This window comes from Psittacula echo, assembly GCF_963264785.1.
Source record: "Psittacula echo genome assembly, chromosome: 1".
Taxonomy (NCBI): domain Eukaryota; kingdom Metazoa; phylum Chordata; class Aves; order Psittaciformes; family Psittacidae; genus Psittacula; species Psittacula echo.
In genome coordinates, this window is record NC_137735.1 from 39,657,486 (window position 1) to 39,801,664 (window position 144,179).

Consider the following 144,179-nt stretch of genomic DNA (forward strand, 5'->3'; position numbering starts at 1 on the left):
TGAAGTTGACATGCAAGGAATAAGCCAATGGAGGATATATTCTCTGAGAGCTGCCAACACTAGCAAATATTTTTATATCATCAAAGCATGGATGTGGGTACAATAAGCTGTATATTGAGCATTGCTGATTCTTCACAGCCTGTCCTTTTGTAGGATCAAATTAGGTGTAAAGTGCTACCATGTGAGAACAGAAGCTTTTCATACCCGCTCTTCAATGCGCTTTCACAGAGATTTTTCATTTTCCTAGAAGCTTACAGGTTTCCAGCTACACATACAGCAAAGCGTCAGGAAGCCACGAGGGCTGGCTGACCCTAGAGGGAAAGCGAGCCGGGGCCACGGGCATGCCCAGTACAAGCCATACCCTCTACGTGGGGTGCAGTCCCACAGTACCCAAGTAGGGTGGGCACAATCACCCTAGTAACAGGGTCCATTGACTGCACTAGACATGTCAAGAGGTGAACCAGATCTGGGAATGAGATCTATCAAGGGAAAGCAGTAGATGGGGGAAAGAGGAAAGGCTACAGCACAGGTCCAGCCAGGAGCAGTAAGGCATGACTGGAAAATGGTACACTCACAGTATAGTCCAGGCTGGTACCAGGTGCTCAGTCTTGAGCTTAAATGGGGTTCCTGGCTCAAGCAAAGTATTGTTTTGCATTCAGGAGGTGCTGGTTCTTTTGTCATCTCAGTAAGAAAGACACAGGCGCTTCAAGCCAGTTAACAAAATCTTCAGTAAAAGATGGAAATAACAAAAAATGTGACAGCAGTCTTATGACCCTCCTGATGCTGCATGTGGCTGGAGGCTACACATGATGCTGTCAGGGTCATTAATGTCACTAGCACATTTAGGACCCTGACATGAGTGTACAGGATCACTACAGTACATTCCAGAATGTGATTAAATTATTGATAAAATGTTTTAAAAGCTTCTGAATCCAGTAGATTTCATGAGCTCATGAAGGACCAAGATAAGCAACATATCTAAAATAAAATCTAACTAGATGGTACAAAACTTATGAATGAAGAGATTTTTATTTTCTTTGGTTTGTTTCCAAATGAATACTGCTTATGTCCAGAATACTGGAAAAGTAGTTTCTTAGGAAAGTACTATGATCATTCTATAAAGTCCTGAGCTGCCGTTAGGCATAATGTTGCATTTTATTCTCATCATTTAGTTTTGAGAAAAAGAAATTCAAACTGGAAAAAAAAGGTGAGAAAAGCCACTCAAGAGACTGCAAGAGCTTGGTTCATTTGGCAAATGCATTTCCTGAGGTAAACACAAGGGAAGGAAAATAATAATACTGTCAAAAAAAATCCATACAAACAAACAAACAAATGAAAAATGAACAAAATCCAACCAATCAAACAGAAAACTGTGTGAATTTTAACCTGCCAGAAATAAATCAAGGTTTGAAACTAGGAAAAAAGCTTCTAATCATGAAAGCGGTAAGATACTACTCCTCTAAGAGCAGCAGCAGAAAAAGATATTTTTACAATGTGACTTACATGTGTCAAACTTTAGATGACTTTACATGATGCAATTACCCAAAATAGCCATGGACTAAACCCAGTGTCTCAAAAGTCAACTTCCAGACCTACTCACTGTTTCACAGTACACACAGAAATACCAGTGTGTTGAAGAAACAAAGGATCTCAATGGGTAGAGAAATTAGTGCTACTCAAAGAGGTGCATAACCTGTTCCCCTCCCAGCACCTTCCCAAAACAACTAATTAGGCCAAGGGAGAGCGTGGTTACTGGTGTTCGCAAATTATTTCGAACTGGCTGAAGCATCTTCATAGATTACTACCATGAATCAGGTAGAATCATAAGTAATAACACTTCTTTCACTATAGTGCTGCTCAGACCGTTTGCCAGCAGATTCATAGGGCAGTCCTCCTCTCTGTCTCAGACACTGGTTTCACGTTCGTCATCAAGCACTACTGAAAGCACTCTGTGTTGAAAGTAGTTCAGTGGAAGCTAGGATAAACACAAAGAGAAAATAGCTGTAACCATGATAATTGTTAGCATGTGTTACTTTTCCATTTTTTAATGCATTTAACGATTAATAGTAAAATAAACAATAATAATATATAATGCTAATAAATCCCACCACTCTTAAGACAATTCTAAAATCACTACTAAAACAAAAGTATCAAACTGTAGAACATTTGCTTTGTAATGAAAAATTTTCAATCTTTTGCTAATACTGTTGCAATTTTTTTATCTTCAAGAACTGATACCAATGAAGAAAATGATTTATGTGAAGATGCTTGCTATTACATATGTAATTTTGAAATATCATGCATAATAGACTTAGGTGCTTTAAATCCTTCTCCCTGACAGCCACGAATCCAGATCAAGAGCAACTGTTGCCTTTTTTACAGAAACTATAACTTTAAATTCCAGTTGATTTCAACAAAAAAGTAAAGGAAGACATTAACAAGGATCAGAAAAATTGAAAGTATTTGTTTCTGACTTAAAACATGAACATCTTCAAAATCTTGGGACTTATCAGGTATTTTATGATTTACTGGGATATAATGAAATCTGAGATTAAGGGCTGGGTTTACAATGGTTGAGGAACAACATTCAAGCTAAAACTGAGTCTTAAGCCCAAGTTTTACATGTTATTTTTCCAGGATCTTTTCTCTAAACTCCTTCTGTAGCAAGTCTGAAGGAGAAGTCTTCACCTTCCCTTAAAGGTGGTACCCCTGGTACTCCAGAGATTCTTTGTGAAAAAATATAGCTCCTTTAATGAAGATTTAGTTCACAATGCACCTCAGCAGGATTGCTCACATGAACACATTTTTCAAAATCTTAAGGTATCAAGTTACTTACTGTAAAAGGAATATACATTGGGGTGTGTTATTGTAATATACGCTGCTCATAAATTATCATTTTACATACTGTCAATTTTTTCAAACTGTTATAACACCTGTTCTGACCAAATGGAAATGTCTAGTAGTTTGGTTGCTGTATAGAACAGTGAGGGATGGTTTTGCTTTGTTCTATTATGTTTCTGAGATAACGTTTATTTGCTATATTTCTGGAAAGAGCTTCCAAATACAGGATTCTCAAATAGGCTGAAAAGGAAAGATCAGAAGGTGAATAATTACACCTTAATGTAAATGATCCAGTCATCCATACCCTTATAAACAAGTCAAAACATGTTGTCAAGCATTTATTCCATATACAGAGTAATATGTACTAAAACAATTTTATGTAATTAATTATCACCAAAATAATATATCTTCCAGCAAATTAATTAGCTTAAATAAGACAATAGGTGCCAAAATGTTTTTAAAAGAACTACAGAGGAAAATGTGGACAAAAAATAATTTGGTTTTCAGTCACAACTCTGAAAAAGTTCGGAGTAGCAGTGTTTATAAGGTAATAGCCAGCTACCAAACTAAGCTATGCCAGGCCTTGCATTTTGGAATAATTTTCCTGATCACTATAAAGGATCCCCTGCAAGTTATATAAGTCATAGAAGAATTCAAAAAGTTATTGGAAGTTAATACTGCTCCTAATTTTCTTAATAGATTTATGCCTTTTCTTTGTCCTTAAGGTAGATGTAGCATGTACAGTCAGCACAAACATTGGATCTGAGCACAGACCATAACAAGAGAGAGACAGTGGGAGATCTTCCACATTGGCCCACATCTTTAGAATTCACCCTCTCCCTAAGTTCATACTTGTGTTTGTTAGCTTCCAGAACATGCTGCAAAACCTGTGTACTCTCCAATAAGAAAAACCACTGTTAAGTGTGGCAGGATGAGAAAATCTTGGTTCAGAGGTTTGATTCCTTTTATTTCACATACACCTGGTATCGTTATGACTTTGCTGCATCTGCTCATGGGCACTGAAAAGTGCTTATTCAAAAGCTATTTTATATACATATAAATAAATGTAAAATACTCCATTAGAAACAAACCTAGTCCAACACAAGCAGATTTTGAAAATGTCATATCTAAACCCCTGACTGAGCACAAATATCAATATAGCCTAAACTGTAAACCATTGATGTGTCCTTTTAATAATTCCACTCATTGCAAGACCCACATGTTTTCAGCTGCATCATTAAATGGTCTCAACCAATACTATGTTTATCGTATGGAAGCAATTGTATTTCTAGCATCAAAATCCATGTGAGTTTATTTTCACAGGTACAATTTGCTTCTCAGAGTTAATATTTTTGTATGCAAAACTATCCCACAGGCAAAGAGAAAAAATAAAAACAACACTCAAAAAATGGAGAAACTTGAAAGTTTCACACTGGGAAAATTGCAGCCTACTTTAGATATTTAAGCACTGTTCTGCTATGATTAGGAGTAATTAAATAAAAACAGAGGAACGCTGACTAACTAGCAGGAACTGTCTCCCTTGAGGCTTGAGACAACAAAACATTTACAGGGCCGCTGACTCCAGCAGAACAGCTCACTTTCTTTGAGCTAAACAGTGTTTAATGGACTGAAGCCTTGATTAACAAAAGGAGCTAATAACAAAGTATGAGATTTGATTGAAAATATTTCTGCTTCTGGCTGATCTCTGTGCACAGCAGTTCACAGGCATTTCTGCCTCTTTATTAGACCACTGTTTCTTCTGTTCTTTTTTGTGAAACAGAGAAAATACTAACTTCCCATTGACTCTCATTATCTAACAGAAAATCTGTTTATAAGCACATAAAGCAAAGACCAGATTTTGCTCCAAGGCATTCAAGACACTGTACTGAGTATAAACATATCAGCTACACTTCAGCAGTTCTTTTCAGTGCTGACTACTTATGGAGTACAAATTTACACTTTATTTATATCCTTGCTTAGTTGTTTTTATATAAAGTGAATATGCATGCACACATTTTGTAAACATAATTGCTAATATTTGATAATAATGTTGCATTTAGGTATTAGACAATTTCTGGGGGGTATTTTTTACATTTATACCTGTTGATTACAACACACAGTGGGGTTTTTCATTGAAGTTGCCAATCTGTTCTCCCTGTATCAATATATTTTCCAAATTCTGCTGCATGTGCACTTGATACATACATGTGACAAGTTATTACTCTGTAATGTACCACTCATTAACACTGGATGAGCTCTAACACTGAGAGTAAAATGCAGACCACCTAATTTCTGCTACTATAACCCACCTCCCCAGAGGCTAGGTTTAGCACATGATGGATAGAAAGACATCAGTTGCCACTGGAACTGGGCAACTCCATCTGAATGAAAAGAATTAAGGCTTAAGATAGAGAGTGCTTGAGAAGAAATCTATCTGAACACAGGCAATTTGCCAGTCGTTTCAATTTGTCAAAAGGCTGATAATCTAATTAACCATGAATTAGAAACAATTTGTATGCATCCTGAAATTAAATGCAACAGCCAACAGTTATGCAAACCAGACTAAAAAGCCTATTTATTTCAGTTACACCAAGACTTGCTTTTGAGTTAATACATTCTGAAGAATGCTATGTTACATCCTTGTGGTGAACACCTATATTTCTTATAGAGAAAGCTGGCAAATGCTCTTACACAGACTCTCCACTTTATTTTCAGAGACTGAAATACATTGCTAAGCCTTTCATTGCCTATTGAGGAACACTGAACAATTACATTTTTCTTTTTAGTGGTTTTACTCCCATATTTTAAAGTTGGTCTTCCTATTTTAGGATTGCATTTATCAAAAAACTCTCTTCTGTTTGTAGCTTTGTTTTTAGTAATAGGTCAAAGCCTCTGGGGTTTCACACTTCAATGAATTACATCCTGGGGAATCCTGTGTACCGAGAAAGCCAAATTAATTAACATAATCAAACATGTCTCAGTAAGACCAGAATCTAAAACTACAGTGATGTCATATCCCATCACAACACCCTCTTAAAATGCTGGAATATTCAAACTGGCAATACAAGTGTGGTAAAGACTACATATGTGAGATCTTTATTCCTTACCATTATGATATACATCGCTTTCAACTCTGTCAGCTTGGAAACCAATCTTTTGTTTGTAAGGTCAATTTATTGCTTTTATAAGGAAGCACACAACTTTAACTTTGTAGCTGAATATATCATGACAAAACACTTTGGGTTTATAGACTCACATGTTTTAACACTGGAGCCATTAATCTGAACTTCTGTATCTCAAGGCTCATAAAATTTTACCCAGCGGCTTCTGGATCAAACCCAGAACATACAGCTGACCTACATTTAAAGAATTTAAATGGTGATCAGTTCTGCTTCCTTTTTGGTTGTTTCAAACTTTCAATTGCTTCAAAGTAGGTTTGTTGGGGGTTTTTTATTATTCTGAATTAATCTTTTATCAGTTTCCAGCCTTTTTAATTTACTACCTCTGCTTATTTAAAAATTGCTTTTATTTCACGTACTTTTTTCCATCATCAAGGTGTCTAAAGACAAATCTAAACCTTCCTGGTTTTTACAAGTTAATCTGCTTTAATCTTATGTTAGGAAAGTATTCCAAACCGTAATGTCTTGTAGTTCTTTCCAGAAACCTTTCAAATTTGTCAGCACCCTTTTTACAGAATGATTATTTAAACATTTTGAACTACAATATGTTCCAGGATTGGGCACACTAAAATAATTATAGCAACTTCTCATGACTTCCACTATGATTAATCTAATATTCCACAAGGACACTGTCACACCAAAAAGTACGTGCAGTAATCCTTCAATCCATATCTGCACATTGGCTTCTCTCTATGAATACTATTGAGTAACTGCAGTATCTTGCACTCAGTTGTATAAATTTTGTGTTCAAATGAAAGTGAGTTACTCTATTAAATTGACTTATATTTATCTTGTTGAGTGCAAATACATGAGGTTGTTAAAGTATCCCCATTTAAAAGGTAATCTACTGTTTTGATTCACATTAGGATCATCTCCTTCTAGTAACCTTATGGCATTTTTGACTCCTAGGCTACTCCTGGTGTACATATCTCAAGCTCATTAATACAAGTGGTTTATTTTCAAAAATACCTAAATACTGGTTGGACCAGAGAAAGAGTAGCTATACACCCTGCTGGTTATGAGGAGAATTAGATATTGATATTAACGTATTCTGGTGAAAACTTTTCATTTCAATATACTAGTGTTTTACATTTGTGAAGAATATGCTTCAATTAAATTTCAATACTACTGAAAGTAAATTAAACATTTCAGCTTTGTGTGCACATATAATACACATACCAGCTCTCATGTTTTGAAGGATGAGCCATATTCTATTATGTTGTTCTCCAAGTATTCAAGACATATATAAACAAACAACATTGATATTTGAGACAAAATCATACTACAGTGACACTCCATGAATTTTATTTTTTAAATGGATGTTCAAACAAGTCCTACCTTTTAATTTACCGTATCTACCAGAAGGATAAAAAGGTACCATAAAGATCTTCTAAAGACTGGGCACAGCTTTGTGTTCAGCTTTGTATAACAGGTAAGTCTACCAGTAGCAAGATGGAAGGAATAAGAAGATGGTAATTAAAACAATAGTGAATTAAAACACTTTAAACAGAGAATATTTTATCAAAGCTTGTGATTGAAAACAAAGCATGCTTCTATGCTTCTAAATCTCACTGAAGTCAACAACATATTCTTGAGTGCTTTGCTGAAATTGAACTTTTCATGAATCAAAGGGAGTTGTCTGAATCCACTCAGAAGAGAATATTTTAATATTCAACACTATCCATACGAAATTTTCAAGAGCTTGAGAACAACATTCTTATTTAGCAGAACAAAATGATGCAACAACAAAGTTGCTACTTAAAGCAGAAGAAGTGTATGTTTTTCCCACGGGGATTTTGAGAAGTTTGAACTCTGCAGATTTAAAGTATAGCCTATATTTATAATTAATAGAACTGTTCCTACTGGAGAGTTCATGCTGGTAGTTTTAACTAATAGTATCATAAAAAAAAAAAAAAAAATCACTTCCTTCAGCATAAATAAATATTAGGCCAATTCACCGCTGAAGTACATAACTCACAAAGATAAACAGCACATTGAGAAGCAGCCTCACTAAACACTAGTTTTAAGAGGAAAGACAAGACTGAAACGTTCTGAATATAGAAGGGAAGTACTCTACACTGATTCTGTAGAGCACCTGCCTTGACAGACTGTCCTAGAACAATACAGGTATTCTTTACTTTGTTTGCTATTATGTTTTCAGTATAAGGGTTTAAACAGCTTATTTTCATGACCACTGCTTCCACACAGAGCTATGGGGAGAACGGGAACGAAAGGACAAACTTCTTGAAAACTTGGAGTACTGAATACAAAGAGTCCCTGAATTTATGTAACCACTACTACTGAAAAAGAAAAAAAAAAAAAAAAAGAAAAATTAAGAATGAAACAGTTCAGGAACAGAGGAAATAAGTTAGTGATATCTTAGGACATTCTTCAGCCATACACTTGATACATATCAATAAATAAATCCAAACTGGACTGAAAATGTGTAGTAGGTGTTATTATTTAGTAATACCCGCTGGATCAACCTTGAAGAAGAGCTAAAAAAAGAGTAAGGATATGGCAAAATAGAAAACATAAATTAAGAACTGAGGTAAAAGCAACATGTGAGATATTTTTGAAACAAAAAAGACAATGTACCTGGAGGTGGAACATGTGATTATAGTAAAGATTTCTAATGAAATGCCCTATTTCTAAAACACACCCTACCCTTGGATATGAGGAATGCGTAAAATCCCTCTTTCTTATTTCTTTCCTGCGTCTTCTCTACTGAATGAGCTTTTAATCTTTTCTGTTCTGTGTAAAAAGTTTTTCTATATTTCATTCTCTTTCTATAATTGCTTCATTATATTTCCCTCAGATTTCAGTTTCTTTTACTCTGCTTCATGTGCCTAATCTTGCTCAACCTTTGCCTTTTTCCACGTCTGCTTCCTTCGTCAGCACTTGAGCTTTGTAGAGCATTTTAATAGTTAAATTAGACTCTGGCCCAAGACAATCACATGGACTGTGCAACTAGTGGAGCTGAACACAGAATGGGGCTGCTGTCTAAAATCTAACACAAATTAGTGGCTATAGGGGAAAGGAAGCCAGCAGATTATATTGAGGCTAACACTGAGAGGGACGTGCCTTGCCAGATATATTTCACATATGCAGAGATCTCTCCCTGAACTACTCCCATAGTTCCTCTTTCACTGGCTCTCCAAGACATGATGTTGGTGTTTAAAGGCCATTGCTTTTTAGATTCACAGAATATCCCAACTCCACAATCTCAGACATATTTTCCTTTTCTGTCCCTCTCCAGGTATATGTCTCTTCCTCACATTTATTAGTTTACTGCATACACAAACCATAAGATTTCCACAAGAATTTCTCAAACAGTGTTTCTCAAGATCACTCAGAAAAAACAGTGTTTCTCAAGATCACTCAGAAATCTTTATCCAATACAAGCAGCTCCTGGCTTGCAGAAATGTTGTTTGCTTTCTCTAACACTGACTGTAATAATTTCTCTTTCCTACTGTCACCTGTATTTGTAAACTCATTCTCTGTCCCTCCCTTTTCTCATTAATAACTTTCCTGTTTCTCCCTTACAATGTTCTTTCCCTGTTGTTTCCCATAATCCCTTCCACTATTCTCCCCAGGAAAACTTTCAAACTCCTTGGATCTCCCTACTAGTCTGCCTCATGGCACTAGACTCTTTTCTAAAAAGTGGAATTGAACAGGATATATTTTTTGTGTGTCCATCAGCACTGAACTTTCAGGAAAAGACTGAAATAGGACTCCCCCCCCCCCCCCCCAAATTTCCTAAGAAAAGCGCTATAGGTGCTATAGGCAAAGCAGAGTAACTCCCATCCCTCTTCCCGCAGCGGCAGACATTCAGTCAGGGGCTCTTCTGGGGGCAAACACCGGACCCGACCCCCAGATCAGCCCTCCCTGCGCCCCCAGCGGAGTCATCTCCCCTTCCAGGGGCAGCCTCTTCAGGGCGCCCCCTCTTTGTCCCCGATCCCGCCCCGTCGGCCTCCGCAAGAAACAACGCTGCGGGGGGGACGGCCGTGCCCAGCCCCCGCCTTGCCACCCCTCCCGCCCCGCGCCGCCGGGGCCGCGGCACCCCCCGCGCCCGGGATGCGGTCGGCTGCAGGGTGCCGGCTGCGGGCAGGAGCCGGAACCAGGCGGCCGGAGCGGTGGGCTCCTGCCTCCGCCGCGGCTGGGAATTGGGGGCCGCTGTGCTGCGATGCGGAGCGGCGGGGCGGGCTCGGCGGGGCCCGGCGGGAGGGAGCGAGGCGTCGCAGGGCACTAGGCTGGCGGCGGGCGCGGCGCTGCCGGAGCTCTCCAGGGTGCCTGGGACGCTCCTGCCCTCGAGGAGCCGCTCAGAGCCGCGCCGAACAGAGCCGAGCAGAGCCACGGAGAGCTTCCGATGGCTCGGACACCACTGCTCCAGGGCTCCGATGAGCCTCCGAGCAGCATGGCCCGGATTAGGTACCTCAGAGCGGCTGTATCGGGATTTTATCTGTGGGAAGCAGCAGTACTGCTCAGGTGAGTTGCTTTCCTCGGGGAAGCAAAAGTCCCCCCGCCGGTTTTCCTTGGCTGGTGAAATACACGGGACTGGCGTGGAGAGAGACCGCGGTCACCGCTTTTCCTCACCACTAACGCCAGTCCGGCTACCTTCGGAAGCCAGACTGCGGGCACAGGAGCGACATGCATGGGGTCTACATTTCACGAATGACTTTTTAACATTGCACTGCCTCGAATTAGATTTCAGGTTTTGCGACCTGAAGGCTGTGCCTGTCCTTCATCTGCACGTAGGAAGGGTTTCCCTATTTTATCACTTTTTTATCACTGTGAATTTTATCACTGTTTTTAGCAGGAATTGTAGCATTAATGATCTTGAAATTCTTCAGGTGCAAAGTGTCTATATGTAAAAGTTATGGAAGATAATCTGATTTGGGAATATATAGACTTATTTTTACTGTCAGTTCTTTTCAGTAAAATAAAAATCAAGGTTTTGCGTTAGGTCAGAGAAGTCTTATACAGAAACAGAAAGATGATAGCTGACTGAACAGAGGATATGGTCTGCAGGATTTCCCTTGAGAGGGAAAGCATTTGCTGTACTACTAGTAGTCTAGGATTTGTATTATGAAAGATAGCAACAGATCCAGAAATCATGACCTGAGTAGAAAACTGAGGTTCATATGGTTTGTCTACTTTCTGCCCAGCAGACTTTTGCTAGCTGAAGTAATGCTATGATTTCAATGCAAGCATTCTTTTGACACATAGCTCTGGAATTGTGATGACAACAGACTGAAATAAACTTGAGTCCTCTGTTTAAAGGTGAAGGAAACCTTATAAAGAAAAATCAGACGTAAAGAATCAGAGTTCAATGTCATTGTGCATTCACTGCTGATGCAGAGTTAGGCATGCTTGTTATCAACATACAGTCTAGCTCTGGATCACAATAAACAGACTGTGGCATACAGCATGACAATTCTGGGCTATTTTAAGAATCACATTGTTACTTGACAAAGATAAAAATTAAAACTTACATTTGAAAAGTGGTTCTCCAGGGAGACTTCAGGGATTATATGTGTAAGAGATCTATGATCGCAAAGTTAAAGTAGTAGCATGTAGCAGCCCACAAGGATGGCATACTTCACAGGTGTCCACAGGTTTTTAGCAAGTCTTTCCTTTTGAAATTAGTTTAATGGCCTGTTTTGTATCAACATAGGCAAATAGTTTATGATGTGATTTTATTGTAACTGTGCCAAAATAAAGAGATTTTAAGAAACTGGGTCACATGGTAGGGATTAATTGACACTGGGAGGAAAGAGTAAGTGCACTTTCATTACAGTTTAGATTTTTACAGTTATATTGAATATTTAATGTTCAGAATAGTAGAGTAGTGTAGGCAATACAAGCAGTACTGTGCTATTATTATTCTATTTCAATGTACTTATATAACTTATTTTTCCTCGGTGTATTATTTAAGTGTCACTCTACTGTGGAATGATTCATCCTTTATTTTAATCATATAATAACACATATTATATTCCAAGTGAAAAAAGAAAAAATTTTAAAGTCAGTGTTGTAAAACATACATGTATTTTTTATCATGTAATTCTGTACTACTATGAAATTGTTTCAAGATGTATACAGGCATCTTATTTTGCATATGTTCAAATTATTCTGTTCAGTGATCAAATAACTGTTGCATTGCACTAGTCTTCTGCTCTTAAATTGTCATTTTATCACAGTAAACATGGTCACTGGTGCACAAAGACTATGTATTGTGAGAAAGACTTTAGAAAGCTGCTCAGAACTTATGTATATCTTTGGTATGTATCTCTATATAGAGACTGCTGGTGATTTTAGGTCTAGCAGTATTACCTGAGATACATGAGCCAGTTTGAGACACACAGGAATGTCCTCCATGCTTTGAAATGGAAAAGTGTCAAAAAAAAGGAGGGAAAAAGAGTTAAAATACTAAACCCTTTAAAATTCCCAAGCTTCCTGAAGCCATTAATTTTATTTCTTTTCCAACTGAAGTCAGGTGAAATTATTTCCATTGGAGCAAAGGGAACAGGGAATAGTATGATGCTGCTTTCACTCTCTATCGGACTATAGACTTCAGCCTTAGCACCTATATAGCCCCCTCTGTGAGAAGATGGATATGGTAGGAATTTCTAAGAAAAAACAAAGCTTGTGTTTTATTTGCTTGGACATTATGAAAAAATAATGTACCCTCTCTTACACCTTGGAACATTAACACTTTTCTGTTTTCACTAAAAAGCACTTAAGGATATGTGAGAAGACTGAATGAATCTAACAGGAAAAACTTTCAATTCTTGTCCAACAGCCCTGAGGCTGTTTAAAGTTATTGTTTAAATGATATGTCTGTAAAGATAGACATTAAGTTTTATTTTCAGTACAGGTCAGATGAAAGTATAAAGTTACAAGCTTACTACTGTAAAGTTTCAGGATTGGCATGCTTCACAAGAGGAAACTGCACCCTATTTTTTTTTTTAATAATTAATTTTTCATCTCACATCTAAAGGCTTTTCAAGTTGAAATGACCGAAACAAGATGTATATTGATCATTTTAGGATCTAATTATTAATTTGATTTATTTAATTATGGAAGACTTATGGAAAGAATAAAACACTGTCAACAGCCTTTCATAATATTGTTCATGTTTGTAGTACAATGTCTTAGATAAATAGTGTACTTATTGATAACACCTTAATAGATTTTAGACACGAAATGCAAGTGTTTAAGAACTCTATTACATTTTCAGGTGTATATCTGAGGACTGGGAGAAAAGCTATGCTGAGACACAAAATAAAAAAAAATATTATTTATTAATAACTGCCTGGCCAAGCCCCAGTGTGATATTAAGAACAGGGTGGAGATGTAAAATTAATTGTGAAAGCTAGGGAAAATAATTTAATGGAGTCTAAGAATGGCTTCCCACAAAAGAAGGAAAATAAATACTTCTAAGATATGCTATGAAGTTATAATAATCCTTAAGACCAAATATTCCTCTGAGTTTTCATTAAAGTGATAGTGTTAACAAAAATTCCTTTTCATTTACCTGGATTCCGACAGGTCACACTGCAAGATAGATTATATGTGTAGAGTCAAATAGTTTTATGACAGCTCTTGAACTTACATAGGCACCAGCACAGGCCTATTAGAACTACACTTTCAGGGACTTTTCAGGGACTCTGCTTTCTCCTTAAAGTGTATAGTATTGGTATTTTACATGTAGACCTGTGTATTGGAAAGCATAGGATGAAAAGGTAGGTGGCACTATAGAGATGCAAAATAGATTATCCCTATGATATTTCTTTAGTTATCTATATTAACATAGACCATGAAACATGCCATGATTAAATTAGTGCCTCTTTCCTTGTTCTTATCATTACTCCATCAGCCTTATATTGAAGGAAACAGTACCACAGGCACAGCCAGTTGCACTTAGAGACCAGATTCTTGTGAAAAAAAGTTCCATGTAACCTAACTCTGGGGCATGTCTGAGAGCTCACAGTTAACTGATTTTGAAATTATTCTTGCATTACACTGGAAATTGTTTTCAGATGAATAGCTTTAAGAAACAGAAGTCAATATCCTTTAAGCCAGCATTAGTTCCTCCAAATAATGAAAGAAAAAGAAATGACAGGTAAAAAATATTAAATCTGACATATCATCACAAACATCTTTGAAAATAAAGATTTTCAGATGTTATAAAAAGACTTCAGTAGCTTATTATTACGTTAAGAATTATACTTGCAATACTATTCTATTTTAGTGTGAGGTGTCCCTGCCCATGGTAGGGGGGTTGGAACTAGATGATCTTAAGGTCCTTTTCAACCCTAACTATTCTATGATTCTATTCAAGAAACAGAACTGTCTGTTAAAATCAGGATGTGAATAAAATAGTGTGGATGTGTCAAAGGCAATATAGTAATTCAAGATGAGAGCACTGAGGCACAGTACCTTTCCTCAGCAGCCCAGACTTAATTTGAAAACACATTTTTCTGTGGGATAAATCAGTCAACAGGCTCCAGGTCCTAATGAAAAAGATCTGATATGTCTCAGGGAGCAGCAAGGAAAAGGAAGGTGAGCTGGGAGTTCAGGCTCAGAGCAAGGCAGACAGGAGCAGGATCCTGCCAACAAAGTTTACAGTCCCACAGCTCCTGTGCAGGAGCAGAGCAGATCCAGCCCAAACAAACATTCAGGGTGACAGGCAAGATTAGTAGTGATGAGGTAGGTCCAAGGCCAAGCCAAAAAGTCAGGTCAGAAGGTCAGAATTAGGAAGGTACAAGGCTGGGTAAAAGTATACTTGCACAGTAGCTTGTGCAGAGTCCAAGAGCATCTCCCAAGAATTCCTGAAGGAGAAATAACAAAAAAAAAAAAAAAAAAAAAAAAACAAACAAACAAAAAAAAAAAAAAAAAAACCACACACAAACACAAATAAATTACAACATCAACAAAACCACAACCCCAAACAAATAAATAAAAAACAAAAACAGCTTCTGAGAGAAGAGGGGTAAACCCCTGCTGAGGATTATAGAACTTTTTGTCAAACAGCTTTGCTTCAATGCTACGCTGTATTTACCAGAGCTGGATTCGTACCGTGACCAGGTAACCAAATCCCTGTGATGAAGGAAATGTGCTCAGGGTCCTTGCAAAATGTTAGGAGGAGAGCATCTGGATTCCCCTGCAGAATGTATCCATACGCAGGCATTTTACTTCCCAAAACTCAGATAATGAGGAGGGGGGGGCTGAGGGGGGGACAAAATATGTGATTCAAATCTCAGCTATACCAGTGAAAACACTGAAATCCCTTGGAACCAAATACGAATTTTGTCATAAGTAGGATTTTGATCAAAACTTTTAAAAACTATTTCATATCTATAATTTAAATTTTGAGTTTATAACATTATAAAGAAACTTAAATAACAAAGAAATTTCAATTAAAAACATGAATCTTTTAATTCTTACTGTGCTAGTGGCATTTTCTTACTTTTCAGCCTCTTCTAGTTCATTCTTAGCCAATTGATGCTAACAACAACTGAAAGCAAGTAATATTGTGAGATAAGTGCTGTGCTTCTCTATGATGAAAAATGTAATAGCTTCTCTATCAGATTAGTCTTGTCCAGATATCCTAGGAATCATGACAATTAGAGAAAATGAAAATTTTTATAAGATTAAAGCGTCTTATTTTAACAGATTTAGAATGCAAGCTTCAAATGACCTTACTGGGTATTATGTAATAATAACTATAGGGAATTATTCCCACAAATCAGCTTTTCTTAAGTAATGAACAATGAAGAGCCCTTGTGTGTGGTGTTGCATCTTCTCCTTTTTATTACTTTTCCTACTGATCTTCAAGACATTTATTGGAAAAATCAGTAAAAGGAGGTAGGAACTAAAAATGAGTAGCTTTACTTTCACTGGTATGTAGGCATCGTGAACAGATCAAGTAAAAGGCACCTTTTTGAGAATATCAACGACCAACAGAAAGGGAACATCTATGAGAACAGGAAAAGACACAGCTAGAAACTATGTGCAGCAAGAATGGAGGCCCAAAGCAGAAGAATGAGAAGAGCACCAGGAAGCAGAACAGTTTTCTCACTAAAGTCGAGAGTAAAAAAGGTGAAAATATTTGATGCTCTACATTTTCCTAGCACAGATTATAGTCCATTATTTTGTAGGGCTTCTGAAGGAATATGATCCTTCCTGACTGATGGTTTTAGGTACTGTGTCAATACAAATGCCAAGTAGTGAGAGTAAAACGAAAGAATGAAGGAAAAAAGTACAAAAGTAAAATTATAAAAGAATGCATTTTGTTATTAGTCTTCCAATCAGCTGTCTAATGAATTGCTCCAACATTACTCAACAGCAAACAGGTAATAATGCTTGGTCTACACTGCAGTGGACTTCTACATAACAAACACTTCCTCTATACTCTTTTTATGCCATATACCACCACGTGACCATACCACTTTCTAGACCTACCATAGACATGCAAAATTAACAGGGACAAGTGGGGAGTGTCAGTGACATTTCCATGTAGAAATTTCCCTAAGGAAGATCAACCCTCTTCTATATTGTTATTACTGATGTTTCTATTTGGTGAAGTGTAACATTAAAGAAATGCAGTTTCCAAGGGAAACAGTTTTGAGATCACAGAAAATGTAGAAATGTTCAAGAAGGCTATATCCTGTGATAATCTTGTAGTGACTGATGGGACCGTTGGAATAGTGGAGCTACATAAGTAGTGGGGCTGCTGTCTAATTCAGATCAACGGCTATAGGAAACAGCAAGCCAGCAGGTTGTCCTGAAACTGTTTGAGTGAAACAATAAAGTGAGTAGAAAGCAAAACCTGGAGTATTAAATTATCTCATACTGTGAGTTGGAGTTAAGTGCTATTAACCTGTATGTGACTTTTGCAGCTGAAACTAATCTAGGAAGGATATCCTAAGCAGAAACAGTATAGCTATGACATTTAAAAAAGCAAACGTTTTTCCTCTTCCTGATTAAAATTCAAGCTGCAGTTATAACTACATAACCTACTGTCTTAATAGTTTGCCTTTTGTTGCATTCCATCTTTGCTATAAAATATGTATAAAAATACCTTTGATATAAAAAAATAATATTGGAATATGCTACTCATCTCACCATTGCCCAAGGCTTCACATACTATGCATAGTTTGCATAAGACTCTACTACGTCTAGAATTTATTTCCAGTTTCTAACAAAATACTTTTTTCTCCCTTTCAGGCTTTTGAAAGGTAAAAAATGAGTCTAGTGTAATTCTACCTATGATCTCTGAGGATCCACAAGCACTAGAATATATCATTTCCAAGATGACTTTCTATAAAACTGGCTAATCTAATTATCTAATTTTTACTAACAATTAATTAACTTGAATTTCGCAACTAGCTGCTCAGCAGAAATACCCAGTACATACAGTTATACCAGTATGTTTATTCAAAAGTTTGGGTATTAAAATTATTATTACTTTATGTCTTAGTTGGAGACTGCAGAGCTCATGGACTTTTTTGTGAAAAGTTGGTTTAAACTGTTCTGGGGTAAAATGGGACTTGAATGTTAAAAAGATCCTGAAGTTTCCTCCTGCTGAAGCTTTTAATTTCATAAAGTTTTCAAAACTGTCCTGTTATCTGTTAGATTCAGTAATGTACAGGAGCATCCATGCTCTGGTCATGCGTAGGCTAAGACATATTCATCTGCAGAGACCAACTAAACTTCCAGTTTTGTGAGCAACATGTCTGCTGGCTAAGGATGCCCTACTAAGTAAATGACAATTTAAAAATGTCACAAAACAGTAACTTGCTGCAAAAGTAAGGTAACACTTAATTTTTTGAAGGGAAAAATGAAGGTTTTGAAATCAATCAGGAATAAAGCACTGACTTCACACACCTAAACTATGACTAACTACCTTATTCCAAGGTAGATGTTAATACTGTGTCTAAGCATCTACATAATGTCTCCATGAAGGGATGCTCATTTTAGTAATGTTTCCCTGATGCTATCAGGTCAGATCTATTACCTCTGACTCAGCAGCGTTAGAATTAAAATCAAAATGGACAGATTTCAGCATGAAAGCTGGACTAAATCCCATTAAAGGCTTTTTTTTTAAATCTATCGTGTGTTTTCTCATTGCTTTATCACAACAGAAAGAATGCTAGATGTAAATTTTCTTTTCTTTTTTAATACAAATGGCAGCAGATTTATCAGAGTTTTCAAGATTTCTTAGAGTTTGTTTTAACTCTTAATTTGCAAGAGTTAAAATAAAATAAACTATTTTCTGTTTTGCTGCAGATCTTGCATACTAAATATTGGATGCTTAATTGTTTTCAACATAGTATTGTAATTTTTTCTACACAAAGTGAATATGAAATGCACCCACTGGAAACAGTAATCCATGATTACAAAAAGTACAGTACACTAGAGAAATGGAATAAAAAAAATGATATTTGAAAAAAGATTCTCATATATGCATTAAAATTTTACGTCCAAAAGTTATCCTAAGCTTCTAACACTGTTCAAATGAACTCTAAGAATGTATCTAACTCTTTACGTATTTTTCTTGCTCCTATACACTGATCTTTGGATGTAAGAGTACTCAGATTTTCACCTCTAATCAAAATCTGAGCACAAATGCACTTCTTCAGACTCCCTAAGTAATGGTTAACAGAATGCTCTTTTTCATCCTTTTTAACAGTGCTGACTCCTCAAGGAGGTGAAGTGTCTTGCACATCATAAAGGCTGCAACAGTGTTTGGAGATGTCCTCTATGCCTTAGTGATTGCCCAGGGAAGAGGAAGGGGGAAGGTAGCCTACCCGCACCACCTAAGGCCCCCCAACCCAGCCTGCTTAGTGCAGGGGGACAGAGGGGGATCAGCACACATCATGATCTTTCCTCCACCCAGCGTATTACCACTTCTTTATATGAAGCTTTGAAGCATCAGGTGATATGGTGAATATATTGTACAAGTGTAGCAAAGGCAAAATATGCATCTAAGGGGAAGTTTAAACAACATTTTCTGTGTGTAAAAAAGAATATATGTAGCTGACCAGGATAATTCTGGTGGAAAAATGAAAGGCTAGAAGCACTGGGGTTTTTACCTTCATATTATTTTCTCTGACTTATTCAGTAAGGAATATGCTTCAGTGCATGCATTAGGGATTCTAGGTTCTGTCATTATGTAGCATGAATCCTGCCACTCCCATCATCACCCTGAAGCTTAATCCTGTTTTTCCTTAAAGAAAGTCTTATACTGAATTATTATAGTGTTGTTTCTAATAGAAATACTAAAAAGGAAAAAAATTATGTAATGCATATATCTCATGTAAATTAACACAGCTGATTGAACATTACCATTCCTGTTTCACAGAAAATTCCAAAGCCCTGAAAATATTGTATCGCTTTTTCAATGCATAAAAGGAAGTTTAAGTTGCAAAAAGCAGGAAAAAATCTCTGCCAATTCTGGAAGTGAGGGAAGATGTTCAGTGAAGTTTTTGAAAATTAGCATCCAAACCCTCAACTTCAGTTCGTATCAACATTAGAAAACTGGTGGTGGCTGACAGAATAGAAAGGACACAAGACTATTCCATACAAGCTTGCCAGCATTACATTACAACATTGAAACAGAAAACACTATTTCAAGAAAGCAGTATTTTTTCAACTGGAAATATTTTGGCTTAATGGAAAATTCTTAACCAATAGTAATAACACAGTATCTACACTATAATTAGCTGACTGATCAAAATAAATTTAATGAGAAGTGTTTTGGGAGAGAACTTTATATAGCACTGAGTTCTACTTACTGATAAGTTTTGACTTGTCTGGGTTGTAGGCCTGTGTGTTGAAACACTTTATTTTCAGGCAAGTGGCTCTTCAGGATATATTCAGCTTTTTTTTTAACTGAAATTATATCTTATCAAACTTATTTTGGAGATAAAGTCTCATTCTGAGCAGCTATCTGACATGCTCACTGAAGATGCAGGACAACACTCTTGTACTGATACAAGCAGATCTTTCCTAAGGCAAATGGAATAGTGTTTAATTGAATTGCACTTCAGTAGTAACAAACCCTGAGGTTTTAATTCAAAATCAAATTTTTATCTAGTTTTGATAAATCTCAACCATTTCATTCTATTGTTTTTCCATGAATATTTTTATGAATGATAAAAGAATCGCTTGAAAAGAGACATATTGAAGAACCCCAGTTTTTAGTTTCAGTTATGGTTTTCAACTCATAAATTGGACTTTTTAAAGTAAAACAAGGCAAAGGAGGAGCAGAAGACTTAAGACATTCTAAATTGTCATTAAATATGGTTACAACAAATATCTTTTTTTCTACAAACATACAGTTCATGGGACGCTGTTGCTGTTATATTGAGTGACAGTGAAACAACCTAGTGGATGCAAAGTAAGCTGCTGGGGCACTGCCACAACAATACTAAATAATCTAGGCAGTGAATTATAACTAGAAGTCACAGTAATATGCATCTCTGCAATTTAAAGGACATGTGCTGATGCATTCAAAATACAGGATCAGCCTAGGAGCTGTAATCTGTAGAATTCTGTTTTCAGTATTCACAAGTTGCTCCTAGATTTGCAAAGAGTTTGCCTTGGGAAACAATAGTTTGAAGTTTTTAGCCAGGCAAAAGTCTTATTTTAATTAATTCTGCTTTCAACCCAATGTTGCCTCATTGACACCTGTTGAATTACTATTCATATGGTGGTGAAAGACATCAGCTAGTTCCTGCACAAATTCAATCAGTTAGAGGACTCACTCATTAATCACAAAAATAAATGTAATTATTCAGCTTTGGCATGCTTTTATAGAAGGACATCTGGTTTATAAAAGATAATATCCTGAAATTATTTTACTTGGTAATTTTGCAATCTATCCATTATTCCAGTAATTTTTCTTTGTTATTCAGTGAATATACAAATTAGTCATCATAGTGAGATAGTAATACCAGTTCAGACACTATAAATTTGTGATTTACAATTTACAGTTCCCATTTTCAAAGATATTCTATTCATTTTAGACAAGTATTATCTGTCTTAAAAAAAAAAAAAAAAAGTTTTAATTGAATTTTGGGAAGATCTGACTATCTTTAATTAAAAACTAAAGTTGCCAAAAATTTAACCTATGCAGTATGTCTTTAGAATAGTAAGAGATTTGTCTTTATTTATTTATCAGAGAATATTTGAAACATTCTCTGCTCCCTGTATTATAGTCTGAGTCAGCTTTTTCCAAAAAATGTAGGTTGAATAAATTAAGAAGTAGCAAGAAATTAAGACTTGAATTTAGAACATTTATAAAAATAAGTATACAACAGGTACAAAAATTACCAAAGAAGTAGTTGCTTCTTGGAAAACAATGAACAAATATTCAGATAAGAGTCATAATTCATAAAATATCTTAAGAAAATTCAAATGCTGTATGGATGAAATTGGCAGCAATAAACTTGTCTTAAATAAGAAAACAAAATTAGAGGGACAACCTGTAGTTTATTGAATCCATATCTTAATTTAGCTAGAAAGCCATGCCCATAGGATTATGAAGAATGCTGACAAATTAGTTTTCTTCCTTTACCTTAAGAGGTTTTTTTTTCCCCGAGAGGGTGTTAGTAAAGCATTGTGCTTTATGTACTGAGTCACAAACAGAAACAAGTATACGCAAATTTAGCCTTATCTGGAATATAAAAACCTCTGACCTGTAGAATGATGATCAGGTAATAATGACTTAATCAGAAGATTTAAAACCCCATTATTCTCTATCTTTCATTTTTGTTAAGGAAAGATGAAAGACTCCACAGTAATACAAAACTTTTTTAAGCTATAGCCCATAAAGTAAATAAGGTATAAATATTGTACCATTTCACTTCCATGACAAACTTATCTTTGCAGCATTATATTGAAAAATTAATATGTCCATTCAAATTTATTTAAAATAAGAGGATAAAAGGGCAACTAGAAAAAGCTAAAACCATGAAAATCTGTAGAAAATGTAATCACATAAAATATTTAAAATTTTCCTGAGGATTTTAATCAGAAAAGACCTCTTTAAAATCTTGGTGATTCAATGCTTCTGATCCTGTGTGCCAGATTTTTCTCTGGCAAACATGAGTTAAGAGTTCTGTGCTTCTCTCTGATATGACAATTATTGTTATCTAAAACATTGGAGGATAGGAAAAGCTGAATTTTCATTGCAGTAGGAACTGACAACTTCATGACCTACAGGAAATAAAAGAAATTTCATTTTTAATTAGCAAGAAACACTTTGTCCATTTTAACAGAAATAATAGGAAATTTGGAATCTCAGCCTTTTTTGAGACATTGTAAACTTAATTCTTTCTTCATATACTCTCTTTAGGTTTAATACATGTTACCCTCTTCCGCTACTCTTTCACCATTGGAAACTCATTTTTGATTTTTCTTCTTATCTTTTTTGGTCCCTCAGAATTAAATTAATTTATTCACCAATAAAGCTCAAGTAGAATTTTTTTGTGTTGGAATAGAAAGGTGTTGGAAGGAAATTATCTCCTTGCATTAACCTTGAACTGTAGAACTCTGACAGAGCTCCTAGCTTTCCAGAATGGCCCTGGCTTTTCATGAATCAATATTGCTGATGAATAGCCTCCAGTCAGAGAAGCGTATTTGTCTTCTGTGAAGGATTTTAATTTCCCATAAAGTGAGGAGATTGCTTTAAAATTTTATTGCATATTGGCTGGCTGCAGTTTTCCTTTCCTTATGAGTGTGCAATTAATTTCCTTGAGCTTCTCTTCAAAACTTTTTAATGTAAAGTGCATTTAAAACATTCAAACATCAGCTGGAGAGAACGGACCACAAACATAAGATCCAATTGCTCCAGGGGTTTAGCCACACTTGCTGTCTGAAAGAATAAGCTAAGTAATGAAATGAAAAAGCTACTGGACCATAATAACGTATGCAAAGCATCATATAACAGCTCTGTAGCACGCATTGTAAGATGAAATACAAAACTTCTATCTCTGAATGGCTATGATAGACTGCATTTGAGATAGAAGAAATAATTTATGATCAGATGAGAAAAATCAAAGCCAAATAAGACAAGTATGTTAATATACTTGTTAATATAAAGACAAGTATGTTTACTTTCAAGGTAAAATACATAGGTAGTTTAACGGTGGAAGGAAGAAAATGAGCATACAATCAGATTCAAAAATAGTTTGTACCAGTTATATTCAAAAGTTAGTGAGACTGGAGACTACTTTCAGAATAACTGGGATAAATTAGGCGACTGCTCTTACTTGGACTTGGAAACCTCTCTCTGGGAAGTTTCCAGTGGAAGGTATTATTACAGGACGCCATACTCTTTCTTTATCTCTGCCATCCACCTGGGAAGTCAGCAAATAGTGTACCACTTCTTTATCATAAAATCATAGAATAGTTAGGGTTGGAAAGAACCTTAAGATCATCTAGTTCCAAACCCCTGCCATGGGCAGGAGTGCCTCATACTAGACCATGTCACACAAGACTGTGTCTAACCTGGCCTTGAACACTGCCAGGGATGGAGCATTTACCACTTTTTTGGAGAACCTATTCCATTGTCTCACCACCCTCACAGTAAAGAATTTCTTCCTTATATCTAACCTGATTCCCCTGTTTAAGTTTAAACCCCTTACCTCTTGTCCTACCGCCAGAGTCCTTGATGAAGTCTATATGCACTAAAGCTATTTTTAAGAATCCACCTTGAAGATGAAAAGTTTGAAAGACAGGAAAAATCACTGAAAACCAGTACTTTCTGTAGCACACAAATGATGCAAAAGCCTCAAAGTCAGTACAATTGATGTTAACTTTGAAAATGTACTTTTAAAAATAAAGCTTTGGTAAAAACGTACAGAAGTTTGGGGCAAATAGAGAAGAGATAGCTTATAAGAAGGAATATGGTGACTCTTAAAAAAAACATTTAAAGCAATCTGATTTTTGTAGCTTTAAATATTTTAAAGAACAAAACATTTGTAGAGGTTGTGAAATGTAAAATTCCTTCTGAAGAGTTTTTCTCAATCATTTTCCTTTGGAGTAAAGGAAGAGAATAAGGTTTTCTCTCACAAACATGCCTACTTTAAATAGACATTTCAGGAGCAGAGATTCATGATTCATGATTTTTCTTGCTAGCAAAATTGCCAGCTGCTACATGAGATCTCCCATTTAAATTCTGTAGATGTTGGGGCTCTGGCTGCATAGCTATGCTAACTATATTTTTTTTTTTTTCAGAGCTGTACGGTAGTAATTATTTTAAATACATAAAAGAATTAGCAATAATGCAAACATATCCTTATCTGAGGGGTTAGAAGTGAGTCCCATCACCTGCAATTGCAGTCATATATGTCACAGCATCATAATTACTTCCATCTTGAAACACATGGGAACTTACTATCTCTACTCATAGTGCTAAACTATTCCTGAACTGAAGTGCTTCACTAGTTGAAAGGCTTTTAATTCATGATCTAAATTTATCCCTTGCCTCTTCATATCCATTTGCTTTCATGACAGTGTTATCATTTAGCTTAAAATTCTCTCCTCTTTGCAGGGGCATGTCATTCATAGAACATTAGTTTGTTTCTTCTAGTAGTGGTCAATCTGATATTTTAAGGTGTCTGCAGTTTATGGAAATCTCAAGTGCAGTTTTCATTCTTAATTCCATAATGTGCAAGGAGCTGATGCTCATGCAACTATTTGATAAGTCAAATATCCAGCTATCAAAGGAATTGAGCAAAATGGGCCAACATTACCACATGTAAACTGCAACTCAGATTACATGTTACAGTACAGGCAACTACAAGCCTGCAACCCTTTCCCAGTATAGAAGGACCCTGAGAAGACACCATTTTCCACTTTGAACTATGCCCATTTCATCCATTCCTCAAGATTTTCAAGTCCAGAAAGTGTCTTTTGACAATCTGATTATTTTTGCATGATATTTGTAATGTCTATTCTGGATTTAGTCTGCTTTTATATAATATATTATAGGTCATTCCTTTTCACCATCTAGTATACATGAAACATAATACCTTATATTTTGCTGAAATGTTTCTTCTAGAAAGCTGTACTGTCTTGGCCAGTATCATTTGATCTTCTGTTAAGTTACTTTAACTATTAAACTGCTTGCCTAAATTCCCATTTGAATTTGTCTTTCATTGATTTTTTCCTCTGCCTTTCTTCTTCAGATCAATGTCCAGCATTTTCTGCCCCTTTGAGGTATTTACACTTCAATGTTGTTTTTCAATCTTTTTTTTGATAAACTAAACAGGTTGATCTCTTAAAGTCTCTTACTTTAAGATTTCCCTAACTCTCAGTGGTTTAGTGGCTTTGTTCAGTACCTTTATAAATGTTTTAATGTCCTTTTAAACCTTGGACAAGGAATTTGATGCAATGTGCAAGAACTGGCCTCATCAATATCATATAAAATAGTAAGTGAACATTATGCTTCTACTCTCGATATTTCCACACTATTGGATAGCACAGTAGTGCAGTGAGAACTTTACCACAATAGGGCTGAGTTGTTCAACATGAATTATAAATCCTTCTTCAGACTCAGCTGCTTTGTCCAACTCTGCTCACACTCCCAATTCATCTATCTCTTAACATCCTTCATCTCTTTTAAACTATTCTACTTAAATGGACAGAACTTAGAAAATGGGTTATTTTGCTGCCCTCCTCAATATTTATACCTTATTTATGCCTTATTTATTTATTTATGTATTTCAACTCTTAGTTTGAAACCATTGATGATTTTGTTTTTCCTTTCCAGATGGTAGATGGCAGTGCTGAACACCATTCTTACTATGACTCCCTACAATAGCTTTTTGTCTAGAATTTAGGATGTGGGTGCTGTTCTAGAGAAGCTGCATCTTGGCTGTAGTGGGCTGCTTCTTATTCTCTAATATTTTTATCCTAATATAAATGTCTTCAGCTTGATCTAACAGTTTCTGACTCAAAGATGACTTTTGGTAGGTCATGCACTGTGGCAGATGTGTTTTTCTATCTCAGTCCATGAAATTTCAATGACAGTCTTCAAGGCATGGCATAAAGCTAACCTCTCTTCAGATTTTAAGTGAACACTTATTGAACAGACAGAATAGACCAAAGACAAGAGTAATTATAGACCTGGTGATTCCAATTTAGAAATTTATGAACAATCTATAAATATGCAAATCAACTCACACATAGAACAGAATAAACACTAGGTAACAAATTAAGCACAAGGATTTCAGTTCTCTGATTTCAGTTGATGTTATAATTTAGAAACTGAACTGAGTTTTAATTAAAATATGAGTTAACAACAACATTCTAGAGGTTTCTATGTTCATATTCTGTGCATGTCCAAGTTTGTCATACTTATATATCTTAATATGACATAATTACTAATTTAAGATATTAAATACAAAGTTCACATTTGAAGACAGATTTTTTTTTAGCACACTTTCTAAATGGAATTTGACATAAAACTGTAACTTTTCATGTCCTGAGTAACACAGTGTTTGGAGGAAAAAAATTACATTCCTAGTCTGCACTTAACATTGCATCTGCATACACACATACCTGTATGGAATTTTCCTATTTTGGAACTCCATCCATTGTTAACAAGCAAAGTCCGGCATAGTTTTTTTACATGTTAGAAAATTCCTAAGAATTTTAGAGTTTTCCCTGGCCCTACTTCTAAACAAAAGCATTTTTAAGCACTTCTAAAAAAAGTGAATTGACAATAATAAGAGACAACCAAGCAGGTAAGAAGTCAGAAGAAATGTTAAAAGCTCTTTATCTTTTTTGAGACTCCAAAAGCCATGAATGGTTTTATTTACATTGTGTATCACAATGGTACTCAGAAATTTATATGTGTATATATATATTTGCTGACTGTAATGTTTCTTCAATGCATTGGCCAACACTCAAGTAAGGGTTCCACAATAATAGAGGCTTTTTCATTGGGTCCACTTGGCTGATTGCAGTGCCAATACTCTTCTCACTTAGCATGTGTGGAGCACACTTTAGAATGTCAGTGAGAGTTCTGTATGCATATGGAGAGGAGGCTATATGAGATGACATTTGCCAAGCAGCCCTGAGATGAAAATTTTGCCCTAAAATAATTCCTTCAGTAAGTTGGTTTTTTTCCACTGCAGCAGGTACTTTTTTTTTTAACAGAAAAATAACCTCCAAGACACAGTTAAAGAATACCATTTGCCAAGAGACTGTTTAATATGCAGTGTTACATTTAAATATCAATATAAAACATCAGCTGAACAAAAATGGTGTAGTAGTACTATTCCATGAAAGACAAAGAATAAACTGGGTTGGAAAAGACCTTTAAAATCATCAGGTCCAACTTTTACCTGAGGACTGCCAAGACCACAATAAATCATGTCATTAATGGCCTCATCTACACATTTTTTAACACTTCCAGGGATGGTGATTCCACTATGTCCTTACTATTTTCTTTCTCATCTGGACTTCTGTTACACCACACCCAGTTAAAAAAACTAATCTTAGTATAGACTCCAAATTATGATATTCCATATGCACAGCTTTTGTGTAGATGACATAGTTTAACTATGTGATGATGAAATGACTACTGTTGACTGAAAACCTTATTAATCTACAAAATCCTGAAGAAGACCTAACAGCAACCTATAACTAAGCAGCTTAACAAAATAAAATTTACATGTAAAATGACAGATAGGAAAAGCATTTATTTGCTACTATTATTCTTGAAGCATAAACTGGAAAGGCAATCTTATCTTTCCTATTTTCTTGTTCATACATGACGTAAGTTATTGACTATGTAAAATTAAAGTATACATAACAAAATCTCTAACAAAATGTTTTGTTCCATTTGTTTCTTTGTTTGCTTTTCCTTGCTATTAGCTTGGTAGCCACAAAGGAAACAGACAGTGCAAGATCCCGCAGCATGCCGATGTCGCCATCTGATTTCCTGGATAAGCTAATGGGAAGGATGTCAGGCTACGATGCAAGAATCAGACCAAATTTCAAAGGTAATTTCAAACCTAAACTTTTAGTTTTTCAGTATTTCAATATTTCTTCTCCCACAAGTGCAGTTCCTGGAATAAATATGAAAACTAAGAAGTACACTCACTGAAACAAAAAAAAATATATGCCTTCTTTTGTTTTTCTTTGCTATGACAGTTCATTTCAGTGGTAATATTCTCTATTCCTGTCACTTTTACAACCGCCCAGATACAGACCTTTTGGAAATTTAGCCTATCACTAGGTTTTCATCGTCTAATATAATTAATTTTTTCTTTTTTGGGTTTAGTATTTTTTGTTTGGTTTTTTTTTTGGTTTGGTGGTTTGGTTTTTTTCTTGTGGGTTTTTTTTTTTTTTTTGTGGTGGTGGTGGGTGGTTTTTTTCTAACTTTTTTGTAATTTTTTGACATCTCCAACTCCCAGAAATGTAAGTGGTTATGACTCTATTTTGTAGTGTTGTCAGAATTTGCCCAGGTTGATTCATAAAGACCAAGTAGTTTGCCAAAGTGCTTGCTCACAGTAAGCTATAAACAGTTTGTGCTGTATACATAAAGTTATTAACCAGGATTTACTGCAGCTGGAAATGTTTTGCTTTTAATAAGTTAACGGTGCTGATACTTCTCAGAAAATGATAAATGGGCACTGGAAATTCAAACACATCACTAAAAGATTTAAAACAGTGATCAATATCCCTAGCAACCACACAGAATAAGTCCCCGGGACTTTGCTTGCCAGAACTACTTTGAAGAATGTTCCAGTGCCTGGCTTCCTGAAGGGCTCCACAATATCAAACAATTTTTTGAAAGTAATGCAAAACACTCTATTTCTAATTTTTTTTTCTTGCATGAATGGTAGCTTTTACATTATTTTTGCTCCTTATTAGTTACCTTGGTTTGTTGCCTCAGTATATTCTTTAGCATGCAAACTGCAGGTTAAACCTAAGGTAAAGTTTTGCTGGGCAGAAGACCTCAGGCAAAGTCTAAACCCTGCGGTTTTTATTCTTTCTTCTTTGTGCTTCCTGAAGTCTTGCAAACGAGTGTTTAAAAATTAGTTTACAGCTTAGCAGTTGATTTAGAGATTAGATTTTGGAGATTGCCATGGACATCATACAATCACAATGTTCTGATGGAGCTGCAGTGAAGAATAGGCAGATGATTTAGAGATTAGCAAATTCAATACAGTACTTCTTGAAAGTATAATTCAAAAAACTTAGAGCCTTGTTTTGTAACAATTGAAATTTAAAGAGACAAAACCTAATTTGACATTGTTCTTTTTCAAAAAGTGCACATTCTAAATCTTCTAGACAGCTACACACTTTGAACAAATCTGCCCAGAATGATTCAGACCTATCACTAAGAATAAGTATCTCCTTCAGTGGCTTTGCCACTTTCTGGTGGCAAGTGCTGTGGTTTAATGCCTTTTTGAGTTTGTAATGTGGCAACACTTTTAAAGAAACAAAATGAGTACTAATAAGAGAACTCAGTCAATAATTTTAAATAATTTATTCTTCCAGTAAAATTCCTACTTAGACAAGATCTTTAACTACTGATTTTAGTCATAGTTAACTTTGGTCAATAACATGGAATTATATATTTTGTCTGAGTGCTCTGCTTTTGGATAAGGAATTCTGCATATCTGTTCTTGATCAACAGAAACAATAGAGAAGACTGTTGGTATTTATTTAGCTATGGAATAAAACCAGAAAGTTAAGAGACCTTGCAAAATCTTTGTTCTAGCCGCAAATTATTTACCCAGTATATCAAAGCTATATAAAGATGCTTCTCCTCTTACTGAGCTGTTCCACATCCCAAACTCTGTCTTCCTTACAAATATGGGAAATACTTTATCGTCTTTCAAATTTTGACACAATTATGTAATCCATGTGCAAAAATTGTCATGGCCTCAAGATGCTCAGAATTAATCTGATACAGAAGAGGTGTTATAATTTTAAGTCTATATAGCCCAGATCACAACACTGATAACAACCTATTAACGTGGAAATTTTGGGATTTACATAGGAAAGTGTAAAGCATTCCTTGCCTTTGTATTTCCTAAAAGTACTCAGCTAATCATTAGTTTAGGAACTTCTTAAACCAAGATTTAATTAAAAAAAAAAATAACTTAGATAAATATGTTCATCTCTTCACTTCTAGAAGCAGTTTTGGCCTTTCAGTGCAGATCCATGTGGGAGTGCACCAGCAATCACCTTGCACTGTAAAAAGTGGCTATGTATTCCTAACATTAAATAGCTTTAAAGCAAAAAGCACTGTCTTTCACTTAAGACTAACATCCTTAAAGAGCCTTTGAAAAAAGATCATGTTGAAAAGTTATTAAGAATCCAAATAAACTAGTTTAATTAATTTAATTATATACTACAAATAAAGTTAATACTTATTTAATCTTATGAGACTGCCTTTACCCACGTGCTCATCAGCTCTTTCAGAGAGTTTCAGTAGATCTGAGAGACATTATTTCAGCAAAAATAATATTAATCCACAGCTGTTAATCACAATAGTTGTCATAATTTCTACCAGTTTGGCTGGTACAGAGGTAAGGTTTACAGGGATAAAGCTCATTGTCAATGTCATCCACTATCACACCTGAAGTCTGATTAGCTTTTTTAATTCAAGTTACACTTGCCAGACAAGGTACATGTTTCCCCTGTGTAGCGGTTTAAACTCAGACAGCCATAAATCAGCCACGCAGTCTCTCTCACTCCCCGCCTTCTTTTCTTCCCCCCGCTCCTGGAAGGATGAGAAGGAGAATCCAAAAATGTAACTCTCATGGGTTGAGATAAGAAAAGCCCAGTAACTAAGGTATAACACAAATAACTACTGCTACCATCAATAATAATAATGATAAAGGAAACAACAAGGGAAGAGAATACAACACCTCACAATCTGTTGACCGTTACCTTGCCCCCACCCAGCAGCGAATTATCCCTTTCAGGTAACTGCCAGTTACATCCTGGGCATGACGTGCTGTGGTATGGAATACCTCTTTGGTTAGTTTGGGTCAGGTGTGCTGTCTGTGCTTCCTCCTGGCTTCCCCTCCTCCCTGGCAGAGCATGAGACTCACAAAGTCCTTGGTCAGGGTAAACATTCTGACCAGCAACTGAAAACATCAGTGTTATCAGCACTGTTCCCAGGTCGAAAGTCAAAACCACAGCACTGCACCAGCTACTAAGAAGGAGAAAAATGGCTGCTACTGCTGAACCCAGGACACCCTGATAACAAAACTGATGCAGGTTATAGCTGACTCACAGTGATTTATATTTCCACAACTTTACAAAGATTTTGATATTGTCTGGCTTGATATCACCTCAGCCTGTCAGTTTGTCCTGATCACTTAGCCTGAAACATCTTCTACAGTTCTCATTCAAATCTTCCATCAGAATAGCTACAGTATTTGACACAGCTAGCAACTGGAAACAAATGCTGCTACAAAGACTTTATTTAGTTTTTCTCTTCTGACCTTCACTTCCATGGATACTTTTAATCATCTTTTCTTGAATTCACCTTCCAGATGTTGCCAGGATTCTATTTTTAACTCCTTGCAGATAGTTATCATTATTAGCATTTTTGTGTCTAGTGAGTGTCAGCTCTATTTTTTCTCTCCTTGTCTTTAATCTATGTTCCACATGCCTGAGTTCCTGTGTTTGAATATGACTTCCAGTTTTAACAGCTTCATTTGTGCTTCTTTTTAATATGTTTTGGGAAGTTCATTTTTACTCTCAGCACAGTATCTTTAAATAATCTCTAAATCATTTGCAAGCTGCTTTTAGCTTCTCCTTTTGCACTTTTTTAAACTAGATGTTAAATATACTGTTGTAATGCTGCTTTTGAAATTAAGCATTGTAGTGATTTATGGCTTTTTGTTTATAAAAGCAACTATGTTTGTTGATATAGCACACATACCTTAAAACATAGTACTAATTCAAACAAGATAGTATCATACTAAAATTGAAATAATGAAAAGCACTATAACATGAAAATGCTTGAAAGGAAACCTGTGTTGCAAAGAAATAGTCTAACATAGCCAAGAAGTACAATTTTCTCCCTGACAGTTTTTACTGAGTCTGCCTTTGTTCATCTCCCCTGCTTTTCTTTTTCCCTTGATCCTTTTCAGGAGTTGTCTATGTTAAGCTTTTACTGAATTCTAAGAAATACTGAATATGCTCAAGATCAGCTCTAAATAATTAACTGAATATCAAAGTGAAAATAGTGTCAAAGTGACTGCAGAGTGATACCTCCTTACTTGAGAATTCTGCTCCATAGGATGCAGTCTTGTGTATTACAGTGACTGAAGTACATGTAGTGATGTTTTTTGAAATTGCTACACAGTATTTCAAAACAATTATTTTCACAAAGAAAGAAGAATGTTTCAAATTTTGTCCTGTTGGCAGAATTTTTAATGGATGTTCTGGTTCTTCAAGTATTTAATATCGAGTTCATTGGTCACATTAGATTTTTTTTAGTTGCAATCCACCAACAGTTGCAGGGCAGCTTCTTTCTTCAATGACCCTAAAAAGAAATATTAAGAAAGGGTTTATAAGACCAATCCTCAAATTCCAGATACAGATCTTTCATTATTAGTGATTGCTTAAAACTACAAAAAGAAACCAGGTTCTCCAATGCTGAACTGGATTATTGATATAGAAGAATATTAAAGGGCAGGAGGGTGACTAAAAAAACTTGTGATGGAAAAATCTTGTTTCTGCTGCACAGAGATTGAAATTGATAAGATTTAATGGACAAATTAGCATGCTCTACCACCATGCCATTTTTACAGAGACTTTCATAGAAATAATTTAAAACCTTTCCCATGAAGAGACAATTCATTGTTCAGTTATCATAATGACTGTGCTGCCACTACTGATTCATCACACATGCAAGATAAGACAGAACAACAGTTGCCTGAAGACTCATGGTAGCAGAAAATTCAGTTTAAAAAGATTATTAACCATTTTGTGAATTTGAGAGGAATGAGAATAGAATCTAAGTCTTTCTTTCTTGTCCACATTTGTTCCTGTAAGCAGTAAAGATAATAGCAGAAGCAATGTATTTCTGTTACCAGTGACGACAGATAACATTAAAGGTAACAGCTGCCTTGAGTGAAGGCTATTTTTGTCCCTAATTGTTGTGAGAAGTGCATATATGGCTTACTGAAACACACATAAAACCCTGTTTTACTACATATTTCAAACAGGGTGTTGATTTTTTGGTTTTTTTTGTACAGAAACATCTGTGCAAGTTAATAATCAACTTTGTCTCTTTTTATTGCTGCTAAAACTGGCCAGTCAAGTAGCCTACCTTTGAGAAAAATCAAAAGGAAATTTATTAGGAACTATTCACTTTAATTGTGCACTAAATGAGTTGTGCATGTAGCATTATTTCATCCTAATTGAATTTAAAAAAAAATCATAATTTTTTATATATTATAGTCAGTAAGGTAAAGGAACTGGTGTTTTTTTTTCTTTTGCAGGCCCTCCAGTTAATGTCACATGCAACATATTTATAAACAGCTTTGGATCCATTGCAGAGACAACCATGGTAAGATATTTTACCTCAAGCATGGATTAAAGTTCAAGTTAAATGTGCTCAATGAGCTCAAAAGCTAGCTAAGGCTTCTCTTTACCTGGAACTAAGTGAAGAAAGAAATCCACTTCTAAGAACAGAAGTGAGAACATTTAATTTGGCAGCTGATATTTTCGAACAGAAAATTCATCATTATACCATCAAACACACAAGTAAAGCCAAGGATTAGGGGTTTTTTTTCATAACTTTTATTTGATAATTGTAACAAAATCATTATTTTCAATTAGACAGATATTAGCTTCTATAGTGTTCCACTTTTCTAATCTCAAAAATGTCAATTCGTTAAGTTGCTTTGTTAAAAATATTTTATAATTTCATTATATACAGTGTATATAGGGATGTATACCTCATTTTAAAAGTTCTTCATCAATAGAGCTTTTGCACAGGCATAATAGAATAACTGAAACAGTGATCTGGTATATTATAAACTCTATGAGTGTGGTAAATATGCTTTTTGTATGTACACTTATAATTTGTCTATTAAAGAAAGGCAGAAGATAGAGTACAAAAAGACTGGAGATTTTAAGAAAATAAGGGAAAGAGAGGTTCAAGTCTAAATACAGTAAGACTAGATATTGAACTGTGAACTGACAAAGAAAACTTAGATAATATTATTTAACATGTAAAACATACATGCTAATAAATTGGACCACAGATTTACTCTTTAAAAATTGGTGAAAGAGGAGATATAGGCATTCTTTCCCCATAGAAGTAGCTCACATATTTTGAAGAAAGGCAAGTAAATACCTTTGAAAATAGTTACATAGCAATCTGGGGACAGAGAGGGTTAAAATATAGAGAGATGAAGGAAAAACTATGAGTCTGTAAGATCCAAATATAGTAAATATGCCGAAATCCCAACAATTTCAGGGGTCAGGATACATACTTGGAATGACAAAACAGATTAAAAATAATTGGTGTAGCCAAAAAAAAGAGAGGAGGGAATAATCCTAAGCAAAAGCCTTCCTTCTGAATTACCAGTAAGAGCAAGAAAAGACCTTTGACTTTTGAATGTACCCAAGAACCTGTAGTTTGGAAAGCAATAACACAAATTCATAAAGTCAAATATTTATGCAACCCATATCCAAAGGATAATCACAGCTGTCTGACCTTTACTCACCTTGGAACATAGTGGTAGATGTTACTGAGAAAGGCAGATGATTTTTTCCAGGTAGAAAATTACTTTAATTTGTATTTGGGGGCCTTGCCATATTGCAAATCCCAAACAGATTGACATGTCATCCAAGGAGATTTAGTCAGGTTTGACCAGGAGATTAAGCAATACCCACATGATTAGAATAGTGTTCCACAGCTACTTTTCAATGGCTGGATGGGTGTATCTGGTACAAAGCAGGAGACAGACCACGGAGTCAGTAAAATCCAAAAATCCAGCAATTAGATCACTATAAAAAGCATATTTATAAAAACAAAGTTGCTACCACTTTAAAAAATTCTCCTGAATTTGGGAAGAGAATGTCTGAGTTCATATCTCAAGTGTGTTTTCTCTCTATGACCAGAGAATTAGAAACATTTCCTTTCAGTGCAACCTAGTACAATACTTCTATTTTATAATGATATTCAATTCTGTTCTGTGTTGCCTTGAAAGTACATTAAAAAGAGTTGAGATGATAGACTAAAGCCTGATCTGTGAAAAATAGGTAGTATGTTACAGAAAATACCAAACCTGGTCAGAAACACAGGGTTTTTCATTCTGTCAATTATATGCATTCAAAAACTGAACAATTAAGTACAACTTTGACTTCAAGACAAATACTGACTTTATGATGCTGGTATTCTGTCTATAATGTATTCACTGATACACAGTATGTTTTGTTTATGGTCAGCAGCTGTTGACCTCTCAGAGACCCAAATCTTCCTTTGCAGAAAAACAAATACTTTTATGTAGATGGGACTTTCAGTCCTTCATTTTATTAGCTTTAACTTCCTCCAAACTGAACATCTGAAGATGAACATCTTCTGAAAAACATGAACATCTGTCTATCTTAAAATTACAATCAAAACCATCTTTCATTATTTTGCAAGCTGAATTTCTGCATTGTTGAACAAAAGTCACTTCGCAGTTCAGTATTTTACCAATTGTCACTATGCTACTATTTATTTACTGTAGTCCTTAAAATTCAGGTAGCTGTGTTCTAACATTTATTCTAAATCTTTACGCATAAAACGAGTCATTAAAACAATTTATTGGGCTCACATAGGACTTCTATATTCTTGATAAATATTTTTTCTAAACTGTAAACAAAAGAGCTGAAGTAAGAAACAAGTGCAAAATAAAACCTGGCCACTAAGTGGTACCTTGAATTCTCGCTGATATTTAAACCAGCTGAATAATGAATATGAGTGTATTTATCAGCTTTAAAGAAGTCCGAGTACACCAAGCCACTATCGTGGTTGCTCTTGGCACTGGCAGTCTCTCTCCCTGTCTCTGGTTCTCTCACTGATGACCAAAATCTTTGGGCTCCCTCTGCTGCCTTGGCTACGTATAACACAGCAAACACACAAAAACAATGGGTTAAAAAAAACCCCAAACTTGGATCAGCTGCAAAATAGCCCAGTGCCCACTTTACGTTATAGGACTGTATAGTTTGCAGTAAGGAAGAGGAATTTGTCAGTGCGCAATGGGAACTTACAGTGTGTGGCAGAAATCAGCTTTCAGTAAGTGCATCCTCTTAAACCCGTGCACACCTGGTCTAGCTATCAGAAGAGACAGTCAAACCAATGTATCTTAATTTGGCTTACGGCAGCTGGTAAACTCTGTAAATTGGTTCTTTCTTTTTTTGAAGGTTTGCTTGGGGTTTTTTACATTTCTTTTGACTTATTTAGAGTATGGGTTACTGCTGGGAATTCATATTCCCTTTCTTCTTTCATAGTGTGGAAAAGGCATACCACCTCTTGCTAGGAATTTATGTCATATACGCTCTGAGGAGCCAAAGAAAAAGTAAAACACGTAATCTAAAACTCCCTTAAACAAACTTTCCTGATGGGTGCGACTTAAAGTCCAGCCTTGACAATCTTTCTGTGTTATTGAGCCAGATGGTAGTACCAGACCTGTACATGTCTGATGATATTCATAAAGCAAGTATTTCACACTCATTCTTTAGTCAAGTAAACTTTCATTGCATCATACGCATAGGGGAAAATCTACATCCAGTCTTTCTTTACAGGTTGCTACTATTATGCTTTTCTTCAATTGGGATTTTGAAATCTTAAGGAATATGAGATTAAATAAAAATGTGGAAGCCCAGAATAAAATTACTCTTTCATTATAGGAAATTAACATAAATAACATAAATTAACATCTTGCATTTTTTATTTAAGATAAATAGTAACCTACCGAAGTACACTTAACCTTAAAAGACTGATAAATCAATAGTATTGCTTGGTCATGTAAAGTTAAATATATATTGTCAATGTGGGAACTGTATACTACAGGAAACCAAATAATTTGCTTATTGATACACTGGGACTGAAATTTCAAGCTTTATCACAACAGCCTCAAAAGCTTACAGAGGGTTTGGGTTTTTTTTTGTAGCTCAAGCTGTGCTAAGGTTGTATTTGCACTGTATCTCAGAATGAGCGGTGTCAACATAAAAAGAATATACTATTCAATTTTACAGGGTAAGAATAACACCAATGCCAACATTTTCAGCTACAAATATTTACAAACACAGTAATGAATACATGAAGCAAAGGCTACAGGACAGTGAGGCTAAAGGGCAGATAGTAGGCCACACCAAAAAGCCTTTTATTCTAGTAAATATGATTGACCAACTTCCACAAGGTGTTCTGAATTTTAAGGTCAGGAGCAACACTTTGGTCTTAATCCAGATTTACAACAGTATTTACTAAGTGTGTATTAATATGCTTAGCGTAATGCACGTGCTAGAAGTTTATTGAAACGGACACTCACTGAGAGATCTAATGGTAAATTATAACAGTGCAGACAATTAACACATTCAAAAGCGTATGTCCCTTACTTCTTCCTGGCACATTTTTGCTGATGTATATTTCTTGACTCAGTCTCTAAAGAACTGTATTATCCTGAATGTTGTTAGAAAGCAGGTGATATACCTTTTAGCACTCTAATACACTAATAAGTTTATCTTACATTTACAAATAAAATGTGCTTTTAACCTACATTAACCCATCTTTAAACCATCATAATTACTCTTCTTTACAAGTCACAGCTTTTTAATTTCATTAGCTTCATCTTCAAGTGAGTATTTCTGTTTAAATTTTATTCTACCTATTCTCTTTAAATAGAGTGCTTGAAAGGAGTGTTCACTTGTATACATTGCAAAGCTTAATGCTGAAGCATTTCATCAAATATTTTTTCTAAATCCTTTGTAGTTGATTGTCTCAATGCAAGGAAGTGTGTGCCTTTCTTTGGTGAAAATATGCTGAAAAAAATCTGTGCAGTGGATATAGTGATGTGTTAATACTGACGTGACAGACAAATATCTACATTGCACAATATTCATCTCAGATAAGCGAACATGTAATAAAGGCCACTTTATAGTTTCAAGATTACAAAAAGCATTCAACATTTTTACCTATTTGACAATTAACTCCCTTCTATCAAGGCACAGAGAAGTCATTAAATTGTTATTGTGTGAGTTTGGAAGACAGATTATTTAACATCCTTCATTTTATCATTAACTTGCCTCTGACACTCCGAGCCTGGGTTATAGGCTCAGGAGTAGGCAGAGATTTTTCACATTCTAGTGGATCTGTAGCTGTCCAGTTTGTTATATGTCCAGATGAATCCATGCAAATCCCTCTGATGAGCTTGCATTCTAAGCAGACAGCATCATATCACCCTGCCCTGATACAGCATATTTTCAACACCATATAGAAATTCTATAGTATGCAAAAAAAGAGCTCCAAACTGGTCAGTTTTATAAGCAGCAATGGAAAATACTGTTTTATGCAGTTCTGCTCTGAAACTTTTAGTCTACTGGATTACAACAGTGCAACAGCATGATGAAGCAGAGAGGAACAAGGAAAAGTTAGGCAATGGTAGCACAGCCAATTCCTGTCCATCTAACCAAGTTACAAGATGTGGCATGGCACCAACTACTTGCAACAGCTGATCAAGTGTGCATATTGTATATCACTATTGGGTGTTGAGGAGAAGAGGTGGTTTTAGGTGCCCATTAAGAATGAGACCAACTGGAGCTGTGCATAAAAACATGCGGGTTAAGCATCTAGTTTGCTGATGAACTGTAATAGATGGTGCAGCAGGTGGATAGGTTGGTTAACACCATGCAGAGAAGAGGCTAGTACAGATGATACTGTACATGATGGTTATCAGGTACCAACAGCTGAATTTCCAAATCTTGGGAAATCTGGTTCCCTATTAACGCTGAAACTCATCCTTACACCACAAGTCAGAAATGAGGAGAAATAATCTCACTGTACTTATCTCCTGGCCTTTGGGATGTTTATGCTGATGATTATACTATTGTATACTTTTTTCCTAACCTTCTCTTTCTGTGTTATAAGATCTGAATATTTATGTTTTCTTTCCTGGCACCTATAATGGAGATTTTTCTCAGGAAGTAACTACAGGAGTTTGGGCTCCTTTGATGACTCTGACAAAGTAAAGGAAATGTCGATTTTTCCTTTTTGATTCGTTTGATGATTTATAATTGATTCAGAAAAAAAAAAATTGAAAAAATAATAGACAGTGTTTGGATTGGATCATTCCAGAATTAAATTTCAGGAATTTGTGCAGAAAATGAACTTTGCAGTGAAGAAAAAAATTTTGACTCATGTTTGGTTTAGGTTTGGACCAGCAGAAATGGCTACTTACATTGATCTTTAAAAATCACCAGAAGCTTTACCTTTGCTGAAGTTGATGACCATTGCAGAAGCCAGTGGCAGGCTTCTTTCCTTGGTCCCTCCAGTGGTTTTAAAACTGTTTTCAGAAGCAACTCTCCAGTGAGTTATTAGGGAGCAGTAGTGTTCGTTCCTTGGTTAACAGAGTGTGATTATGTTATTTGAAAAACAGACTCAGTTACAGGATGATTTCCATATATTTCACATTTGAAAGCCAGTATATTCAACATGGATATACAGAAAAACAGACATATAAACTATGAATTGAGATATATCAGTAGAAAATGAATAATCTTGTTTTATTAAAAATGAGGTTAAACTTTTTTGTTTGTCACTGCAACAAACCAACTCAAGAGCAAGTCTCAAGTTTATTTTAGATATTGTCTTGAGGCCAAATTCTGCTGAAAGCTTTAGAGATACAGTGCAATCCTACTTAATAACAAAGTGCATTTGCCTGAGAAAGTACTGGAAAAAGAGTCAGTTCTTGCTTCCAGGTCTTAAAACCTCCCTTTTCTAAATATCCTTTCAATGATTTACGAAGAACTGAAACTTTCTGTATGAAAGGAAAATATTTCATGCAGTCAACATCTTTAGATTGACTGTGAAGTTACAGTCTAGAATAAGTGATACTGTAATGATGAAAAGCTGCTTGAAAATGTCTTGGACATTTTTGATAGCCTTAGATGAAAGTACTGCCACAGAGGATCCAACTCAGTTTGTGTTTGCAGCATCAATGGAAATTTAAAAGTGATGCAGGAACTGAAAAGGATTATATTCTGTGCACAAACATGTCATAGGTCTGAAAAGATAATAGCAAGTATCTACAGTAAAACAGAAGTTCAGACTGAGTTTTCACTGACAGCAGTCATGTAATGGGCACAAACAGAGTAAAGGTGTGGTCCCTTTGCAAAAACTGAATGACTTAAAAGTGGAATCTAGAAACATAATATACCAGGTTTTCACAATCAAATACTAAAATTCCCCTTTCAGTTGTTCTGACTTGTAAATGTAATTAATTTTTGTGACTATGACCCATAATTTATTTCAAGATTTTTTGGAAGAAGATGAGTTGGAATAGTTTTTATACTTATTCCAGTAAGGCTTGGTGTCTGAGTCACAGCCAAATTCTGTAACACTTTTAGGAACTTGTAGCTGAAATTCAATGGGATCTTTATGTAATATGGAGAATAAATATATGAGTCAGAAATAAAGACTGCTGGTTCCATTTAACTTTTCCTACTGATATAAGCAGACCACCTGGATCCTAATACCCATCTGTAAGGGTAACTTATGATTAATTACAGACCTGTCTGATGCTGTCAAGGTTTCCAGACATAACTTTTATTACTTCCCGGCATCCAAGTACAGTGTTTCTAGATTATGGCACATGCAGAAGACAGGCACTCTGAGCTCAAGTAGAAAAGCTGCAGGATAAGACTGACAACAGGCTTTCTCATTTTAAAGCAGACTGCTCACTGCTGATCTATTTTTGTGCTGCTTGAAGATGCAGTTCTACACATACAAAATAAATTAATTGAAAAGTATTGCATACAGACTTTTACAAAGAAAACACTGATCATCTTCCTAAATTTTAGTTGTTTTTTGTCATTCAGTTGAACAAAAGACCAAGACATGATACTTAAACACTTTGGTATTCTGCCAATACATATATCCACACACAAATGTTTTCAGTAATGAACAACAGCAACAACAAAATGTTAAATGTTGAATAAAATCTCCAAGATTCTTCACGAAAAACAATCAGCAATTTATAGTCCCAGCTGTCACACACAACGTGGAAAATATTCTAGTACTTCAAGGCCTAGTGCTGAAAGCTGAGTGGCTTTATCCACTTGTTCAAGCTAGGCATCCACAAAAACTCTCTTCAGCTATCACCAGATGCATGCAGTGTCTTGTGTTTTGACTTCCTAGTCCTGGGTGAAATGTCAAATCAGGTATACCACTATCCATACCAACTTGAGGTATATCTAATTCTGTAAACGTTTTAGAACACAGCACTGAGAGATTATTTCATTAGTCTAAGGAACAGGCAGCAGTGGTAGCCTTACACATGTGTGCTGGGCCATGCTTTTGCTAAAGTTTCACTTACATTGAGGGGAACCTACCTTCAAATATTTTTTACCACATTTGAAGAAAAGAATGAATCCAGGCTTGCAGTTTCTTTAGTACTTACGTCATAGAAGTTTAGGAGTAATTTTTCTGTTTTTCTAAATTAGATACTCTCCAGGATATGTATTATAATCAGCTCTTCCAAACATGCTATAGGAAATAATTTTCCCCATCTGATCCATCTTAACAAACATTCTTTAGATCTGAAGATAAAATCTTAATATTAAAAAAAAAAATTAAAATTGTACGATACAAAAAGATGAACAGCTCAATTTAAAGACACTAAATTTTCCATTTCCCCATAGCTATATATTGCAACTAATAGGAACAGAAGTCTTGAAGGGATCTCTTACATGGTCAGTGCAAGTCTTTACTACTGCAGATAATTTTGCTTTATAATCCTATTCATCACCTGTTCTAATGTTGTCTAAAACCCATGGTTTCTTTACATGTCAGCCCTTATGAAAAGTCATTCCAGAATCTTTATCTCCTCATTCCAAGGGAGACTTAGCCTTTAGCCAAATATTTATGTACTGTGTTTACCTACACCCATTTGATCTTGTTCTAGAAAAGCTGAAGAAAAGTTCACACCTCCTATTAATTCTTACATACATTTGCTTTCATTGACTTTTCTTTTTCTGCTTGCTTTTGTACAGCATTGCATTATAAAAGCCTATGTTGTTTCTCTCATCCCCTCCAGCATTTTCTTACTTACTTTTACATCTTCATATTTATCTTTTCAACCTGTTTGAATAGGAGCTATCAGGTTAGCAGTCGCTAAAGGTCTATATCCTGCTATAGTGATTACAGGATTACCCAGAAAAAGCTGTAAAGACTACTAATTTGCAAGCTGAGATCTACTCAGTCACTATTATGGAAAAGCTGAGTATCTGTGAAAAGATGATTGTGGCATCACTACATAGCTCTGTTCACACTGTATGAAGTATGCTGTTTATAAAGTTTCATATTTTGTTGCAATCATATAAGATTAATTCCATTGAGGTTATAAGTATGTAACACTCATAAAGTTTTTTTAATTTATAAGAACACAGATATCATGTAAAGACATCATAAAAAAAGAAAACAAAAACAAAAAAACAAACAAACAAAAAAAGAAACCCAAAAACACAAACAAACAAAAAAGGACTAGGCCAAAATAAATAGTTGTTCAAACATCTTTAGTATAGCTGCCTTATAATGTGTATTTAAGCAATGGAAATTAACCTCATCATGATATAGGGGGATTTTGTCCTTAACTCCCATTAGCACTAATAAGAGTTAAGTCCATAAATCCCCATCTATCACTGTAAGAATATAGCCTTTCTCCCTTGTTTTTCCATTAACCTGTAATTTACTAGCATTTTGTTTACAGAAATAAAAGCTACAGTTGTCTTTAGAATAACTGTTACATTAACATGAATAAAGAAAATTAAGGCTTCTTCGACTGTCACTTTTGTTCCTGGTTTCTGTTCTTGAGTCTAGTAAATACGTGCTGGAAAAGTTCTCCAGCATAATCGTCTTACATGAAGCATTAACCTTGAAATTCTTTCTTTGAATAAGTGTGAGTTATTTTGGCATCATTTAAAAATTCAGTTCTGTTCTCATATCTTCATTCTATTGGGAATACTTGGTACTTCATGCACTCTGGGTGTGCACTTTTAATTACAATAGCCAAAGTAATCGCTTAGCCTGAAAGAGCTGTGCACTCACATATTTTATACATCATACTCATATTGCAAAGAGATATCCTAAATTGTATCCCAAAAGTTGAAATCATCTTATAATACTTTAATATTAAACTGTAAAATTATACCATTTATCAAAAGAGATGGTAAAAATATGTTTCATACATAGTTATTTTCCATGAATACACAGCATGTTGTCAAATATGGTCACTAGCAGCTGGTAGAAAAAGAAGTATTATGAGACTGTGATTCAGGCTTTACTTTTCTTTAAAAGCCAATGGGATCAGCAAGGTGTGGGCTGATAATGCATTTTAACTGACATGCCCCTCCCTGTGTCATTACTGGCATTATAACAATGGAGCCAGACCTCTTTTTTTTTCTTTTTTTTCCCCCTAAATCCTCCTAGATTCTAATACTAATTTACACAATAGTAGAACTCAGCATCTGTGAGAGAGATTGCTTTCTTCAACAGCACAAAACAACCTGTGTGACTTCAGAAACTATCTCGTTTATCACACAGTCTTCAGCAGGCCCAGTTAGTTGACTAAAAGTCTGTGGGTACGAATTAAGGGACAGGCTGGTACGGGTGATACAGTTGTGGGAGTCTATCATAGACCTCCTGATCAGGATGAAGGAGTTGATGAGGCTTTCTACAGGCAACTGAAAGCAGCCTCGCAACTACATGCCTTGGTCCTCCTGGGGGATTTTAACTACCCCAATATTTGCTGGAAGACTCACACAGCCAATTCACAGCCTAGGAGGTTCCTCCAGTGCATTGATGATAACTTCTTAATGCAAATGGTGGACAAACCAACTAGGAGAGGAGCGCTGCTGGATCTAGTACTCACCAACAAGGAGGGTCTGGTTGAAGTGGTGATGGTCAATGGCAGCCTTGGCTGCAGTGACCATGAGATGGTGGAGTTTAGGATCCTGTGTGGGAGGAACAGAATACCTAGCAAGGCCACAATTCTGTATTTCTGAAGGGCCAACTTTGGCCTCTTCAGTCAATTGCTAAGGGAAGTCTCATGGGAAAGGGTACTAGGTGGTAGAGGGGCTCAAGATAGTTGGTCAGCATTCAAGGATCACTTCTTCCAAGCTCAGGATCAGAGCATCCCAATGGGTAGGAAATCAAGTAAGGGAGCCAGGAGACCAGCATGGTTAAACAAGGAACTGCTGGGCAAACTCATGTGGAAAAAGAGAATCTATGGATTATGGAAGGAGGGGCTGGCCACTTGGGAGGAATATAGGACAGTTGTTAGAGGATGTAGGGAGGCAATTAGGACAGCTGAGGCCTCCTTGGAACTTAATCTTGCAAGTTGGGTTAAGAACAATAGAAAGGGCTTCTTCAAATAGCGGATAAAACTAACACGAGAGGAAATATAGGCCCACTGCTGAACGAGGTGGGTGCCCTGGAGACAGAGGATATAAAGAAGGCAGAGGTTCTGAATGCCTTCTTTGCCTCTGTCTTTACTCCTGCAGACTCTACCCGGGGGCCCCAGATTCCTATAGCCCCAGAAGGAGTCAGGAGAAAGGAGGAGTTTGCTCTGGTAGATGAGGACTGAGTTAGGGATCAGTTAAGCAATCTGGACATCTATAAATCGATGGGTCCGGATGGAATACATCCACGAGTGCTGAGGGAGCTGGCGGAGGTCATTGCTAGGCCACTCTGCATCATCTTTGGTAAGTTGTGGGAAACAGGAGAGGTGCCTGAGGATTGGAGGATGGCAAATGTCACGCCAGTCTATAAGAAGGGCAAGAAGGAGGACCTTACCTCCATCCCTGGAAAGGTGATGGAACAACTTATTCTTGACACCATCTCTAGACATATCAAGGCTGAGGGGGTCATTAAGAGTAGCCAACATGGTTTTACCAAGGGGAAGTCATGTTTGACCAACCTTATAGCCTTCTATGAGGAAGTAACTAGGTGGATGGATGATGGTAGAGTGGTAGATGTGGTTTTTCTTGATTTCAGTAAGGCATTTGATACTGTCTTCCACAGCATCCTCATAGATAAGCTAAGGAAGTGTGGGTTTGATGATCAGGTAGTGAGGTGGATCAAGAACTGGTTGAAAGGAAGAAAGCAGAGAGTTGTGGTCAATGCGGCAGAATCTAGCTGGAGGTCTGTGACTAGTGGAGTCCCTCAGGGGTCGGTGCTGGGACCAGTGCTGTTTAATGTTTTCATCAACGACCTGGATGAGGGAACTGAGTGTACCCTCAGCAAGTTCGCTGATGACACTAAACTAGGAAGAGTGGCTGACACACCAGAAGGCTGTGTTGCCATTCAGCAAGACCTGGACAGGCTGGAGAAATTCAACAAGGGCAAGTGTAGAGCCTTGCATCTGGGGAGGAACAACCCCATGTACCAGTACAGGTTGGGGGTTGACCTGCTGGAAAGTAGTGAAGGGGAAAGGGACCTGGGGGTCCTGGTGAATAGGAGGATGACTATGAGCCAGCAACGTGCCCTTGTGGCCAAGAAGGCCAATGGCATCCTAGGGTGCATTAGAAAGGGTGTGGTTAGTAGGTCAAGAGAGGTTCTCCTCCCCCTCTACTCTGCCTTGGTGAGGCCGCATCTGGAATATTGTGTCCAGTTCCGGGCCCCTCAGTTCAAGAAGGACAGGGAATTGCTTGAAAGAGTCCAGCGCAGAGCCACAAAGATGATTAAGAGAGTGGAACATCTCCTTTATGAGGAGAGACTGAGGGAGCTGGGTCTCTTTAGCTTGGAGAAGAGGAGACTGAGGGGTGACCTCATCAATGTTTACAAATATGTAAAGGGTGAGTGTCAGGATGATGGAGCTAGGTTTTTCTCAGTGATGTCCAGTGATAGGACAAGGGGTAATGGGTGTAAACTGGAGCATCAGAGGTTCCATGTGAACATCAGGAAAAACTTCTTTACTGTGAGAGTGACAGAGCACTGGAACAGGTTGCCCAGGGGGGTTGTGGAGTCTCCTACGTTGGAGATATTCAAGGCCCGGCTGGGCAAGTTCCTGTGTGATGTACTCTAGGTTACCCTGCTGTTGCAGGGGGGTTGGACTAGATGATCTTTTGAGGTCCCTTCCAACCCTTGGGATTCTGTGATTCTGTAATTGGGTTGTGTACCTTCTCTCACTCTCAAGTAATTTCCATTGTCCCTTCAGCTCATAAACCATCTTACGCAGGAGGCACTACCCTGCCATCTAGATTCACTATATAGATGTCTCAAAACAAGGATCTACAGGTTGCCACCTTCCTCCCTCTCTCCAAACCATATGTAATCAATCCCAGCTCACAGGCTTCTCTACTCCTCTGCCTCTAGGGCTCCAGTTTGGTGAGGCTTTTATTTTTCCAAAACAACTTCAATCCAGGGCTTTGACACAGCAAAGCCAACAAACATTAGCTCCCTGTAGCTGCAGCCTTTTCCACAGCTTGGAAAGGTCCCAACTTGCAAGCCTTTACAAAATATTATCAAACCCTAGAAGCAAATTTAATCCCGTATCTTTCATTCCAAAAAAAAACAAAACAAAAAGCCAACAAACTAAACAAAATAAAAAGATTAAAAAAAAAAACACAGGCAGCTGCCTCCTCCAGGCATTTGTTGTTAGACATTGTAAGCCATTGTGAACAGATATTGATCAAACACTTTATCACAATCATAAAGATATTGAAGGTAAATTAAAAACAAATATATTGAATACACTTAATGAAAAACAAGTATGCGTTCACTATTTCTTCTTTACCTGTTTTTAATGATAATAATTTAACAATAATCTTCAAAAGCATTTCTGGGGAATCTGGATTTATTCCTTTGCTTTAAAAAATAAGCAGTCTGCATTGCCTGACCTTCGAGTCACTAGATTTGTTTTTCATTTAATAGATTTCCAGAATGTAAATGTACAGGAACATATAAAAGCCAATATATTGGCATAACATGACTAGTTAAAGAAGATTGCTAGTCTGCTTTCCTTCCACAAACATTGACACAATATGTGGAATCTGGCACAATCTTCTTTTTAGTTCTTTTATCAACTTTTATAGACTTAAATTGAAAAAGGGTTTAGCTACTCAACTCCTAGTAAAATTGAAGGGATAGAATACTGAAAATTTGATGTTTCTAGTCAGTCTAATAAATAGTTCGTGTTTTGCAATATATTTTTCCTTATTTTCGTGAATTTTATGAAATTGGTTACTCTATAGTTTTAGAAAACAGTATAGAAAATACATCATTTGCACACCTTGATATAATCTATATATATAGAATTTAGAATACATATATACCTAAAAACCAACAGTTTTCAAGGTATATGTTTATACTTTACACTGGTTAAGTCTTTCATTGATTTTGGATAACTTCTTTGCAGATTTTAAATATTTATACTAGACTTTTTAATGTAACAAGGCTGTTTCCCAGCTTACCAAAATGTAGAGAAAATGATTTCAGAACCCAAAGTTATGAAAGCAGGTGACACACCTAGGAAGAGTATTTGGTGCACAAGTAGTGTATATACTTATTTGCTGAACCCTGAATTTTTGTTTTGTAAGGGAATCTGAGATATAATATTACAGGTGGCAATTTTGAAGTCCTAGTTTTAGTTAGTTCTTTGCCAAGGATATTCTAGTTCTATTGACTTCAATATGAATACTGCTGGGCAGTCATTGGAGTCAAATACTGAAAAGGAATTAGGCAAAATTTAAATAAAACTTTAACAAAACTATTCACAGGACACCCACCAAGATACCTGGTAGTTCAGAAGCACAAGAAAAACAAAACAAAACACAAGAAAGATTAAAAATATTAATGTACACCTTAAAATCTGCATTTATACATCCATGAACAAAGAAAGAGAGGTCTTCATTCGAAATCCATCAGCAATCTTTTCTGAATAGCTCAAATAATTTCCTAAAGCTTCCTGAGGTCAGAGGCAAGCTAGCCCTCACTCAAATTCCCAAAACATCTGGCCTGTCCTACTTAATGGAGGGGGTGAGAACACCCACAATTTTAAACTAGTCTGGGATTGGAGTTTTATCCAGGAGCAGAACAGGCCCTACTGCTCATCCTCAGCCTGCAAGGGCTTAAATTTAGAGCTTAAATCAACAGCAAAGTGCTTAGCCAACTAACTTCAGCCAGGATTAGACAGGAAAGTTTTCCATGTTTTCATGTGTGGAACTTGCCTTATACAGCAAAATTTCAAGAGTCACAGGACACAGGAAGACTTTCTCTTAAAGCCCATCAACAAAGACATGAGGGAGTCATGTGGTTCTGGAAAATCTACAAAGCTGTTTCTTACTGAGGGAGTGGTATGGTACTGCAGTTGCTCCCAGCATCTCTATGGATTCCATAATTCTAGATTGAGAACAGTAAGGTTCGTTTTACTGCCGAAAGCTGATCTGGAAAGAAATATTCCACCTATGGAATTATCCAGGGACTGATCATCAGGAAGGATTCTGTGAGTCAGACAAACTATCATAATCAACAGCATATCTACATTGCTTCTTGTAATGAATGCCCTACAGCTATTCAGTACAGAAAAGCATGTTCTTAGGGATGTTTGGCACTAATCAAATCTTAGTACTCTGACACAGATTTGATGTGTCAATTAGAGTTAAGTACTCAGCAATCAATTTAAATCACAGCTAATTTCTCTTTAGTTGCAATCTCTGACAGATTAATGAGTTACAGTTTATGGTGAAGCATGGAATTTGTTGTAATTTTTTTCACTCATTAACTGAACTGCCATAGATATATGCACTATCCTTGCTGCAGTTCAGACCTGCAATAATGAAAAGATGTAATAAAAAAAAGTCCCCTTATTTGCAATAATAAATCATGCAAGTGAAAATATCACCAATGTTTATTAGCATGACAAGCAAAAGGATGAGCCATTTCACTCTAGCCTAAATTTATTGATAATTAAGGAAGTTCTTGTCCTTAGATTTAAAATGTTTTCTGCCTCTAGTGTTTACCCTTCAATATATTAATCGATGCCAATTAAGTCATCAATCAACTCATAAGTCCTTTGTACTACTGATTTTAAAAAAGCAAACTTTTCTTGACTATTTTCACAGAACTGGCTATCCTATCCAGTCCTACATCATCCTTTTCTGCACCTTCTTCTATATATTCCTTTTCTGACCATACATGACTACAGAAGAGGCCTCATCATAATTAATTTCAGTAATCATGGAGTTCCAAATATTAAGCATGAGGAAATATGGGGGAATCCTTCAAATTATACAAACTATATTTGCATTTTGTTTATATTTACATGTCAGTGTAAATTTCAAGAGTCTTCTACTTTGATTTTGCGATGACATTGGTAGTCTGCATGGAAAATGACATACCAATTTCAGGGGCTTAAATTTAGATACTTGTTTTTCTATCTTAAGGAAATTTTATCAAGGCATATTGAAATCATGAGGTGAATAGCTTTTGTTCCAGTCTGAAATTTTCAGTTATGTAAAGGAAAACTAAGGAAACTCCATCAATTACCTAAAGTAATTTGATTACCTAAAGTGCAGGCAGACTGTTTAGGGCCAGTGAAGAAATCTGAAATGGAAAGATGTGATTGCCACAAAGTAATAATATACCACAGGGCATCCTGTCTAATTATACTAATCAAGGAAGCAATAAAAAAATGTCAAAATATATTGAAAATGCATAAGGCAACCACAGTATTTTGCAGAACAAAGACCAAGCATTTTTTTCATTTATCGAAGAAGCAAAATGGAAAAGGAAGTGACAAATGCACTACGTATTTCTTCATATTTTGGCGTACCAAGGATGCCGTTCTGAAATATGAAACTACTAGTACTATTTTACTAGCAAGTGAATACCTGATAACTCAGCATCTGACAACTTGGGGGAGTGAGGGTGGATAAAGGGAGACCAAATAGTCTCATTCCCTGTGGGGTGATAAACATATTCAATAAATTAAATAAATCATAATTATAAAGTATACTTATTTTGAAGTGGCTCTTCAAGACATTGGGTATTTTTTTAGGCCAGGATTCCCTTGGATCTTATTTTATCTGATACATATTCTTCTCCCTTGCAACATCTGCATAAACCATTTAAATAATCCCTTATTTCCCCCATGACTCTAGTAGTTCTGTAGATTTTTTCCTTCTAATTTTCATTCCTTAGCAGCAGGTAACCCTTCTAATTTTCATACCTTACTTCAGTCTTCTTGTGAGCAGCTCTTTCCAGTACATCTGTGGTATCTTCTTAGGAAGGGAGGATAATATCCAGTTTTCATTACAACAAAGAGCCACAGTAATCAAATTTTAAAAAAATCTTCACAAGAACAATATTCCTCATGTTGTTCATGTGAAGAATAATATGAGAAAAATAAAGCCATAAATTTAATGTGGCTTTAAATTTACTCTTAGAAGTATTCATAGAAAGTCCGTAAGATTTTCATGTTAAAATTTTACAGTGAGCTAGATCAGATAAAGCTAGAATCATCTTACAATGTTATGCAAAAGACAAGTCTAGATTTCACTTGGATATATGTCCTGGGTTTAGCAGTAGCAGTCATTTTTCTACCTCTTAGCAGCTGGTGCAGTGGTGTGTTTTGACTTTCGGCCTGGGGATAGTGCTGATAAAGCCGATATTTTCAGTTACTGGTCAGAATGTTTACCCTGACCAAGGACTTTGTGAGTCTCATGCTCTGACAGGGAGGAGGAGAAGGTGGGAGGAAGCAGGGACAGGACACCTGACCCAAACTAGCCAAAGAGGTACAGCACGTCATGCCCAGGATGTAGAACTGAGAGTCCCTGGAAAGGCTGGATCACGGCGGGGTGGGGGCGAGGTTCCGGTCGGTGAGCAGTTGTATTCTCTTCCCTTGTTATTTCCTTTATCATTATTATTGGTGGTAGCAGTAGTGGTTTGTGTTATACCTTAGTTATTAAACTGTTCTTATCTCAACCCGTGGGAGTTGCATTCTTTCAATTCTGCTCCCCGTCCCTCCAGAAGTGGAGGGAAGAAAGGGGGGGGGGGGGGGGGGAATAGACTGTGTGGTTCTGATTTACGACCTGGACTTAAACCACGGCAATATATCAATCAAAATTGTAATAGTATTTGAAACTTCAACAAGTAGAGTTCTGGAAGATTATTCATTTATGCATGAAAATTTGATTATTTGGTTCCAATGGCAGCATTCAAAAATTATGACAGCAGGTGATATGCAATGTTCAGGTTAAAGCATATTTTGGAAATTTTTATATATCCTTCTCTCAGATCTAGAAAGATTCCACATATAGTGCATATTAAATAATGCATTAAAGAAACCAGTGATAGCTAGTCAATTAATATCTTCAGGATTTGTGAAGAACTTTCCATTAGGCAGTCTAGCTATATTCTGCATGCTGTGGGAATATAGCTCTACCTGTATCAGTATAATGAAGAAGAAATCTGTAAGCACTTTAAATTTTACTGTGTGTTGGAAATTGTTACTAGAGTCCATAATAGCCTCATCTTCAACAAAGCACAATTACCTGGTCTCCCAATTTTTATTTTGTTGAGCCCTATGAAGCTGATGACCAGTATCCTGACCCTGTAAGAAAGTTCACCCTGTGTCTGAGGGTTTCAAAGGACAGTGGAGCAAGTGCAAACCTATAAAGACTCACTCCATAGAACCAGGGTACAGCAGCTGTTCAGACAATGGTAGCCTTCAGGCTCTGGAAGTCACCACAACTTAAATGATGATTTGATGATTTCTCTCTCCCCTCAAGGAACCTTCCCAGCACACAGTTATTTGAGTTGGGAGTAACCCCCTCCAGGCAAGTAGCACGTGAGAATAGCAATCCTCTTGTAGGAAAACGAATCAATTCTGGCAGTTAAATTCTGGTCTCTGTGTTTACATGAAGAAATTCTACCTGTTTAAAGCAGTTTAGCCTTATGCTCACAATGTATAATTATAAACTGAGACTATGAATACTTGTCTTTCATACTGCAGCAATCAAATAGATCTCTTTCCTTTTGACAGATTAGGAAATTTTTTTGTGAATAATGAGAGCCAATTTAAGTCAGACTTTTCAAGGGAAAGAACCATGAAAAATAGCTTCACTTGCTTCAATGAAAATTTTAACTAGGATTCTTTTAATCTTTAGGGCTTGAAACAATTTAAACCAATAAACTTTATGCAAAATGCCACACAGAATAGCTTAATATAACCTTGAGCAGATTCTTCCATTTGTCTTTCTCCATTTTCACTCAGCTTTCTGCTATATGTTTTCCACCTATTCTGTCTTAGACATTTGAGAAATCCCATTCAGAATTTCATCATATTCTACAGAGAAAAGTAAAATCAATAGACATACTTTGGGTTATAAAAATTTAAAGGAAAAGCCTAGGTTTGGCTGAAGTGCAGAGGAAGTCCTGAGAGCTGCAGTGCTCACACCCAGAGCCCCAGCTTTAGAGCTAGTGTTTCCTTCAGTGCAAGCATTCCACATGTTGGGGCAGGTAGTAGAGCTGTCACTGCTCCCACATCCTGCTTCTTCCACGCCTTTGATTTTATACAGGAATTTGGAAGGGGAACTGGTACTATGTGGTATTTGGGGTATCATGCAAATAAATAAGGATATTTCAGGGGATATTATGTTTTCTTGCTGCATGGAAGACAATAAAAGCTAAGTTTTATGAACACTGAGCACAGACTTGTCTAAGGGTTTTTGCTTACTTTAGAAAAAGAAAAAAACCTCTAGCTCTGGTTTCTTCATGCCATGTTGCTAACAATTAAAAGTACCAATAGTTTCTCTTAAGACATTTTTATGGCTCTTGAGGCTGCCACTAGCCAGAAAAAGAAGGGAATTTTTTCTTCGTCCTTTTCTGAAAGCAGGGGGTTAAAAAAATAATTAATTCTTAAAAAAAAAAAAAAAAAAAAAAAGTAATAGCCTTTAAAAATATCATTCCTATGTCTTTATGCTCAGTGTCTCAATTCTGTCAGTTCTTGATATAACATAATGAGATGTTAACATTCACTTTTATTAAAATACTTTTGCCTTTCAGAGTGATAAAGCTTGAAGAATGTGTGCAACCATAAATACAACATTGTCTCTGACAGAGAGTATATACAACTTCAAAATTAATTTCAGGAGTTTGAAGTACTCCAATCGTCTTTTCTATAAAAGCACTCTTGATTAAGACAGGACTATCTGTAGGAATTAAGCTGACTCCACTTGTACTTAAGCTAATTTATCTTAAGGACTTATATGATCTTATACATGGCCAGGTTGAATGGAGCTCTGAGCAACCTGGTCTAGTGGAAGGTGTCCCAGCCCATGGCAGTGGGGTTGGAACTGAATATTTAAGGTCCCTTCCAACCAAACCACTCTGTGACTCTATGATCTCCAACGTATTTGAGAGGAGGAACATGCATCCTCCTCAGACAGTTGTCAGGCAGCTTACTTCTCACACAATTTTCCACAGGGAACTGAGGCACACAAAATGTAAGTGGTGGGTCTAAAATACGTAAGGATTAGAGACAGAAAAAATAAATTAACTTCTCTTATAGTGGAACAGATTCTCACTGCAAAAGAGAGGGAAATGGGAAAGCCCCAGCCAGGAGTTGGGCAGAAAAAAGTAACTCCGTAAAAGTCTTTTTATGCTTCTCTCATTTTGCCTTCAAGACAAAGTTACTGTAGGGGTAGAGTTATATGGAGTTTTATGAACTGTACATAGAGGCTGGTTTTTCTTAGCTTGGGATTTTTCAATAGCCCTGAAATACATCTTTATTCTTATCCATTGTGTCCCCATTAATACAAATAGGTATCATGCTGGTATTCATCTAAGTAATACTTTTGTCATCCACAGATGGACAGGGGATTACATGGCTAAGAAATGAAATAAAAGCTAAATCCCTATGCTCGATAAAGCTTTGCTTGTTTTCTCTTTCATTCAGGATTACCGAGTAAACATCTTTCTCCGACAGAATTGGAATGATCCACGCCTCGCATACAGTGAATATCCAGATGACTCTTTAGACTTAGATCCATCCATGTTGGATTCAATTTGGAAACCTGATTTGTTCTTTGCTAATGAAAAAGGTGCCAACTTTCATGAAGTTACAACAGATAATAAGTTGTTGCGAATTTTCAAAAATGGGAATGTACTTTATTCCATCAGGTGAGTCTCTAATCAAATTATATTTTTTTTGCAGACAGAAGCTCAAAAATGTACCAAAGAAATCCTAATGGATATCTTCAGTTGCTAGTCATGCAGAGCTATATCTGAAATAGTCGTGAGTTTTGAATACAGACCTTTATCATCATTACTGTTCATTGTTAATACTAAAATTGAAAATGATTCCTCATTAGGCATTCACATAGCAAAAATAGTAAGAAAAGTATATTTCCCATTTTAAAATACAGATACTGAGCATAGTGGAGCTAGGACACTTGCACAGAGCAAATAATCCTGGAATGGCATAATCTGAACTGGCCTATGTATGAGTTTCACATGCTGTAGCCTCCAAATGTCATGATAATCCAATTTTATTTCATTTTCACCTTTTTGGATATTTCAGTTGCACTTCAACATGGAAACATGACCTGTTTGAGGAAGCATGACATTTAAAGAATAGATCACTTGCTGCTGGAAATGGAGAGAAAAGTGAGAAGTAACCTTTTGAAAAGGTTTAAGAAGCTGTGAGCAGCAATCATAAGTATTGACAAAATCTAGTTATCCTACTTCTTTTCTCTTCTCTTCTCACCACTTTCCTTTTATTGATACTGCCATTAGTAGGCATTTTACCACTACCTTCAAAAACCTGATCTAGTGAGAAACACATCAGATATAAGCATACTAAAGCCCCATTAGACATGGTATAGATTTGATATTAATACAGTGACCTACATGTGCAAAATGTTACACTTTTCAAAGTAAACATGCCACTTGTCCAGTTAGTGTTTTGCTTTGCATGTTTTTATGACACTGCATTAACAGGTAATTGGACTTTTTGAAGAGACATCAGGAATTTGTGAAGAAATTTGTATACTAAATGAAAAGCAAAACATCTGTGACTTGCATGGATGTATCAGTGTCAAGGGAGTCTCCTCCTTTCTTGCAGTGCAAGTGGGCAGTGTCTTGCCAAGCTTACATAGGAAGAAAGGGTTGGGTTAAAATTCCTGTATTTCATATCCAAAAGGAGGTTAGCCTGCCAGTCTGGGAACATAATCATTCTTCAGTGTCACAACATGTATTCTGTCACTAGAAACAGATGGAAAGCAAGTAAAAAGGATTCTTTCTCTGGACCCAAGTAGAAAGAAGAGGTAAATCAATTATCTCCAAACTGTATGAATCACCCTGAGAGGCACTGGCAGTTTTTCCACTCTAGTCAAATAACTCCTCCTCCTTACCCCACTCGCTCCAGATACGTACAACACAGGGTATAGACACCACCACTCAACTGAAGCAAGTTTGGATTGGAACTTCAATAGAATTCAGACCAAATTCAGGGTCACATGAAATGGGAGAAAGAAAACAAACATGAGAAATTTATAATACTAAATTATAAAAGCAAACACTGACAGTGATGAAAGAAAATTATAGCTGTTGTGTTACTTATGGAGCCAGAAAGTTTATGTTGCCGTGATTTAATTAAGAAGTATTACAATTTCTGAAACAGATTTAAAATCATATAACCGCCTTCTAGCTGAGTCAGTTCAGCTTTTGATGAGGGGCAACATGTTAATTGCTAACATGCTAGATTTAATATTAAAAGTAAAAAATAAAGGAGAATACTTCTAAATTTTCTTTTTCCTTTCATTCCCTAATGATTCCTCCTCCCTTAATTGCACTGGAATTATAATATTCCCATGAAAATTATCAGGTTACAGTCCTTGATTCAATGAACACCTGACTACTTACTGAAGCGCAAAGCAAAGTCCAGGTGCCTCTTCTCTGAAATTACTTGTCATGTTACTAGCCTATTAGTCAGATTTTGTGTATGGGACCATTTTTAATGGCTTGGTAATAAGGTCTGGGTCTGAGTTCCCTCCTCAGGCTCTCCCCCTGCAGCTCTGTCACTGGTAGGCTAAACAGAAGTTATAGTAACAAAGAATCAAGAAACTTTTGAGAGCAAAAAAGAAAAATTAAAGAAATACACCGCCACCCTTGCCACCTAATGCCCACTTCCCTTTAGCCCTAATTCCAAAAACAGGGGAATGACCCATGTAAGGTTTTTGGAGAACATTCTGCCAACTGATCCAATAAATGAAGGTACAGTCATGACACTGGATGATGAATGGATATCTAAAGAACACCAGTGAGGAAAAATATGTGCCTTTAACTCTTAGAACCATAGAACCAGCTAAGTTGGGAAACACCTTTAAGATCATCAAGTCCAACCATTACCAACACCACCACTAAATCGTCTCTCTGAGGGCCTCATCTGCATGGTTTTTGAACACTTCCAAAGATGGTGATTCCACCACTGCCCTGAGCAGACTGTTCCAATATCTGATTACCCTCTCTGTGAAGAAGTTTTTCCAAATATCCAGTCTAAACCTCCCCTGGAGGAGCTTGAGGCCGTTATCTCTTGTCCCATCACTTGTTACTCAGGAGAAAAGACCGATCCCCAAGAGGCTGATGCTCCTTTCAGGTAGTTATAGAGAGCAATAACGTCCCCCAGAGCCTTCTCTTCTCCAGACTAAACAACCCCAGTTCCCTCAGCCGTTCCTCATAAGACTTCAGGGAATAAGTCTTCACCAGAAGACACCAGACCCTTCCCCAGAAGTACTACTTTAAAGATAAGTTACTGTATTGACATAAAATGTAAAAATACCCCTTTTGCTTATAAGCTGCAAAGTATTTAACAGGAAATATCAGGACTAACATGAAACACAGCTGCAGTTCAAAATTACAGACGTTTCAGTGTGCCATCAGTATCATAAAATGTTATCTTAAACCTTTTGTTGACAAATTAAGCACCTTATTTTAGAACAATAACACAGAAATTACTTTGCCATCATGATTTGCAGCTGACATCTGTTACAAAATTCGTGTAACTCTGGGTGAATTTTATGTTTGAAACACTGCACCAGTCCAATAATTCTGCTGTAACACAAAAAAGCATGCCGTTGTTGAATTCCTTAAGACCTCTCATAGACTTAAGCAACCCCACTAAAAACTTGTTTTTCTGAAAGTCTGCCATAATTTTTTTCCATATCATCAAACTAAGCTGAGTGATTGAAATGGGTTCAGATAATCTATAGCTTTTTTGAGAGCTTTCTAATTAAAAAAAATAAATGCATTTTCTTCAATTCCTAATGACTTCCAGTATTTTCATGCATCCTTCCTGTGCTCTTCTATGGCATTTTATGGTATATTTTTAATACTTTTTTTTGTATTCTTTCAGATTGACTTTAATACTGTCCTGTCCGATGGATCTAAAAAATTTTCCAATGGATGTGCAAACATGTATAATGCAGCTGGAAAGCTGTAAGTTTGCGTAATGTATTATCCTATAAATACTTTTTCAGGGATTACAACAGCTATGGAGGAGGTAGATAGACCCCTTGTTGTGGTACAAGAACAAATTTTCAAAGAAGAATCCTCTATTTTACCAAAAGAATCTGTGAAACATACATGATTTTCAAACAAGGAAGACATTCTTTCATCCTTACTTGTACAGAAAATCTGAAGTTACTACTGAACTTAAGTACCCAGTGCCAATTTATCCTTATGTAAAAAACTTATTCACACAGGAATTCACCATTAAGTCTTCCCTCTGTTCACACATACAGGGGGCAGTAATATGGAAGAGCATAAATGAAACATGAGAATAACTTAAAGAAGTGATTTATATGATTTATGTGAATATCCCGTAATCAGTAATAGCTCAGTTTCCTAAAAAGCTGGAAACAAGATGATACAATACTAAGTTCCTGCTCTGCAGATTCCTGCCTAGATCTTCACCGCGCCTACATATTTTAGCTACAGATATATGTAGTTTTTACCTAAGCCTAGAAGGGATTAGGAAAAGTGTTTACTACAAGAGAGAACTGTAGAAGATTGCAAAGAATATATATGCACTTATGTATATGCTTATGCACTGTACCTACACAGGGTATATCACTTACACAGTTCTCATCCCCTCAACTTGGGCAGCATCTTGGATCAGTGGGCCAGCCCCAGAAATATTTTGGGAAGGGCTATAGTGCCCTTGCATTATAACGAGGAAGAAGTCCAAACAAGGTATCATTTAATGAGGGATAAAATGTGAGTATGATCTGACCATCAGTCATAACACTGGAAAAATTCAGCATCTTCTAAAGACTCTGGGCTTAAAGCAATTTTTAGCAGCACAGATGGCATGACGTTGAAACCATGTTGCAAAACACAGAAAGAAAAAAAGACCTGAGAGCTTTATATTGCAGAAAAGATCTGAGAGTTTGACCAAACCCAGTGTTACATTAGAATTTCAATGGAAAAGGTAAAACTACAACTCCACCTATTTCAAACAATCTCTTTGTAAAGCCTTATTTTGCATTATATGCAAATATCGTGAGGAGAGCAGAGAAGGTGAAACCAGCTTAGATAAGACAGGCTTTGCAGAATTATCTTTCAGTTAACAGCAATACTTTTTATGTGAAATAAGATTAGCATTTGTTAACTCAACCCGTCATACAATCTACTTATCATCTCCCTTGATATCTTGCTTAGAACATAAAAGTGGATGGAAAGCATACAACAGATATGCCATTTCAAGGCACAGACACACAAAAAGACAAAACCAAAGGGTCTATCTGATGCCATGATCTGAGCTGACACAAGATGCGTGAGGAGGAAGACACAGATATGCATTAAATTCTAATTTTCCTTGTGATACAAAGTATTTGGAAATTGCCTTTTACCCCTAAAATAAGTGTACTTTGGAAGAGATTTCTGGCAGAAAAATTATGTGAAGAACAGAAATAAAATGAAGTAAGCTTTCCTTGAAAAATTCCAGCAATCTGAAGGTTCTGGAAATAAATAACAAGTGGAAAACAAATAATAAGTACCCATCTTAGTGTCAGATCTAGATTTACAGGTTTAGGATCAATAAGTAAAAGATCTCATAAAATAATTTCCTTCATATAGAATGAACAAACTGGATTATTTGAAATGTACCATAGATCAGAAACACAACACACATAATTTTATAAAATTATTTCTTGGGGAGAGTTCTTATTTTACCAGAACAAAGTAACATCTGAAAGAAAATGGAGGTAATTACCTATCAGTCAGTATGTCAGAACTGTTTGTTGCATAGGTAATGTAATGCTTTTACAAAAAATTTCAGGGTGAATATGAAAGCCTGTTCTGACTTTCATTACAATGGACAGATGGTAATGTTATAAAACAGGCTTTCAATGTGAGGGCAATGGCAGAATCTGACAGCAGAAATTTTGTTGACTGAAATTGAAAGATAATTATTTGCTGCAAATGTCAAGGAGCTTAGGCAATATTATACATTCAGTATTTAAGCAAAACTTCACAGTGAACCCAAGCAGATATTTAAGCAAAACTTCACAGTGAACCCAAGCAGATAATCCTCCTAATAACCTATGTCACCTTTATAATTAACGTGGCTAAATAGAACGTTAATATGAGGCAGTTGTACCAGAGTACATACAGATGGCAGGAATATTCACTATATACAATTATGCTTCAAGCAGAAAGTACCATAGTGTTTGACTGAACAAGCAAAAGGTATAATTTTAAAATTAATAATTATAATTTAAAATAATAATATGCTTTAAAAGTTAAGAAATTGTTGCTTTAACAGCTTCATAAAGCTCACACATTTTTCCTCTCTTTCAGCCCTTGTGAGGACAGGTTGTACAACAATTGAGCATTCTTGAACAAATAGGCATCTGATTTGCTTCATAGAAACCTTGCAGGGGCTCACAATTCCCACAAACTACACCACAGCGATCCAACACTTATTAGCTGAATAGCACTGTAGATGTTCAACTGTATTTTTCAGCAGAATATTTTTCATTGAAGTCTTGTTTTTGATCATTTGGTTCTGTGGGAGTAAATTCCCTGCTGCACGTTTACAGAGCAGAGAAAGGCAATGTTCACAAAAGAAGACCTGAACAAAATACAAATGAGTACTTCAAAATCTTGTAGTTACAGAGAAAGATCAAATTTGATTTCATAAGGAAGTTACAAGTAATAAAGCTTTTCCCATGTCGCCTTGTCTAATTCTATTTTACATTTCCAGACACTGAAAAATAGAATATAGGCAAAGTAACTGGCCTGAGGCAGAAAATTTTGCAGCATGTAGGAGCAATGGCTCTACCTATGTGTCTGATAGGGGAGCTACCACTTAGGTTTGCAAGAACAAGACAGCAGTTCCCTGAAATGGCTTTGGGACAGATCCAAAGATGTTAGGCACAGCGGCATCATTTCCAAGCTCCTAGATCTTTAAAAGCAGGAATTCACTTGCCCAAACCCAGTTTCTTTATACAGGAATTGCAGGAAGGGAAATTGGAGGAGTTACAGTATATCTGCATGCTGGACAGGAAAGTAACAAAGTAAAAAAAATGTTTTGTACAAGTCTGAAAACTGAATAATTTCTAAAACTTAAAAAAAGGTGGGAAGAAACATTCCAGAGTCTTTGGCTAAGAACAGACATCCAGTTCTCTTTAAAATTACAGAAGAAGAAAAGGAGGATGGGTGTATTTAGCATCTTCCCAAGCTTTATAGCAAATGTCCTGATGTAAGAACTGACATAACCCCAAGAGTTTGAATCCATACAAGCACCTTTAATTTCTAGGCCATGGTGTCATCCTCTCCTGTAGCTGTCTGACTTACACTTATTTGCTCACAGTGAGACAACTTAAACAGGGGGATCAAAGTACTAATTCTGGTGGTTAATGCACTGTCTGGGGAAGTGGAATATATGGGGTTTCAAAGCAGAGAACACAGTCATCTCATGACCTGAGTAAATAATCTGATCATCAGGCTGTGTTATAAAAATTAAAGTGATTGCAGAAGCAAGACAGCAGCAGCCATGCTTCCAGATGTTTCTTTTAAAAGTGATGATCATAGATTTTTTTCCACTGAGTGACGAGTTGGGTAGGATATTGTATGATTATGAATCTACAAGACAAATTTATCTCAGTTTCTTTAAAATGTATCTGATCTTGCAAGCCGTGCTCCTGCATACATCACTAAGTAAATCAGACTGTTTCTAACAAATCCCTCATCTTTTTCTCACTCATTCTACCCCCAGGTTGCAAAGAAAGACTGACCGTTACTTATAAAGGACAGATTAGGTTTTACCTTTGCTATGAAATAATAATTTTGTTTAGTACTAGATACTTTCCTTCAATATTGATACTGTTGCTCCAGAGGAAAATTCATGTATAGCTTTTCTTCCCAAATGATGTGTTTATTTTTAGCCAGCTCATATAATGTTTTTTCAAAGTCAGTCTAAGCAGCTGAATTTGCCCCTGGTTAAAGTACTTCACTTATATCATGAAGTGCCTGAAAAATATTTAAGTGGAAATGTCTTCTATTTTTAAAAGATTTATTTTATCAGATGATTTCTCAGCAACTAGAATGAGCTGCTGAATGAGCAAATAAAAATGCACATATTAAATGATCCCTTCTCTATTTCTATGCCTTACACCCGGGTAGCCTATAGGCATGTGAGATAATTTTAGTTTTATTCTGCTTGAATAAGACAAAAAGAAATGTCAGCTAGATACATATTTATTTCTGTGGCCTGTCTCCTAGGAAAGAAACGTTTTTCTTTCATATACTAGAGCTTGCTGTCTCTTTTTTTTAAATTTCACTTTTATCTCATAGCATTCCTTTTTTCATATATTACAACTTGATGTGACATTCAGTATCCCTGAACATTCAAATAATAGTAAAAATACTCAGTTACAAAAGAAACATACTACATACTAGTAGAAACATAATACAACATATGTGAGTGCTTTGTTCCTCTTATGAAACATATTACAACATATGTGAGGGCTTTATTCCTGTACTTTCAAAATTGCACAAATGAAATATTATATTTATTGTTAAGATTAATAATAGGGTTAAAAAAAACAAACCACAGACACTATATACGTTTTTATTTCAGGGACCTCATACGGGTGTTGATAATAACTTGTCAACACTATTTTTTAAAAGATAAGATTTTTTGGGAAAGATGACCCAGACAGAGGGAAAAGTTTGGCTTTCTTTTTTTCCAAACACTATAGTTTCCCTTTCTAATTAGAAATACTTCAGAAGGATCACGTTCTTTTTCCTTGCAATTTTTCCTGAAACTTGAAATTGAACATGCTGAAAATTTTCACTCTAGTTAGACGATTTTCAGTGCTGTCTAAAGGCTAGCATTAGTACATCTGCCTTGTCCACCTTCTGCCAGAGTTTTGCATAGATTAGACACATTAAATAGACTATCACTACAGTTGCATTTTATTTTATGTCCAGATATTCAAAGCATAAGTCCTGACAACCTCTCTTCATCCAATTCATTGTCTTTTCCACCTCCTTCCTCAATAGGTATGACCACATCTTTTTACTTTCATTTTTTCACACTTAGCAGCAGCTCTGTGACAGACCATTTGTTAAAGAAGAGCTGCAGGCCAAATCCAACTTTCCCAATTGTTTCAGGCCCTCTACACTGCCAGTTAATTCTGAATTCCACTTAATTTGCCAGTTCTTCATTTTGGCCAGTGCGTGGTTCACTAGCTAATTACCTGGAATGACTTCAGGCTCCTAAAAATGAGTTGTCTCTTTAAAGAGAGCTGTTTGCTGAGAGGCTACAGTGCCATGCATATGCATAATTCCTGAGTTTTCCTGAGAAATCCTCCCTCTGGCAAACTTCTGCTCCTGGGATGATAGCCTTTTTATTAACAATTTATCGTCTGCTTTTGCATTACAGATGTGCAAGACCTCAGACTTTGAGTTAACAGAGGCAGTATTAACGTAACCTAACCAGTCATGTAACTTCTGAGCAGTGCTGTTCAATATAACAATGTAGGGGTTTTGTTCTTTCTTCCCAGTTCTATGATGATACCACTTCGATTTTGTGTGATTAGTAATATCTCTGTAGAATTAAGTAAGAACAAACATCTGGACAGTAGCCAGACAACAAATACACTGCAAACTGCCTTGTACTTCAGCCACAGCAGCTGTTTTGTATCCCATAACACACACAATTTGGCACCTTTACTTCCTTTCTCAACCTTTGTGCATTTGCATACGGAAAACCAAAACCCTAGCCCACTGCATTTGAGTGACAGAAATCCTTACTAATCCACTGTAGTTTGGCCTGGTCCTGCTGACCACTATACTAGGTGATAGCCTCCATTGCTTTCAGCTATTTCTGTAATATCAAAAGATCACTTTTTCCACCAACAATGAAAAAGTGAGCTATGCCTTCGTATACTAATTAGGCCAGTGACTGACTGTCCTTTTTCAACACTAATAGGTAGCCACTAGGACTTTCCTTCATAACATTGTATTTCCCAATTACCAATAATAAAAATATCTGGTAGCAATTTATAATAGTCATCAAAACCATCTTATAGTCAAAAAAGAAAACTCCCTTTTAGAGAGAATTTGAATATCATGTTGGGCTGCAGAACACGTAAATGAGAGATATATATGTTCTGCTCAAAAACCAGCAGCAAGACAGGTAATATAGTAGGACTGGACAGCAAGAATTTAAAAGTAGGAATAACCATTATGTAGCAAAATTTTACCGTCAAAGACAGGTGTGCTCAGAAATAGGTTCACAGATTTTAATTCGGGACACATAGGCTAGGACTCCCTTCAGACAGGCACACCACATTTCTGATGGAAAGCAGAATACAGAGCAGAAACAAGGCACAGAGAGAAGATATTTCATGCTCAATCCATACCCAAGAAGTCAGAATTCAAGAGCTAAGCACTTATGTCTACTACAGAATAAGCTCCATACATCTAGAAACAGTTAATAAACATTTAAAGTTATGTGTAGTTCATAAAAGCACTCTTCTGATTGACTTTAAATCATCTCTGTATGCTCAGAGCTCAGTAGAAGGACACTGAAATGATTTATCTACACAAAATACAATGCCCTCCTGATAGAAATGTGAGACATACAAAATATGATTACGTATTTTATTTAAAAAAAAACAAAACAAAAAACCAAAAAAACCTGTAAAATTCATCTCCACATTAACATTTAGCATGGGCTTCTGTGGCATAGCCATCTAGAAAGAAATATGACTGGGGAGATAGGGCTTCTACAGGTATGAATCTGAACTTGAAAACCTGCAAGATGCACAGTTCCTCATTCTATGACTTTACTGCAAGTTGATTCCTCTTATTTCCACAAAACCATGGTCCCAGATTGTGCCAGCTCTTCCTGACAGCTAGTTTCTCTTAATTCAGTATTTATGAACCTAACAGCACAATAAAGATGTCTTATTTTTTATAACTACTACATATTTCAATGCAGTCCTTACAAGACACGGAATATATTTAAGAATATATGACAATTAGTGCAAGTTTGTACCAGTACATTTGCTGAGAATATAGTCTTCACATTTGAAGCCCACAGGTTTGTTGCAGCAGCTAATCATTTCCCTTTTGCAAATGTAGGCCTCAGTATCACAAATGCATATGCATGAAAATCTGTATAGTCCCATTGAACTCAGGCAGTAGCATCAGAATTTTGAATTAATCCACATAATTCTAATACTGTACAGTTTTATGACTGGCAATTCTAGGATCTTAAATCCAAAAAATAACGCTCTGACCTTGAAGCTTCAAAATTTTCATTACCAAAGTTCCTAACATTTCTGCTATTTGCTGTGCACTTAAAGCCCCTTCCACCCCCTGCTCTTAATGGCACTGAGCAATTTAGTGCCTTATCCATATCAGTAACATAAGATTCTACTTTGTTGTTAAGACTGAACTTTAAGGTAATTTCAAAATCTGCCATGATGTCTTCTTGGGAGCCCAGACACTTCAATAAGGGACACTAATTACATTAACCAGCAAAACTGTCAAAATTAAGAGGACTGATCTATAGGGTTGTTGTGTATATAAATGTAGTAGCATATATGCTACAGTATGGTAACGACCAACTCCTTCAAAAAGCCATTTCTATGGAAATGCGTTTTTCCCCTTATGCATAATGCACATAATACCATGAGCATTTTGAGTGTGATATTCAGCAGTTCTTCATAGAATTATTTACAAAACAAAAATATTTTCTTGGTTTTGAGGTATTTAGGAAGCTCAGTGAGTTCAATTAGTATTGCTGTTGCTCCTGAATAATTTCTAAAACAGAACAATGTAAGGTTTAGCCCTTTCTGTGCGTAGAATATACTGGGATAGGCGGCCTAGGATACGAGCTGCAGTTTGTTCTTGCAAATTCTCCTATTCTGCATTATCTCTGTTGGTGAGTAGATACTCTTCACTGTACTCTTTCTTCCTTTTCCCCATGCTAACCACAATGATGCGGTAGTTGGAAAAAAGAGAATAAAAGAGATTTTCAGTTCATTTGGAACTGTACCAAGTAACAAAATTGTTTCAGTCAGAAAATCAAAAATACCTGTCCTTGTTAACAGAGCTCACTAAAGAAAATGTAGAGACAAATTTGTGCTAGCAAATAGTTCAATATACTTAAATAATTAATGTTTCATCACTTCCCCAATTACAGGACTATTACAGGATTTTAGATTTCCCTAATTCCATGGGCACATTTGAATGGGCCATGTATTTCATATTTAATAAAGGTACATATATTTAATATAGATTTAAGTTGCTTAACATATGTAGTTGAAATATTATATACATTATACTATTTGACATTTCTTTGGTATAACATAAACTCACTTCTCCAATAAGCTTCTCTATATTTTAAGACACACTTTCTCCGTACCTATGATCTTGACTTACAAAAGGGAAGTTACAGTATTGAATGCTAAAGCTATATTTGGGCATTTAAAATGTAAACATGATAAAAATTACTTACTACAACAGCTTTTATTTTATTTTTATTTGCCATTATTTTTACCAGGTCACACTAGAGAATAATTAGTGGGCAGGGTAGATAGATAAGAAAAATTAAAAGCATGAATTAGAGATGAATGAATCTGATTTACTGAAATACATTTTGACACAGCAGTTGTTTCTTGTCAATTCAATAAGTTTCATTCAGGGGATATGACTTCTGGCCATAATCTACATGCTTCAGATGATAATCTGCTTTACACAAAACTGCTTTTTGTCTGAATTCATGCAAAGTTTGATAGGACCCATACTTTTGATATTTTTAAAGTTTGTGGCATTTAATACTGAATTTTAATACTGTGTATATGGAATGTCATGCATACAATAAGACAGAAAAATAATTGTTTCCTTGCACAGTTAATATGCAGCTGTAATGACTTGAGCAATTTCTTATCTTAATTACTTATTTAAAAGGATATGATCTCCTTTTCAGCGAATTCATCCAGCCCCAAGAGAATACCAAAGTAAACCACCAGTCAGCCCGAGTGTCTGTTGTAAAGCTGTGTGTATAGGTACTCCCCAAAAGAAAGAATCTAGAAGGAAGGTCTTGAAAACAGTTTAAAATTTGTAAACAACAAAGCTTATAGGTGCATTCAACATTGACCAAAAAAGATGAAGTATGTCTCAGATTTGAGGTCAGCGTATAAGGGCATTATGGCTGAATATCATTTATTCATATTTACGTATTCAAAGAGAAACAAAGTCACTGAATATGACAGGGGAAAGATTTATGCCCACACATCAAAGAAGTTATTTCCTTCACTGGAACTCAAGATTTCAGTATTTGCTGCAGACAGTTACTCTCAGAAAGTTCTGAAAAAATATACATTGAACAGTAATTTGCTACTGGAAGGTTAAAAATATTTGCAGTTAGTAGGTTATCCTCAGCAGCGCATAACTACTGGACTAAACCAGAAAGGAAATATTGCAAAGAAGCAAAATAGATGAATGAAAGATATAATTTAGACATAAAAACCCCTCTCTTTTCATTCTAGTTCAAGCTATTATATGTGTCTCAAGTGTGCCCTTGTTGTTCAAATTATTACAACAGTAGAAGCTATCTAGTTTTAGATTTCAATCTTAAAAACTCACTTTGTCCAAATCTATTAGATTCTGAGAAAGTCTTAATGAAAACTGAACAAGAATAGGAATCCTTTTTTTTTTTTTTTTTAATTCATTATAACCAGATAAAATATATTCAGAATAGTAATAAAATGAAATGCCAGCGATATACCGGAAAATTAATATATGACATATCCAGAGGAAGTAGAGATATTTCCCCCAGTGATATCCCATGCGAATATTCAGCTGAGAGGGGGAAATAGCAGGGGAAAGTACTTGCAATTTACAAAGTCTGGCCCTTGATTAGTACTTCTATTATGGCTTTTTGCTGTTTTATTTAATCTTATACAAACATGCATGAGGTAAGGATAAATCCAGGAATCTGGATATTGAAACTGAATGTCTTTAAATGTCATAATACATCAGAGTCAGCTAATATGAGAAGATTACGATCAATTTCTCTCCCTTGTTTTGTACCAGTTTCGAAGTATTTTTTTCAATTCAAGGAATACCTCACTCCTGCAGAAATTTTCTTTCATTGTTTTCTGTGAAGAGTTTGCACCTTACAATTCAAATTTACATACATCCATAAACATAGCTTTCACAATCCACTATTTCATCTCGAATAAAAAGAGGAAGACACCTGAGTGTGAAGGGCCTATTGGATCCTTCACAGGCAGGGTAGGGTAAGATGATCCCAAGCACCCAAGAAAATTGGATGCTTAGCTCATTTTGATGCTTTTGTTAATTCCATTAATAGACTGACTATAAAGATTTCACAAAGGATGCAGAAGATTTTTCTCTAGTTCAGAATGTTTGGTGATTAAGAGATACAAGCAGACCTCTATTATCTCCATTTTGTAACATTTACTCAAGTTAACACTATTTGGTATGTCCCTGCTTTTCAAAGTTTGAAGCTCACCTAGAGTTGGTTTGCGATTTTGTTTATTTTGCTTTTCTTTTTAGTTGGATACACAATGAATGATCTCATTTTCGAATGGCAAGAAAAGGGAGCAGTTCAAGTAGCAGAAGGTCTCACTCTGCCACAGTTTCTGCTGAAAGAAGAAAAGGATTTATGTTACTGCACCAAGCACTACAATACAGGTAGGAAAGCATGTTAGTGATTAAAACTGGAAAGACATTTAACATTTATGCTATTTTGGAAACTTTATTTATTTAATTATTCTCACAAGAAGATTAAAATTTCCAGGTGCATTGTGCAGGATAATGCAGTCTTTAATAACTGATATGACAAAACAAAACTACCTGAAGGTTGATCAAACTTCTGTGTTAGCTAATTTAAGAAACTACATAGTTCACATAATTCAGAAGCAATACAGCCAGGAGTTTTATTTTTACAGTAGGTGCCATGAACACATCTATACTGAACTACTGAAATTAAAAAGTAGTATGCTAAGCATTGACTGGCTCAGTGAGGAAAAAGGGACACAGGGCATTCCTATGAGCTGCTGTCACATTTAGATAGGAGAAAGGGTTTATTGTCATAACTCTAGAGAACAGCATGGTCATTGTTATATTTCTGCATTGCTTTGGCCAAACTGCATTTCTGTGGCCAAACAGGTGCTCTAAAATGTGAGTGCAGCCCACAGCCCTGAAAAGACGTCTGAGGTTCGTGCCTCTACTTAAAAAAACAATTGGGCTATATGATTTGTCCAGAAAAGTCAAGCCATTTACAAGTACAGAAAACTGGGAAACCTGGATGCAGGCACCCACCACATGCTTCAGGATAGAGACTTTAAAAGACCTCAGCAGGTGAGAAGACAATTGCACAGATGTGGGACGTGCCTGCAACTAGCAGGGGGAATAAAATGCAGTGCTGAGTGGCACCAGCTGCAGGCAGAAGGGTATGTCCTCACCAGAGGAAGCAGCAGAGTGGCCTGCTCTGAGTTACAGAACCAAAGCTAGAGGTACAAATCTAGAAGAATTCTGTCAGGGCAAAGACAGTCTTACTCATGCAGGACTATATTTTTTGTGAGATTCTCCTCTTCAAGTACTTTCTCCAGAGTATTTATTTTTTTATTCAGGTCTGCAGTATGAAGTTAATCAAATTAGAGGGGGTTGATTTGCTTTCTAGGAGGGTGGGAGTGCCTTTCATTACTTTTTACAACCAGAATTATTAACTACCAATTCTAGGCTAAAGAACCCTAAATATTATATTAAAAGACAACAGCTAAGAGTTTCTTTTCCTCCATTATATCACTCAGATACGTGACCAGTAATGTGCTTTCTTAAGGCTCCTGCAAAGAGGTGATGTAGACAGATATGCCTTCAAGACACTCCACAAGAAACAAAAAAAAAATCAAAACCAGAAATAAAGCCTATTTCTCTGGCCTACAAGAGAGTAGATAAAATGAATTCCTAAAAGAATGCTGAGCAAATGCTGCTTGGTATGCAATAAGGGACCAAAGAAGAGTATTCAGTTTCAATTTACTTACAGCACAGGATGAAAGCTCTTCTGAGATTTCCCATAAAACAACAACAACAAAAAAACCAAACCAAAAGCCTCCCTGTGAAGCAAATTCATGTGAAGCTTCAGGACAGTGTGTGGAAACTCATCAGTGCATGTCTCATCAGTGTTTCATGGCCAACTGAAAATGGATCAGTCTAACCACAGCTTGAAAAATAAACTGCTTCTAAATATAGGGACATAACAGTTTCAGAACAGTACAGCATAATAGCTCATCAAGTCTTGTGTTCTGAAGTGACGCAATGACATTTCTGAGCATTTTCATGTTGTTGGGTCCACTGGTATATCTGCAGTGACAAATTTGGGAAGTGATGTAGAATCATAACAAGCAGAAAAATCACAATATGCAAACCATTCACATTACAAGGATGGTCTTGCTCTACCACGTCTTCATTCACTTCATATGTGACACACATTGCTCCCTTGGGCTCTCATGCAAAACCCAATTTTAATTGCAATCACTTTGAAAAACTAACAATCTATGACAGCTGAGGACATGACAATCCGTAGACACAGAAAACAGCACTGCCTGACTCCAAAAGGGCATTTTTCGCCACAGAAGAGACCTCAGTTATCACCCCTGCACTGATAAAAATTGAAACATTCTACCTTAAATAGTCATTGCATAAAAAATTATCAGCTGTCCTTGAAGCAGAGACATTACATCTAGATGTCCTTGCTATTTATGTTGCTGTTAGATTCTCCTTAGTTTTTACTTCTCCCCTCTGTAACACTGCTAACACAGTGGAGCATGTGACTAGTCTTTCACCTTGCAGGACTTCTGTTCAAGTCATTATCTACCGGGCTCCCAGACCTTTCCTGTACAACCACTGCCTACCCAGTCCATCCCCAACCTGTACCAGTGCATGTGGTAACCTCACTTTCATTGCACAACTGTGCATTTATCTTTACCAATTGTCATGATGCTGTGATGGGTCCTCCAGTCTATGGAGATCCCTCTGAATGGCAGTTTGGTCCTCCGTTCTGAGCAACTGCAAATCCATCAAGTTGAAACAGAAATTATTTTATTTTTTTCTACATTTATTTTCAACACTTTTTACCGCAGTCATTACCAGTCTTACACCAATGTTAAGCTTACCGCCTGCCACAGAACAAGCTATGTAAAGTCACTTCCTTCCTGATCAAGAACTTACATTTACGTAGTCAATGGCACCTGAAAGCATCAGCACTGATATTCCCCAATATGCCACTGATATTTGCAGACCATTACTTGAAAGAAAAACTTAATGGTAGTACATTCCTACAGCCGTTTTGTGAATCTTAGTTTTAGATGAATCTTAGTTTTAGATACATAGACACCAGCCATATCTATGAGAACATGTCCAGTTTTATGACAGACACTTGAAAATCATTATTTCTAGTCAGGCTGCATGATCATAGACACATCCTGGATGTTTTACAACAAGGAAAAGACAAGTACTTTTATAAGCAGTTTTTATCTCTTTGACTGTTCTCAGTGCGTGTTGTAGTGCAATAGACATTTGTTTTGAGTAAATAATGGTCCTTTTTTCCTTCATACAAAGGTACAGAGACAAAATAAGAATACTCAAAGCATTACAATGGCAACTATTTAGGGAGAACCTGGGAACCCAAGGTATTAAATGTTATAAAACAGTATCATAAAGTGCAGCAGCCGCTCTGCATCAATCCATGCAAAATCTGTTTCCTGGGTCTACCTATTGAGTCTACCTATTGTTTTGTCTTAGAAGATGAGTCTTTCAACTTTTGCTTTTAGAAGAGAGGACTGTCTAGTTTTGCTCTATAGAGAAAAGTGCATCAGCTGCCTTTTGCAGTACATCTTTTCCAGACAAAATGACAAACTCTGACTTCTGCAAGTCTAGAAATGATAAACACTGCAGCAGTTCAGGACTGCACCTACAAATAAACACTCTAACGCAATGTTCAGGCTCAGACTGAGCTTGAATGCTTAGGACCTTCATGGGTAGTACAGGAATGTACTTCCTTAGCTGCCTAAGGGAGTGATTCCCAGAAGGCAGACAATGGTAGAAGCCCTATATTGTATTAAAGAATCTAAATCTAAGTCAGTTATTTTGGCTAAGCCAGGGAAGAATTCTCACTCTCCATTTCCCCTTTCATGCTATCTCTCAGTACTTAATTTCATGTTAAATCTGTGTCTGTAGCTGTTTATCAAGGCGGAAAATGCAGTGCTAGGGGAGAGGACCATCATCACATCTCAGTTGCCTCAGGACTCTGTTAGCAAATCTCCATAGATAGCAATATTTTGGCCATTGGGCTGGCTGGCTGATATTTGGTCATTGGTCTTCAGTAAAAACAGAATCATGTAGTCCACCTCTGTATTGGCTTTTATCTTTATTACTCAGGCATGCTATTTCTTTGGCTCAGTTTCCTAAGGTGATTCTCCATTACAAAAACTTTCTATGTAGCTTCAGAAATAGCTCCTCAACTTTCCTGGGAATTGTAAACATGACCATGATATTGTGAGGGTACAGTATTGAAAGCTTCCCACAGGGAATATCTTAAAGATTGCTGAAAGGGGACAAATATGTTTAAGTTCTACCAATTACTGCCTCTGGAGCAGTTTGAGGCAGAGGAAACTGAAAAGGACACCTTATGGTCTGAAAGATACTACTTATGCTTGATTTTGCTTGCACACAAGCACACTGCTACCTGCATAGCTCACTACTTAACCAGCACCTGCCATTGTCAGAAGAGGCTGTACAGCATGAAGTTGTGCTAAGGTGGAAAATTGCTCATCTCGGGTTACTCACAGTTGGCCACAGCAGCAACAACCAAAAAAACAATATGTGACTTAAATACTGACTCCAAAGAAAAGCCACTTGTACTTTATGGGGAAAAGAAAAATCATATAGACTGACTGGAATATCAGTTTCAGTGTGAACATTGCATGGAAATCAGGCCAACCAAGCAGATCTGACCTTGTTACCAAAGAACATGTGTAAGAGAGAAAAATGCACTATTGCATGCATATATACCAGTACATTCACTTCATATGCATAGGTACAGCATTCAGCAAGGCAGTACTCTCGGTGCCTTTAACACACTTGAATCCCTGGTTAGGCTGGACTTCCAAACATGAAGGACCTTTGTTTCATGAAGAAAAATGTTTATCTTTTAGGAAGCTCTTAATAGCTGTTCTTTCTTCTGCATTAGAAAAATCTGTCCATTTTATGGATTGTGCGCACATCTAGATTTACCCTTAGTCTGAAATAGCATCAGGCTTTAATATGTTACTCGGCCTCAGGAAACCACAATACCACAAAGGTTTCATATGTTCCTCCTGGCTACTCCCCATGATGTTTACAGTGAATATCAGAATGAACTAGAGTTTACCTTCTGTGTGCTGCAAATGAATTATTAGAACAATGCTTTTAGCTGCTTGGATATTTCTTTCCCCAGCTGAGATGACTTCATGGGTATGTCTCTTCTGATCTAGTCAAGCATCCAGTCAAAAAGATTAAAACACAGCGAACCTGGCTTTGAATTTGAAATAAAATAAAGGACGAGAAAGGAAACCCACAGCTGGAAAAGAACAATGCAACCTCTGCTGACTGCCTCCGCTGACTGCCTCCTAGCTGAAGTTCACAGCTGCTAGTGCAATCTATTTTTTTTTTCCATTCTGCTTCATTAGCCAAGTTTATGCAAGTGGCTCTGACCTCAGCCAGGAAAAGCAAAAATTAACATCACCCCTTCCACACTTAGACCAGCAACTGTTACAACTGCAGTGCCAAGACTGACTTCCAACTGTTGCCTTTCTCTAATAGTCAGCAGGGGAGTAACACAAAGAAGTCTACCTGGGGAGACAGCAGTCTCCCAGGGAAGTTGCCACGTGTTAATTGTTCAATGCTATTCTGGAACAAAGCAGATGCGGACTTGGCAACCCTGGGATAATGGTTGGACTTGATGATCTTAAAGGTCTTTTCCAACCTACTTGATTCTATTATTCTATATGAGTGGCATGTCCACAAACTCACTGGGCCTGAGACAAAGGCAGGAATCTAAAGTCACACATTCTGCGCAGTTAGGTAAAAGTATTTTTCCCCTTTGGCACACACTTCACTTTCTTATTTTCAATTTTCGTCAATGGGGGCTTGAGGCTTTTCGTTTGTTTTGGGGGTTGTTTTTAACCTTGGTCAATAATGTCTAGAAAAATACAAATCTGTGCAAAAAAATCTTTCAGCATAGTTCCTCTAAAACATGACTCAGACTGAGTTTTGGCCTCTTCATTATCCCATCTCTTTTCTATCCTTTTCTATGATTACAATATATTCCATTTGTACTTCTCTCATTCAAAATCTCTTTCATTTTCTCAGGGTTCTGTTGTCCACAGTTGTTCTCTCTCCTTAGTTTAGACAAACCTGGCAAACTTACAACCACATAAAAAATACCCACATCAGACCTAGTACATTATTTATTGCTCCCTCTTTAGGACCATGGTGTTGAGAGCTCTGTAACAGTTCGAGCCCACTTGAGTACTCAGGAAAGAGACTTAGATCTCTTTTCCCACCTTTCTCTGGAGAAAAAAAAAACAAACAAAACAAAACTGTACAAGCGATAGCCAAAGTTTACTCACATTCCAGTCGTGCACGTATTACACTTTCTGATGCTCCTGAGTTTTCCTTCCTAATTTGTTTTCAAAGAAGAATATAGGATCCTATAAGAAGGAAATGCTCCATGCTGAACTGTAATTATTGTGATGCCAAATAAAACAGCTTTGCAAGAGACCTAGATCTGGTTGATGCATTTCTGTCACTCCTTACCCTCATGATTTCCTGTGATGTATGAGAGAGAGACCAGTGCTGTCCAAGTCTACTGTCACAAAAAAACAAATCTTCAGGGTAAGGATCAGTTTGAAGAAAGAATATGATTTTGACAAAGGCCCAGTGCAGAACTTCTAGTTACGTGGGCTGTACTGAACTGCTAAGTAAAAGCATGTATCTTGTAGGTATCCTTTTGAAGATCCTGGAAGAGAAATATAAGGGAAAATCCTGGCCTGTCCTGTTCACTTCATTAAACCAGGACTTCATCATTTGATTGAAGCAGAAATCAGTTTTGAAGCTGGGGCAGCAGATGGTTGAGACAGGATTTGGGACACAGATTTCAGGAGTGTAGATAGGAGTCAGAAAAAAACAGCAATTAGGAATGGAACTAATAATTGAGCCAGAAGATATAAAACTCCTGGGATATATCATGTCATTTTAAAATTGAACATCATAACTACTGTCTTTCTAAATAATTTTTTAGTGTCTCAACAGAATAAAAATTTTATACAATGATAATTACTATGACATCATAGAAAGAACAGCCTGTGAAGAGAACTATTATGAAAAGAATTAAGTTCAGAAGATATTTCCAAGCCTAGAATAAAAAAACATTTCCATTTGACTTTATCTGAAACTCATTTCTGTGTGCTTAAAACTTGCCACAGCATAATACACAATACATGAAATTAGTATAGCATAAGCTCATAAATAAGTCCATTACATGAATTTTGTTAATATGATAAATATTAAAGCATTATTAATGTGGAACTATTTTCTGTAAAATGACATTTTGGCAAATAAGAATGGATTAGGAAAGTATCCATCAAAATAGATACATACTATAACCAAAAAACTGCATACCAATTAAGAAATAAACAAATATATAGCTTTCCATGTTAAATTAGGAAATTCTTTCATTCAAATAAGGAAGAAATCTTAGCTATGCATATTTCCTGCTGTAAGAAACTGTGTATTCACTTATACTCTATTTACGGTAACAACATTGCCGTCAGCATCATTCATATGTGACTAATATGAGCATTGAGCAGAATTAGAAAATCTGATGAGACCAGGTCAAGATCTGTGAAATATTCTACAGTCCACAGGGTTAAAAAAAAAAAAAAAAAAGGCAATCTGGATAAGAGAAAAAAATGGGCTTATGGCATTTCTATGAACAAACAATAATATTTTTGTTCTGGTTTAAGTTGTTTGATGCTCAGTATCTGGGAAAAAATTTAATTAGCTTCCTAAAGTTATTTAATCTCAAATCCTCAATTTCTATTTAAATCTCAGACATTGTACTTTTGAACTGGAACAGTTTGAATGGGGATAAAAGGCAAGACTTAGCAGAATCCTAATGCCCAAACTGATCTCACTATATTTTTCTCAAATTCATTGAAGCAAAAAAACCCCCAAGTTTAAGCTTCAAATTGAACCAAAAGATAAAGGAGATGTTATACAATAGGAAAGGAAGCCTTTTCTTTGCATACAGCAGTATTTCCAAACAATAGAAAAACAAGTATGATCACACAGAGGAAGTTTCCTTTGTCATAATGAATTGTGTTTTGGTTTTTATAAAGAAAGAAGAGTTCCAGAGGTTAGTGAATTCTTATGTTTTCAGGTTTTCTGCCCACTTTCTTTCCAGTAAATACTCCTGTAATAATAGAGACCATGCATACTAAAAATCACTGAAGAGAAATCAAAACACCCATCTTTCATTAGAGAACAATATATATTTGACAGAGTGTAAATTCTTTAATGTGCGCACTAGATGTTGACAGTAAAGAACATTCTATTTCTATTGAATATTTCTTCTTTGCTATAAAAAGGAAAGTTTACGTGTATTGAAGTCCGATTTCACCTTGAGAGGCAGATGGGTTACTATCTCATCCAGATGTACATACCAAGTCTTTTGATCGTCATTCTCTCCTGGGTGTCGTTTTGGATCAATATGGATGCAGCTCCAGCCAGAGTGGCTTTAGGCATAACAACTGTACTGACCATGACAACACAAAGCTCAGGTTCACGAGCATCTCTTCCAAAGGTAGGCAGAATTTCCTTTGTTTGCACTGCATTAGTACAAAGTCATAATGCTGTGTGACAAATAAACACCTTCAGTCAACCTTATAATGTGTGTTTGAATTATCAGTATTCAAGCATCTTCTAAAGGACATAACCTTGAAATATTTAGGTGAGTTTTGAGTCACCAGTCAAATATATTCCATTCCTGCCATCTCAACTATTTAGCCAACTATCTACTAAATTCCACAAACTTCAGTAAGTAATGAAAGCAGTGTTATTCAGTACTATATAAATGCTGTTTAGCACTTGGCTAGCTCATAATTTTCCAGATCCCAGTATTTGATGACATGCTAACAGATATCACTGAATTTCTAAAGTTCATAGATTCTAACCTTCTCTCGATATTTCTTTCTCAAAACCTGCCTACATTATGAATTAACTCACTAGTTAAAATTAACTAGTTAACTAGTTAACTCACTAGTTACAATTTACATTAAAATATAGAAAAATGTGAAGCTAAATAGCTCCAGACAGCTGCATAAAGAATGGCTTGCTACATGCTGTAAATAGCTTAAATTATATTTGTATGATTAATTATTTAAGTTTTCTGACTTGTCATTGCTTTAGAGATTTTCAATTTAAGGCTTATTCTTTGACCATCTTCATGCTCCACTGCACTTAACAGAAATAAAATATACACAATAAAAATACACAAAGTTCACTTCTGTATTTAGTTTTAACATGGTATTTTTATGCTGGTTAATTAAATTTTTTTCCAAGTAAAATAGATATCCGTAACAGGGGTGTGTTTCATGCCTCAAATATATGGATCTAAATGCATCTGAATCTAGCATCAACAGATAAGAAAACAAAATTATATAAAACCTCAGAAAAATAAGACTGTAAGAGGTTACCAAAGAGAGCTACAGATGGTTTTTTGTCACATTTTTTAAGCCTGAAGCTAGTTATGTTCGTTTATATGACAAAGCTCTTGTAAATATACACATAGGGAGAGGCCCTACTTTCCTAGTTCAGATGATGTCCTGCAGCAAAGCTTGGCAGTAAAGGATTGCAATGAGTTCATCTACTCTGTAATTGGTATTCAGTAGTTCCACTGTGTCAAAATTACAGGACTAATCTGAACCTATAACTTTGATTTACTGTGTCTGTATTAGCAGAGAATGAACATACTAGTTATCAATTTATCTTCCGTCTTCTAGCTAATTTCTATTCCAGGCACTTTAAATCAGATCTATTCTAATACAGGAATTCCCACTGATCCCACTATAAGGTATTCTTTGGTTCCTTAGTATCATTCACAGATCTCAGTGGGACAAATTGAGGAATAGCATGTGCTTCTTCTGGATTATTTGGTTTGTGATACAGTGTACACAGTACCTTATAAGGAACTGTTAATAAGAAACAGTAAATATATTTTGCCAAAGACTACCTTTTTTGAAGAAACATTTAACAGTTATATCTTGAATTGTTGTCCTTCTTATTATCTAGCTTTCATGTTAAGTTTCATTTTATAAAAGTAGTGTTAGGATGTGAAGATATTAATGAACTTCCTCCTTCCTGATATGAAATGCTAAACTTCACATCTGTGATTTTAACACAGTCTTCTTCTCTTTCTCTCTATAGGTATCATATGTGAAAGCGATTGACATCTGGATGGCTGTGTGTCTGCTCTTTGTATTTTCTGCACTTTTGGAGTATGCAGCTGTAAACTTTGTGTCAAGGCAACATAAAGAACTTCTGCGATTCCGCCGCAAGAGGAAGAAGAACAAGGTAAAAGTAACAACATTCACAACTTTGAAAGAGAGTCAGAGATTGATTTATGCCAGGATAAAGGGTTAATTTGGTAAACACAGTCAAGGCTTAAAGTGGCAATATAAATAAAATAGCAGCATTCACTGTAGGTAGAGGGTCACTACAAGGACTATGCACTGCATAAATCCAACTTGAAGTCTTAAAGAGGGATTAAGAAGGATTTAAACGAGGCATGAACCATCTGGGAGCCATCTGCACAAGCATGAATTCTGTTAGAAGAGTTAAATTCTTTGGTGGATGAATGTTACTGGTCTTGCAGCAGTTTTTACTACATTGAGATCTAACAAATAATGTTTCCTAAGTTCTTTCTAGTATTCAGTTCAAAGCCTTAGCAGCAGTGTTTTACGTAAATACTTTATTTTTAATATAAAAAATAATTAATATTACTGATGAAAGAACAAACGTTTTATTTTAAAAGGCTGAGAAATGTTTTTTTCTTCTAACATTAATTTAGTGTAAATTGTTCGTACAACTAGTAAGAAACTTTAATATGGCAATGGTTATTAATATTTATTTTATAGCTGAAGCTATCTAGACGACTTGCAAAGTAAGCCACTATCAAGTGCAAAGTCAAACAGCTAAGGCTACAGGTTTTAATTCTAAAGTTGCAGTCTTATCAAGCAATAAGCAAAATTTCTTACAACAATATGTAACTCCTACTTCGGATTTTTCGAAGAGTAGGGTTTTCTCCAACCTACTCATTAAAAGAATATGCACCACTGTTGTCATGCAGAGCCTTTCTGCTGGCTTTCAGTGACTATCTAGAGTATCACTGCGGATTAAAGTCTGACCATAGCTCAGACTTAGCTCAGCCATCTTTTGTTCCTGAAGACTTACCTCAATTTATTGCTTGCATCACAAGGAGAGGACATTTTACAGGTTGTTTCCTTTTTACTTAGAAGATATGGAAAATCTGTAATGCTGAAAAGCCTGCCTAAGCAGTCTGTACTAGCAAGACTCCATGTTAAAGGCAGGCCGGACAGTCAAATGAATATGACATTCTCATACATTTGCCTGTTCCAGTGTGTTGAGTCCTAGACTTCAGCTGCCGAAACTCATGTACTGTAGCATAGAGGATGATTCAGACCACCTGTACCTTCTTTCAACATTTTTTCCTGTGAAAAAAGGTGGGTTTTTCTTCTCACTGATAGTAGTAGAAAAAAACACTTTCTGAGACACACATTTTTGTGACAGATTGTTTATTTTTCAATTGTGGCAGCTCTCTGAAAGCTGCTTAACGGTTTGGACTAGGTAAGTGGTCCAGGCAGAGACAGATTACTGAGCAGGGGACAGGTGAGCCACAACAAATGCATCATGTATCAAACAGCAGCAGCTAGTGATACATTATGTGACTACACCTCTAGCCCATTCATTTTTTTCACCATGTGTTGTAGCATCTTCTGGATGTCACACAAATTTACCATATTCAACTTCAGCAATATCTTTCTTGAACACAAGTCAATTTTATAACTGTAGGGTTAGAAATTGGCAGGTAATATTACCTACCTTCCTCAGAATCAAACCAAACCTTTTACAAGCCCCATCTTAGCAAGACTTCAAGCTCACCAAAGATACTTCTTCAACAATCACAATCAATCAAATTTCATCTTAGATATATATGGAGAAAGAGCCACAATATATGAAGTACTTCTAAGAGAAGACCACTTAACAAAAATGTATGCACATGAATAGTATCATTGACTGAAGTGTTTTGCTGGATCAGTGCTTGACATCATGGTGTTACTTAAAAGACCTTATTCTAATTTTACACTTCATTAGACAGTCTTCTACCCTCAGGTGGGTTGCCTGTTAGATTCTCATGAAATTAGAGGGTTAGAGACTGAAGTGTCTATAGTAAACTATCAAGTGCTACCCTTTGATTCTGAAGGACGAAGACATGCATTTCAATGCTTTTCTTCATTACATACCTAGGTGAGTGCATTAAACATATTCAGGGGGACATGGTCTTCCCTTCCTCCCTGTAGTGGGATGTTTCATCATGAGACAGGTTTCTCAGCCTAAATTTACCAAGAAATGCTTTGTTGCCATGCAAGGTTATGATTTTGAGGAGTAGACATTTTTTCTGAAAAGATTAAATGAATGTTTCTTGACTGAGTCCATTCTGTGTAAAGCTAGAGTTCCCAGACAGTTATCTTTTGAGAATACACCTTCTCAAGATCTACAGACAGCTCAGCTAATTGTTTCTCTTTTTCTTGATGTTTTATTAAACCATTCCTTGCCCAACAAGCAAACTACAAGTTGAAATGTTACAGCATAGAAATACTCTTCTCCTCAAAAAAATTGGATCTCATCCAAAGTCTCTGGTATACAAATAGCAAATGACGCCTTCCAGATTAAAGAAAGTAGTTAATAGCTAGGCTTCCCTACCACAAATGTTTCTATTTATTCACCACAATTTCTAATATGAAATGCATACCCTAGGATCATAATTCAAATTAACCTTTGCTTCCTTCTTCTTTTGTTTTGTTTTTTTTTTTTAAGTCAGTTACTATAGCATATGATTATAAAGTTTTATGTGTGTTTGTTATCCCTCTGGACTGGGTTAAACTCTCAGGAAATAGATTGTATTGACTTTTAAAACTACCACGTACAAAGAAATGTTCATTTGACCACAAAGTCAAACGACATTAAAAGAAAATAGGTTAAAAGGCTGTGTTTAAAATAAACTTCAGGGGCTTCCTTAAACATTAAAATCTCTTTCTTTTCAAAGTGAAAACTGACATTCTATTCAGCATTTATGTCCAAATAGATTACAGAAATAGAACAGTTAGGATAACTTATTAGATTTTTTTTCATCCTCTGTGCTTACCATTTGGGGACATTTTACTAGGATTAGGTTTTTCTACCACGTGAATTCCAACCGATGAATACAGATTTTTTTGGCATACGCTGTTTTATCTGCAAGGGTACAGCAAAATTCTTAGTGGTTTGACTGTGTTGTAAAAGTCCAAAAATAGATGGGTTTGGAAATGGTTCATTTCAGGTATATGTTGACAGAAGAGAATATGTATGCAAAATCTCTAATTGCAATAGGGCAGCTGAAGAATTTCTAAAGTTTATGTCCTTTGTAATTAAAAAGATGTGCTTGTTGCAAGAAATATTACTTTCACCAGGTAACCCTAGCAATGGCCAGACAATTGAATTTCAGTGCTGGAATGCTCTTCAGAGGTCAATAAATCCATTTTCCTGACCTAGTCAGGATCAGTTGTACCTAATTCATCACACTCATAAAAATTCCACAAGCTCTCCTGCAATCTATTCCAATGGTTTAGATTTTTTCTTTTGATGGCTTCTCTAGAAGGAACACAGAGAAAAGAATGCTGCATTCTGTTATGTAGCCATCTGTACATTTCCATTCATTATTCTTTTCTTTAAATATTCCCAGTCCTTTTTCTTTTTTTTTTTTTCTTATTCTCCTTCCCTGGAAATTCTCTTATTCTCCTAAATAAGTCCATGTAATTCCTCAAAACTCTGTTTGCAACATGAAGCCTAGCCAGTAACAGTTGAGAGCAGGTAAAGGATCGCATGGTGTAAGTTATACACTAGTTTATTCAAGCCAGTTTGCCATTTGCCCTTTTAACAACAGCATGTATTGACCCATACCAAGATTGTGACCTTCCATAACTCACAGGTCTTTTTCCGGAACTCCTTCAGGGCCATTCACTTCCCATCTTATGTTTGTGAAGTTTATTATTCCTGGTTAAATGTAGTACCTTGTATTTGTACCTACCAACTCTCCTGTATTTCTCTGTCCAAATCATTGAACTCAACTTTAACTCCAGACATATCCTCAGACAAATTTGCAGTTTTTCCCAGGTTGTAGTCTTCTGTAAATTTAATCACACCTATGGGCTATTCCTTTTCAACACTGATTAAAAACAAAGGAGGACAGAAATCTCTCTTTTAAAAAGCACATGCTCGAACTCAGATAAACCCTTTGCAGTAAACAAGTGCAGCAAACAAAAGAGCTGTTGAATTATGGGAAATTATACAGTTACACAAAATGTAATTATGTGCAGAGCTGTATCAAGACATTTTGGCATCCAAAGCTGACCTACCCTTGCCATTTTCCTTATGCATTTTCCCCCTGCAGTCACACCCTTTTTTTTTACACCATCTAGTACATTTGCAGCCTCCCTTCCCAAACAACAGTAACAGCACCTCAAAGCAATTTTTAGTTATAACTGCACCCTCTGGCTACCATTTTTATAGTTGTAAGTATCGACCTAGCTCAATGACTCCAAATAATTGAAAGACAAATTTCTTTTCAGAGGCCAAATTCAATTTGCACAGAATAAACAAAAATTTTGAAGCTCTGGGATTGTGTTATAAACACATTTATAAATAAAAACATAATATGCAGTGTACTCATTGCTGGTTTCCAATAGGCATCAGAATAGATATAGAATATTTTTCAAAAAGGGCCTAATTTCTTTGTGGTTACATAAATGGCATAATGAATCCTGAGAACAGGAGAATTTTTGGTTCCAAATTTGAGATTTCATTCAGTAGTGAGCATATGATCCATAGTGTTTTGTCTCCGTCAGAGAAAGAAATCTGGCCAATGAACACAACTATTTCACAAATATTATATTACTAATATGATGGAAACATTCCTTCAGAATGAATGAATTATTCATTTACAGTTACAGTCTTTTCAGTCTTGCAAGACAAAAGGAGAAAACGTCAAAGTTAGAAGTCATATACGGATACTGAAAAACACCTATAATCAGTGCTTTTTCTTACTAGCATTTACATTGTACGAGGAAAAACATTAACTGTATATGTATACTGAATAACACTTTGATTTTAGATTAGTTTTTAATATATTTAGTTTTCAGGAATAGTCAATCTTTTAATGCTATTTTCACAAATCTAAAGATCATTGTATCTTTAGTGAGGAAAATAGACATGCAAACTAGATTGTCTTTAATAGTAATCATACCTTTTTTCTTTTGTTTTCTTTCTGGTCAACCCATCCGTTTTGATGAAAGTATTTTGAGGGAGTTCTTGATGGAAATGAAATCAGTGAATCATTGCAGCTTAGCAATGGCTTGAGATGTACACGACCTGTAGACGGAACTTTGCCTCAAATCTACAGTACAAATTTAAGGGTAAACTATGAAGATGTCCCATTTGTCGTAATGTGATATCCAATCACTAACAGAGGCCCTATCCTTTTGTCTGAAATAATGTCTTCCCATGTGAACTCCATATACCTTCATTGCTACTTGTATGTGATGACGTGAAATGTTAATAAAGGTACTTGTTCTGTTAATTTTGAAATCCATCTTGATCTCTTTAAGTCTGGATTCAAACATACTATTAAAATTATACTTCCTGCAACTTCAAAAGAACAGTGACATCAGCTCGAAGAATAATCATTTGCTACCAGATTGGTATTTAAAACCAAACTGTTTGTAGTGCAAACCAATTCAATAATACCTTTCTTCTCAAAAATTAACAGTAAAAAATATAGTGTTCAAATAACCAAAACCAAAGCTTCAAATAATTCTTCAAGCTGTTACCACAGCTTACAGTCAAAAGGTTATGGAGATATTTTCAGCCCTTATCCATATTACTCCTCAAGAGAAATGTATTATTAAATATATGGATAGAAAACAGCATGGTCACAGAGCCAAAGAAACTGTCAGCTTTCAATACTTTATTAACTCAAAAGTTAATATCAATAATAAAAGCAACTGCATTTTTCCTGCTGTGCACAAGCACTCTAAGATATGAACGTGGGGCCAAATTAATTTTTTTCTGCATTATGAAGCTGACAAGAAACTTGCATAACCACAGAAAAAAAATATGGTGGTACCTGGCATATTACAATGCTCCAAAGGTGCCGTTTCCTGCATAACCATTAACCTTAGCCCTTTGGTCTGACTTGGCAGGCTCCAGTCATTGTGCTTGCCCTAAGGGAGACACCATCCAACAGACACTGGGCAGAAATGCAAGATTCCTAGAAGGACCTTCACTTCCTCAACAACAGAGAGCATTTCCAAGCAGCCTGCTCACAAACTAAACTCAGGATGTATGCAAGCAAAAAAAATAAGCAGAGATCTGGCCTTTAGAACCATTTTAAAAAATCACTCAATTCAGGAAAACATAGAGACAGCAAAGTCTTAGCTTATAGTACCTCATCTGAAAACATACCTAGCTGAAAGCTGCTACCCAGAATGTTTATTTTATTATCCTTTTGAGTTTGTGCAATCATAAGAATTGTTTTCTGGAGATGCATGGAAAGATTTAAACTCTGAATTTTATGTATGAAGGTGCTTAAATAGCAAGTTTAGTGTAAATTCTCACACTCCATGTATTTGTAATTGCTGCTAACTGGAATACAGCTTCAAAACTTTTCTCAAATACAACTATTATAAAGATGCAATTTCCCATTCTTTTCTGACAGGAGAGGAACACTTTCGTAGTAATTAGATCTTTGTTTTATCACGTCATCAAATAATGACCTTATCATTTTGTATTTCTGTTATTCATTTCCATATTGAAGTCCGTCAGTTATTTTCCCTCCTTTTCTTTCATGTTAATTTTTCTTTTTTTGTTTCTATAGGAGAATTCTAATATAGATTTTAAGTATAGAAGTTTCAGTAAACTATATTAGCCTATTAGTTTATTTGACTTACGTGTATGAAAAAGTACCGCAGTTGGGTAATAATTACAGCTCTGCTGGCTGTTCATGCTGATTGCCAACTAGTTCACTTCAAATGTAGTAATTTGAATTCTTTTGTAGACAATTTATTTGACTAGAACTGATGATAAACTTCATTGGATTTTTTTTAAACAAAGTAATTAACAATGGTTCTTCTAGCAAGTACTACTTAAGCAAAAATCTAAATACATTTAGAATTAATTCTCCATTCAAAAACATTTTCAGATTTTCCAAATCTGACAGGCATTTTCAAAATGAAAAATGTAGGAGTTTGGATTTAAACTGTGTTTTGTATAAAGAGATTTAAATTAAAAAATGCTTTGGAATTACTGACTTGAAACACTAATTATTTGATTTGCTTTGGTAAATAATATTTGTTTATCCTTTCATTTTCATTTAAGCTAGGAAGAGTTTCAAAGATATCAAAAATCAAACTTAATTATTTTTTAACACAGAAATTATTTTCAAAAATATTTAAGAAATTACATATATGTAAAACTTTGCCATACTTCATAAATGTCTAGAATCCTAAAGCAGCTAGGCTAAATTAGACATGAAATATAGGAAATTCTGAATTTAAAATCAGTATTTAAAAAAATTATGAAAACCATCAAAATCACATCAATATCCTTGAGTAGCATACATAGTGAAAGAATACACTGGAATATACTTCAGAACAAACTTTGGTCCAGGCTTCACAGCCTATGTATCATTTATTTGCCTGCATTTGTACCTCCATTATCACTTGAGAATACTGATAGCCATTTAAAGAGAAGTATAAAATGTGTCTCCCCACAGAAGCCACATTCTTGTAATGCATGCTATGAAAATATGCATATCTTCAGATCTCCTAGTTTTGTTTCTGTGCCACATGATTAAAATCTGCTTTCCGTTACAGCTCCCTGAATGCATAATGTCTTTGCTAGTTTTCCCCTGAACTGTCGGAAGAACAAATCAGAAGAAAAATCTGGCCTTAATTTTCATTAATTTTATTTTAAACTAACACTCTTTATATACTATTCTCTTTATCTGATGTATTCACAGAAAGACCTGAAATGAGGCATGCAGATAAGATTAACTAAACATACAGTGACCAAATATGCAGAATTCTCATTAATATCTTTGACATCGACGTCATTAGTGCTTCTTTAATGAAAATCTCTAGAGGCCAAGAGCCCATTTTACTAAGCAGCATAGAGATTTAATGGATGTTGTCTAAAAGACCAGAGTGAAGTTTGCTCACTTGAAGATTGCAGATATTTACTGTAAATGGGGAAAATTAAACTTGTGTACCTAACTACCAATAGCTTACTAAGTTCTCTCTTTTCTTTAAGTAGATTAGAGAATCTATAAACAAATAGGAAAATTCTGCGCTTACTAAGGCTGCTGCAATATTTTTGACAGACATTGATAGGGCTGAAATTTCAACCACTCAAGATAAGCTGTGGATTGAAGAAGTCACTGGGGTAATGGTGCAATACTTGCTATTTAGCTGCTGGTAAGATTTCTGTAAGTAAAAAAACATGATTTGATTTTTCTCTTTCCTTTCTTTCTTTTTTTTTTTTTTTCCCCAACAGGATGATGATGTAAGGGAAAGTCAGTTTAGTTTTACAGCATATGGAATGGGCCCATGTCTGCAAGCAAAAGATGGAGTGACACAAAAGGGGCCAAATAATCCTGTTCAAGCTGCACCAAAAAGCCCTGATGACATGAGAAAGGTATTCATTGACCGGGCCAAGAAGATAGACACGATATCCAGAGCTTGTTTCCCATTAGCCTTCCTGATTTTCAATATTTTTTATTGGGTAATTTACAAAATCATCAGGAATGAGGACATTCACCAATAACATGATTAAGGCTTGCAATACATACAGCTCTGTCTGCTATGTTCAACAGGACGTTTTCTATTAGAAATGCACATCAGAAGAGTTGAATGGAAGAATAACACCTGGAGAAGATACATCTGCTATTGCAAACTTCCTGTGTCAAGCTAAGTATGAACTCTTTTTCATTGTAAATCACTCTCTACTGAAGCTTTACTGCCAAGTGTTTATACACACTGTTACATAGTGGTATAATTGTACAGTACTCTTTGATGTTCCTTAATTTTTTTTAATTCTGGTATATTTTTAATTTTAAAAATGGATTCAGAATACCCTAGATAAACCCCACAGTATTACAGAATAGATTAGTATTTGAAACCTTTAATTTAATTTAGAAGATAATGAAGAATTACTGATTTGAGATTACAGTTTTAGGGACATTTTCTTGTCTTAAGAACAGTACCTGTGGTTTTGCAATGCGTATATTTGACAGATTTAAGTTATGTAGTTTCAATGAACTTCATATTAGTGTTGCCCTGGAAGGTGCATGTTAAAATCATCTCTGACAGGAGAAGATATCTACAGCCTAATAGACAGCATATTACATGATAAATATATCTAAATTTATGAAGTATTTATTCCTGCAAAAGATTTTTTTTCCTTTTGTCTACACTTTGATAATTGAAACTTATAATATTTTTTAATCCTTTTTATATTTTTGAAGGATTTTTCTCAATTGATAAAGCTCATAAGGTTGTGAGATAAAAATACCTTGAAAATTTGCAATGTTTCATTCTGATTCAACACAAAGATATCTTGTACTAAAACTAAAAGCAAGTAGTCAACTGCTTAACTGAAATATTTGGACAAAAACTATAGCTGTGTTAATGCACATTTACCTCCTACATGTTACATAAATACAGGAATTATAATTTAGGAATATATCAAATTTTCTATCTCATTCTTTGAAGCATATTGATATGACTTAGACACTGGTTAAGAAGCACTTCACAATTGTGGGAAAAAAATTGCAGTTCTAAAACATGAAAAAAGATCTAGATGGTCTTTTACATTTATTTTACTTCATATAAATAAACAAGAAAACAACTATTAAAACCCTTGGAAAGATTTTTCCTGTTTAGGATTAAACATCTCATATTAGTTTTTCTTGGAATTGTAACACAGTAGATCACATTTATGGCTTAGTTTGTAGGCAAGAGAGTTTACTTTTGCCAATCTTGTCTATTGCAGAACAAAAACATGCTAAGATACAGAAATATGACATTTAGAACTACAAGGTACTCTAAGTCCAGTACCTGAAGCTGTTTCTTATTGCAAAATATTTTTATTTTTAATATGGTTTAAATTTTTGGTTTGTTGTTGCTCAGAATGTGTATACAAAAGCAAAATCAGCTGGAAGCAAACATCTGGTGCACTGCCAAAGCCATGGTGCATATGAAGTAACAGAAGCAATGTAATTCTGCACTGAGGATTATAACATAGCAACCTTGGGTTTGGTTGGGTTCACTATTCTTTTCCTCAGAGGATTAGTTAGAGAGATTCTAAAACAGTAGCTGTCAGATTTTGCTCAGCTGTGTCAGAAAGAAGCACTATAATCCTCCTTTATTTTAAAACTGGTTATTTTTTATAGTTTTACCTCAGTTATGATCAGAACTTAATTCAATTAACTTTAAACAATTATTGTTTGCTGAGGTTTTGTTGATCTCTTTATATGCACATTCCAAAATACATTGTTCACTTATGAAGGTGTGTGAAGGAGTATCATGAACTAATGACTGACATATCAGTTGGGTTATATTCACCTCTCTCAAAGTTATCTTCAGCTGTATTTCATGAAAAGGGATGTCAATTTAATTCTGCTGTCAGCAAAGTCAACAGTATTTTATTCAAGGACTGGTTGAAGTACTGGATCCATAATCAAGAGGAAAACATGAAAAATTACATTATCTTGCAGACTCATCTTTCTTCTAAAATACATGACTTGCACTCAATAAAGAATACTTGAGTGGGGAAATGCATTAAAAAATGCTGACCAGATCAGAATAACTCCTAGTTATTCTAATTTATAACACTTGATTGCCAGCTTCACATTGTCTCTTTCCCAATCATGCAATAGTCTATTGCTCTCACACAAGTAGTACTACCTTATTTCGAAAAATAACAAATTCAAGCAATGCAGAGGTAAACAAATTTAGGGCTAATTTCTTTCTTCACTCTTTAAGACAGAAAAGGTCTATGCTCTTAAACAGAGAAATCAGACAGGAAATCTTGAAAGTGATAAAAGAGAGATTGGATTACAAAACTGGCAAAATATAATGGAGTCAGAAGGAATGTAAACTATTAAGCAAGGACAAGATCCTTCATTCATATATGAACATATTATCTCAGTGAGGAGGAAGAACTGTATATCACATTTCCCTTTGACTAGGGTATGCTAATCTAAGGAAAAATTACAGCATATACGTAAAATAAAATGCATAAATCTTCATTATAATTATTTTCTGACCTTCCTAATGGATTCTTACGTATGTGTTCTATTTAAAATAAGTGAGATCTGTAGATTTAATGACTGGACCTAGTGCCTAATGTTGTCCCTCAGGATGCATCTCTTCAAGCATGCACTATGGTGAGAGAAGAGTGTCTTAGACCTGGCCAATGGAAGATATATGCCTTCCTCAATGGAATCATATTTCTCTTCCATAGCAAGTTGAGCATACCTTACTTCTATAACTGAAAATTTGCATATAATGCTCAGTTTTCTAACAGGAAACACTGAAAATAAATTAATATGTTTAAAACATCATTATGAAAACTCTACAGTGTTGATGGAACGTTTTTTTATTTAGCAATCCATTAATAACAGAAGTATTTCAAACAGAGGGGAAAAGCAAAAAATGATTCCATGATGTTTTCAAATGCAGGTAACATTTGCTATGTCACTCTGCTCCCCTCATGTAAATAAAGATTCACTATTCTGGTGTAATGGAACCATAATCTCTCCTGAACTGCTAAGTTTGGGTATTTTTACTGGAACCATAACATTTGCCAATGTAACATAAGCCTCTGCAGTTCACCAAGTAATGTGTTTTTCAAAAGAAAGAAGAACTTAACTCTTAAATTTCATTTAGATTATTCCTAAACGACTTAGTGTAAAAACACATGGTAAAGAAAGAGACGCCTGCTACTCACCACTAAAGGAAAAGTCCAAAAATGCCACCAGGCATGGCAGCCCTCTGTACAAAGCTAGAATAGCTACTGTCATCAGCTAAGATTAGTGTGGGAAATGATTCTTTTGTAACTGTATAATGAAGTAGCAGGGAATAGCATTAACAAGAATCAAGAATTGAAAGATACTCTGCGGTATTTTTCAGACTGCAATATTAATGCTGCAGTCTTGTGAAAGAGGCAGTGGAGAGGCAGAAAAAGAATCATCAGGGAGATAATGCTTGATACAGATGGTACATTGCGGTTCTGCTCCTACACCTAAAAAGACCCCAAAGGCTGAAGTAGATAGCTACCTCACTTCACTATCACTGAACCTGGGCTCTGCAGGGTACAGGTCCTCAGCAAAGCCACACAGGAAGGCTTCTTGTAAGCACAACCGCTATGTGACAGGCCAATGCAGCTTTGTCACAAGTCACTATTCACCCTAGGTGCAGATTCTGTGCTGGCCACATCGTGTTTTTCTGGTCTTTGTAGTCCAGTCCTATATAAATAAAATACTGGCATTAGAAGATCATTGCAATACAAGGAAGACAGAGGGAGAAACTGGAGGATCTGGAGGAAAGTTCCAGCTATGAAACAGGTGTCAGTCACCATAAAAGGAGAAAGGAGGAAGCATATGATATCCTTGCTACTTTTCTCCATTCCCCAGTATCCTCTCCATAGGTACAGTTTTTCATTTGGAGGCAATAGCTGCAGGGGGAAACAATTTATGTCAACTGCTGCCAAGTTTCTACCTGCATGGACAGAGAATTGAATTCCACACCATCTGCTTTCTTAATGGAAAGAGGAGTGCAGCAGGAAGGTACAGGATGAAAAGCATGGGCTGTACATAGCATAAAAGGGACCACAGAGAGAGAGAAAGCCCAGAGCAGTGCCTAGAACCTCCCATATGTCTGTCTTTTTTTCCTGCACTAAAGAGAGAGACATGGCCAAATACATGTCACCTCTTGTACAGCCAAAATCTTCAGGAGCTTTAGAAAGATAGATATACTCAACTACCACACTACCAAACTCTAGCTTAAATTCTGAATAACAAAATACATTTTATTTTTAAAACCGTCAGCAAAATAGGCTTGCATAGTTAGAGGGATGGCTTATTTTTCTATAATGATGATGAACTTGAGGAAGCTTGAAAAAGAAAGAAAATGGATACTACCATTGAATTTACCTGTTTTAACACCAAAGTAAAGTACATTCTACTTTCAAAGATTTTTGACAGCAAGCACTACTATTTAAACAGGTTAGAGGAATTCAGGCAGAATGTGGGAATTCTTTTTTCAGCTCAATCAGATATTGATTTTCACTGGATTCTATTAGAGTTTGTTCCAGAATCTTTTTGATGTGTGAGAGATGATTGTTTACTCACTAAAAAGACTTATAGTTATGTGATTTAGTTTTGCACTTTACATGTGAAGAGTAAGATATTGCTTCCATATTGTACTATAACCCCTTACAGAATGGTAGGTTGACAATGTAGATAAAAATATAGTATAATAAACTGTATAAAACCTTATATTTTTAATAGTAGGGAAAGATAAAAAGTCTTCTTTAAGCTTAAAAAAAAAAAGTATTATTTTTAGCAATAATTTTGTATTAAATGGAAATGAATTTATTTATACAGTTCCTAGCCCAAGCGGCGATGGTTGCAAAAGATAGATATACTTTACGTACAACTTCTGTTCTCATTTGAACTATCATAGAAACTAATTTATCCAAAAGAGCAGAATTTGGCCTTAAACTGTGAAACTGCTGAATGAGCTATTAATTCATACAGTACACCTGTGAGTTAGTAAAATAACTTTATCCGCATCTTACTGTAGAATGAAACGGTTATTTAGATGAGAACTATATCAGATCATTACAGACTTTTTTCTTTTTGAGACAACTAAGAAGAAAAACATAAATCACAGACCAAACTACTTCGTCATAATAAAATGGGTATTCTGTTTCAGAGTGGTTATGGAAAAGGTGCCTTCAGGCCACATACATCACCTCCAGTAGTTACTGAAATACTGTCAGTTTGGAAGGCTTATGGAAGCAGGTTAGATTGCTAGAAGCAGTGGGTTAAACGCCAGAAGGATGTTGGCTCATCCTGTATTCTTGACATGCTTGAATATTACTGTACTTCGTCACTTTCATCTTTGTGAAATATGCAAGAAACATTTCTTATGTTTGTATTTTAATGCAAGACAGAGTGATATTAACAGATGAAATGGACTAGTTACTGATGTTCCATGATATGTAATTGTGAGCTGTATAAAAAGAAATTGTGCCATAATATTTTGACATAAAGGTTTAGCATAATATGCAGTACTTTGTGTGTTAGTGATTCTGGCTTTTTAAAGGCTACAGCAAGTAAAAAAAAAAACTTATTATGATAGTGCATTAATGAGTTGTCTGTGAGTTTTCAAATTATTCTTCTGTGAGTTCTGTCTGATGGCAATTTCATCTCAAAGTACTTCCTTTTTAGTAAATGTGTTGTGCATGGATTTGATTAAATTCCTTTTTATTGTATTACAGTATCATATTGCACTTAAACTGACATTCTTGGCAGACAGAAGTGTTAAAATGTGTGAAACTTATGCTGTCACCCATGTCACTGTAGATATTTTGTTCCAAAAAAAAAATAAACTTTTTTTCAGAAACCATGCATTTATTTTTATGCTATTTTAATGGGAATGGGTTTAAAGTTACAGGAGAAACTATCAGTGCCACAGGAAAAAAGGATGAAACCCTTATCAGTACTTAACGTGCATTACTGTTAAATATTTCACAAGTGAAAACTTGAGAGAATGAATACAGTGCCTTTGATTGTTATATTATTCAGCTTCAAAATACGTTAACAGCATTAATCAAATATGCAAAGAAGTGTTTTTCAGGGAGCATGATGGGGGATAACAGGCACTAATTAGGAGTTTGCTCTTCCAAGGCTTCCTTTGCAAGTTAGTGGACAGAAAGAGATACTTCTGGTGGACAGGCGGAGGATGGGCTCCAGTTTTGACAAAAAAAAACCCAAAACCATCTGTCGTGGCTTAAACCCAGCCAAGCAGCTCGTTTACTCACTCCCCTCCCTTCCTCCCCCCACTCCTGGAGAGATGGGGAGGAGAATCAAAAGAATGTAACTCCCACGGGTTGAGATAAGAACAGTCCAGTAACTAAGGTATAACACAAACCACTACTGCTGCCACTAATAATAATAATGATAAAGGAAATAACAAGGGAAGAGAATACAATACCACCTGCTGACCCATACGGATACCTAGCCCGACCCAGCAGTGAACCAGCCCTTCCGGGTAACTCCCAGTTACCTCCTCGGCATGACATGCTGTGGTATGGAATACCTCTTTGGCTAGTTTGGGTCAGGTGTCCTGTCCCTGCTTCCTCCCGGCTTCCTCTCCTCCCTGGCAGAGCATGAGACTCACAAAGTCCTTGGTCAGACCAAACATCAGTGTTATCAGCTCTATTCCCAGGACGAAAGTCAAAAACACAGAACTGCACCAGCTACTAAGAAGAAGAAAAATTGACTGCTACTGCTGAACCCAGGACACCCTCATTCTGAAAACTCAAGGAACGTTTTCTTGCTAAATGGCCATTGAATTAAGTACAGTTACTCCAAAATAGTCCTGCTGATCTTACCATTGAAAAGGCGAAGAAATTCACTTGCAGCAAAATAGCCTTATGGAAACTTTATAGATCCTTTAAGAACTCCCTGATAGACAAATTATTTTCCACAGAACTGCATGATCAGATCCCTGCTATTTATGATAGCAGCTGCTCCAGCAGGTCTAAACTACCTTGTTTTCCCTCAAGCAAAGCATAACTTGTACCAATGCTCTTGTTCACATATGTTCACAAGCAACAAGGTCATAAAATTACTGGAGTAGCAAATGTTTTCATGCTGAGATGCACAGTTTCCAAAGCGTGAAAACTGCAAATACACTGTACCAGGTGTGCAGCAAGCAATTGAACAAGAAAGTAAGAACCAGGTAACAGGAACCAAGAGTTACAATTAAAAGGAGTAACAGATCTTAAAGAGATCAATATATGACTGTGTTGCATCTAATTTTTTACACAAATTGAGGATATTACCCCAGAACTGGACACGTTGCTCCAGGTGTGGTCCTACCAGTGCTGAGTAGAGGGGAACGATTACCTCCCTGAACCTTCTGGAAACACTCTTAACACAGCCAAGGAAACCACTAGTCTTTGCCACAAGGGCACATCGCTGTCTCATGTTCAATGCTCAGGTCTTTTTCTGCCCACGTGCTTTCCATTTGGTCATCACACACCAGTGCATGACATTGTTGCTACCCAGGTGCAGAACTGTGCACTTTCGCTCACAATAGTGAAAAACTTTTCTTGTAGTGTTAGCCTCCACTTAAGTAATCTGCAATTAAAACCTCTGCTGAGGCAGTGAGCTCAGCCTGAAACACACTTATGTCACATGTCTGAATTACTCCCTTAGCAAGCCACATAATACACCTGATCTGCCTTTAAAAACCACCCTGTTACTTTGGATATATTTAGTCACTGTCATTAGGCATGTTCAGTAGCTACAAAAAACATTCAAAGGGTTGTTTTCCAAAAAAGCACATGATATAGCACTTTGCTTGTCATCATATCAAGTAGGAGTAAACCGCGTGTAGATATATGCAATCAGAATAAGCCCACACATTACTATAATTCGGCTAACTTATTTAAAGAAGATATTGTTAATTATTAAAAATTTCAATTATATTTGACTGTATTATATGCAAAACGAGGCTTCCCTCCTGTATCAGTTTAAGCCCAGCCAGTAACCCAGAACTACACAGCCACTTGTTCACTCTCCCCTCTTCCTCCCCGCTCCCGGGGGGATGGGGAGGAGAATTGAAAGAATGTAAATCCCATGGGTTGAGATAAGAACAGTCCAGTGTCGCGGAATGGACTCAGTTGGAGATCAATGTGATCAGACAAAAGCCATTTAATACAAAGTATCAGCTCCTTATATACTGTAGCTCAAACCTGTTTACAGTAATGTGGTACATAGTGGTTGGATACATATCTTTAAGGCCCTTAACAACTAGCATATAATTGGTTAAGTACAGGTATGAGAACCTGACCTTCAAAGCTTGCCAACAGTCCACAATTTAGCAACTCAGTAAATTCCAGCTCCTTCTTATCTTGCTTTCTCACTCTCTTATTCGTGTCCTCCTTCTCTCTTGGATGACCTTGCATCCATGTCGAGCTCCACGGAGGCACTTGCTGATCTGGGTACATGGCCGTTCTTTGCCAGAGAATCATCCACAGTCCAGTAACTAAGGTATAACACAAAACCACTACTGCTACCACCAATAATAATAATGATAAGGGAAATAACAAGGGAAGAGTATAAAACCGCTCACCACCTGCTGAGCGATACCAAGCCCAACCCGAGCCATGATCTAGCCCTTCTGGGTAACTGTCCCCAGTTTACATCCTGGGCATGACATGCTGTGGTATAGAACACCATTTTGGCTAGTTTGGGTCAGGTGTCCTGTCTCTGCTTCCTTCTGGCTTTACCTCTTCCCTGGCAGAGCATGAGACTCAGACTCAGAAAGTCCTTGGTCAGAGTAAACATTACTTAGCAACAACTAAAAACATCAGTGTTACCAGCGTTGCTCCCAGACTGAAAGTCAAAAACACAGCACTGCACCGTTACTAAGAAGGAGAAAAATGACTGCTACTGCTGAACCCAGGACACTTCCCCAAGCGTTTCTTGTTTCATTGCAGCATCCTCATTTTTTAGGAAAGTATAAATTGCACCACAAGATGGCTCCCTCTCATACAGATTGAGAGATGCATGATTGTCCGCATTTTGTTCCAGGAAATGAACTTCAACAAAATGCAGTCTTCATGTAGAAACTCCATGCACTGACATTCATTGTTAAGAAGGAAATTTATAAAGCACAAACACTACTCATGCTACAAATCACACTTCATTTTGAAAACGTTTTGCAAACGTTCTGAGGTGGTACTGTCTTAGAAACAAAAATAGCTGATGTTAATTTATTCAGAACAAAACTAAGGGTTTATGTCTAAATACACATGTGAAAATGTAAAGGTTTGTGTATCTGAATATTTTATGATATAAAAACAGCATTTTAAAACAAATACCAATAATTTAATTTGTCTGTTGATTGTCAAATACTTATTACTACAGACATGATTTTGTCCAAGAGAAAATGAACAAGTAACCAATTTTTAAATGAATCTTTTAAAAATTAAAGATAAAATCAATAATTTACACTCTGCTACCAAATCTGCTAAGGTTAGAAGGTCTTTGGAGTACATTCCTCATATTAAGGGTGCCTTCAGAACATAGGTACAGGTAAAAATATATCCGTTATTGGCTATGCAGAACAGCTATCCCACAACATGTATACTGTTATGCTGTAATAAATGCAAAGAAGGAAGCATATATGGCTTTTACTGAGGAACATATAACATCATATATATATAAAATGAGGTGAGCATATCCACCTCAGCAATGTAAATAGTGTGAACCTGTAACTCAGTGTGCCTTGCAATAACTTGTTGTGTCACCACCCTCTGAATATCCTAGCAGGCTTCACCCGTTTACACATCCACGGAACAAATATGAGTAAGAGCACCCTGAACTTTCATCTGAAATGATAGTGAGGATATTAGTATAGATAGACACGACAGGATAGTTGTAGACTAGAATAGGTACTACAGTGTACCACTAACATCCATTTATTGTTTTTCTTCAATTTCTCAAGAGACTACAACATATATTCTCTTCATGATTTAGATGCAAAATGAAGGCTATTAATTTTTACTTTAATACTTGTCAAAAAATTGCCTGCCAAAAATTAAAGACTTATATATTTAAGATTAAGGTAGCAGTATTTGCAACTTAAAAATCAGTGAGCATTGTATTTGTTGTCCTCTTTCTTTTTTTCCCCAGGCTTTGCAGGTTCTCCTGAATGATGAGTCAACTAAATTACTTTGACGTAAAAACCAATTGCTTTATATTTAACTGCATTGCCAATAAAAGCAGCTCAGTAAAAATAAAACAATAAGAACGTATCTCACTTTAATAGAAAACTTATCAATTTTATACAAATGTGTTCAGAGGTTATACAGAAACAATTTTATACCAACAGAATTTAAAGAAGATAAATTTAAAAGCACTTTCAGAAGTATTCTATCACATTTACAGTAGCCTCAGATTTACTTAAGGTTTCTATGTGCCAAAAAGAAAAAAAACCCGAATTTTGCTATTGCAAATAAATGAGACCAAGTAACTTTGAGAAGAGTTTTGAAGCAGCACCAAAGCAGCTTCTAGGTGAAGGAACATAGAAAAAGTAATAGGTCTTTCTCTCATTTTCTCTTTTTTCCCCCAATAGCTTTGTATTTCACAGCAAATCTGGTCCATCTAGGAGATTAGGACATTCCTGAAGGATTTTGCTCAACAGTTGCAGTGCAAGATATCATTGATTCAAGTCCCAACTGGGTTATGGCTTGTGTCAGGAGTTCAGTGCTCAGGTAAAACCCCTTTGTGAGAGCTCCTTGCATATTAACCTCTGTTAATTCTTTTATTCCTCAATGACACCTTCAGAACGCTGCTTTCATTTGAAAGGCAGTACCTCCCACCACCATCTGACATAGAGCTAAGTGTATTAAACCGGTCTGTTATGCCTGCTGCCCTTGAAATTATTTCTCCCACTTCATCAACATCAACATTTCACACACCTACTCCACTTGTAGAATGATTCTATTGTCTTTTCGTATTATCAAACTTCTAATACTTCATTTTTACCTAAAAAACTCATGCTTGTTCTCCCACTCTGGCTCCTCCTGTAAGGTAAAGTATGGACCCAGCTTAACATGAAAAGCTGTTCTCTTCCCTGACACCCCAGGCAGCCACTTGGGATAAGAATTACAAGAACATTCAGGTACTTAGATTCCTCTCACACGTCTTTCCTTCCTTCCTTTACTACCTAATCTTGGAAAAAGTTCTCAGTTTTCAGTGTTAACATGTCCAAGTCATGCCTAAAGTCTTCTATAAACACCTTATTCACTACACATTTTCAAAGTACAAAACCTCTGTTTAAATCCCATCAGAATTTACAAAATTTATTTATTCCTTCCCTGGTTTCACTTGAGGGGTACAGTTCCTTTGGGATGCTCAAAGAGACATCTGGACAATCTCTGTAAAAACACAGAAAATCCTATACACTGTCTTTTACTGATCATCCTCATAATCTCTCTTAAACCTTTACTAGCTCTCATCCAACCATACCTTGTTCTCTAATATTTATGAGATGGCTACAGGGTAATTCAAAGGTACAGCCAGTGTTTGCTCATCTGTGAACTTTATGAGGTTTCTTAAACTGTCTAAAATTAAAGCAGAATATTTCACTTGTAGCAACCAGAGCAACATATCCTACGTGCTTCTTTTGGCATGTGTGAAAACCATCCAAAACAAAAACATTTTTTCCAGTGTGATAGAAAGTGTTATCATTTTCCATTATTTGTTCTATGTCTAACAGTTCTCTAATTCAGAGTCAATACTGAGCCCTAGTAAGCACACAAGTCCAACTTGTATGTTTCTTTGTCCCTGCCAGGCTCTACATACATCATTCACAATTCACATATGCATGACAATTTTGCAGCTCCAGATAGAGCAAATCTATTTACCATCATAAAAACTGCTCACAAATTCACAAGCTATGTTTACATATTCATCATAAACAAAAGATGATAAAAAGTTATTCTGTCATTGATCTCTAGGCAAAGATGTCTTACAACACACCATGATTTAATTTTCATGAAAGCAAGTGGTAAATATCTACTCATCCAATGGAAAAAGATTCTGAGAAGCTGTTCTCCAAAGATCTATTACTTCTGTTGGTGCTTTGCACATGCCAACCCAGATGCTTCAGAGCAAACAAAGCTTTTAGCGGAAATAAAGACAATCTGTGGGAAGACACCAGTTTGACTGAAGTGCTGAAAATGTTTATTTATATTCCCAACAGAGCATTCATGTGGTACCTTGTGTAGATGCCTGTGAGTGAACTAAAATGCAGGATAAGTTTTCAACAGAATTGTCCACCCCAATAATATTTTTTATAGACGTATATGTAAAATATATTAAAAATCCATGGTTTTACCATTTTACTTTTCAAAAAAGCATGAAAGAGAATACACGTCTTTTTGTTCGTTTGTGGGTTTTGAGGGGTTTTTGTAATAAGCACTGCTGGAGGAAGATGCTGCTAGGCAAAAAGTATGAAAAAGTAGTATAACAAAGTAAACTGACCTTTTACCCAATACTTAACCCACCAGAGGATGAAAGGCTAACATGTAACTACTGTGTGAAGCCTCTCACAGGTTTTTGAGATGAAAATATTTAACAAGATAAGAGGAATTTTGCTTGTCTTATTCTTACTGTCAGAATAACAGTAATGTCTTTTAACCCCACCAGTTTCACACTACCTAGCACAGTTTTCCGATGACTCTGAGCTGCCTTTCTGGGAGAAAACCTCCTGATGTCACCTCTGAGTGGGAAAATCATTTAGGATATTGAAACCTTATGAATGATACAAACCATGCATCCCCATCCGTCTTAACCTGTAAGTTTCCCATGAAAAAGATATAATCAGTTTTCCAAACTGTCTAAGTGGATGACAGTGCATTCTGGTGTCACAATTTTCTGAACTTATATCCTTGATATAGTTTTAGTGGCTGGAGTTTTTGTGAATCTGGTTTGAGCAAGAATTTTCTGTCAAACCTGCTTAAGTAGTTCCCAATAGCCCTGTTCTATAGGTCTGAAGTCAATGGAAAAATGTCTCAGGAAATTGGATCAGGGTGTCCTACCTGCTTATAAAAGGCAGTGGTTATATATCTTATTGCAGTTGGAACTTTAATTACTACTTTTCCAAAGGAAATCGAATCACCATCTTTGACATAATCAGTCTGAAAAATTTCTGTTTGCTTCATACCTTAAACAAAAGTTCTGAACTCAGGGAGTTGAGCTGAGTCCTTTCCAGTGCCTAATTGCTGTGTGCCTGAAAAATAATCAGCTATTTGAAAAAAAGAAATCTGTTCAAAAAAATAAAGTTCAGCAAAATCTAAACTGAACTCGAACCTATGAAGCACACTCAAGCATATGTAAAATATGCTTGCCATATTGTCTCTCTTATTTCTGCTGCAATCCAGTCTCGCTCTGTCTGAAGTGGAAATACTTCTATGGACGTCAGAAGTGGCTGGGAAAAGCCTTTCAAGATTTATTCCAGCCATACATGTATAATTTCAAGAGTTTCAATTACACTATAATATTTTAAATAGTAAAATAAACTTGGAAAATATTCTCAGAGATGGTAAGATAGTAATCACGAAACAAACAAAAAAGTCATTTCATTGTACAACCATTTAACCCTTCTTTTATCCTTCAATTTATTTTCTTTAAATTCTCAGGATAAAAGCACATAGAAACAGACTATATATTTTTGTTTGTACTGGTTATATCTGGACAATAAACAGTTATAGACGTCAGAACAAGAAAACACGTAAATCCCCTCACTATAGACAAATGGTTTGATTTAAAATCTAGAAAAAAGATTACTTCATTTCTTTTTATTTATCTTGTTTTAGAGAGGCTCTGTAACTATGACCAATGGTTCATGCATTTGTTCCACTTCTACTTGAAAATCTGAATTGAAATTTTCTCTATTGGCATTTTAAATCTAGCAAAGGACAATAGCTCTTGCCTTCTCATGGATCCCTGGAGAACAATCTTCATTAAAATAATTCTTTATTAAATCTATTGTGGAAGGAAGTGAGCTCCTTCAGAATGTGGATGTCACCTCCAAACAGACATATAGCAAAGAACAGAGCTGTCATTGGCACTGCTTTATGTCCAACACATAAACTGCCACCCTAGAGTTTCTGTGCTGACAGGAACTTATCTTTGATCAGATCTCTCCAGAGCTCATAGAAAAAGGAGGGAGAAACTTGCAGAAGTGATCGCACAGATTTTACCTGCTGAAGAATCACTCTTGGATGCTGTTGAACTTTTTCTGGGAAAAAAAAAAGAAAAGCAAAACCTCCTTTTCAATCAGCTCTTCAGTAACCTCTTCCTCCTTTGTATGTATGAGAAGTCTAGCCATTAAACTGGATCACTACACTATCCATTAGGATCACCTAAACAGGGGAGAAAAAAAAAAAGGGAAATTTGGCAGATTTATCATTCCATAGGTGGATGTGGAAATAAGGCAGACTCTTGCTGTGCTTCTCTAAGGAGATATGTTGATTCAGAAGGGGAAAGGGTAGAACAATGTAGAGATTCATTTTGTCCATACAAATAAATCCATAGAAGGTAATTAATCTTGAGCAGTTAATTTGAAACTTAGCTCAACTAGCCAGACTCCATGGCTGCATCTACATAGCTCTGAAGGCAGCAGAATCAAAACAAACACTGGTGTTTACTCAACAAGACCATGTAATTACCTTCATTCTGAAATCAAGTAATGAAAGTCACATCTCACTTGTGGAAAAGAACAATCTAAGATGCAAAGATTACTATTATTTACAGACTGATTAAAAAGCTATGAAGTGAATCTTTTCATATGGCACCCATAACAATAGCTCTATGAATTTTCAGCATGTTTTACAGAAAAAAGTCAGTTAGCCACAAAAGAGGAAAAATTAAATTATCTTTCTTGTTTCTCAGGATGACTTCCACGAAAAAACTGGAATTGTAGAAAAGCAAGAGAGGATAACTTAAGTCCATTCCAATCTCAAAAATAACCTTATTGATATTAGTCAGACTTAGGGCCACATTCATACTGTAGATACTAAACAAATACATTAAGTGCCTTCAAGTCTTGGTTCCCTGTTTCGTTTCCCTCCATGGCCTTATGATTCTCGCATATCATCTTCGTGTTAGTAATGGTAGGTGCAGACTCAAACTTCACAGGCCTCATATTGCCCAAAGTATCACAATATCAATAGTTACAACTTCATTCCTAAGCACAAAATGACAGAACTATTTTAGGAAGTAGGAATATTTCCTTCTCACAGTAATTATCCTTTCCCTGACCTCCTCAGTCTGGCTAGGACCTGTATCTTACAGGAAGTTTACAATCCAAGTAGCTTTCAGTACAAGATCCAGCTCAGCTCACTCTATCTAAAGTTCTTTCCCAGAAACCTAAGTTCCCTGCATGCTTTGCTGGCAAGAGGAAATAACTTTATCAAACTGATGTAGGATTCTTTTCAAAACTGCGGGAGTGAACTGGCCATGCACAAATTACTACCTGAAATCCTGGAAAAAGAGCCAGCAGGAGAAAGCAGGAATATAGTGGGATGACCAATCAATAGGAGGGCTACAATGAGCCTGGCTGAACTTTACAGGCACTGACACAGATCCCTGCTGTAACATACAGCAATAACCCAGATCCTCTGACCACTCTCTTGCGAAAAATTTTTATATTTGTCTTCCTCCTAGCACACACACCCACACATACAGAGGCACTAGCTAGTTTAGCTGCCTGGTGAATTAAAGAGTGCGTGGAGACCTAATATTCCATGTGAAATAAATCTATCTGAATAACTGGTTTTCCTATACCTGTGCAAAATAAAATTTAAACAAAAATTCACCCTGATGATTGTTTATTTTTAATCATAATAAAATTAATTTGCATGTGAAATGAACAGTTTTATTAGAAACAAAAGTACATAACACGTAATAACATTGAGTGAAACTCTACATTTTAACTTTATTATTTTTAGGCTATTGTGGTGAGTTGACCTTGGCTGGATGCCAGGTGCTCACAAAAGCTGCTTTATCACTGCCCTTCCTCAGCAGGACAGAAGAGAAAAATATAATGAAAAGTTCACGGTTCAAAGTAAGGGAGAGATCATTCACCAATTACCATCATGGGAAAAACAGACCCGACTTAGGGAAAAACTTTAATTTAATTTCTTACCAGGCCACAGGTCCTACCAGGAGCCTGCTCCATTGTGGGCTTTCCCTGGGGTCACAGCCTCCTTCAAGCATCCACCTCCTTCAGCGTGGGTTGCTCCCCAGGCTGCAGATGGATATCTGCTTAATCATGGACCTTCATGGGCTGCAGGGGACAGCCTGCCTAAATATGGTTTTCCCTGCAGGCTGCGGAGGAATCTCTGCTCTGGCACCTAAACACCTCCTACCCCTCCTCCTTCACTGACCTTGGTGCCTGCAGAGCTGCCTCTCATATTCTCACTCCTCTGTCCTGCTGCAATTGCTTCCATATAGCAACTTTTCCTCCTTTAAATCTGTTCTCCCAAAGGCGCTGCCACTATCACTGACGGGCCAGTGATGGGTACATCTTGGAGCCATCTGGCATTGGCTCTATCAGACACACGGAAGCTCCTTTCAGCTTCGCACAGAAGCCATTTCTGTGACCCCTCACTACCAAAATCTTGCCATGCAAAACCAATACAATTACATACCTAAAATATTCCTTAACTAAATGTTTCAGTTAAGAAAAAACCCCTGTAATACCATTTATGTAATGTAAACTTTTATATTCATTCTCTATGCCTAAAATTTGCACTGTAAGTGAACAAAGAATCACAAAGGTAATGGGGACTTCAGCTTTCAGATGGAATCAGATACATATGTCTGGACAGACACTTGTTAAACCTGGTTTTAGAGAACTTAAATGATTTCATCTTCACTGTTCCACAAAGCTTTATTCCAGGAAAACTCCCTTAGAAGTTTTTTCTAGATATCTAATATAACTCCTGCTTTTTGCAATTTAAATTTATTGGTTTTTATCCTATATACAACAAACAAGGAAAACATTATTCCTTTCCTCTTTGCTAATGGTTTATTTACCTCATTCCTTCTTCTCATCATATTCCTTTGTTATTTTCTTCTTTAAAACAAAAAATTATCCCAGTACTGAGGGGAGGGATTACTTGTCAGGTTTTGGACATAAGGTTCTGTTTATACATTTTCCCCTTCATAGCAGCATGCCTCTGTTGATTCCTGTTCAGCATGTGAGCCATACTAATCCACACATTCTCTTTTGTGCACAAATACTAGTTAGCCTCTTGTTTTGCTTACTTGAGCAAAATATTTTGCTCAATTCTGGTGTGAAGTGACATGAAAACAATGTATTTGAATCTTTTCCAAGGAATGAAAGGCCTCCTTTAGAATTCCTTCCTCAGCTTCACAAGACCTTTCAAAATGCTTAAGGCTGTCTGTTTTGGTAGAGATGCCCACATCACTCAATAATAATTATAAAGTATCCCTGTCGCAGCCAAGCTACATGTTACTCATATGCTGTAATAACAGTGCTTTTAAGGAAGAAAGCATGAAGATTTCAAGTAAAATATTCATTTGATGCTATTTATTGCTTTCAGAAAATAAAAATCAGGTTTTCCATCCTTTCCTTACACACATGTACACTCACAGGCACAAATTAATTTAGCATGGAAGTAACAGGATTTTGTCACTTAGATAGCTGTTAGAATACTTTCAACTTGCAGTCAGTGCCCAGAAAAGAGGGCTTTCTGTTATTGAATGGAAAAGTTTCATGATAAAAGTTAAAGGAACATTTTAGGTGTAATTCCCAAAGTATTTCAGCTGCATAACACTATTCTAAAGAAAAAAATAAAATAATCTGGAGGTGATGGTTCAAGCACTGACACATTTAGGTCCTAGTCTTAAAGCAAGGAACTCATGAAAAGAGTGATTTTAAGTGAGACACAGAGGGTCACCAAAATGCAGGGGAAGAGTCCAATGAAACAAATAAATACTCTATTATTTTGAAAATAGTTGGATTATTCAAGAATTACAAATAATTTACAGGTTCAGTTTAAATGAGCTATCCTTGGTTTATTTTTTATAACCAATAAATTTGGGTGGTTATATGAGAAATACTGAGCAAGCAGATACATGAAAAAGTTTTTAAGGAAAATAATGACTTCTGTGAAAGAATTGTGGAATTTCTATGTTGTGTTACTGTCAAATCAATTATGTGATTTCTCAGGAATGACAGCTCAAAGTCAAGGTAAAATCAAGCTAATAGACTCGTGGAAACAATACCATTGCAACTGACATCATACAAAATATGAAAGTAACATGTTACTCAAAGCATATTCACCTTTCTCTGAACATGTCCTTTGACTTTTTGCTAGCTCAACAGCCCAACTTAAAGTTTTTAATTTCTGGTTATTGATGTTATAACTAATAAGGAATTAAAAACAGTTTCTGAAGAATGTCTTCCAAACACCAAGTGATAGACTATTTATACGTTAGATTTTACTCCAGTAGCATAAATATTTTGAAACCTTATAATATCAAATTGATTTACACTGGCAATTCTCAGTTTAAGATTTTTCACCTATTCATAATTGAATAGAACTTCTGTTGGAGGCAGTCTCCTGGTAAAAGCTAAGCTATCATTATATATAGTATTTCTACAAAGAATATGGAGATTTTTAAGGTTATTTTATGCATTTCTGAGGCCACAGTTAGCAAACTCAGGGAAATCTACTCTCTAGTGAGGCTAGATGGTTAGCATTCATTTATCAAGTTAAGAGCTATCTTAAAGGCACTTAACAAAAAGAGATTTACTGCCCGAATAAAAGACTTCAGTGACAATCTATACAAAGGATAACATAAAGATTAGAATTTGTGACTACTAATGATGACAGATTCATGTAGAAAAATTAAACATAAGGTTTTCGGAATGCTAGTTAACTTGCCATCACTGGATAAAGATAACACTGACACCATCACCTCTCATAAGGAAAAGAACAGAAAACAGCCATCTCCAGTAAGCAACTGAGATACTTCAGCCCATTTTCATCTGAGTATCTAGATTCAGATTCCAGGAGAACCCACTGTAAATTAATGTAATTAATGCAAGTGACATGATCCACTGCAAACTGGTAATAAAGGTATTATAAATTTTTTGAATATTTTTCATTCCTCTGGGGGTATTGATAAACAGAACATAAACTGATCTTGCAGCGTATGTTGCTCAGTATCTACCTCTCCACCTTTTTGCTGATGAAAATGGTTTCTGTCCCCCAGAAGCTCTACTTGGTAAAAGCTAAACTGGTGAAGAGTAAGCCAAGCACAGTTTTTTTAAATGTCATATTCTCATCTGTGTAGTACAGAACCTTTACATTTGCTTTAAATGAGTTTTGGCCATTAGCTAATAGGGAAGATAATATAATAACTTTTTAGCATTCTTTGCCTGTAGTCCCAATAGTTATATTGAAGCTATCCCCAAAAGGCAGTGTCATTTACAGAAGGACAGCTGGATCTGGTGAGAAGAAAGGATTTTCCAGAAGGTGGATTCAGGAAATCTGTAGTACTGCTATGAACAGCGGTGTTTCAAGTTATTTTTCACTGCTTTTAAAGAAGATGCAGTTGACTGTTTTGAGGTTTTGCATAATTGCAGTAATATAAAATACAGTAAAATATAGCACAATAATTTCATATCCTTACAGCTAGGTTTACAATACTTCTAAAAGCACACCCACACCACTTTTCCCTCCTTCCTGAGGATAGGGACAATATGGTCAGAATCAATACTTATTTTTAAAGGACATTTTTCTCTGAACTTACCAAATTTTTCAGCACTTCAAGAATTATTAGATGGGAATGACAGTTATTTTAGAGAGCACATGGGAAAGGAAGAGACCTAGATAGTCTTCCAAAATCCTGAAATATCAGCAAGTCCAAATGCTTCCTTTGATGTAATTTCAAACATCTGAAAAATATTATTAACCCAATGCTAAGGATTCCTCTTAAATCATTAAAGACATAAAGGAGATAATAGACCTGATTCTCACTGTCTTTTATCTCATATAGTTATGAGCTATTTAAAATGCATACACAAGAAGATACTAATTTTAAAATTGAGAGGGAGAGCAGTGAAATATTTCATCTATCTTTGGTATAAGTAGGAAGATGATTTGATATCAGCTGGCTCTGGTTCACTGTGGAATATTTCTTCTGTTAAACATTTCCTAAAGAAGACATTAACTATCAGTTGGTGAAGATGAGCTGTCCTTTTGCTTCCCTCTTCCATATCAATTGTATCTCTGATTCCCAAGAGGGAGAGAGAATATGAGGTTGTGTGCCCTCTGGGAAGTACAGTAGTTAGCAACAAATAATATATTAAGAACATCAAGATTTCAAGAAAAGGCATTTGCTCTCTTCACCTGAATTTATTTTTCTAAGAAGGTTCTTCTTTTGTACTGTGGTTCATGCTTAATGGCTTTCTTGGTTTACTAGATATATTGAATTATGTGACAGAATACTATTTCAGTTATGCTATATCTGTAGTGCAGAAAGAGGTGTGTTCTATTGCAAAAGAAATGTATATACAGTACATTATAAAGCACAGTATAAAGTGTTCCTTCACCTTTTTTTTTATTTCCCAACAGCTCTGCGAAATCTCTGTATTTACTCATACTGCATCCAACAGGATAATTTTTGTTTATCATTATAATTATTATTTTAAGCCATAAGTAAAAGGAGACAGTGAAGAGATAAAAAGGCATAGTTAGCTGAATTTTCCATATGAAGGTGAAGCCTCAATAAATTGTACTACACTGAACATGGAAATTTCCTGGGTGGTTCTGGGCTCCTGTCACATTAGAACTACTATCAAATCACAGACATACATATTCCTGGTAACAAAAACTTTCTCCAAGAAATAGATGCAGTTTATTAAGTTACATTTAACGGTTATTGCCCAGTCAACCATTTGAATACATTAGAAGGGCAAGGTACAATGCCAGATCAGCACTGTCAGTACATGTAGTCAATCACAGCAACTTCTGTAACTATCTGTTAGTGTGCGGCTTAAAATTCTGTTTCACAACTTCTAAACACAGCTGTTTGGAAAACAGTTTCCATAAACTTCTCCAGGATCTTGTATATATTGGAGAAGAGAAAAGGGCTGATTTTCATTCAATAGTTTAACACAGAAAGTCTTAAACTTCTGCTGTAAACTGGAAGCTGATCAACTGGAAATGCTCCAGAAGAAGGAATTAAAGGTGACTATAGAATAATAGTAAACTTTCACATGTTGCAGGTGAAGCAAAAGGAATCCCAGGAAACATCAGAAGATATACTTTTATTAGGAACAAATCCCATTCAATGGTCCTGGAAGCGGTCTGAATGCATATGTTCAAAAACCTAAGAGAAATCCAGAGGAGGACTACTTGGATTACAAGAGATGATGAAACTTGTCTTTCACATGAGAAGGCTCAAAGACCTTACTTTTTTAATCTGCTAGTAGAAACAGCAAGAATACATGACTGATCTCTGGAAACGAAATATATCCTTATAATCCTGACGACGGATAAACACCAAGAATAAAAAAGAGCTCTTCAAGTTAAGAAAGAATGTCAGGAGAAAAAAAAAGTATAATAAAATTAGTCATTAGTACTTTAGGCTTTTTTCCTATAGATGAAAGAGTTCTAACATTGGAGCATTCAGGATTTGGAATAGACTTTATGTGAAAGCAACGTACGTGAAAGCCTTCAAGAAGAGAACTCCTTGTATGAAACATAAGGTGATTGCCTACAGCAGAATGGGATTTCTCTCGATGACTACGTAATTTCCTTCTAGTCTGTTGTTTCCATTACTGTGTGAATATGCACCTGTGCACATATATATACACACATATATGTATATGCAGATAAAATTTTCAGTACATAGAAACTACATGTCATTGTATAATGCATTTTACCCAAATCATAGAATCATAGAATATTCACAACCTCCCTGGGCAACCCATTCCAGTGCCTCACCACCCTAACAGTAAAGAATTTCTTCCTTATATCCAATCTAAACTTCCCCTGTTTAAGTTTGAACCCGTTACCCCTTGTCCTGTCACTACAGTCCCTCATGAATAGTCCATCCCCAGCATCCTTGTAGGCCCCCTTCAGATACTGGAAGGCTGCTAGGAGGTCTCCACGCAGCCTTCTCTTCTCCAGGCTGAACAGCCCCAATTTTCTCAGCCTATCTTCATAGAGGAGGTGCTCCAGTTCCCTGATCATCTTCATGGCCTTCCTGTGGACTTGTTCCAACAGTTCCATGTCCTGTGTAGTATTTGATCTGACTGTATGCATGTGAACAGTAAATATAGCTATGTGAAATGTTGACTAGGAATTAAATGACATAATCTCTTGTCACTGCAAAGCAAAATATGTACCTTGGGTGTATAACCCTGAGTCAGTGTTTTTATTGACATTAAGTTGTTATACAATATTTTTATTATAGATAAACACAACAGCAAAGCAAGAACAAATATATTTTTCCAGGAACTACTTAGGATCTACTGTACTTTAGTATATCCTGAAAGCAGTGACTCACTAGGACACCAGATTTGGTGCATATGTGGAATTCTTGCTCTGTCATGGACTTACAATTAGTCAAAAGAAAGCCAAGTGGGGCCTGTTGTTACTACTGCTAGTTCAGTCATGGTATTGATGGAATTACTGAAATCAGTGCTAACTCATTTACTACATCGTGTGCAGCACAGTCTTCAAGATGGTGTGATAAAAATTAAGTCAGTCCAGCAATCCACTGACCGCGAAGGAGGTGATCTCATTACTTCCACTCTCCTCCCTGAGGCCCAGATAGGCAGCCCTGCCCTCTTCCTCATCCCAGCACTGTGGCCACACTTCAGAAATCTAATTTATATCACTAAGCCCTCTATTTCTGTTTTGCCAATAAAAACAGGGGAGGAAAAGTCAACTTTAGCTCTCAAAGTCACGAGCATGGGAGACAAGGCTACATCTTTCAGTAATGTTCTTCAATTGGTTCATTCATCTGAAACTGTATTCACAAACTGCATTTAAAATGGATGAAAAACACTATTTATCAAGACAAATAACACCATTTTCTCAAATCTCTTTTAGGCAATCATTCTGCCAAAATGCTGAGAAGCAGGAAGGAGGAGTAATTTGTCTAGGATTATTTTAGAATGGTTTGGATTGGAAGGGACCTTGAAGACCATCCAGTTCCAACTGCTAGACCAGGTTGCTGAAAGCCCCATCCAACTTGGCCTTCCCAAATTATACCCAAAAATGCACTTGTTTACATTTAGTATATTTCTAGTAAACTATTAATCTTTAGATCTAAATTTCTGCTGGATAGGTAAAAATGTGCATGTATTTGTGTGTTATACACATATAAATGAAGAACTGAGTTACCCATTTCATATTTCAAAACCTGTGATTAACATTTATAGTCAAAAAGACCTGTGGCTTTGGTGAATTTCTATTCTGGATAAGAAAGGGAGGGGAAGGAGAAAGAGTATACTCAAACTGGTTTAATTGCTTGAGATTAGATCTGCCTTGGACTGACAAGGAATTCTCATGAGACAGATTTGTATGTCGACTAGGGCTTATAAATCTCAGGTTGGTAGGAATCTCAATATAAGTGACAAGTAGCCAATCAACATGACAAATAACCAACCATAATACATTGTGTAATTACACTGAAATAATCATTTATCTAGTTAAGTCTATCTACATACAGGAATACAGCAAAATATTCATTCCACAGTCATCCTTGACCCACAGAAGCCATTACAAATCTCCAAATGAGGCTAGATGTTCTCAGCATTTTCCTACATAAAAGCTGTTCTCATCTTTGAGATAATTGCTTGTGATGTGTTCATTCAAACTTTAAAGTAAGAGGCAAAAAATAGGATAGAAAGTATCTCTGCTTATTGACTTAACATTTTTTAATTGGATGGCTAAAGTGAGATTGCCACATCACTAGCAAAATTCAAAGTAGAAAAAAATAATAGCTGCCGAACACTTAATTCCCATTACTGACAAGATTAATTCAACTTATTATGTCTGGCATCATGTCTATAATCCTAATTTATCTCCATTTATTATTTGATTTCATGGTACCTCCTCTTCAGCAGCAACAACAACTTTTATTGCATGTGTTATGTAACAAAGCATATTAAAACGGGCATAGTATTCTGGAATAACCATATAAATAGCAGGTATCTGTTGCAGTGCCTATTATAGACAATGCTTGTGCAATAACAGTTCTTTCAGACTTACTTTAGAAACAGTGACAACAGAAGACAATCAAACTGACTAGACCTTCTAGCTTAAAACTGCAAACAAGGAAAGTAATTCAAAATTTTGCTTAATGGACTTCATAAACACATGGGTCTGAACCAACGTATATCATATTCACCCCAAGAATTGCCCTCTTGAATGCAAAATAGTGACCAACCTAACTAGCAAGAACAGGCAACAGTATTTGTTCTCTAGTACCTTAGGGTTTCTTGGGTATTCTTAAAGAAACAAAAGAAATTATACTATTACTAGAAGCAGCTGACAAATTCCTTACTAGAGGCCTTTCTTAGGCAAGCGGGCTGTTAGCTCAGTTTCCCATGTCCCTAAGCAGCTTTCTTCAAAATGAGCTGAGTTAGTTTAAACAACTGGACTTTAACTGGTTCATTTTGACTGAGAGGAATGAATATACAAATAGTTCAGCTAGGAGAGTTAATGGGATAGTAGGAGTTCATAATACGTATCGAGGATTAACTTATTCTCTTCTATCCACAGAGGGACTACTGGAAGAAAGCAAGCCCTAAATGGCCAACATTTAATGGCATGTATTAATTAAGGTCTTTCCTCCGGCGCAATCCTAGCCAGCCTACTGCATTTGTGAAGAGGAGCCATGGCCTCAGGCCTCACATGAGAGGCAGGGATAAGACTGGTGGCTTGCTATATCCAGCACACACAGGTAATTAAACGAGCTGTTCAATCACTGCTACTGCAAAACAGAATCTGGAAATCATCACTAAAAAAGATGAGGTTTTTTACATTATATTCTACATTTTTTAATTGTATCTAATTGGTTTACATATACAGTGTCATTTCTACAATACTGAACACCACATTAACACCTCCATTTGCATTTTTACAGTTTCACAGAGATGATGAATTAGTACCAAGAGAAATTATTTTAAAATTTTAAAATCAGAAAAACCCTAAGGGAGATGAGCAGAGGGGCTTACACTGAGCCAATAACAGCATCAGGCTTCCTCCTCAAGTTCTTAAATGATTCAATGATAACACAAGAAGCACTGGGTTAATTTAGTGTTTTACTTTACTGCCTTCGTTGGCCTCATATGCTTAGTGGTATTAACAACAGCAGCATACTCTCAGCCAACTGACAAAAATACAGTAAGATGTAGGCATGATGCTAAAGCTACAGTTAACATCAGACCCATGGGTCTACAGATTAAGCTATGGTTTTGTACCTCAGCAAACAGACTGCAATCAAATTTTTATGAGTACTATATGTTTCAATTTCCCCTAAACTTTCTAGATTCCAATTCCATAGGTATTTTTGTTGAGAGGTTTCCCATTGTGAAGGGAATTACTTGAAAAACACAAGTGCTGGAGGTGTACTATGGAAATATTATTGTGCTTTGTTACAAATCAGACTGGATGGAGTCAAAACGCTTGACCAGTTCTTAAGAAAGACTGGCTGAAAATAATGAAAAACTCAGATATATATCTGATTTCATGGAGTTAATATCTGGGTTTAAATTCTTCCATCATCCAATTTCAAGTGATGCACTCATTCCCTTTCGTCAGCGGGTCTACTCTAAACTACATTTTTTTTTTTTTTTTAATTAGAAAATATATTAAAAAATCTTGAAGAAAATTTCTGTATGACATTTATGATGTCTACAGTCAGAATAGTTTATTTTGATTCCTCTTTCACTTAGAGTCAGTGGTGTGCTTTTGTGTCTTTATGTGTCATCAGGAAGCTTTATTTCACATGACAATAAACACAAAGTCCAAAAAACAAGTTATAGATAACAGCTTCACTATCAGTGTAATCAAAGCCAGAAACCTTTGCTCTTCTTTCTCTTCTAGTATCTTTAGCTGCATTTTGCAATTCCTGACACTTCCTCACACTTCCTCAAACTGCAACTTTTAAATGTGAATGTAAATACTTGTGCAATTTTATAAAGCTGTTTTTTGGTACAGCACAGAGCTTTAAACCTTGCTTCCTCACAACCATGGCAATTGCTCGTCAGAGTACACAGTCTCAGAAAGAAGATTGCTATGACAAGGGAGAAAAATTGGGGACTGAATATATGGCTGAAATGTTCTGTAGAAGTGGGTGGTTTTGGAACTTGAAATGAATTATTCTCTTTCTGTAATTCAGATTTTTTTTCTGTAATTCAGATTTTTTTTCCTTAGAAATGCAGAAAGATTCCATTTATTTGTTGTTTCCTTTTTTTTGTTTTGTTTAATTTTGTTTGGTTTTAACATTTACTCTGGAAAACTCTGAAATAGTTGCCTGGACTGCAAAAGTGGTATTTGCTAGATTCCTCAAAGAGTGTCTTTTCAGAGAGAACATAGTCCCGGAAGTTAGCCTGCAGGAATTCGACTTCATGTCATCAGTGGGTGTGAGGGATAGTGGGTGTGGGCTTGAAGAAATAAAATATAAGTCTCATATAAATCAGAGAGCAAACTTCTCCTGAGTCTTTTCCTTCTGTTTAATCATTACCTCAGCAGCTTCATCTGTTTATTTGAAAGACTTCTCATCTTTGTATAAGACGGCTGATGGACTACTGTTTCTCACTTGATCCTGTTAACTAAAAAAAACATGTAAGAGGGAGATTTGGGTGCCGCTGATGAGCCTTCCTACTTGTGATGAATAGCTTATTTCATATGGCCTAGAAGAACAGGATGGAGAACTTCTTTTGCTCTAAAAATTCATGTTACACAGGAGGAAAATGGTATGCAAAGGATTCTGCAGAATAAATTTCTTTTGTTCAGTTAAAGCTTGAAGTGATCTCCTAAATATAGAATTCTCTTTGCCTTCAATTGTGTACATATTCTTGTGGACAGTATGAAAATCAGAAGTATAATAAGTTAGTTGTCACATATGAAATTTATGCTGAGTAAACATGCCAAGAATGTTTTCAGTTGACTTAGAAATATGTCAAGTTATTGCCTTGGAAAATAGGATATTAAAATGCTTGCTGATAATTTTGTTTCCCTTGGGGAAAAAAGAAACAAACAACAAACTAAGGCAAGTTCCCTGAACTGTCATATGATGATAGTGACCATGCGGGTTTCAAATCACATTTATTTTTTGTTAAAAAATGCATGAAATTTATTAATTACTGATATGCGTAACTGTGTACGCCAAGTACCAAAAATAAAAGATATGCTTTTTAGTTCAAAACTTAATTAGTTCCAAGATGTGTTATGCTATGCTTTTGCCATTTTGCATCCATCATTACTATTATAAATAACTATTTGATGTTATTAGACAAAGAGTAATGTCTAGTTGAAAATGTTAAGAATATTAAAGCTTAATAGAATTTTAATTTATTTTACAAGATTGATATATAAAAGATTCTTTTCATACTAAAGGCATCTTTGCTTGGGGACTGCATAAAGTGAGATTACTTTGCATTTTACAATCCCAATGAGAGCTATAATGAATAATCTCATTATTGCTACACTTAAGTTCCCCTTTTTATGAATTCAGCAGTTTCAGATGGAGATGGACATACATCAGAACTGACGAGAAGTTAATTTCCCTACCAAAAAACTTAAGAAATATTCATGGGAAAAAACTTTACACCACAGATATGCATTTTCCCCTCTGAAAAAAAAAATTCTACTTTTAATTATTTTTCAAAAGAATAATAATAAATAAATTGAGAAAACTGTTATTAGTGCAGTGTGCAACTACTCTATTTTTGTTTTTTTTACATAAGGAGTCAATCTTCAGCATAAATTTCATCTGTATAACAATGCAAATCTAGAATTTTCTCAAGACTGAAAAGAATGATTGGAGCGTAACTGAGCCATGCTACTTTAAACCACAGTCTCTCTGTGAAAAGAGCCAATACTACATACCTAGAAAAAGGGTAAGAACAGGAAAAGCATGTAACATGCCTTCTGTGAGTATTCTTGATTACCAGTGTCTGCAGGTATGTCTAAGCTATAGGAAAATAGGTAATGCATACTTAGAAAACCCTACTGGAGTTCTATCCTGTGAACTTGTTCAAGTTTCCTTGGGAGTAAATAAAAATGTTGGTATCCACAGCATCTGTAAGATGGAATTTCAAAATTCAGCTATGCATTGCATGACAAATACTTTTGATTGGAATTCAGGAGTTATTACTGATTAAAAGACCAGGAATTTCTTAGATACTGATTGTTTTCATGGTAATACATGGGGGTTTATTTTGTTGCTCAGCATTCATACACATAAAAAATCCTAAAGTACAATAGCCATTTTTCAAGTATCTCAGGTCATTTTTTACATAAACATCTTTAAGTCAGGAGGATCAAACTGCCTTAAAATAAAATCAAATCAGACTCAGCACAATTGTCACATTTCCATGTACCTGTAACAATTCTAGATTGCCTGGGTAAAACTGCAGAGACATACAGCACATTCTCCAGATGGTGCTAGTAATTGCAATATAAATTCTTCAGAGAACCTGTCTATGTGCTTCAGTGCTAAGTGCATGGGAAGCTCATATTGCTACATATCATTGCTAATATCTACAGTGCACACCACTAGTCACATATTATCTAAATAAGAATAACATCTGTGTGATACCATATGCTGAAAATCTAACGTGATATTCTGTGTAAGCTTTTCTCCATTTTTTACCTCCAAATATATTACACAATGGGATTTTTTTTTTTGTCTATGGTGACTTAGTATTCCTAAAAACTGCCTAGCCATGAAGACAGCTCTTGTTTTGTAAGACAGAACTAAGTAAAATATTGCAATGGAAAAGCACTTGTTCCTCATAACACTTCATCCTTTTTTGTGGTTATTTCCTTAATCCAGTGTTGGCCTCTCAAACACATGTGGTTTATCTCTGTATATTGAGAAACAGCATATAAGAACATAAACCAAAAAAATGCCCATTCACTGTGGCAGTAAGGTCGCTGTTACCTGAATTTACTGGACACATGCTACTTTTTAATCTTATCATCTCAGAAACTTCCAAAACATACACAGCTTCCACACTGCGCTGGTTTTCATTCAGTAGTGTTATTGTTACTGAAAAAGCTATGGAAATCACATCAGGTGTTAGATAAAGGCTCTAAAACATAATATCTCAGTATCACATTCTTTTTTCCCCTTTGGCTCATTTATATAATCACAGCCAAAAAAGCATCCTAAGTCCTTTTTGAAATATATCATTAAAAGCAGGAATTTCTTCTATATTTCTAATTAAAAACTAAACTGAGGCATATACAGAACTAGCAAGCAAACAAACCAATACTATTAGCATTCTGGTCCCATACACTTTTAACTATATAAATTGCTAGGCAAATTGCGAAGACGAGGCTTCACCCTATATGCAAGTTCGCATTCAATTCACTTCCCTCTCTTTCCAGAGATTCCAAGGTGATGCAGTCTCACCAGTTAGTATTTAGCCATTATACAAACTAAATGAAAGCACTAGATATCGTATGATCTAGATTTTTAAAGTTTCTGTGTATAGGATTTTATAACATTGGCTGTACCCTGATATGATATATGACCCTCAGCAGATAGTTACTCCGCATTTTACAACCTTGAATATGTAGGTGAACATAACCATAGCCTCCCACATCAAAAAGCCATGCTTATTGGACAATCTTGGGAAGGCAAGCAATGGGTTTGAATGTTTTTACCAAAAAAAGGGTGTAACCAAAAGTTGTAGATAACCTCAATATTTTAAATAAACAGTTTCATTTAAAATGATATATAGTCTTGTAACTTCAAGGAAGCCAAAAAGAAACTCAGAGTCAAATTAATTTAAAGCATTGTTTTGCACACTGAACTGAACTCAGGACAGTAGCACAATAAAAACATTTAGGCAAGTATCAGATCAATTTGCATAACTAATCCTGACTGTAGTCCTCATTTTCCTGCAAAAGACCTGTGTCACAATGTATACAGTTATCACAATAAAACTATACCACTTTGACAATTACTGTTGGAGATTTCACTCATAAGTTTCTCGTTTTCGTTTCACTAGGCCCAGTAGGTAAATCAGTTAGATAAAAAAACATCCAAGAGCAAGATTTATTCCACACTGATATAAGCTGCTATTTCATTGCAAACAAATATACATGGCAGTTGTAAGTGAAATGCATGGCAAAAAAATTATCTGCCACATTTTATGACTTGATTCTGCTCTGTGTAAAGCCAGAGCAATCATCTTACTTATTCATCTGAGTGGAACACAAGTGAGAACACAAAGTTGGATTCTATACACCCCCACCTTGTTGTACAAGTGTCCTCTGAGAACTAATGTGAAGCTGGGTGGTTGTTGTTGTTACTCAGATGTTACTGAGAGGCAAACTGAGATAAGCTAGAAATCTTACTAACGACTTATTGCACCCTACACAACAAGTCAGAGCAGGTCAAGCAGCTTGTCTTAGACCCAGATGCCTTACTGTCACCAGAACTAAATAAACTTTACTTTGTAATCTTGTCTGAGCATATTATGCTTTCTGCTCAAGTGAAGAACTTTCATAAATTGAGTATACATGCAAATATCCATTTCAGCTGGCATAATATACCTTTAAGGGCTCCATGTATTCTACATTTACCATCTTTCTTCTTGGATCAGAATTAAGAGCCCTCTCTATCCTGCCAGAGTGATAGGGAGTCAAAATATTGCTCCAAGATGTTCTAGAAGTAAATTAAATTAACTTCGGCACATGCTGAATTTAACAATGGAGAAGCAAAGTAAACTATGACTTGTTTTCACTACAATTATTGACCTGAAAATGTGAGATTCTTCAGAACACCTACATCAAAACCTTCTATTTGGGAAATATGGTCTGTCATGCTAGATGTTATAATTAGCATGAATGTTAAGCATAACTAGATAACATTACAGACTGACCTTCTGCTATTCTGTTACGAAACAACTAATTCAAAACACGGTCTGCAAGAAAAAAGGAGAAAAAAATAAATCCATTTAAATAAACTTAAGAATATAAGATGTTGTTTCATAATTAATAGTTGCTGTGAATTTCATTGAACAGATTAACTCTTGAGCTACAGTTTTTATTAATTTCTATTTTGTATTAATTTGTTGAATTAGTGATACTCATATGACAAGGTGAGAAAACAAATGGCTAAATATTTCCTAATTATTTTGAATTGTATTGTTTAAATACATCTATGTAAGCTTATGTGTGCTTATACATGAATGTTAACAATACCACATACATTAGGCTCTTTAAATTACCAGTATGTGATTGACGTACAAAAGGTGCAATTGGAGTAACAATTTCTGTTAAGATTATCTGTCCTAACTGCAAAAGAAGTACCTTCCTAGATTCTCAATCCATTCTTATATCCCCTGCTTTCTCACAGTCACAACTGGCTTAGTAAGACAATTTTTTCCTACATTGGTTGTTTTCGGTCTTCCATAACAAAAAAACCCCAAACTCATGTATTATACTAAACAGTTATTGCAAAATGAATCATTATCTGTCATACATCACAAAACAATTATAAGATTAATTATGGCATGTTGGAGCTACAGCATTTGGAATATTGCCATTTGCTAAATTTGTTTTCAGTTAACTTTCTGGAAAACAAGTGAAATCCCACCAATTTTCTTTAGATAGTAGCTCCTGTCACTTTTTCTTAACAATTCCAGCTGTGTTGTTTAGCTGCCCTGTAGCACCATTACTGTTTGTCCTTTAAATTCTACAAACTATCTACTACATGAACATAATCTCATGCAAATGAACAAAAAGCCCCATGAACCAAACAAAAATAAGCAACCTCCTGTTAAAAATACAAATATTAGCTAGATAAATTAAACAAAACCCTCCTGTACATAGCTCTCTAAGCAAAATCTTTAAAGGTCTGCATAACACTATCTTCATAAAGCTCTTGCAGCAGAAAGGGCAAGGGTCACAAATTCCAAAATATAGGCTGTGAGCTACAAAGCATTTAGCAGCTGCTTAATTTAAAGCAGGCAAGTAGTCCAAATGATTGCAAGCTCTGTGTGTTTGAGTCTGCTTGCTTGCTTACTTGTCTGCCTGTAGCTAGCAAAACCTTTCCCAAGCATAGAAGCTACTTTCATGGAGAATATCTTTGCTAGGAAACTGGGTGTGCCTTCACCTATTAAATTCCTAATGAAGACAGGCGATTTGTAGCTTTCACACATTAGTAATTTGCCATAGCAGTTTGTGCTTCAGCAAATGTCCAGCCTGATCTTCAAATTCATGTTGAAATTATGAGCTGATTTATCTTCATTTAGGATTTTACCTCATACTGGTAACCTTTGTTAAATGCTGGATGAAGTAATGAACACCTTGATTTTTTTGGAGAAAACAAGATGTATGAGATAGCTCATCTTGTTTACCTGAGGTCTAAATTAGGACTCATCCGAAAACAAAGAAGTCTACTAATGATTACATTGAGAAGAGTCTGGTGATCTTTATCATCTCAGTGTTACAAAAGAAGGAAGTTTCTCTAACTGTTAAAATGCAAATAACGCATAATGACCCCTGCGGGGTGGGGGAGGACTATGTTTGGGCATAGATATTTGTCCTTTGTCAAGGGCCAATCTTGACAAATGTTAGACTCAATCATATGGGGGGTTTCAAATAAAATAGTTTTGTTGTTGTAGTAGTTTTGTTTGTTGGGAGATGTTTTGTTCTGTTTTGCTCTTGTCTTCCTGGCAAAAAGTCTGCAGGTTTACATTCCTTTAAAAATCTAAGCCAGGTTTGTAGTGATGTGCCTGATTTTCCAAATGAAACATACATGTGTGATGTTCCTAGAATTCTGTTTGGGTTTTTTTTTTGGTTTGTTCTGCTTTCCAGTAAAGATAATTTCTTGTTTTATTACTTTAGAAAATGGTAATTTGAGAGGGATAGTTTTTTATTGTTCTTTTTGCTTTGCTGTATTTTTACATCCAGGGTTACAGACCTATGCTGAAGTAAAAGCTTGATAAAGGCAAGATTCTTTAGTTTTGCCTTTAGGTAACATAGATTAGGTCAGCAGTATGCCTTCAGGTCACTGATTTTTTTTTTTTTTTTCAGTTTTTCTACCGGGTAAATAAATATTAAAGTTCCTTGTCACTGTACGCATTTTGTCTTGTACTAATTACCCCGAAGTAAAAGCTTATTTAATAATGAAAGCCAGTTTAAGGTTTTATAATTATGTCTTTTGGAGTGGTGGTTGCATGACATTGGTAACAATATGAAGTCTGATGCCTGCTCTGGTAGTAGTCTGAAATTATTACTGTTTAATGAATACTAACAAGTTCCTTTTTCCCTTCCAAGAGAATATGACATGGAACCAAGTTAAATTTTGTGTCGCTTTCAGATAATATTTTTCTCAGATCATGTCTCTTGATACATTCTGACTAAAAGTTTAAAGCCACTGTGTACTTTATCCTACAGTACCACACCTTCACCACAGCTTCTGAACAGAGTAAACAAAGTCAGTATAAACCTAGAAGAAACAACGGCACATAAAAACTCTTACACAATAATTATTAAATGCAATTTTGCATGTAAGTTTAATAAACTTAATTTCATTACAAAGTTCATCCTGTAATTTCCAGTATGTAACTACATGGCTTTTATTCATACTCCTTATTAATAACATGAATAACATTCTTTGGACAAATTTGGTTCTGTGGTAAATTTGTTAGGAATGCCAGTGTAAATGAACCATTTTCAACAAAGCAACCACTGAAATGTACTAATGCAGAAACTACTTTTATTTGCAAAAATAAAAGTAGTAAGTAGACTATATAAATAATTAGTGAATCAGAACTGAAGTACAGAAAACTATGAGACCATGGCTTCAGCATAATATTGTTATCCCAGTATCCTGATTCTAAAAGACAAAGGAAGTAACTAGGGAAAAGCAAGTACAGGGCAAGTACAGATTGTATTTTCTCTAAGACTTTCCTGGCCTCAACTATTTTCAGTTTATTGAATTTCATGAAGCTGATGTGATTTGTCTGCTTGCATCACATTTCTAAGTATATTTACAGTTGCTTGAGTCCGCGTTACTTTTCTGAATATAAAACATCTTTTGGCAAAAAGTTCAAAAGATATATAATCCCACTGCGTGATCAACCACCTCCTTCTGTTTTAAATTAGATTCATACCAACTTTATTTGTTAGTTCCTACTTCTTGTCCTGTAAGAGACAGTAAAATGTTCTCTCCAGCCTCTCCACAACTGTCTCCAGGTAGCTATGATTCTGCAGAGCTTTACCATATGCCTATCCAGTCATTTTTCTTTCAGTCAAAAATCATTCAGTTTAATGATTACTCACACTGAAGCTATTCTATATCTTTTATCATCCTTATTGTTATCTGAATCTTTACAATTTCTGTTGCTGGCCTATATTCTGCTGTAGTGAGATAAGAAAAAAATCACCGTATTCTAGGAGAAGGTGAAGAATATATTTACAAAGTAGCATAAACATCTATTTAGCATTTGCTCTTTTTCCTTTTTGTAATAATTCTTAACACTTATTTTTGTCTGCTGCTGAATAGTAAGCTGATGTTTTGACAAAATTATTTATCATAGCAGCAGTTCTCTTGGGAACGGTAATGGCATAGTTGCAGACTGCCACTTCACATGTGAAGTTAGGATTGTGTTTCCTGGTGTGCATCATGTTGTATATATTTATGATGAATGTCAACTTACCCTTCATTACATAGTCACTTAGACATCTAAGGTACTTTAGCTGTCTTCAAATGCTCTAGTAAAGGATATAATTTGAAAACTGTCTCACCCACTGATAATATGATTTTCTAAATAATTTATAAATATGTTGATGAGCACAGCTGCAGTGGGCCAACAATGGTAAGCTTCTTCTGTTATAAAAAAGATATGTAATTCTTTTTTATTATTGTTTTTTAACCAGCCATTTATCAGTAGGGCATTCCCTCTTATTCCATAACTACTCAGCTGCTTTAAAAGTCTTTGGACAAATACAGGTAAACTATCAGTCATATCATCTTTAGTTACATGTTTGCTGATGCCTTTGAAGATCTTCAAGATGTCTGCAATGAAGGACTTCCCTTTAGTGAAGTTATACTGAATCTTCCCAAAGGATTGTATTTATCCAGAGTTCTACCACCAATTAATTTAATGCTCATTAAGATTCTGACCCCATAGGTACTTACATGTTTGTTTATTTTGCTTACCTGAATCATCTATTCAACAGCATGAAGCTATTTAAATGAGCGAAATGGCATGTATGCTACACATTTTTCAGTCATGTTCTGTGCTCTAATATAAACAGAAGATCTGATTCTTTTTTCTTCCATAGTAAATATGGAAGTATAAATGCACCCAAAAAATAACACAAATGTATTATACTGTAATGATGCTGCATTACAATAAGTCATTTCTAATGAGTAAGCTTTTCTCAGACGAAGAAGTTTGAAGCAACTTTCATATGAAAGCAACTTTCATACTTAGTCTGGAGAACTGGAAATATAGTATTTGGCAAGAGAAGTTTTCAACATCCTTTGGTCTCGCTCTGAATCCATGTAGTATGGAAAACCAACAGCTGGGAAACATTGTGTCAGAAGTGCCACCAGCTGGGTTAAAGCAAGAAGAGGTTATTTTGTCTGAGACTATAGATAAATGACACCCCCCCCAAAAAAAAAAAAAAAAGAAAAAACAAAAAAAAAACCACCCCACAAATAAATTTAAAAGCAATACTTAAAAAATAGAGTAGAAGAACTATAAGCTCTTCCCAGCCTAATTTCTTCTTGGCAATTTTGCAGAAAAGTTGAGGTGATTGGACCAGCATTCCCCATACAGCTCAAGTCTCCAGAAAAAAACTAAAGTAGAAAGTGATATAAATGCTCTGTTTTAATTCTCATAGAAACTAAGATTCTCAAAGCTTATAACAGCCTTTTATTATATGTAATGGTTATGAATACATTTTGACTCTGACAAAGTCTTCAGAGTAACTTCATATAGACTACCAATATTTCGGTATAGGAAAAAACCAGTAACATAAGTGTGTAATATAGCACAAGTAAGAGGAAATTATGTATTTGGAAATATCAAAAAAAGATGCAGTCAGGATGAAGCAGGAGACAGGAACAGGTGACTTTAGAAAAGACTATCATAGATACTGATTTTGAATGGAAAAAATTTATAGTCATTAGCAGGCTTTTACAAAACATTGGCACAGAAATAGAGATCTCACTCCATCCTTACAATTCTTGCCAGCTCAAAACGTCCTAGAAAGTATCACAACATTTGAGAGTCAGCAGTTACCTCTGAAGCACCATTCTATTTCAGCCCCAAAGTGCCCTTGTGAAGCAAGTCCCTCAGTTGTTTCCAATAACTACATACTAATTTACATTGCAGGGCAGTCTCAGGGTGCATTAATTGATTTTCTTTGGGATGAGATTGAGATACAGTACAGGACTTCACTTAACGCACTTCTACCGAAAACACTTCAGTTGAAAACAGACATTCATCTCCTGCAAGCCTAGAGCTAACCTGAAATAACCTCTCCACACTGCAAACATATTTTGTGGGTGTCCTCAGCAATTTGTTCCTAGATAATGTAAATAAAAGAGACATCAATAGCTCACACAAAGGAAAAGTGCATGTATGCTATAGTGTCCAGGTACTATGTTTTGCTCTGCTTTCAGAGTAACATGTTGAAAGATTATAAAATGAAGTAATTACACTTTCATATGCAAAGTTGAACCAAGTTTACTTGTACGGTAATACTCAAAATGCATGGATGAAACTGAAACTAATTAAACTTGCACACAGAACAGAATAATGCTGAGCAGTAAGAATAGTTCAACATGCAGAGCAAATCTCAATTCTCTACATTTTAATAATCAAGGCTGACACTTTGTCTGAAGTTAAGTTTATCCTCAGTTCAGCTTTTGAGACAGATGCCAAGGTCCCACCTACTTTGGTGTAATGCTTATAACAGATGGCAGTCCCAAGCTAAGTTCCCTGAACAGCATTTAGGGTCAAGTCTTCAGTTCTTTATCTATCGTGTTAGACTGAGAAGCCACAACACTTTAATACAACTCTTAAGTATTAAGGCAGCCAGCACACATGAAAAAATTTGATTGTACGATTCAAAAAGCCCCTGCAGGCCTGTAAATATGCCAGCTGAGTACATATATCAGTCAGCCACTATTAACAAGAGGCCAGAAAAACAGCCTCTTTGTAGGAGACAGACTCAAAATTGTACCCAAGCATCTCATAAAGGAAAGTCAAGGCCAAAAAGAACATATCCACAAAGGTTTATAATTTAGTCACAATTAAAAAAACATCATCATTTATCCTAATCCCAGATATTTTAACAGGTCTTTTTCTAAGTATTATTCCATTTGTTCATGAACAGATGTTCAACATAAACTACTTGGTGAAAACATATTTACTCTTTTAGAAAAATATTATCTTCAAGACTGATATTGGCAAGTCTGTTTAAATGAGGAATCATTTAGACTATGGAATTCCTGAGGCAGCTACAAAATAGATAACATCTAGCTTTTGGAATAAGGGCAACAAGGAAATTGTTTCAACAAAACAACAGTGAAACATATGGAGTTATTATAGACATCCACATAATAACTGGGGACATGATAATTACAGTGTCAATCAGGGTGGAACACAATCAGAAACAGAAGAAAAGGAAGGCAAAGATCCAATTAAAAATATTAATTTAATTCTAGTGAAGGATGAACAATGGCAAATACAAAAGGAATCTAGATGGATGACAGCAAAGATGAAGACTTCAGCAGCAGTGAAATGAAATTTTTCTAGTAGAAGAAGCTCCACAAAACATCCTGCAGATAATTAGACTAACCACAGAGGGCACCCAAGGGAAGACAGCTCTGCTGAGACAACAGGATAACTTGGCAGTGGTCAGAGAAACAAGATGGAGCTTAGCAGCAACTAGATACAGTGCTCTGTTATGTGTGACTGCAGTTCTTGCTGTCCAATACATGGACATAAATTCATAGTTTTAACTCTCCAATTGTCTGATTTTCCAATCATCACTTTGCTTTACATGCTCTTTGTACTTTTCTAGATTAACCTCTCTGGCCCAGTCATCATGCAGCTGGATTAGGAAATTCTTATTACAAGTAATGTGTGCTCTCACTGAAACAGAATGAAATTTTATGGAATCCAAGAAGGAGAACCTGGCTGCCATGTTAGCCAGAGGGAAATATAACACACAAAGCTTCACTAGCAGAAAATGTGACGGATGTAATGGAGACATGCTTTTTCCTTTACATTACCAGAAACAGCATCTAATGGACTACTGTACATGATGTGAAGAGCATTGATCTATGTTATGAACTTCAGCTCTCACAAATTAGGTCAATATGTAAAAGTTGCACATATAAAAATCCTGCAATGCAAACTATACAGAAAACTACGGCCGGGATATAGAACAGATTACCAAAGGAGCCAAAATTGTCTGGGCCTGTGGAAAATACTATTTTATTGCAACACAGATTGTAGGTAGCAGGTGACTATGTGCTTCACCATTTCTATAGTTAGAGTAAGGCTTTCCCAGCACCAGTTCTTGTGCTGGGCAGACAATGTGTTAGTTGAGCAGGTATAACTCAATAAGCAAATCAATTTATTGCTATATCAGAAGTAGATGACAATTAATAAAAAATGTATACTGTTAGGATGAAATCTCTAGTTAACAACTATATACATCAGTATGTTTTTCCAACATAAGCAATTCCTATGATTAGCTCTTGTAGAGAAGCTTGGAAAGCTGTTCCACAGCGTGCTAAGTCCATTCTCTGTTGAACAAGTGAATATATTCCATCATTGCTGTAAAGCATATTTAAAAGACGAGGAATTCTTGTGAGTCACAAAATACCTGTAATTTACTTTTGAATGGATACATTTTTGAAGTCATAGGGAATGAAATCTATTAACTCCAGGTCTGGATAATGATAATTCCAAAGAAAATGGTCAAATGTCAAAGCCAATGTTTCCTGAGATGGATACATATTTCTGTTCTGGATCCAGAACATTTTTGAAGCTGAGGACTGCATCACTGACAAGTATTTATTGCTTTCCTGAAAAGCTGTTCACAATAAGACATTAAGAATGATTTTTTTGTATGTGACACACACTGCTATGATTCACTGTAAATTTACATTACAGTAAAATATTCAAAGGTATAAATAGGGTACTATGCCAAAAGAAGCAGCCAAATGGTTTATACCACACAATATAAAGACTTGCATGACAATCTTAGGCAAGTATTCCCATCCAGACTTGAGCAGGTGATACAGACTGAGCTCATATGAGTTAAGTGTTAACAATCTCTAACCTACACAGGTATAGTCAGCAGGTTGTCAGAAGTATGCCTCAGGCCTAATGATGAGGACATTATTTGTCTGAGATATTTTTAATGGGAAATAGCAGAGGTAGTGTATTGTGATACCATCTTTTAAAATTAGTCATGTTTAATCACCAGAAAAATTCCATTTGGGAGAGGTCTCATACATGAAGCAGAAACTGGATCAGAGTCTGCAAAACTGGCGAATCTGCACAAGTGATTGTCAACTAAAATCTCCTTAGAAGAGCTTTGTCTGGAATGATACATTCTTTGTCTCAAGTCTGATAGTGGAACAGTTAGGAAGAACAATTAGGAAGTATGGAAACCAATGGATCACATCCTATTGCCCATGAAGCTGAATTACAGAATGCACTGGACAGACTAGGGAGCAAACCCTGACAACTGGAATGAGAGCAGGTGTAAATCAAAAGCAATCTACAGCAATACCCAGTCAAGCCTAGGATCTAAAGTGGCATTACAATTAATAGCTGTCCCTATGCATGACCACCACTTAGCATCAGAAAGCTCTGACACATTTGTTGTGCTTTCCCTTCCCAATTACTTCTGACAATGAAAGCACAGTGGTGTAAATAAGATAAGCACTATGATTCTGTTATGGTTTCTTTGCTATGTTTGGCACTGCTTGTGTATGTTCTAGGTTGCAACAGTTTTGGTTTTATTTTGTGAAAACAGGTTTTATTTGATATAATACGAATTTCACATAGCTGCATTGTAATTGGTCTCATAATAGGGAAAAAGAAGATAGTTTTACTTTATTCCTTTTATATTTTTCTTTTATACAAAAAGGGGAGATTGGAAGAGGCAAAAGCACTGTTTTACATCTCAGGAAACAAGCTGCTTCCTTGGTCTTACTGAGATCTGGAAATATTCCAGGCCAATAAAACACTTTTCTTTCTAGCGCTGAAGGAATATTTGTGATTTCTGTGCCTATAGTTTAACTGAGTCCATCTCTCTGAAATAAGTTTAATTTTGTCATCTCAGATAAAATAGTAACATTAGCTGGATTTTTTATTAAAATATATTCTATATAGAAATAACACAGATCTTAAATGAGCTGTGACAGTCTTCTTTTCCTAACATACAAATTCATGATTTTCTCTCGGTAAGCTAAAGCAACAAAGTGGAGTGCTAATATCTGTGCTCTGTTTTCCTATTTTTTTCATGTTGTCACAGCTTAGACTAAACAAAACTGTTCTATTTTAAAGTCAAACTTTGTATAATTATTTTAAAGAATTAACAGAGCTTTTAGAATATCTGATTGTAAGGAATCGGAGATACAAATATTAAATAAATATAATAAAAAATAAATATACATATTATCTAAATGTAAATCAAGTTAGAAGAATAGTTTGGCTGTATATTTAAACACTCATACATAGCAAAGACGTTAACTACCTAATAACATCCCCATTATTTTATTGTCCAACATATTGTTTTATTTTATTTCAATTTCCACTTATTATTCATAAGGAATAAGGGTGTACTATTTATGCATCTATATTTCCACTTCAGAGACACAAATTTGATGAATTAATTTCATAATAATTAATAATTTCTGAGAATTAAATAACAATTCATAATAATTAATGAGAAATAAATAAATTTTTAGCCACTGAAATGAACTGAAGGTCTGTACTTTGCAGTACTAATGACAAATCACACTCCACATTGACTTTAGTAACATTCTAAAAACTGGGTTCAGGAAAGTTAGTGAAGTGTGTTGATTGATTTTATATTTAGTTGCTGTCAATTCTATAACCTGTATCAACAGGAAATTGTAAGTAAGGATCAATATATCTCTTCCTCAGTGATATTTGTGTCACCTTTCTTGGGAAGAACATGATCATTCAAATATCTGGTAAATTATCTCTCATGTATTGAGAGTACATAAACTAAATGGCAAGTTTATCACCACATACATTACATCTAACTTTGCCAGTTTCTGGTGCAGAATATTGACAGCTACAGCAGTACCCAGGAAAATCTACCTTATCTAACAATGAATGACTGTAAATGCTAATTACTTTATATCAGTTTACTTGGGCAATTCTATTATTGTTCAGAGCTTCTGTCTCTCCTTTTTTTTCACATTTTTTCTATCCTCGTATCACATATCAAAGCATTTCCCCAAAAGTTCATCTCCCTGCTTTAACTTCATTTTTCAGGTACAACGACTTCAATTTAAAAGTAAACATTATGCAAAAGTAGTTCCATGGAACTGAATGGAAACTGCTTACCTACTTTAAGCACATGTCAAAATGTTTGCAAGGTCTGATGTTTAGAACATTTCTTTAGAAGAGGAATAGCTTTGTGTACTAACCAGGAAGATCCTTTAGTTGTGTTCCTGAGGCAAAAAAGGTTGTGACATGTTATGATTACTTGACAAACAAATCACAGTTTTCCAGTTTACACATAAGACTTATTTCAAACTTATTTGAGATCTGGACATAAAAGAAGCATGAAGTCCTACATTCCCCAAATATTCTCATAGCATTTTGGGCATATGTAATGGTTTTTTACAAGAGTTTAACATAAAAACAAAAGTTTTGCTTCAGAATTTAATGTACAACGTGAATTTTAAATGTTGTAACTCAGTGAACATTTTTTAACCATGACTTAAGGAAAATTCTGCCTAAAGAAGTGTGAATCTGGAATCTTTTCGTTGAAGTCAACAGATATGTTCTAAACAACTGCAAGTAAGATTCATATCATTAGTCATAATCAGAGATTTTAAGGAGAAAAGTAGGATATTTTGCAGTCTATTTCTTGTATATTTTGCCTAGGAAAGAAATATTCACAACTGTTACACTGTCAGCTGGAAAAAGAATAGCCATTTATTCTTACCTTTGCAAACTAGGCCAGTAACTTTGTTGCATAGGATGAACTCAAGACTGAGTCATGGTTACAGTATGCTGGGTGTGGCCGCAAAAGAAAGAAATATTCTTTACCTTGACAATATTTGTTGTTACTTGAGGGGGGAGGAGAGGGGGTGGGATAGTGGCAACCGTGGGTGATTTTATCAGTGAATGGGTGTGTTCCCAGCAAATTAGCTGGGTATGCCTGCTAAGTAGAGTTCTCTATGACCTTTTGGTACCAGAACAGCAGTAGCAGAGACAAACAGCAAATAGTCTAATAAGGAATCACGAGAAATCTTGAGGTTATCAGAAACCTTACAACATCATATACTAAGTTTGAAAGTCCCTAAAATATCCCAGGGATGGTTGCAGTCTTCACAACAGGCATTTTTCCAGGTTCCTGACAGAAAGGCTGCTGGGGGCAAGGACAGGTAGGTCACAAATACTTAGTTACCATATTTGTTCACCTATAACTTCTAAGTTACCCACTAAAATTCAGTGCACTTCAGCAATTATGTGGATTAAACATGTCTCTATAGTATATGTGAAAGCTCAGGGCAGAGTATTTTTGCTGTGGTCTGATCTGTGACAACCTGCTGCTTTTCCTCCCTGGTATCCGCTGGCCCCTGTATTCAAATAGCCTGCCCCTTCCACCTCAACCTCCCTGCTTCCCAGTTTCCACAGCTTGCTCTCCCTGTGACTGTAGATATGCTTCTGTCAGTACCTACCCACACCCTTCCCTTTATAGAAGCCACGTGAACATGCGGGTTAGTGAGGACTTTTTCTCAAAGATCAAAGCTTTAAAAAGGCATGGGTTACTAAACACAACCATTTGCTCATGAAAATGACACCCTGTGCTTGCGCATGTGAAGAACAGTTATCATGTTCAAACTCAATTTCTGCATATCAGCCAAGAGCTATAGGGGCTCCCCTAGTACCCATAGGGACCAGGCCCGACCCATTGCCCCACTGTCGTGCTGTGGTCTCTGTGACCCACAGACATTGAAACTTACTGGATAGACAAATAGGGATGAGGCACTCCCAAAGAGGGGATAATGGTGAGCTGCAGAGTCATTCTCATTTAACCCCAGTGCCACAGGGGTTGGTAAGGGGTGAAGGTTTCCCCTGGCTGGACACAAACACAGCACCTTGTTGAGAAAGCAGCATCAGACAGGGGTGGATAGTCTCTTGGGGCATATGCAAGCAACAGAACAGTTACAAAAAAGTGGTTCTACCTTAAAAAAAAAAAAAAAAAAAAAAAAAAAAAGGAATACTGGTGTTAAGCTAATTCCTTATTCTTCCTGCAATATGCAGTGGCTGAGGTATACTGGTGATGTGGGACCTGCTTTGCACAGTTTCAGAGAAGTCCTAGCAGCAAGTAATCCACTTGATAGTAACTACTTAGGCTTCTGGGGGTTTTTGGTCTAGATATCACTACTGATTTGTCTGACCTACCTTAAACTGAAAAAATAATGATACTGAGATACTAACAAATGATGTATCTTGTAAATTGAATTTTGAACAGTACATTCTGCGTCAGTCTGCCTTCTAAATATCTGTTTGAAATAGAAAACTGCTAAGCAGCCATCTAAACACTGTTCCAGGCCTGAAGACAGCTTTGTCCCTCTGTCAGGGCTTAACAGATGGCACATTTGCTGACATGATACACAGAGTACAAAGCAGGTGCTGGAGTTACAGTTTGTTCTCCCAGGTCTTAGGGAAGAACACGAAGATCTTACGAGTTTGTCTGTCTTAAACTTCCTTTATTAGTGTACTTGTTCTATATTTGTTTGTATTTGCCTCTAGCAGAAAACACCTTTAGCTTAACCTCCTAACAATAAATTACCTTGTGAATTGGGATACTTGGGATGGATTTTAAAGTGGAAACTGACTTTTACTGACTTAACTGAAGATCATTTTCAGCCCACATAGTGAACATGTCCCAGAGAAATGTCTGCATGCCAAAAGTCAGACCTGACACTTTTCAGCTGAAGTTCTGTAATTTAGTTCCCCTGTGAAGATTCTCACTTCTCATGTGAAGAAGCGAAAGGGCACATGTGAGGAGAAGCTCAGACTAATATGACTTTCAGTCTGTATTATTTCCTTTAGGCTGTTGTGTCCAACAAACACTGCCAGCTCACATGAAATCTCTCAGAGCTCTTCCGAGAGGACTCTAGCCACACATCGCAGTAGCATTATAAATTTTCAGTTCTCTTCTTACTCTTTGTTATTCTTATTAATTCTTTTCAATGACACACACACAAGAAGACACACAAAACTCTGTGCACCAGTCAGCTTAGATACAATGAAAAATTCCTTATAGAGGCCAAAAATTTATTTCCAGGAACCCATTTCACACTCTATGTCCATGGCACATTCAGGAATGTTAAGACAGCAAGCACCCCAATATCTGATGCGTATTTCAGCTACAGTCAATTAAAGGAACAGGGGTTATTCTGGACAACTTGCTCTTTCTGCTTAATACTGTGTTTCGCTCAATTTCCACTTGATTTCCTTTCTGACCTGAATATCCTATTTTAAAAACACAGTTGTCATTTCATCGATAAAGTAGTACATTTTCTAAATGAGCATCTCCACTAAGGTCTGTGAGAAAACTTTCTGTATTTTCTTGATGAACGATCAATGCTGAATGTACTACAGTTAACTGGAAGTACCTTTGGGGAAGCATCTGCATTTAAAGAAAAGCATATAATTTTTTTAATAGCACAGCAATAAAATCATAGGATTATGGAATGGTTAGGGTTGGAAAGGACCTTAAGATCATCCAGTTCCAACCCCCCTGCCATGGGCAGGGACACCTCACACTAAACCATGTCACCCAAGGCTCTGTCCAACCTGGCCTTGAACACTGCCAGGGGTAGAGCACTTACCACTTCTTTGGGCAACCTGTTCCAGTGCCTTACCACCCTCACAGTAAAGAATGAACTTTTGAAAAAACATTTATGGCTTCGAGGACACCTACAAAAAAAAGTGGAGAGAGCTAGACTAGAGGCTGTTCCCTGGTTTATGTTGGATGACTCTAGCCAGTCTGCAATAGACAAAAGAGAAACATTACTTATATGCTGTCAACATCCCATCTTTGCTCCATTTATCTTTGTGAAGGGTCAAGCATCAGACAGAAGTCGCAGCATAGCACTAGGATTACACATGGTGTCATTTTGGCAGCAGAATTTGGTGCTTCATGTCTTAGGGGAATGGTCTTCCTCCCGCTCAGTAAATTCACATCTGTGTTTATGCATACTAAACACTCCAAATTCCCACAGGAGATGTACACTGTTTTTTCAATTTACTGCTCAGCAAATACTCATTCAATGAAGGCTGAGCATTTCAAACTAATTTTCACTTACCATCTTTCCTTTGCTTCCTTTCTTCTGCTCTCCCACTCTAGCTCACAGTTTCTGTGAGAACAAGATTTAATCAGGTGATAAAGTATGATCAAATGCTTAAAGTTCTAAAGTTATCCATTTCAAAAGATTAAAGGTAACTTCTCTTTTGCTGTTGAGTTTATTTTTACATTTTCAAAATATGCACAGCAGGCTATTAAAACAGCTATCAATATGGTTACCAGAAGTATCATAAGAAAGCAGGACAACAAGCAATACTTTGAATGCATTTCTTTTAATCTTAAATATGATGTTTCATGGAAACATGACTGATGCAAATATCTTGTCAGTGTATTTTCTGACTGTTTAGTTTCTCCCATGAGCTCTTGAACCGTTTCACAGATTTTAAACAGATCTTGTAGAAGGATAGAGGTGGTTTCTATGAAAAGAGATGGCCAGGGAGAAAATCCAGACCTTGCAGCTTTTCAAACTTTGAGAAAAGATGCAGAGTCAGTTCATACATTATTAAACACAAACAAACCCCCATGGGAGACACATCTTAAAATATGCCTGCCATAGGAAAAGTTGATGTCATTTTTAGAAAACAAAGCAAGTCAAATGTGAGGCAGACATTTCTAGCAAAACAGGCTAATCTTTGTGATCATTGAGCTATCTGCATCAAGAAACTGCAATATTTTTGAAACAAAGTAAAAATATCTACCATTTTTCTGTGAAAACAGGTTTTTTGAAAATAGGTTATTCCTTGCTACACAAGCCAAGCTTTATTACTTGCTGCCACTCTAAAAATTATGTTGATCCTTGTGGTAGTCTAAATTTATTTTGCTTCTTTAACCATTGGTTTATGCTCAGTGTAGTGTTTGCTGGATTGATTCACTGGATTGTAAACCATGTAGTGCAAGGAGATGATTTAAATTTTAGAAAGTGCTAACTTTGAGTTACAAAAACATAGCTAAGACCTCAGTGATACATTAAATCAGGAGAAGCTAGTAACTAGAGGCTTTAATCTTTATTTTCTTCCAGAACTACATTTTATTTTCCTTTATGTAAATATACCGTTCCCAATAGACCTTATCTTAGCTTTTTTTATGCCCAGTGTTTGGCCTTATGTCTCTGTTCCCTACAAAAGTGAAGATATCTTAGCAAAAAAGTCTTCACTATAATGCTGTCAGCAGAGCAGAGGCTTTACCTGCAAGCAAAACATTACAGTATATGACAGTACATCTCGTATTAGTCTACTACATAAAAAACAGGTGCTTTTAAGTTCATAACCCCTAATGTTCTGCAATATAACTTGGGCAGAGTGCTAAATCTTCCATTAGTGACAGCCAAAAGTAAATAGTCTATTGTAAGTGATGTAATTTTCAAAGCCTCTTCACTTTCTCTTCACAAATGTCATAACAAAGCTTGATGGCAGCTTTTATAAAAAAATCCCTGTTAGCAAAAATCGTTTGCTGGTTTTTTTAAAATATATTTATTATCTATAAATACCAAAGAAACCCTGGGTTCCAGTGAACCTATGGTCAGGTCACCCACAGATTAATGGGCTTTGTTATGACCTGATACACATGGCAGATCAGTAATGGATCAGTAAGTAGATATTGCATCAAGTTAGCTCTTGAATTGGCATATATGCAGTACAGAAGAATTTAACTTCTAACAGTTAAATTTTAGGAGCTTATTAGGAAAATGTGCTGGGAATATGTGCTGGGAAGAGAGTCTTTACACCTGGCCCTTTGCTAATAAAAACAACACAACATCAGATTCATTCGGTAAGACGCATTTAAAAGGAAATGAGCTGGTGACAGGGAAACAGGGTTAGACTTTCTTCTTCTTTTGGATTATCCATCCTCACTCAGAGATGCAAATCCCTTTGCTTCAGGTACAGGTGTGTGCTGGTCATCCTTGCAAGATGGTTATGACTACTTGAAGAACATTTTATTAATAGTTAGCAATATTCTTTTAACATCCAGTCCAAGATTTTTCAGGGTCAGCCTATACCTATTTGTTCTTGTGCCAACATTGTTCTTTAACTTAAACAGATCTGTTCCCTCATGGTGTTTATCCCTGAGGAGAGCAATCTAATCCCCTCTCGGCCTTCCTTTTGCAAATTTAAACAAGTCACACCCTTCCACCTCCTCTCATTAATCAGATTCTCCATTCCTCCTTTCACCCTAGTCACCTTCTCTGCAAATGAACTAGTTTCAGTTCATTTTTTGCCATGTCTGTGACTGGAGTTTTGACTATCCCAGATGACTGCACACCAAAGCCTAACACCATCAACCCACTCATTGGCTTTCCTCTTGGAATTCTCCTGGTGGGGAATTTTTCAAAGTCACATTTGTCTTTTTTCATTCTGCCATCCCATTAGCAATTTGCATCCATGTAATGATCATCAATAATCCCTTAAATTTCTCCTCCTTAACTACTTCTAACTAAGATGATGCAACTTACAGAAAATCTTTTTGTTAACAGCCCCCAAATAATGTGTCCATAGCCCTTAATGAAAGTCCGTATAGGTGACATTCTGGATTGAATTCCTTCTGGACAGATCAAACAGTAGCAAGAGACATGAATGCATGGCTATGAACAGTTAAAGATGAAAGCATGGAATGAAATTGCTAAATCTTCTCATTTAACCACAACAGGATTAAGCGTATTGCTTGCTCATACAATAATAAGCATTTAGAGACAGACAAAAAAAAAGCCCAACAAAACCAACAACCAAACTTGGCAGCGCCCAAGAGCAGTGAAATATAAACAAACGTGGTAAATCAATCCACAGTAGCGAGATTCTTTTTTCTGGTAAAATGTTTTAGTTTGGTAGGGTATTTGTTAGATACCAATATACTGAATACAGTAAAATTACTAAAAATTCTGCATGTTTTCATACCTTAGAAATAAGGAAAGGATGAAAAGGAATACAATATTTAATTCTCAGACTCTGAGCATATGAATTGCAAGCATCAGCCTGTGTAGAGAAGCCTATTTGAGATTAAAGCTGGGAAAACTTACTTTACAACTTGCTGATTATTTGTAACTCCCACCCTTTAAATGAACATCCTTCTCAATGATAGGTGTGCTCTACCTATCCTTACAAACAGTTAAGAATTAAAACACTGCAGAAATTGGAATCAAGGTGCCTCATTCCTATAGTGAATGTCCCAGTGACAAAATAGTCACCCTTTTCCTTCCTACTTTTTGTCTCACACTTTTCTTTCTGCAGTTTCCATAGGACAGACCAAAACAGTAGTTAAGACAGCCATTCAGCACTCAGGTAGTCAGGATGCTCTTTCAGGAGGTAAACAACATGATTTCAAAATCTTTCCAAGAGAACAAAACACCAGACTCCTGACTCAATGTCTAAATACCCCTAGCCACCTGGCAAAAGGAATCATGATCTTTCACTGGTTTTGTGAATACACTTCTTCCTTACTTTGGCTTTTCTAACAAAACCAGGAAAGCATTCATTTTGAACAAAGTGTTTTGCTAAGAAGTGGGTGAGGAAAGTAAGGATCAAGCTGCTTTCAGTACACCAAACAACAAAACATATCTTGATTCAATAGAAAATATTTGTTTCTTTTAATTTTCTGGTTCAGCAGCCAAAACAGAGAAGTTATTTTTTGTTTCCTTTTCCATATCTTAGTCACCACAACTTCTTGCAGCTGCAGATTTTGACACTTTGACAGAAACTTCCAGGTCAGCCCAATGGCCAAGGAATGACTTTCTTACTTGGAAGCACTGTCTGAGGCATGGAGACGCATAACAGCTTTTTAAAGGGGAGCTCTGAGCTTGAGTCTGGGCTATTTTCCCTTACTTTTTAAATCCTTATGTGCCTAACAGGGAAAGAACCATTCTGCAGTGCCTTGTTTCTTATATCAAAATGCTCATTGCTACCATCAGGGAATACTGGCCTTTTGATCTGATTCTCTACGGAATTTTGTAATAATGTAATAATAACCTATTATGGAGTTATACCTCAGGCACTTCCATTAGATCTTCCCAAAACTGCAGCTGATCAGCTAGAATTTGCACAGCAACAACAACTTAAAACCAAGAAAACTGTGTTTCCTTGTGTATTCATGCAAACTTAAAGGCAAAATATATACCACATAAGGATGACTGCTTTTGTCAGTTTATACTAGAAGACACTTTAGTCTCCTAGATCAAATACTGGGTGTTTTCTTGAGTTTCTTCACATCAGTGAAGAAACATTCTGCATTTATATCAACCACACCTTCTGTGGTCACCATGGCTTTTTGTTCAGAACTGTCACATCAATGTGTCTGACTTCTTTAATGTACAGCCTTTCAGTCCTTTTGGTTGTGGTCTAGGATGCTTTCGACTGAAAGCATATCTTCTAACATCAGACATCTCCCAAAGAAACACACTCCTAACTTCCTTAAAGAGGGTCATTGTTTTCATTTTTGAAATGTACATTATGAACATATTCTCAAGCAGCAACAACAGTGTTTGTAATATTAGACAGTTTAGTTCCTGTTATTTTCTGTACAGTTCTGCAAGGTCTTGGAGGTTATCTGTCCTTTGTCCTAACTTAGAGAATGTGGTTTTGTAAACAAGTAGATTTTGCTAGAGAGGCAAAACTGAAGACAATTCAGGCTTTGTTTAAAAACATGAATTATATATGATTTTTAAATTCTCATCCATTACATATTAAATATGAATTATCAACAAGTAATGCCAGACTGACAAAGTGGTGACAAAATTTGTATTAACAGAAAGTTTAAATTCCCTAAAAAATGTTTCACAAGACTAATTTTTTAGACCAATCATTCCTTTGACTTGTATAAGAACAGTGCAAGCACAGAGTTTCAATTACACCATTCAGCAGTGATTTTGTAGTTGGTTTTTAATGATAATTTGGCTGATTTAGGATTTCTATTTCCTGAACTTTTTTTTATAATTGTGGATGTTGTTTTTATTTTCACAATTAGAGGGTGGTGCATGAATTTACTTTGACTTGACAGCATGCAATTACATGATGCAGTACATACAATCATGTATATGATTGTGTCGAAACCAGAAAAAGAGCTTCTAGGTTAAAAGAGTTAGAGGAACACACCTTTTTAAGCCACTTTCATGGTCCCATCCACAGGATTAAAAAGAAGAGCATATGTTTAGCAAGATACAACCAAAAAGAATTCAACATGGGTTTTGTAGCAAAATTTAAAGGCTAATTCTGTCTGATGCAGATACTGTCTTAAACACACATAGATTTCAGAGATGTCTGTCAGGTTCTTTTTTTACTTTTTTTTCCTTGTATTGCTGCTTCCTGATGAAAGCAAGGACGTAGAAACTGATGCATCAGTTTCAGCTTCTGAATGCACAGAAGTGCCAATTTGCTATAAGACCAAATATGACTCACTTTGGGCTTTAAAGTGACATCAATCACCTGGAAAACAGGTCTACATACATATTAGGAATCTTCTGATTTGTCAGACTGTGGAGAACCTGTCACTGGAGGCAGCAGTAGCAATAAAACATCTAATGTCTCTGTTCTTCCCAAGAAGAAAGCATAACTGTGGTCAGCATCCACACATTACATGACCAACTTCATGACTCCAGGGTGTTTGCAATGATATTTTTGCTGTCTCTGAAAAGACTTGCTAAAGTTTGTTCAGCCATGCTGCTGGAATGAGCTGACAAATCACAAGAAGCAACAGTGGTATATTCAGATTGCTAGCCGGTATAGTGCTTGCCTCCTTTTCACCTGGAGTAACCTCCTTGGGAATATTTGTTCTGTGGTTGTTTATAATTTGTTTTATTATGCCTAATGTCCCCACCCTTTTGGGATTACAGTCAAAACATCTGCATAACCATCAAATGGCCATTGCGTTATTCAGAAGGTTTGGGTTCAAAAGCTGACAGAATTTACAATCACAACTGCAGATGGTTTCTACCAAGTAATATGCTACCTGATCTCCTAGTAGGGAACTCCCCTGGTTAGGTGATGTGAAAAAACTAAAACACAAAAAAACCCAACATTCTTGCCAAAATAGAAAATAGACCACTTACAGAATTAATTGGTAATCTCTGGGAAATAGCCAACAATGGCTAAGACTTTGGAGAAGTTATCTCAGGTGATCCTAGACTGATTGGAGATGCTGTTCTACACAGTTAATATTCTCAAAGTGATGGGCTGTGCCTCAGGGTCAGAGCTTGGCTAATGCATATTTGCTGATTCTTGGGATTCGTGTTGCAAAAATTCCAGATTAGCTTTTCCATTTAGCAAGCTTCCAGACATAGAGGACTTCTTTCTGTTTCTCCCTCTAAATTACCGCTAGGAGGAATGCTGTCTGTGAACAGCCTGTACTGCTGTTCCTAAAACCATAAATGCAGCTTGTGGCTTTGGGAACTGTGAGGTTGCGAGATCAAACAGCAATACTGCATTATCAGAGAAAGTTCTATTTCTTTCTTGAGACTAAGAGAATTAATAACTCTCAATCCTCTTGTTCATCATTCAAAAATTATTTATGCAACCAGCCTGCTCTTCTAGGGAATCCTCTTCAGTGACTGCTGCTTCTAGTTCTGTTCCTCTGGGAAGCCATTTCCCTGTAAACAGGCACAGTTTTAAATGGACAAACTTACAACTACAATAAGGGGCAGACTTCTAGTGTTATTTCAGTTTGCTACAGTGAACCACATGTATCATCAGTGTGAACTCACACAGTCAACAGACACACGCAATAGCATATAACATAAGTAAAACTTCCAGAAATAAACCCAGAATGAAACAGTAAAGCCACAATAGGCAATGTATTTTTTCAATTATCTTGAGCATGCTACTGGGAATTTTACAGAAACCAGTACAAATTATGTGGCTTCAGTTTACCAGTATTTTCTGTGGAAAAATACCATTCATGAGGAATTTGGACCAACCTTATTGAAAACTTCTTGCAACATGCAGAATAGATTCATAATACCTCAGAGATCTGATCTTCAGACTATTCTGTGACTGCCTGAAAAATCTATTGTCTATTCAGGGAGGATACAATAGTGCTAGCATTTAGGAACACACTGAGAAGCTAAAATCTTGCTAAAGACACGTAAACCAATAGCCACTTGATTGTACTTGTGCAGTAAAGAATCTATATAACAACTATTGGCATATAGACAACACAGCTAAATTAAATGCTAGTGATGAATCCATCAAGTATACTGAAATAAATAGCAGACTCTTATGTGCCTGAAACAACATTTTTTTTTAATCTTTCATCTTCCAAATACAAATATATCTTCTTGGAGTCACCCTCTGATAATAATTCATTTCATCCTCTGTAGCTGTAAACATCCTGATATGACAGCCAAAATATTCAAATTATTTCTGATGTATCACCTTCTATTATTCCATGGCTAGGATGCCTTTACCATGAGTTGCTCTGAGGTGAGACACAACTAGACTTAATCTCAAATTACTTTGCAATGGATTGATAATTAGTCATTTATGTGATCACAAACATTTCACGCTACCATGAACTCATTAACTCCTTGTCTCCACCTATGCATGTGTATGACACACATATGTACTCTGTCTCCTCAGCATAATTCATGGATCTCAGGATTGTTAAGACTATCAATAGGATATGACAGCTTTTATGCCACAGACAAACTCATTAACTTACACGAAATCTCCACTTGTTGCATTAGGGCAGGCTGGTGTCTCAGGGTTACGTTCATGCTTACATTTTCACTGCTGCTCCACAAAATTTGTGTTTCTTGAATGCCTTATATCTGTCAATGGGTATCTAAGATTTCTTAAAGCATCTAAAATTATGTGGATGTCTATGACTAAGCAGCAGAATTCATTTGGATTTTGTGACCCACAAATGCTGTCTGACTCCAGAAAAACAAAGAGAACACTTATCTCAAACTAAGCTGACATTCAACTGTATTTACATCATTTTTTCTCCAAAAAAACCCACCTTTTTAAACACTAGTCACAACCAGTTAATGTCGTGATAACTGACATATCCTGCTAATTACAACTTCTCGGTTAAAAGAACAAATAAGAATTCAATAGACTCATAATCTTTCTACTTTACTTCTGCATCTATCCCTCTTATTTCATTCTGTGATCTTTCTGAAGACCTTTTTAGCAATATCTAGATGTAATAATTAATCCTCAGCTATGACAAGATGGATGTATTTTATTATTAGAGCTGATTTCAGGATTTTTCAGGATTCTCCACAGGATGAGAAAGCAGACTTTGCAAGGAATTATTTAGTTTAGAGTTTAAATGAATCATATCAGTATATTTTTAAACTTAAAAGTTTAACAACAAATAAAAGCCAGGAGTACCTTACGTGAGCTTGACCATTTCTCCAGCTACATAAAATGATCATTTAGGCTAAAATACACAGGCATATTTCAGGAAAAACTTCTTACAGTGCACTAGTTTCAAACTAGGGGCAGTCCCCCATACCAAAACAGTATCACCCTACAGCCTCACAGTGGATAAGACACTTTCTAGGGAGATACAGATTTCAGTTAATTCATTCTATGGAAAGTCTTGAAACCCCTACACACATATTCTATTAGAATTAGATTTAAGTTTCAAATAGCTGCCAGTCTTCATCCTAATGAGAAGGCAGTCGCTGAAAAGAGTGGAATCCTCTGCATTAGAGGAGTTGTACTCCTAAAAATATAGTCCCTAACACTGTTCAACAGGACTTTTGGGAACCATAGTCTTGGATTTAGATCCTTAAACCATCTACAGATCCACTTTTGGCACTTTAATATTTTTGTGTATCTTGGCCTAAAATTCCCTGAGTCTTGATTTAAACTAGAATAATTCTAGTATTAGGAGAAACTGTATAGGTCTGCTATGGGAAAGCTGCTGCTGCTACTACTACTACTACTACTACCACTACTACTACTACTACTTTTGACTTCCACGCTATCTGCAGTTGGGCATGCTAAGAGTTACTGGTGCTGGTAGTACTGTATCAGCTACCATGAGCACTGCTTCCTCACTTTCAACTAATGCTTGAAAGATGTAAGGCAAAAGGCTAGTATAGACATATCTGCGATTGTTTAGGCTGATTATTTGTTCTCAGAGCAATAGAAGGAGGCTATGCAATGAACTTGTGCAATAAATTAAAAGTGTTAAGCAAAGTGTTTTCCCAGATACTAATATTTTCTCCAACTTTACTGATTTCTCCAGCTCCCTCCCTCTTGAGTTTGCTACTGTGTTAGATGTGCCTGATTAGTCATATACCTAAGTGAATCAGCATGAAATAATTCATCTGTGTCTCAGCTTCACTGGATTACATTTAGTCATGCAATATTTGATTTGTCTTGATTCCTAGATTCCTAGTGTATGATTCTGAATTTGCACGTAGTTAGTCTCTACATTTTTGGACATCTTTGTAGACTGTTGAGACATCTTGCCTTGAACTTCTTATGAACCAGATGCCAGATGTGGTTAATAACTTTGAGCTAGAGCCCAGAAACTAAAAAAAAGGCCAAGAGAGATATGAAAAAAAGAATCTACAGTGGTGCCAAGATCCACCCTCATTTTTCATGTATAAAAGGTACTTTAAAAACTTTGAGCAAACAAATGCTCCATCCACAGGCCCAGTGATGCAAAAACTTATCTCAGAAAAACTACCAACAGGAAACCTGAAGGCTCCAGCCTATCAGTATCATTTGCACTCACTAGCCACCTCTGAGTGAACATATGAACATAAGAAATGACTTTTGTACCTTATATGTGGGAAGCCCACACATAACTGGCTTCAAGAGAACATATTTCTCACCTGCAGAAGATAGACATAAATAAAGAGCAATAACCGTGTTTACTTGTAAAAGCAAAAAGTCTAATAAATAAGTAAATATTCAGGAATAGATTATCCAATGATGATAAGAAACATTGTGCTATTCTCCTTCTTTATGAAGAATATTTATTCTTTTACATGTTTCAAGTCAGTCACGAAAAATATGCTAAAAATATTCCTTGTCTTATAATTCTAACTTTATAATTTGTGCAAATAACCCATTTATGAAAATCTGTTCCAACCAGTTCTATTATCTTTCTTCATTCCCTATAAAATGTCAGTTATCTGTTGGTTTAACCATATTATAAGCTCTGTGGTAGATGGTCTTCAGTGTGTGTGATCGTGATCATACCAGACTCTCAGTCCTTAGAAGCATCAGAGCCACAAAATAACTCAAGCTTGTCTGATAAAAAAAAATTATTTCTTCTCATTTAAACAAGAATATTTCTTTTAAGGTATGGAAGCAGAATAAGTTCATTAAAAGGCACTTTGAGATAAATACATATGCTTTTCTTGGCACTGAACTCTATCAGCCCCACCTAATGTCATCTAAGCCAGGAAGAAAAACATAAACTCACTCTGTAAATACTGTTGCCCTTTTGCCAGGTTATACCAGTCTGGGGAGTTTGAAATGGGCTGATTTATCTTTCAAGTAGAAATTAGTGACATGGAGAACTACACTATTTCCTAGGTATAGAAAGGTATGCAGGCTATGTATATTTGTACGCACACACAAAAATATATTTTGATTATTGAATGCATATTGATATAGAAAGAAAGACTGGAATATATCTAAAGTGAAAAAATCAAATATTCTTCAAAAATAGTCTCTTTTATCTTGAAAAAATGTTCTGGAAAATATGTGGAATAGATTTAGTTAGCTTAGTAGACATTATAGTACTGACATAATACCAAAAACATGACTGTACTTGTTCTGAACAAAGATCCACATATTCTTTGAGAGTAACTAGAACAAAAGAAACTATATATGTATTGTAATTCATCCACATGTTGCTATCTCACTTTCATTGGTGGTAATGTGGTGTTAATGGCAATGGGTTCCACAGTCTAGTTGCATTGTCCATCTGGTAATGATTCCACCACGATTAACATTTATCTTTTAAATAACTAAATATTTATTTGTAGTTAGACACTGGTGCTGAGAAGGGGTGCTGGAGCCAAACTAAAAGACACCCAAAGCACAGAGCTCAGCCTTATGTGATGCTTAGCATTCTTACTCGCAAGCTCTAAGCAGCTCAGCAGAAAAGTTTCCCTTTCAGATCACCCACCTCATTCTCTCCATGAACTGTATAAAAAGCTTATGCACAGAATGCCTCACTTGAGTGATCTGAATCAACCAGCTGGGACTAGAAGCCTCATAACTTGGCATTGCTTTGCTTACTTGAAGGTGGTTTAAAAACCATTCTGTATTTTGGTCATTAACTGTGGATTTACACAAATTATATAATATATATATATATATATATATGCATAACAA

The 144,179-nt window shown here is 36.0% G+C and overlaps 1 protein-coding gene across 1 annotated transcript; it reads left to right on the forward strand.

Annotated features, from left to right (window-relative positions):
• Nucleotides 1-10,389: 10,389 nt before the first annotated feature.
• On the forward strand, nucleotides 10,390-87,036 carry GLRA3 (glycine receptor alpha 3; the record flags this gene model as incomplete). Its single annotated transcript, XM_080620787.1, has 9 exons — nucleotides 10,390-10,508; nucleotides 27,921-28,048; nucleotides 33,524-33,591; nucleotides 54,188-54,411; nucleotides 57,644-57,726; nucleotides 68,335-68,472; nucleotides 76,470-76,684; nucleotides 78,307-78,453; nucleotides 86,767-87,036. The coding sequence occupies 9 exons, from the start codon at nucleotides 10,390-10,392 to the stop codon at nucleotides 87,034-87,036; spliced, it is 1,392 nt and encodes a 463-aa protein (XP_080476913.1).
• Nucleotides 87,037-144,179: the final 57,143 nt, after the last annotated feature.